The following is a 136,908-nucleotide window of genomic DNA, read 5'->3' on the forward strand; positions in this document are numbered from 1 at the left end:
ATTTATCTTTTTTAACTGACTGGAATATCTGACTTCTTCTGACCCTGCAGTGGGATTTTAAATTCTAGTTATTATGGTTTTTAAATTTTTTTGAGAACTTAATAAAAACTTAATAAATTTTTACCATTTGTCACACTTGCCTTATTTTCTTTTTATCTTTCCCTTTTCATTTCTAAACCATTTGGGAGTCAGTCTCAGACGTCCTGCCCTTTACTCCTTGATATTTCAGTGTCTTTTTCCTAAGAACAGGGACACTGTCTTATATAACCACAGTACAGCAACCAAAATCAGGCAATTTCACATCAGTATGGCACAGTTCATCTAATCTGCAATCTAAATTTCAGTGATGACAGTTGTCCCAATAATGTCCTACGTAGCATTTTTCCCTGACCTAATCCAGGATCTGTATTGCATTTAGTTGTCCTAACCTATGACATACTTAATCCCCAGGGCCTCTCTCCTGTTCTCTGCACCATTTATAGCATCACCTATAGGTGAGAAGATTTTTTATTAGAAGCAGACCAGCACTAATGCCTCGAGCTAAGTGGCATGACACTGTCCCCATGGGAGCCATTTGACAAAGGAAGGTGACCACGTGCAGAGCCTGTTTGACTGTAGAAGGCAATGGTCCATTTCTGTTTTGGCCCAGAAGTCAGGGATGGAGTTTATTCCTTTTTGGATCCCCAGCAAGATTTCTGGCACACAGTAGGTACTTAATAAGTGCCTGAGATTATTTGACATGAGGAATCTGGTTCTTTCACGATGAGCTGAGCCTCTGCAGATAGATTTGGCATTGTGCATGGGTGTCTGTGTGTGTGTGTCTGTGTGTCTGTGTGCATGCATGTCTGGGCATGTGTGTGAAGGTGCACATAGACAGGGGCTGGGCAGAGGCTGCCATGGTCACCTGCGGAGTTGTGAGCTCCTGATTGTCCATGCCAGGTATTGACACATCTTGGGCACCTGTGTGTCTGCAAGCCCAGGTGGGCGGTAAATATCCATATTTTGATGAAGTTGACCTGGTCCTCACTCAGCCCCATGCAGCCGGGGTTCACTCTCAGATATTGCAAGTGGTCCTCTCTTTTTTTTTTTAATTTTTATTTATTTATTTATTTATGGCTGTGTTGGGTCTTCGCCTCTGTGCGAGGGCTTTCTCTAGTTGCGGCAAGTGGGGGCCACTCTTCATCACGGTGCGCGGGCCTCTCACCATCGCGGCCTCTCCCATTGCGGAGCACAGGCTCCTGACGCACAGGCTCAGCAATTGTGGCTCACGGGCCCAGCCGCTCTGCGGCATGTGGGATCCTCCCAGACCAGGGCTCGAACCCGTGTCCCCCGCATTGGCAGGTGGACTCTCAACCACTGCGCCACCAGGGAAGCCCCAAGTGGTCCTCTCTTGTCCCAGGAATGTGCAAAGGTCCTAAGGTTTGGGTGCTGGAAGATTGCCCAGTGGTCATGGGACATCTGAGCTTGCTGAGATGCCCTCAATCCTGTCCTTGTGGTCCCTTCGGGAACTTTCGGCCTTGCTGGGTTCCAGAGGCTTCTGGTCTCTCCCGCCCCTCTCCTGCCAGATATAGCCCTCATCTCCCCCTTCTCCCCGCTCCCTGACCTTATGGTTTTACATGAGACAGAAGCCAGGAGACTGCACCAGCTTTGTACCCTGAAAGCCCTAAGTGGGGGCCTCCCCAGCCCAGCCAGCAGCTCTCTGCTTGAAGCGGGAGGGGGACCAGGCAGGAGAGGTTTTCAAGGAGCTGCTTTGCCAAGACAGTGTGTATCTGGGTGCGTGTGTGTGAAGACGAGGGTCTTGAGGGGGGTATAGGGTAGGGGAAGGGAGGGGTCTTGAGAGATGGTGGTGGGTGTGGATTTTCACATGGAGCAAGTGGGAGGCACAGGCTGGGCACCCCCAGTGTTTGCACACACAGTGCAGTCTGAGATGTGCGAGCCCCCTCCCTTCTGCCCTGCTGAGGGGAACTGTCACCCTAAACCGCCTGCAGGCCTCTAGTAAACCAACCTAGGCCCCCGCCCGCCCATGTAAGTGGAACTGTGGGGCAGCGGAGAGCCCTGCCATGAAAAAATCATGAGGACACCAAGCTGTGGGCCCGTTTCAGGCACAATGCAGGAGGCTGGGCCCTGGGTGCCTGCCAAGCTGGACCCCAGGAGAAGGTGATGGGCCCAGGAGTGAAGAAATCGGGACCTCAGGCTGTGCCCAGCAGCACCTGGACCAGCAGAGTGGCCCTCACCTCCTTGCGGGGCCAAGAAGTCCGGGGGCAGAGGGCCAAAGGGGGATGGCAGAGGCCTGGCCATGGGAGGGGCAGAGTACCCAGGATGGGGTGGGACAGGAACGCCAACCAGAGCAGCAGCTGGTCAGGGCCTGGGGCTGAGGCGCAGGCTCTGGAAAGTGGGGTGGGGTGCCGGGGTTTTCCTCTGTGAGGAGTAATTCCCAGAGACTCACTGCCCTGCGGGAAGGGTCTGTCTGGCATTGCTCAGCACAGGGGGCCAAGACTTCAGTCTGGGAAGGTGTGACTGTGGAGGTCCCTCAGCCGGTAGGGCTGTCCTGGCCTCCATCCTGGGCCATTTCCCAGTTTCCAGGCCAGCTGAGGCGGGGAGGGCCCCTTCCCCCAGCCTGCACACACACAGCACCTGTGCCAGCTCACACCACCAGCATCAGTGTTGCCCGGGCACTGAGCCTGGTGCACGCGCTGGTCACCATGGCAGCAGGTAGTGTGCTGGCAGGAGCCCAGGCTGGGCTCTAGCAACTAGGGCTGGCTGTCTAGACATGCGGAGGTGGGCGTGCTTTCCCTGGTAGCGCCAGAGGGGCCTGGCTGGGTGGAGTGGGAGGTGGACCCTCCAAGTGGCCAAGCCTGCCCATCCCCCAGCACCCCAGGAAAGGAACAGTTTCCTGAGAGCTCCAGGGTGGATGCCAGGGGCCTGGGGGGGCATTAAGGCCCTCTCTGCTCTTGGCCCTAGCTGGACACTAAGAGGGCAAGAGGCTGAGGATCGGCCCCAGCCTTTTCTGCTGGAGCCTCTGACAGCTGAGGCCACCCCTGCCTTCTGGGCCCAGCTGTGGCCATAAGGATCCATCTGGCTGTGTCCATCCGCAGATGGCCACTCCCTGAAGTAGGGAGCCGGAGGCGCTGCTCACCTTAGGAAAAGGCACCCTCCTCAAGTCAAACATATTAAAGTTGGTGTGTCAGGTGGCCTGACGTCTGTGCCCAGGCCCGGTCCAGGTTGCAGATGCCAGCCCAGGGTGGTGGGGACACACTGGGTTTGTGCCCCCACCCCTGGGAAGGGACTGTGTCAGGTTCAGAAGTGAGCAGGGGCAGGTGAATGGGGGTCCCAGAGTGGCAGGGACTTTGGATGCCCCAGAGCGTAGGCTGGACAGGGCAGTGGTGGGCACGTTTGTGTGCCCCAAGCGGGTGGCTGTGTGGACAAGTTCTGGCAGGGGGCATGGGGTTCTGTGAGAAGGGTGCTCCCTATTGCCTGAGGAGGCTGCCACGGGGCTGCAACACCCAGCCCACCACAGGATCTTGTAAGGAGTGTACATTTGGGGTGTGAGGGGCGCCCCTGAAACAGATTCCCTTATGCTGTGCACAGCCTGGTCGCCCTGCTGGCCAGACACGAGTGGGCTCTGAGGCTGGGATCCAGAGCACCATCTCCAGACTGGGGCTGACTCAGCAGGTGGCCATGGCTCACTCTGCCCAGTTCCTGTCTGTGTGTACTTAAACACACACACACACGCGCGTGCGCACACACACACACGGGGCCCAGACTCCCATGCACACCGCCCCATCTTTCAGCAGAGGCTCAGCCCATCACATAAGAATCCCACATCAAACATTCACAGGCACTTATTAAGTACCTACTGTATGCCAGAATCTTTCGGGGGATCCAGAAAGGAGCCATGACCCGAGCAGGCAGCTGAATGAGGTCCTGAGATCCTGAGGGGGAAGGAGGGAGGGGGGACCATCTGTGCAAACTACCTCCCTCCAAGGAAGCCTGGGCTGGAAGGCCCGCCTCTCAGAGTCCCCCTGGGGCCTGAAAGGCCACCCCATGGCTCACGCCCCTGGGTTAGTGCCAGGGAGCCCCACCCCACCCCCACCTGGGGCTGTGGGGCCCTAGAATTGAGAGGCCACAGGCACTTCTTTCTGGCTCTGCTGCTGAGAAGCTGCCTGGAGCCAGGCCCACTTAGCGCCTGGCGGCTGGGCTTCCTCCCGTGGGGCATGTGATGCCCAGGAGCGCCCTGCCAGCACCAGTCAGCGCTAATGAGGCCGTCATGCTAATCAGAACAGGCCAGCTCCTTTGCAGCCTGACTGGGAGTTGGGGGTGCAGAGGAGAGACCAGTGCCCACGCCTGGAGGTGGCCATGGGCACAGCTGCCCCTCAGCCCACCCCCACCCTGTACACATGTGACCTGAAGTGTGGACAGCATCATGGCTTGTACCTCCAAACCAGGACATTTCCCTGGCATCAAGGCCTGGGCAACCCAGTCCCATAGGAACTTGGGGGGATTTTTTGTGGGCATTATCTCTGGGGAGGGGGGGGTGCAACCCCAGATTGCATCTCCCTACCATGGGGTACCTGGTACGCAGCCTAGCCAGGCACGCAGTCAATGCCCCATAAACATGTGTGGGTCACAGAGGTGGACAACACTAGCCCCCAGGGAGAGCCAAGACCAACCCCTCGCTCAGCTGACCTGTGGCGTGCACTATGCTGTCATGGGGATTTGTGTGCAGGCCTATCTCCCTGAACCCCAATCTGAACCCCCGAAGCAAGGGGTCGGGTCTCCTGGTCTCCTCCTCAGTGTCTGCACGTACCTGGGGAGGTCATTGCCCAGGACCTGGAAAATGGAGGAACGACTCCTGACCCATGTGCCCATCTGCCCCACCCACTCCCTGGGGCCTATGCATGCCCGGCCCAGGGCCCCTTCATTCTGTTGGACCCCCATATGGTCTCGAAAGGGATGGAGGGGTGATGCCTAGAATATCAAGGGCAAGACTCTGGGGGCCGTGGCTGGAAGGGCCCTGTGGCTCCCAGTCCTGGTCCCCAGAGAAGGGAGGCCTGAGGGTCACACGCTGTGATGAGGAAGAGGACACCAAGGCTGGCCCGGGCCCAGGACAGGCAGCTCTGGTTTCACTACTTGGCTCCTGGCCCCTGAGGCAGGTGCAAGAGACAGACAGGCAGGGCAAAGCTGAGCAGGCCCGCTGCAGCTCCCAAAGACAAACCCCTCAGGCTCAGCATCGGGGGTGCGGGGAGGTGCAATGGGGCGGCCCCAGAGGCTGGGCTGGGAGATGCCGGGTCAGAGGTAGCCAGCTCTGGCTTCTCCTAGACTGCTGGCCTCAGCCCTCTGCTGGGAAAGCTTCGCCCTATGTGATCCCCGGACCCAGCCCATAAAGACCCTGCAGTCAGGCCAGTCGCTCTGGCAATGTGAACGGCAGTTCAGGGGTCTCCAAGGCCACCCATCAAGGCTGGCTTCACCAGAGCTTGCCCGTAGAAGACAGAGCAACCTTATGGGCCTGAGAGTTGCTCAGGGTACAGGGGTCAGGTCAGAGCCTGGCCCCGTGACCCCGAGTCTGACAGCCTGCCGCCTCCTTGTGCTGCCTGGAATCACGTCTGCTCTACGTTCATGCTCCCATGTCACCCTCTCGCTGTGCAACCTGCAAGGCGGGTGTAACGCTCCATCACACAGCTGCCACCTCAGCCCAAACCAAGGGCCCTTTTCCCGGGGCCCAACACAACCAGGCTCCCTGGCCAGTGTGAATTCGGCCAAGACACTGCCTCTCCACACCTGGTTTGGATCTGGGTGCCATGGCTGCCAGGATGGGGTGGGGGGCGCCTGGCCCCACTCACTGGCACCAACAGCCCTGCCTGCCACTTTCCCAGCCACAGGCCACCGTCGGGAAGCATCAGACTCAGGGCTGCAGGCTGTGACCCAGGGGCCACTGAGGGGGATGGCGCGCGACTCGGCTGCAGCCGCCCGGGTTGGGGGCCTTGCCGCACTCCTGGCAGCAGGAATCAGAGAAGCAGTAACTGGATCTGGTGGCTGAGGGTGGAGGGCTGCGATCGGGTTGCGGCCACATGCAAGTTTTCCACCAGGCGGCTTTCTCTACCTCGGGAAAGAGCTGGGCTGGGCTGGGGAGTCTGTGCAGTGGGTCTGGGGGCCCGGAGGTGGGGGGCAAGGAGAGAGGCCAAGACGTGCAGGGGCCAGAGAGCGGGGCACAGGGCCCGAGCTGGGGCCCGGGCAGCTGCCAGCGAGGACAAGGAGGTGGTCGGCCCTGCGGCGGGTGGCGCTCTCCAGCCCTGCCGGCCCTGGGCTCTGGCCCCTGGGCAGTCCGGGAGTGGCTGAAATCCAAGCTGGGGTAACGAAAGGCTGCTGCTGTTCCTAAGCCGGCACAGCTCTGATCCGCCCTCCCACCCGCCCTCTGCTGCCCGCTGGCCATGTAAGAGCTGCCTGGGCCCGTGACCACTGGTCAGAGGCAGCATCCAAGCGGGCAGCAGGTCCATGACGCCGGCTGGGCCTGGGGGCCACGGGCCGACCCCGTCGAGCCAGGCCTCTAGGGGACCTCGGGGGCCGTGAGCACACAGAGAGAGCTTCCCAGGCCCCTCTTGGGGACCTCAGCCAGGCCCGAAGATGCCCACCAATGGCCTGCACCAGGTGCTAAAGATCCAGTTTGGCCTCGTCAATGATACTGACCGTTACCTGACGGCTGAGAGCTTTGGCTTCAAGGTCAACGCCTCAGCACCCAGCCTCAAGAGGAAGCAGATGTGGGTGCTGGAGCCAGACCCGGGCCAGGGCACAGCAGTGCTGTTTCGCAGCAGCCACCTGGGCCGCTACCTGTCAGCCGAGGAGGACGGGCGCGTGGCCTGCGAGGTGGAGCGGCCGGGCCGCGACTGCCGCTTCCTGGTCCTGCCGCAGCCTGACGGGCGCTGGGTGCTGCAGTCGGAGCCGCACGGCCGCTTCTTCGGCGGCACTGAGGACCAGCTGTCCTGCTTCGCCACAGCCATCACCCCGGCTGAGCTGTGGACCGTGCACCTGGCCATCCACCCGCAGGCCCACCTGCTGAGTGTGAGCCGGCGGCGCTACGCGCACCTGTGCCCGCAGGAGGACGAGATCGCGGCGGACAGCAACACACCGTGGGGCGTGGACGCGCTCGTCACGCTCATCTTCCAGAACCGGCAGTACTGCCTCAAGTCCTGCGACAGCCGCTACCTGCGCAGCGATGGCCGCCTTGTCTGGGAGCCCGAGGCTCGCGCCCGCTACACACTTGAGTTCAAGGCAGGCAAGCTGGCCTTCAAGGACTGTGACGGTCGCTACCTGGCGCCCGTGGGACCCGCAGGCACGCTCAGGGCTGGCCGCAACACACGGCCCGGCAAGGATGAGCTCTTCGACCTGGAGGAGAGTCACCCGCAGGTGGTGCTGGTGGCCGCCAACCACCGCTACGTGTCAGTGCGGCAAGGTAATGAGGGCGCAGGGCCGGCCGTGCTCTCAGTGTGGGGCTCGTGCGGCTGATGGGTGGGGACGTGTGTGTGGCAGCACACAGCGTAGGTGGGTGGGCCGTGGGCCACGTATGGGGTCCCTGCTGAGCCTTGGGCCCGCTGGACAGCTGCTGGATGCAGGCTGGGCAGCACCCAGCGGGAGGTGGTGGAGGCCCAGGCCAGCTGCTATGAGGCGTGGGAGGGCAGGCCCCGCCCACACTGGGCTGGCCCCCCTGCCCGCCCCTCCCCTTCCCTTCCATCACCCCACTTCTGAAATTTAAAGGGCTTGGGAGGCGACTAAGGGTAGGGCAAGGAGACAGCAGGAGTGGAGTGGGGAGGGGCCTTGGGGTTCCTCCAGGCCAGGGGGATGCAAGCGGCCCCGCCAGGGCCTGGACTCCTTGGTGGGGAGACACTGTCTCTACCCAACAGGTGTGGCGTGGCTCCCCCCAAGTCCTGGATCATCGGTCACCTGCTTCATGTGACCGGTGGGCCCTTCCACATGTGATCACATGCCTGTGGGGTGAACGTGGGCAGTTCCTACTTCCCCTCGAAGAAGGTGAGGTCCCAGAGTGGCCCCAAGCTGCTTGGGCTCCTGGCTCTGTGCACCCAGGAGTGGCTGGGCACACCCTGACCCGGCTCACTGTCACCACCTGGTCCAGAAGGCAGAGCCCCGGCCCTGAGCACCAGGAGGGGTGGCCCAGCTGTGGCTCTAGGGGCCCCTGCCTGTAGTCCGGGTCTTCAAGGCCAGTGCAGAGCAGGGGCCGGCATTCAGCAAACACCCCCAAGCACTTGTGGCATGTGGTCGGGTCCTGGGGCGTGAGGGAAGACAGACAGCCCTGGTCCTTCCCATGTCAGGTCCTACTGTCTGGCCACACCACTTTCTGGCCTGGGCCAAGGCCCATATGCTTGGCTTGTCAGTAAAAGGTGGGCAGCAGTGTGAAAAAGCTTTCTCTGTGAGTCAAAGGAGATGCTGGATACAAAGTATTTGTCCCTGTTCAGCTTGTGAGTGAGTCTTGTGGTGGTGGTAGTGGGGATGGTAGCTGGTGGTGATGGAGGTGATGGTAAGACCGGCTGTGGTGATAGAGACGGTGCTAGTATTCTGCTAGTGATGGTGGTGGTGTTGATAGTGATGGAGATGGTGATGATGGTGGTGATGATGGTGGTGGTGAGGGATGGTAGCTGTATAAACCATTTTTCATTCTCTGGACTACCCTGCATCTGACCCCATCCCTTTAATGGGGGATGTCCCCCACAAAGGACCAGATTTGCCTCCCACTATAGAGGCCAGAGGTACCGCACATTCGCCTCCCTGCTTTCCTTACAATAAGCCTGAGGGCACAGGACCTGGCCCCGTGATATTCAGATGTTGACTTGGCTACCAGTCATTCGAGGAAGTGGAGTGTGGCATCTCAGTGCTGCGGGAGGAGGGGAGTGGTGCCACTAGATTCCGAGGTAGCTGTGGTGGTGGCTTCTGTGGAGTGGCGGTGCCTCGGTCCCTGTCATTTTGCTGGTCAGGCAGCCCCCAAACCCGTCTCCTTCCCCCTGGAGTGTTTGTAAGCACCCTGGCTTCTCCTGCCAATATTTTTCTTTTGCGGCCTCTATCAGCCAGGCTCTGCTTGTTTCTGCTGTGCCCGCTGCCGGCCCTCACTGATGTGGCATTGCTGCAGGGCCGCCCAGCAGGCAGTGTTCGTTGCTGCAAGTAACAATGGCCGCAAATTGGCTTAAGCCACAGGACACTGATTATCTCACCTAAACGAAGTCTGGAGGCACGGGGGTGCTGGGATCCCTGGCAGGCACCACTGCCAGCTCAGTGGCATCACCGAAGTCCTCCACTCTTTCCTCTTTGAGGAACCTCTCTCCCAGGACAGCTCTGACCTCAGGCTGGTGCCCTTGTGGTCACAAGACGGCTGCTGCTGTTCCAGGCTCACATCCAGACAGGACAAAGTCCAAAGGAAAGAGGGGCACTGGCTCTTCTGTGTCTTCGCAGGAGTAAGGAAAGTTCTCCTGTAAATGCTCTCAAGACACCCCTTCTTGCTCAGACACCCACCACTTGACCAATCCCTCCTGGAACAGTGGGGTCCACACTCTTTGCAGGCAACCAGGACTCCGTGGAGCCTCTCCTGCCTCAAGGTCGGGGCCCCAGGAGCAGCCGGCTGTGTGAGATGGAGCCCCTAGGCTGCGTCCTGTCTGGAAGGGGTGTGTGGGGGGCAATGCTGGGGACACCAATGGCTTGGCCTCAGAGATGGGGGTGGAGGTGCAGCCACAGCCTTAGACCCCTGGCCTCGCTCCCCCCTTAGTCCCTGCACGGATGGCTCCCTCACCTCCTCAGGTCTGCTTCAGTGAGACTGTCCCTGGCCAAAACCCACAGCATTCATGGGCCCTGGATGTACCACCATTCTTGTTGTCCGCCACTCCCCATGGCCCAGTGCTAGAAGGGCAAGGGCCGCCGTCTGTTTTGTTACTGCTGATCGCGGGCCCAGGGGCAGCTGGCGCTCACTTTGTTCAGTATTGCTGATGGGACGGTGGGATTGGCATTGAGAATGCTGGGCCACCTTCTTTGGCTCTGAGCAATGATCTGTGTAAGAAGGGAGACAGACCCCAGCCTGGGGGGCTTTGGAGGGCACAGCCATGAAGGGTGACAGGTCCTGACCTCCACAGTCTGGGCTCTACCTACTCGGGGCAGGGCAGGACAGGATGTGGCCCTGACCCTCAGGCTCTGATGGGGGTCTGCCACACTCCCTCCTGCTCCCTCAGCTGGAGCCGCTGGACCCCAGCCTCAGGGGACCTCTGTGATCTGCCATATCTCTTGGAGTGGCCAGTTGCGATGGAACAGGGATGTGGTTTAAGGGAAGATACTGGGGAGGCTCCACCGCCTGCCTGCTGCACCCCACCCTGGTCATGGATGACCCCTTCGTCTCCCTCCCAGGAATCCCAGGCAGAGCCCCAAGTAGCCTTGCCCTCCCTCAGGGCTCTTGCGAGACCATGCACATGTGAGTGAGGGGCTGGGGGGGTCCAATCCCTGCTCAGCGCCCAGGAGCAAACCCCAGGCCCCTGCTGTGTCCTGAGCCACAGCTGGGGAAGGACAGGGACCCCACTGTGTCCATCCAGTGGCTTAGGGGAGAGTTATAAATAGAGGCTGGTGTAAGTCCTGGGTCGAGAGAACAGGAGCAAGCAGATTACCTGACGATTAGCAGAGGCAGGGGATTTGCTGGCACGGAAGGGCCTGGTTCCTGGAGCTGTGGTGGGAGCTGGGCAAGTACCTTTAGGGAGCAGTGTGTATGGGTCCATGACGCGCCCACATGGCCCTGGGGCAGAGCTCCAAATCTTCTAGAGTCCAGAGGGTTCTAGATGAGACCCCCACTGACTTCAGGGTTGCCCCAAGAGCATGCCTCCCCATCCCTCTGCTCCCCACCCCACCCAGGGTGAGGCGTGAGGGGCTTCCCATCTCCTCCCTCCAGGGGTCAATGTCTCAGCCAACCAAGACGAAGAACTGGATCATGAGACTTTCCTGATGCAAATTGACCGGGAGACAAAGAAGTGCACCTTCTATTCCAGCACTGGGGGCTACTGGACCCTGGTCACCCACGGGGGGATCCAGGCCACAGCCACACAAGTGTGAGTGCACCATCCCCACCTCTATAACCATCTTCACCTCCACCTCCACCATCACCATCACCACCTCCACCATCACCATCATCACCTCCACCATCATCACCACCTCCACCATCACCACCTCCACCATCACCACCTCCACCATCACCACCACCTCCAGAATCACCACCATCACCACCACCTCCTCCACCAGCACCAGCACCAGCACCACCATCATCTCTATTACCACTACCACCTGCATCACCACCTCCACCTCAACCACGGGGACCACACAGCAGCCCAGCCAGGGAAGAATGCCCACTGGGGTGAGGGACAGCTCTTAATGGTGGTGGGGGTAACAGTGGAAGGCAAGTGCCTGTCCCTCCCCCTGAGGGGGTGGTACTGGACTTGAGGGGGATGGGGAGGCCTGACCCTGAGCCCCCACATCCTGCTCCTCTGAGGGGACCTTGACCTGTCCCTTCCAGTTCTGCGAATACCATGTTTGAGATGGAGTGGCGGGGCCGGCGGGTGGCCCTCAAGGCCAGCAATGGGCGCTACGTGTGCATGAAGAAGAATGGGCAGCTGGCGGCCATCAGCGATTTTGTGGGTGAGCACTTCCCTCATTCCCTGGGGAGACTGGGGCGGGGCCCTCTGCCTGGGAACACGGCCAGCTCGGAGACCCTGTCTCCACAAGGGCTGGCCCCTCTCCCTCCCTGTGAAGCTGCTGCTCTCCACGACAGTAGTCATACTTGCTGGTCCAGATCATTGTTCTTGACGTGGGGGAGCAGATCCAGAGCACCCTGATCACTGCCGCACATTTGGGGAACCGGGGGCTCAACGGCCGCAGGCCCCTGGCTAAGGCCACATAAGGCAATGGCAGTGGCAGATCGAGGCACACAAGCTGAGCAGTGAGTCCAGGCCTGGAGCTTTTCCAGGGGAGCCCCGTTAAGGCCCTTCAACCCCTTTCTCGCCATCAGGTGAGGACGAGGAGTTTATCCTCAAGCTCATCAACCGGCCCATCCTGGTGCTGCGGGGCCTGGACGGCTTCGTCTGCCACCGCCGAGGCTCCAACCAGCTGGACACCAACCGCTCCGTCTACGACGTGTTCCACCTCAGCTTCAGCGACGGCGCCTACCAGATCCGAGGTGCGGGCGTGCGGGATGGGGGTGGGGGGAGCGCGAGGAGCTGGGGCCCGGAGAGAGTGGGGGGCGCCGAGGGGGATGGGGGGACCGCGGGGCCGGGAGCGAACCGCCCGCCGAGCCCCGCTCCCCTTAACCCCCAGGCCGCGGCGGCGGGTTCTGGCACACCGGCAGCCACGGCAGCGTGTGCAGCGACGGCGAGCGCGCCGAGGACTTCCTGTTTGAGTTCCGTGAGCGCGGCCGCCTGGCCATCCGCGCCCGGAGCGGAAAGTACCTGCGCGGTGGCGCCTCCGGGCTGCTGCGCGCAGACGCAGACGCGCCGGCCGGGGTTGCGCTCTGGGAGTACTGAGTGCCGCCCTCCTGTCCCCCATTAAACCGTGTCTGTGACCAGCGGCTCGCGGGTCAGTGGCGCCGCTCGGGGTGGGGAAGGGTGTGCGCGGAGGGTCTGCAGGCTCGCTGGTCTCAGAGTGCTGCACAGAGCGGTCCCTGGCCCCTCCGCCCTGGGGCTCCTGCGATGGCCACTGGACAACTACTCCCCTCCCCCCCCAATCCCTCATGCCCAGAAAATCCAAGGTCGGGGCTTGTCCAGGAGGGTCCAGCCGATTGAACGTCCCACAGCCCCATCCTGGACAGCCAGTCCCAGGCCTCCTCTTGTCCAACCCCCCCCCCCCCGGGATTGTCTCTCCTTGGTGCACGTCTCCTCCCTAAGCCCGGGAGAGGGGACCCCCCCACTCTACTCAGCAGGACCGGGGTGGGGGTGGGGGAGCTGGAAGGAGCCTGATCCCAGGCCCCAGCAAGTCAGGTAGGTCAGAGGTCTTTGGAGTCTCCATAGTGCACATCACTGCTCCCTTCCCCAAGGGCAGGGTCTTAGGGAATCCTGGAAGCACCTGATGGAGAAGTGACACCCACCCGTCCCAAACAGGGCTGTGTGTGGTCAGCCATGGGGGAGAGGGCCCTTCTCAGCCTCTGCACCAGCCTGCTGCCACCCAGCCCCACCTAGCCTAGGAAGGGTGGATGACCGGGACAAGGCCCATGGTTCACCCATGTGCCTCCCCAAACCAGCTGGCACCCAAAACCCCTGGGTCCCCAAGGACCCCCACCCAGGGCAGTGTCTCTTATGGGCTGGGTAACCTTGGACCATTGGAGGTGGGAGTAGGGTGGGAGGCATGCCCCCTGGGATTGGCCTGGACCTTGGGGACTGGGGTGATGGAGGGCTGGGGGTACAGTCTAGAGCCTGGAGTAGGGGGAAGACCACAGACACAGGTGACCTCACTGACCCTTCCCCTCAGCCCACACCCCTCTCCCCACCCTCGCCTGGGGCCTGAAGCCCCACCTCCAGTGAGTCTGGCCAGTGTGAGGCACTTTGGGAAAGGAGAGCAGCAAGGAAGGGGTGCAGAGCTGGTTCCAGAGGAGAGTGGACACATATGGCCAGGGAGGACAGGAAGGGGTGAGGCATCCTGGGGGTGGGGAAGACCAGCAAGGACCCCTCCCCAGTCTCTCCCCAGGGTCCCCCTTGGCTGGCTCCCCGCCTCGCTGGGCTCCCCTCACCTTAGGGATGAAGAAGGGCTGGAAGCCAAATGGGCCAACACACTTCAAGGTGGGCTCCAACTGACCCTGCAAGTACCAGACGCAGGAGCCTGGCCCCGGAAGGAATGAGTGATTGTCCTGAGCTGTGGTCTGCACTGCCCCCTGGTGGCATATGGGACAGGAGGGTTGGGGGCCCATCTGCGGGGCACTCTTGACCTGAAAGAAGCTGGCACCAGTGTTCAGGTGCTCCACAGGGTGCCAAGGAGGGGTCTCCTGTTTGCTGACCTTGGCCAGTGTACTTGGCTTGAGACAATCGCTGAGTGGAGCCCGCACAGCCTGGGGCAGCAGCTGGACAGGGGAGGCAGGGAAGAGTGCTTGGGGGTCCCTTTGGGCTGGACTGGCCACTCCATCCTCCCCCGTGGCACTCAGGGAGGTGACAGAAAGACGACCCTCAGAAACAGCCGGGGACAGGACTAAGGGGGTGCAGGCCCTTCGCTGGCTGGGCCACAGCTCCCCTCCAGGCTGCGTTAGGACCAGCGGAAGCTGGAGGTGGACTGCTTGCTCATCCTTGGAGAAGGCAGCTGTCACACTGCTCCCAGCAAACTCAGGGACAGAAGGAACAGGACAGTACTGAGTGGGCCGGCCCCCCCCCCCATCCTCCCTCCCACCCTGAAGAACCCTTCAGTGCTGGGTCCATGTGGCGATCAGCCACTCTCCCAGACCCCAACTCGGAGCACCCCACCAGCCCCTCTCCCTCCATGGAGGGCGACGAGGAGGTGGCCTTGGTCCTCCTGGGCAGGGACCCTCATGGCCTGAACGGCCCTGCAGAGACCACTCCACCCCAGGGTTGAAGCTTCCTGCTGGCCTGAGGGCCCCCTAGAGGTCAGTTCAAAGCTCATCTGGGCCGTGCAGTGGCCACCAGACTTGTTGGGGGCTTGGAGCTGGGGGTGTGTCCAGGAATCCAGGTCAAAGCTGCCACCAGACTGAAGGGGGAGGGCTAAAAAACAGCCAAGGCCAAGGCAGAGCACCAGAAAGGGTCACTTTTTGAGGCAGGGTGCCTCGCAGGCCCTGCACGCACAGCAGGAAAGCACCGTGTGAAGTCTGGGGGAGAGACACCCTCCCCAAAAGCACCGGAGCCACGCCGGGGCTGCTGTCTGCCCCCAGGGACCCTTGGAAACAATGCACAGTGCTGGGCGCTGGGTGTGGCCCTGGCCGGAGGCACCAAGTTGTTGTTTTGGCCACAGGGCACCTGCAGGGATGCCCCCTCCCCCACAGTCATTATACTTTGGTCACAGGGACCAGCCTCCCACCCGGTAACCCCAGCGGCTGCAGAGAAGCGGGGCCGAGGCACCCAGAGCGAGGCAGTTGGACAGGTGTGGACAGTGCTGGACAACAGGTCTGTGGGTGGGCGGGTGGTGCTGCCAAGAGGGGCAGCCCTGGGCTCTGGGCACCGCGGTGGGAATGCGACAACCACCAAAACACACCCGCCCGAGGCTCAACCCAGAAGCCCTGTCTCTGCGGCCTCTGCAGGCCGCTAGGGCAACGGTGCTCCTGCTCTGGAGTCTGGACCCCATGGCCGGGGCCCAGCTTCTGAGTGGAGGGATGTCCGAGATCCAGCCCCGACGTCTGGGTGGGAGGCGGCCCAGCGGTGTCGACGTTGAGCGCGGAGGCCGGACGTTGAGCGCGGAGGCCGTGGCAGCTGCTGGAGGAAAGGAAGCAGTGATGCGGGAGGACGAGCAGGCCCCTGCCCAGCGGGGTCACGGACCGCCTCGCTACCCTGACACACCTGCTCAACGAGCTGCCTCTTCTGAGCACACCCACCCGGGGGGGCACCAGGTGGCCATCTGGGGGGCCGGCTGCACTCACCCCAGACCTTCCCCAGCTGTAACCAGGCCCACAGTGCCGCCCAGGTCAGGAGACAGGTTTTCTCCATAAAACCACGAAGGTACCGTGAGTTGTTCGAGGGGCCGGAAGCAGGGACAGAGCCGGGGCGGGGTGGGGCCTACCTGGCATCACAGCAGGAGGAGGCTGGGGCTGCGGAGCTGCCTGTACACCTGCAGGAGCCTCTGGGCGGTGGTGCAGGAGCTGGCTTCGTCCTCCGTGCACAGCCGGTCCCGCAGGGTCTGCACCTCCCGCAGCAGAGTCTACAGGAAGGAATGGGCGGCAGCAGCTAGGGCCCCACCTTCCCACTGGGCATGTCAGCGGGTCCCTCTGGGGGACACCCCCCACGTGCAGATCCTACTTGGACTGTAGTAGGTGGCCCAGGAAAAACACTCATCTGTGGCCTTAACGTGATGACCCCTCGGGACAGGAGGCGTGGCTGGGCTGAGGGAAGACCATGTCCCCGGGGACAGGCGTGTCCTAGCCAATGTGGGACAGGTTGGAGGAGTGGCCGTGCCCACTCTGTCCCCACCTCACCCCTGCAACAGGAGCCCAGACCCGACTCGGTTGTGAGGACTGGGAGGCCCTGCCAAGCTGGGCAATACCCCAGTGCCTGTGTGTGTCCCCAGAGGAGCCCAGGCTGGTGGAAGGTTCAGGGCACAGATCCCTGAAGGACCTCACCTCATGGTTGGCCTGGATCTGGTGGAGATACTGCAGGCGGAGGTCAGGCGGGCTGGAGCCCCGGGCAGCCTGCTCCATGACCAGCCTCTGGGGGGACACAAGGGGCATACGGCTGGAGAGGGTGCTTCTCCCGTGTGTCCCAAGGTAGCGCCCAGGGCTCCTGGCACCTGTCCTCCAGCCCGCAGAGCCAGGTGGCCCTTCCCCCTCCCCGAACCATCCATCAGGCCTCCCTGCCTCGCCCCCAGTTAACCTTCGCCTCAGGCGGCAGGGCACACGAACCCCAGCCTGACGATCATTTACTTGGAAGTAACTTTCTTCTCGGCCCTTTCCCCTTACTACCCACCTCCTACCGCCACCCCTTCCCCATCCTTGGCCTCAGGCCTTGGCACCGCTGTTCCTATCTTGGCCCACGAGAGGGCTGCTTCATGTCCTGCTTTCTTAGAGGCAGCCTGGCCAGCTCTCAGGGCTGGACCCAAGCTTGCAGACGGATCCAGGAAGCAAGGCTCCCGCTGGCCTCTGCGGCAGAGCACTGAGAAGAGACCCCGACACCCCAAGGGGCAGCTGCCAGTGGCAGAAGCTGCACACCTGACAAGGCCGCCCAGATTCCAAGCGGCCAGGTGAATGAACGCCGGTTGTCATGAGAACACTCCCGTTACACAGCATAGTGTCAGCAGACGGAGGACAGAGGTCTGCAGCCCACAAGAAGATTCCCATCAAGGGCGTGTCCCCAGCGTTCCATTGGGGGCTGAATCATGCCTCCCAAATTCACACTTGGAAGCCCCAGCTCCCAGCACCCCCGATGATTGTGTTTGGAGAGAGGGTCTTCACAGATAATCAAGTTAAAATGAGGTCACATGGGTTGGCTTTAATCCCACAGGACTGGTGTCCTTCTAAGAAGAGATCAGGACACGGATATGCAGAGGGATGACCATGTGAGGACATAGGGAGGAGTCGGCCATCCATGTGCCCAGAAGAGAGGCCTCAGAAGGAACCACCCTGTGGACACCTGGATCCCTGTCTCCAAAGTGAACGCAGTGTGTCCCGTCTGCGGCACTTTGTTCCGGCAGCCCCAGGACACTAACTCCCCTTCTTGCTGGAAGTCTGGTCGGTACGCTCCTCCCCCAGCTTCTCACTATGTCCACCTCTCAACTCCCATGCTCAGCAGGTCTGGAGACAGCCCTGCTTGTTTCAGGCCCGGCAAGAGCAACACGGGGCGCCCTCTGAGGGAGAGAAATGCAGGGGTGGGAGCTCTGCTCTGGGGACGGGGGACTCCTGAGCCTGGGCGTGAAGCCATGGATGTGCCACAGCGGGGCCGTCACGGCAGTGCCTGAGGGGGACCTCTGGTCATGGCTTGGCTGCCAGGCTCGCCTGGGTGCACTGGTAGGTCTAGAACAGCAGCCTTGGATCCCTGGCGGAGCTTGGACTGCAGGTTCTCCGACTCTTGGGGTCTGGGGTGGGGCCTAGGGACGTGCACCAAGGTCCCAGGTGAGGCTGACGCAGAGTCCACGTTTAAGGAAAAGCGTGGGAATCAGTTGACAGGTGCCACCTCGGACCCCTCTGCGCAGCCAAGGCTGCACACACTCAGAACAGGCAGGAGATGGGCCACCTGACCCTGCGCCCAGCCTGCCAAGGGCACCAGCTGACAGGCTTCCCTCCGGAACACAAAGACCTCCCCTCAGGTCCTGGGGTTGCAGCCCCAGTAGCCGCACACGGCAGTGAAGCAGCAGGAAGGGCCCCTGGGGCTGTGTGTATGGGAGGGGCTGACTACCAACTCCCGCTTTCTTGGCAAAGACGTGGAGGCCCAGACTAGCAGACACCTGGTCCCGGGGCCCGAGCCTGGCTTTTCCATGCCAAGTGTAGAAGAAATCTCACGCTGGTCGCCAGTGGACTGTCTCCCTTTAACCACGTGTGCTCACAGGCCACTGGGAGCTACTGCCAAGAGGGTGAGCAGCAAGTCCCCAACCCACCTCCCAACCGCCCACAGCTTACCTGCAACCCCGGGCAGGAAGCCACAGACCACCAGGGTCCTGTGTCCCCACCACCCCACAGAGACTTCCCAAGCAAGCCCATGATGACCGACAGACCTGCAAACGCCCGACGATGGCGTGGTGTGCCCTGCACATGTTGGCCAGAGAGGAGCTCTCCACCTGGATCTCCATGGCCTGGATGGGCCCTGCTGGGCACAGGTCGGTCACGGCCACCTGCAACACACAAGGAGCCTCACTGGCCATCCACAGCCCTGCCCTGCCCGAGGGCAGCGTGGCCAGCAGGAGTGTCCAAGCTGGCAGGGGCATGTGAAGCCTGGGCTGCCCCTCTACATCCCACTGTGGGCAAAGCTCAGGGGGCTCCCGGGGCTGGATCTCCACACTCAACATGAGTTTTCACCTGAAGAACCAGCTAGCCAAGCAAAAGCAAAGCTGCTCCTTTGGAATATCTGTCCAGGAAGACCCCTCTTCCCTCAGCATCCAGATCCGTGGCACTCACTCCAGAAAAAGTGCCTGCTGTGGCTGCACCACCACGGACAGCCCACACCCGGACCCACCCATGGCCCACACTGTGCATCTTGAGGCACTGGACAGCAGGGTCAGGGTTGCAGGTGTGAAAACAGGGAGGAGGCTGGGCAAGTGAGGTCAGCCCAGTGCCCTCCAGCCAAAGATGAAATCTGGCAAAGATGGGCGAGAGCCAGGACACAAGGCAAGACCCCAGGGGCCTAGAGACCTTAGGAAGGACACTGTCCCTGGCAGCTCTTCCTTCTGGAATCGTGGGATGCACTGGGGCACCCACCCCTCTCTGCCACCTGCAGAACCACCACCAGGCCCCAGGGACACCCGACCTTGACACTGACTAGTCGTGGCCTGACCTGAAAGGGCTGTCCAGTGGGCAGCCCCCACCCACCACCCTCAGCAAGGTGTGCCCGGCCACACGGGATGCTCCGCCAGAGCCTCCAATGCTGTAGCACGAGGGTCTGCTGGACATGACCCCGAGGCTGCCAGGAGAGTCTCGGGAAGGAAGGTTTGTGCGAGGAACGGGGCTAGAGGACTGAGCTCCACCTTGGTGTCTCAGCGGCCCCTGCACATGGGGCGCCTGTGATGGGGCCTGGCACCCTGGTGGTCTAGGGGTTTAGTGGCCTGGAGCCTGGAGTTGCTCGTGCTGCCCCTGGGAGTACAAGTGAGCGACCCACTCGGGCTGGCTGTGAACTCCAGCAGTACGCAGGGCAGGGGCCACGCGTTGAGAGCGCTGGACAGGGTGGTACTCATGGAGACCTGGCTGGGAGCCGACGCTGCCCCCGGCCCCACGAAGGCCACCCCATCACAGCCCGCCTCTCGAACTCGGATGCATCGGAATCCTCTGGAGGGTGGGCCCCAGAATCTGATTCCTCTTGAGCAACCCAGGGACCCTACTCAGAACTGCTGCTGTCGAGGCCGATTTCCCCACAGGCAGGACAGCTGACCCCTGCTTGCCTCGCGGATGATGAGGTGGACATCAGTGCCATCTGGGGCCACTCCCTGGACAGAGGACAGTGCTTGGGCCCTCACGATGTCTGCGGCGGCATTCTCGGCAAGGAGCCACTGCAGGGTGGCACAACACAGGGACACGCCTGGAGGAGAGAGGTGCGGCTGTGAGGCTGAGCAGATCCTGGGAGAGAGAGGAAGGGCTCCAGGCCTCAGCGAAGCCAGCTGGTGCCACCAACCTGCGTGACTGTCCCCTAAGGTGGCCCTGAGCAGCTCTGCCGACACCCTGATGGTGGCCACTGACGGGGGCAGGTACTTGGCCCGCAGGGACGCTGGTCCTGCCGGCTGGCTGACTGGCCCGCAGCAAGTTCCCAGGAAGGTGTGGACGGGGTCTCTGGCAGGGCTGAGTGGGCCCAGGGCCTGCGTGTGGGGTGCAGCCAGGCCGGGGAAGCGCAGGCCCTGCAGCATGTCCACTGTGTGCTCGCTCAGGGGCAGGCACACGCCCTCCTGCTCAGGCAGGACGTCAGGGGTGCATTCATTCGAAGGGGGGTCCTTGAAAGGGTCCGTGAGGGCAAGGGCCCCACCCACGACCTCCCTGAGGCTGTAGAACAGCGCGCAGGACACGGTCACGGGCAGGTCAAGTGCACCGTCCTCTCCCGGGCCCAGAGGCAGCGTCACCTCACGCTGACCGCCAGGGCCGAGCTGGTCCACGGGGATGGTGTAGGTGATGGCTGAGACAGCCGAGTCCAGGTCTAAGGCCCGGGAGCTGCGGAGCACCTGGATGCACAGGGCCCAGCCCCGGTCCAGGCTGAAGCCACTGCTGTTCTCCAGCAGGCACGTAGCTGTCAGCATGTCCTGCAGCTGCAGGCGGCTCCAGGAGGTGCTGATGGTGCAGGAGATGGGCCTAGGACCCTCCCGGCTCGACAGCAGGGCGCAGCTCACGTTCATGGCTTCGTTGAGGCAGGTCAAGGCCTTGTCCCGCTGGTCAACCGCCTTCTTCAGAGAAGACACTCTGGAAACAGACATGGCTGCTGAGGGAGGGCCCAGACCTCGTTCTTCCTCCAGCATCAGGTGAAGAGCCCCCACCTCAGGGGCTCCTGTCCTGCCCATGCAATCGTCTGACCCAACCTCCTTCTCCAGCAGCAGAGGATGGAGCTGGGGCAGCCTGTACGTGGCAGCCTGGCTTCGCCCACCGGGCTCACGGAGACTTCACCCCCTTCAGGGCCACTGAGCCAGGGGTGCCCACGGTGGCGCTGGCCACCCCCAACGTGCTCCCCAACGTGTTCCAGGTCGGCTCCTTTGCTCCTCTGTGGTGCCACCGTGACATCCCAGAGGATGGCAGGCACGCTAGAAATGACCCTAAACCACAGGGGCTTGGCGCCCACAGCTGGCATTTAGTGCCATCTTTGGCCAGGCAACACAACGTCTGGGGCTATCGCGGGGGTCAGAGGCAAAGTAACAGGCCTGTCCCGGACCAGCGCCACCACCCAGGACACCGCCTTCCGTGGACACCATGCCAGCCTCTGCCCGAGCCTCAGCCCACTGGTCACCTCTCAGAGACAGTGCCAATTCCAGACAGCAACTCCTTAATTTTTTGGCCAGCATTCGCCGAGGTCACTCTGGTGGGGTGAGGCGTCTCAGAGTGCGGGTCCAGGCTGCAGGTCATCAGCCGGCCTTTGGCAGACAGGGCCAGGAGCTCAGCACCCCCTGCAGGTGGACACACGTGGGGCCTGGTCAACAGGCAGGGAGGGGCATGCTGCTGGGAACATGCAGCAGTTCCCGGGACTCAGATAACTGTTGGCAAAACACCTGTGCCCAGGTGAGGAAAAGAGGGTTCTGGAGACATCCCCGAAGAGCCTGGGGCGTGTCCTGGGCTGGACACATGCTGTGAAGGACCCTCCCTGGGACAGGGTGTCAGCACAGCAGAGGCGTCACTTTATACATGGACAGGACTAAAAGGGACCAGACAAGGGCCATCAAATCAGCTGGGTGCAACCCCCCCTCAACAGCCCCCCAACCCCCAGCAAAGCTGCTCTGAGATTTCCTAAGAGAAGCAGGTGCTACACAGGTCCCAGGCCTCCTCCACTGGCCAGTCGGCTCTCACTGGGGCCTTTCTGGAAGCCTGCCGCCTCTCCTCGACATCTTTCTGTCTCCTTTCCCACTCCTGGCCTACCAGGGCGCTCCCCGGGAAACAGGCTCCATCTCCTGTGACCTGCTGGTTCTCCAAGTCCAGTACCACTAGGCCCTGAGACCCGCCCAGAGGTGTGGCTCCCCCATTCCCTGCCACACGTGTCTCTCTTTCCCTGTGGGAGAGACAGCAGTCTTTTCACTTCAAAAGCATTTCTTTCATATCGAGTATGGTCCACGGTAGGCCTTACAGTGCATTCTTGGGCTATCTTAAGGGGAATATGCGCTAGGGGGAGGGGGGCTCTTATCCCTCTCCCCTAACATTGGGCAAACATGGCTGAAACTCCCTCTGGTTCTGTCTGGGGAGAACACAAACATCAGAGCTTGGCGATGCCCCCTGCCTTTGGTGCAGGGTGGACTCGTTGGGGGCCACATGGTAAGTAAGTTTCCAAAAACACATAAAGGTTTGACCTGAACTGATTTGAATTTCCATTGCACTACTGGCCATGGGAAGATGCTCTTGCCCGGGGTCACTCAGGTGCAGACCCTACCCAGGCAGAGTGGCACAGCCCCGCCCCTAAACCCACCCAGGACCCCAAGACAAGGAGCATCAACCACGAGGCTATGCCAGAGGAGGGTGGGCCTGCCCGGGCAGTTTTACGGAGAACAGGAATGAGGCAGGGAGAGGAGGATGGCCAGTTCACAGGGAGGAGACATCAGAGCGGAGGCTCCACCCACCCCATGGCTTTGGTTTTTAGCTTTCAGCCGTGGTTCGTACCTTCAGGCGCCCTAGATGACACAGAGAGGGTGACGACGCTGCAGGCACTCAAGCTGGCTGGACACAGCAAAGAGGGCAGGCCTCCTGGGGCCCTGTCACGCTGCGTGAGGTCCCAGGGGGAGCTCTCCTGAGCCAGGTCCACTACACAGAGGTCCGAGGGGGTGCTGTGGTACACATGGCCGCCCCTGCCGCGGGCCGCACAGAGCACAGGCCCTGGGAGGCTGTACTCCCGCAGCTCTGGCACCAGATGCCCTGCCTCGTCCCAGCTGGCCTTGATGGCCAGTGTCCGGCCATGGTGACCGAGTGCCACCAGGCAGTCACAGTATGCATCCTCCACGTCCTCGGACGGCAGCTCTGTCCTCAAGGCTCCAATGAAGATGACAGGCTCCTCCAGGTGATGGAGGATCTTAACAAGGGCCTTCGGATCACCAGGGGCAGACCTGGAGGTGACCAGGGTCTTGAGGACCACACAGCAGAGCTGGCCATCGGGGAGACCGCAGAGGATCACGGGCGACTCTAGGAGGGAGGCATCGGATCCAAAGAGTAGCCCAAAGAGGGGCCCCTCCAGCGTGACGCCCCCAGAGCCCCACGGGTGGCCATGTGGGGCCCTGGAGCCTGGTGGTGACGCACAGCACAGCACTGGGAGGAAGCGGGGGGCTGTGGGCTCCCCCTGGCTCCCAGCTGGGGGGTTGCAGGTGGACAACTCCACCTCTCCAATCTGGCCTCCGGGCCTAGGGTCCTCCCCTGGACATGGACGCTCAAACACCTGCACCTTCCACTGGGTGGGGCCCTGTGCCAGGGTGATGAGCACGTCATCGAGCACGGTGAAGGCATGCAGTGTGGCACTGGGGAGCACACAGGTGTCTGGGTGCACGGGGATCACAGGGGCAGGGAGCTCATCGACCTGCCCATCCTCACTGTCCTGGTCGTCCCTGTCATCCTCGTCATCCCGGCTCACAGACCTTTGAGAACACAGGCAAATGTCAGTTACAATGCTCACAAGCTCCCTTCATGACAGCCTGCCACTGACATGATGGGCCTGGGGTCTGTACAAGGAGCGATCTCAGTGACTGTTATAGCCACCACGGAGCAGCTGGCATGCCACAGTGCCTCCCACCTGCTCCACGGACTGCTTTGCTCCCCACCAATCACCCAGGGACACGTGCATGATAGGATCTACCAAGCCTTCCAGAAATGGGGTTTGGACAGAAAATTCTCATCAGTGCAGAACTGTCAGACCCCCAAGGCCTCGGCTGTGAATCACACCTGCTATCTTTTTATCTTCTAAACCAGTAGTGAATAGGTGCCCGAGTCTAGGCTCTAGGCTCTGCACTGGTTAGGCTCTGCACTGGTACTGGGGGGCGGCGGGGGAGGGATGGTGAAACTCCTTTAACCACTGACTCAGGGTTCACAGAGACCCACCTCATAGGTGTGTCATGCCTGACCCACCAAGGCCCATCAAAGCCAAAGGGGCAGCATCCTGCTCCCGGCTGCAGACTCAGCCGCTTGAACCCCGTTTACTAAGAATTCTCTGTGAGCAGGAGCCTGTTAGAGAAGGCAGGTGCTGAGGACAGGGGCCCCCAAGACTTCAGAGCCGGCCCTGAGCCCACCATCCCCACTCTGGAGGCCTGGTGAGTGCTCATTCTGAACCCAGTCCAGGGGTAAGCGGACCGTATAGGTCACAGGGGCAGTGTTTGAGGAGGGCAGGGAAGTACCTACCAGTCAGGGACAGCGAGAAGCCCATCTGAGGCCATGTCCGCCTCAACCCCGGAGAGGCAAGTGTGGACCCGCCCAAAGCAGTGCCGTCCAGCGACCATGCCTCACCTGCTCGCCTGGTCCAAAGACAAGCAATAGATGCCGCTCGGAGCGCACAGGACGTAGAGCGCCCTGCGAAGGGCCAGGAGCTCCAGGTGCCACACCTGACCGGGAAACTTGTACACGGCCTGGACGTCCGGGGAGAAGGCAGAGTGAGACCGGGCGCGTGGGGCCCAGGAGAGGTGGAGTACAAACTCCTCAAATACGCCGGGCCTTCGGTGGATTCCCGCCCGGCCCCGCCCCCTCCAGGGCCCAGGACCCCCGCTCCGCCCTCTCCCCCGGTCCCTGGCCCCTCCCCGGCCTGCCGGGTGCTCACGATCAGCAGCCGCCCCTCCCGGTCGTAGACATAGACCAGCTCGCTCCCGGTGGACAGGAAGACCTCCGCCCCGTGGCACAGCACGCGAGGCTTGCCCGCCGCCAGGCCCCCGAGCGGGCAGCAGAAGCCCGCCAGGTATTCGACCCGCGGCGCGAGGCCAGCCATCGTGGGGTCGCCTGGGAGCCCAGCCACCGGAGGGGTCTCGGCCTCGCAGCGCCGGTGCCGGGGGCGGGGCGGGGCTCGGCGCTTTACGGCCGCCCAGGTCGCAGCGCGGTCTCCGCCGTACAGCGGCGTGGCGGGGGCGGGGGCGGGGGCGGGGCCGGAGCCGGGGGTGGGGCGGGGCCGGAGCCGGGGGTGGGGCGGGGCCGGAGCCGGGGGTGGGGCGGCTGCGCGTCAGGTCTTAAGAGGCTCCGCGGGAGCCCGGGCCCCTGGGCTGAAGGGGACGCCATTGAGGTAAAGCTAGTGGACGTAGAACGGTTTGGCAAAGGGCCAACGTATTTAAAGCCAAACACGGGAAGCCCAAGGGCCTTGGTCTCTCCACTCGTCCGTCCTCCCCCGGGGCTCCATTGGACCCGCCCGAAGTCGCGCTTCCCTCGTGCGCCCGAGGGCCGGGCCGGCTCCCGGACCCGGGCCAGTACACTGGCTTCCCCAGGGTGGCGGCCCGTCAGAACGCGTCTCCTCCGAGCGGACGGTGCACTCCTAAGTCGACCTTCTAGCGTTTTGCGGGGCGGTTGGATCTGTGAATTCCAGGAGGGGGCGGGCAGCGTCAGGTCTTGCCACTTCCACAGGCGAGGCGGGGCGGGGCGGGGGGTGGGGTGGGGCTCTCGGTCTAGGGATGAGTCTCCTACCGCTGAGCTGCGGAGCCACACCCACGCCTACCCCGTCCCCGGGACACTGCCGCGTCTGAGCTTAACATGGACAGAAGTGTCCCTTCTTTCATGCCTGAATGAACTGTCTGTGGGTGTGTTGGTCTGAACGGACAGTGGGGAAAAAGGGTAAGCCAGAGGAATTCTGGGTTGAGGGCAGAAAACCATGAAGAAAATGACTGGCTGGGCCTTGGTAAGGGGGCCAGCTCACCAGCAATCAGCCTGGAGGGTCAGGGTGAAGACAGGGCAAGACACCTCTCCTTCCCAACACTGTCCTCCAAGGCTTTGGGGAGAGGGGCCAAGAGTTCTCCGAATGAGACTGAGACCCAGAGCGACCCTGAAAGGTGCCTGCAGACAGGTCAATCACACCCCTCTCCTTTAAGAAGCCAGTGGGAGAGTCTCCAAGGTCAGACACCCATGAATGAAAGAGGCATCTGGAGGGGTGTGGCCAGACAGGGCAAGTTGAAGGAGCCCAGCTGCCAAGTGTTTTCTGGGCTTGAGTTAAGCTGACCTCACCAAGGCTGGTGTACCTGCCAAAACAAAGAACCAGTAGCAAAAGTTCTAATTCCCCTTGTTGAGGTTGGTGCTCAACCCCCAGGGCAGTGGACAGCTACTGTTCCAGTGTTTCTGGGTTGGACCCAGCATCAGTATGGCATTTGCAGTCTGTCCTTTGCCCTCTCTTGAGACCAGCTCCCATGTGGCCTTTGGAACTAGAAGTGAGGACATGCTCCTTTCAAGAGACACACCACTCTGAATCCCACCTCCGCCCCCCACCCCCCCAACCTGAGTGCACAAATGTTCTTGGCTGGTCTTCTGACCACCAATCCTTGTGGGCCACATGCTCACACCAATTCCCAACCTGGCCCTCTCAGACTATTTTCCAACACCAAGGGAACTACACTGGGATCGTCCTAGAGAAAATGACCGCGTGGGGAAGTGCATCTGGGAGGTGGGCTAAGCTGGCCAGGCCTCACCTCCCAGGTTCAGCCCTGACTGGCCAGGCACTGTAAAGTTGGTCCCTCCTCTGTCCCACTCCCTTCTGCTCAGGGGGGCTAGCAGGCTCCTGGCCCCAAGTCCAGGCAAGACCCACACTCTGTAATAAAAGGATTTATGACCATCAACAGTCTATCTAAACAGCGAGGGGGCCCTGAACGCTGATCCCCCTGGAGGTTACAGAGCAAAGGGCTTAGCCAGCTCAGGGGTGATGTGGAGTGAGGGGCCCCTCATGTGGGTGTACACGGAAGGCCTGTGGCAGGAGGCCTGTGAGACAGCAGAGCCTGCTGTGGACAGTCAGTGGTCTCTATGCCACACGTGGGGGCTACATCTTCCCAAGGACAAACTACCACCAGACAGCATTAGGGGTGGGGAGGGACAGGACACAGCACATGCAGGGAAACTGCAGGCTGTGCCAGGCACTTATAGCAGCACAGCCTGCCAACATGTTGAACATGCCAGGAAAGGGGGTGGCAGGACCCCGAGTTATTTCCAAGCAGTACACTCCACTTGCTTGATTTCAGGGGCAGGGATGACGTTCCAGAACCTCATCACTTCACAGAACCAACAAGGTCAGCAGCCTGAGCCACAGAGAGGGCAGGACACTGCTGGTAAAAGTAGGCAAGCTCAGGGACGGAACTGGAGCCAGGTGCTGAGGGCCCACCGGCCCCAGTCCAGAAGCTAGGCTGGGCCTGCCTCTCCCCAGGGCCCCTTGGATATCAGTGGGCGGTGTTTCTTATATACTTGTTCAGAAAGCGATAAGCCAGTGGCCAAAAGGACAGAGTGGGTTGTTAAGGTGCGTGTGAAGGCTGGTAACTGAACATCAGGGGGAGCACCCCTGGCTGTCACTCGACAAGTGTCCCCTCCAGGCCTTGCTCCCCTTGCATCTGTGCAAGTCTAGGGGCTTCTGGGCATTATCCTTCACCTGCTGCCTGGTGGAGTGCACCTCACCCCCCACGCAGAGGCCAGGAGCAGCCACATGGCTGACGGAAAAGGTGCAGACAAGGCATGGAGGGAGGCCAGGCTCTGCTCCTCCAGTGGACGTTACACTGGGAGCACAGGACCGAGGAGCCTGGGCAGGAGGAGTGGGTCTCTACCCTTCAATACTCTAAACATGTCAGCAGAGAACAGTGATGTGTGGAGGGGAAAGTCATCAAGTCACCTGACAAGGTAGGCAAGCCAAGGCTCAGGGCAGGGAGAGGCCTTGGGGCCCAGGAAGGACAAACAGGGCGCTGGCGGTCGCTTCAGGTGCTTTTATTGGTTCAACTGCAGGGCTGGAGTCCAGGCAACGCTACTGCAAACCCAACCGACACACACCTGCAAGCCCCAAGTGGGAGCACTGGGAGCAGACTGGTTGGTGGAGGCTGGGCACCTAGTCCCCCCTCGCTGAGCTACGGTGCCTGGTGCCTGGTGCCATGAGAGGGTGTGTCCACACAAGGGCAGGTAGGGTGAAGGTGGAGACAGGGGCCTCTCCCCTATGCAAGAGGAGATGGCTAAGCTGCCTGGGCCAGAGCCTGCTGGCAGGGTACCCCCACTCCTTATGTTGACCCTCGACTCTCTTTGGACAAAATAAAGTGCATTACTGAACAAAGAGTGACTCAAAACCAGAAGCAGAGAAATCACAACACTTTTTCTTTAGCTAAAAGACAAAAGGAAACGAACTGTGCAGATGCCAGAACTTCAGGGTGAGAAGGACACTGGTCAAAGAAAAAAGGAAATTAGCTTGGTAGATAAAGACCAGAGCAAGTACAGGAGGAACGGCGGGGGCCGCGAGGTCTGAGGTCAGCGCCCTCCTGCTCCCCCTGCAGACTCACATCTGATCAAAGGAGCAGATGACTTGGGACAGATGGTCCTCCCAGCTTGCTGGCAGGTGGCCACAGATGAACTGGGGAAACAGGGGGCTCTGCACCTCCTGCCCCCCAGAACAGATCCGCTGTAGCCAGACCCAACCCCACTGGCCACTTGGTGTCCCACGCCAGGTGGACCTGGAGTGCCAGGCACAGCCCTTGCCACAGGTGAACACATGCCCAAGTGCTCTCTGTTCACAGGCCAAAGGCGAGGGAGGATCACACAGGCTTGCCTCCTGCCCTAGGACAGAGACATGAAGTCCCCAAGCAGCCTGTGTCTGGGTCAGCCTCTCCCATGGGTGGGTGCAGTGCAGCTCAGAGATACGGCTCTTGTTAAGGCAAAGAGGCATCAGGATGTCCATGGCTCCCGGGGAAAGGCCAGACCGGAGCCCAGCCACAGAGGAAACGCAGGGACCCCAGAGCACATGCAAAGTCTGACCACAACCTTTGTCCTGGGATAGCCTGGACCCATACCTCAGCACAGTATGTACTTTCCAACGTCCCCGCGGCAGCCCCACAGCTGCTGTACTGTGGCCTGGCCTGTACCGGGGCCACATCACCGTGCCAGAGGCCAGGGCCCGGGCAGGGCAACAGGAAGGAATGGTGTGTGGGGTGAAGGAGACCAGAGCTTCCAGCCCTGCCTGGGCCACCCAGCTCACCCCATGCAGGCCTGGTCAGCAGTGCTGGCCCCCCAGAGAGGCTGCCTGCTCAGTGGGAGCCAGCACTAGGTTCCTGCTTGGACTACCTGGGTCTGCACCTGTCCCAGCCGTGTGGCTTGGCAGGAAAGTCTCAGGCACTGAGGTTCATTTGTGAGAAGACCTGACTGTGGGTCCCCCGTCCACCCATCCAGCCTGCACACACCTCCAGGGACTCATTAAAGGAGGGACGAAGGTGGAAACTAGTCTCTCACTCTCCTTTTATGCAGTTTTTATCTTAAAAAAAATAAATAAAAGTCTTCTTTGCAGGAATTACTGATAACTGTTATTACAACCAAAGCAGACTTTAAAATCCCCCCTGGACGCTGGGTGAGAGCAGGAAAGGGCGGGCAGCAGATTCACCTGCAGACCAAGCGGACGGGAGACCAGCGAGCCCGTGGCCACGCATTTCCACCGCACGATGGCTACTGGAAGGGGAAGAGGTGGCCCTCACAGGCAGGGTCTGCCCCAGAGCAACGGGGTACAGAGGTCACCAAGAGCTCCCAACCAAAAACATGGGAGGGGCAGGAACCAAAAGCATCCAAAAGGAAGGAAAAAAGAAAGCTGGATGGTGCCAGCAAGCCCTCCCACCCCCTCAATTCCAGGTGATGATTTAGAGGCACCTAGTCCTTCTACCACAGTGGGAGCTGCTGCAGGGCATCCGGATGGGGCCATATGGTGCCTCCAGCAAGAGACTGGTATCAGCCCACAGAGCACCAGCCTGGCTCCCTCCCTCCAGGGAAGCCTGGTGCTGAGAAGCTTCATGGGTCAGAGACCCCCAGGGCAGCCGCCCCCGCCTCGCCTTCAGGGCTGCCTGCGGTGGGGCATGGCTGCAACAACCCTGGCTTCAGAGAGGGCTAGGGTGGGCCCAGTCTGGGCAGCAGGGCCCAGGAGCCCTAGGTCCTGGGGAGGCTGCACATCTCGCAGTGGCCGGTGCCTGGCTGGTTCATGAAGGTGCAGTGCTGACAGGCCCACATGGCGGCCGAGGTGGTGTGTGCAGAGCCCCCGACGGCTCCGTACTCGTGGAGACCTGGAAGCTGCACACCGACTGTGCCTGTGGAGCAGGAAGAGAAGCAGTGTTCATCATTTCTGTACTGGGAAGCTGTCCCACCCCATCTGAGAGCTCTGCACAGCTGCTTATCAGGGTAGGAGTGGACTCTAAAAGCAATGGCTGCGGGCGTGGACAGATGCGGCTTGAGAGCCCTACCGTGGGTCCCCTGCTCAAACACAGAACCCCGATAAGTAAAGCTGCTGTCTGCAGAGCGGCAAGCTGTCAGCTGTGGCCACTCATGCACCTGCCCACCCTCCTTGCTTGCTGTGTCAGTAGTTCCTTCCTTCTCACTGCTGAGCCGTAGAGCTCGGTGGGAACACCATCCCTGGTTATCTATCCCCCTCCTGATGGACAGATGGGTCATTGCCAGGTTTGAGCCACTGTGAACAAAGCTGCCATGAATATTCTTAAACAAATCTTGGTGTGGATCTGTGTTTGCATGTCTCTTGGGTAGCAGTGGGCTTGCTGGGTCATCCTCACTGGGGCGTGCGAGAGCTCCAGCTGCTCTGGGAGCTCGTGAGCACGCCATGCGGCCGGTGTTTGCATCTCAGCCACCCTCAAGACGTGTAGTGGTACCTCGTTTAGTTTTCATTCTTCTGATGACTGATGGTGACCATCACTGTAATTCTTTTTATGGAACATCTTCTGTGGAATATCTTCTCCCAGTCTGTTCCTTGCCTTTTCAAGTTTTTGACAGCATCTCTTGATGAGCCCAAGTGTTTCATTCTGATAAAGTCCAACTGACAAATCTTTTTTTTTTTTTTTTTAATAAATTTATTTATTTATGGCTGCACTGGGTCTTTGTTGCTGCGCACAAGCTTTCTCTAGTTGCGGCGAGTGGGAGCTACTCTTCGTTGTGGTGTGTGGGCTTCTCACAGCAGTGGCTTCTCTTGTTGCAGAGCATGGGCTCTAGGCCTGTGGGCTGCAGTAGTTGTGGCACTTGGGCTGAGTAGTTGTGGCTCGTGGGCTCTAGAGCGCAGGCTCAGTAGTTGTGGCGCATAGGCTTAGTTGCTCTGCAGCATGTGGGATCTTCCCGGACCAGGGCTCAAACCTGTGTCCCCTGCATTGGCAGGCGGATTCTTAACCACTGTACCACCAAGGAAGTCCTGAACAATTTTTGTTTGTTTGCTTTAATATTTATTATTTATTTGGTTGCACTGGGTCTTAGTTGAGGCTTGTGGGCTCCTTAGTTGCGGCAAGCGGATTCCTTACTTGTGGCATGCAAACTCTTAGTTGCGTCATGCATGTGGGATCTAGTTCCCCAACCAGAGATCGAACCCAGGCCCCCTGCATTGGGAGCGTGGAGTCTTATCCACTGCACCACCAGGGAAGTCCCCAAATGACCAATCTTTTATGGTCAGTGTTTTTCTCTGTCCTACCTCAAGGTTCTGAATATATTCAACTTGTTTTTTTGTGTTTGTTTTTTTACAGAAATCTTGCTTTATAGTTGTAGCTCTTACCGTTAGAGTCTATGACCCAGCCTGTATTGATTTTATATATGGGGTGTACTGTAGAAGTCAAGGTTCATTCTGCCCACACAGATATCCAGTTGTTTTGTCACATTTTCCTGAAAAGGGCATCTCCTCATTTAATTGCTCAGGTGCCCTTGTTATCACCCAATTCTCTCCGTCTGGACCATCAGTCTATTTATTCTCATGCCAACAGCATCCAGCCTTAAACACAGCAACCTTTTACTACTGAAAGCAGGCAGTGCACGTCCTCCAGCTTCATTCTTCTTTTTCCACGATTGTCTTCTAGGCCCTCTGCATCCCCAGATAAATTTTAATACTTCTTCCCCATCCTCCCCCTGCTAGCTAGCTAGCTAGCTAGCCAGCCAGCTAAATAAATAAACAAACAAATAAATGAATGACTGTATGTATGTATGTATATAAAACTGACATGTTAAAAATATCTTGTCTTCCAGTCCAGACAATGGGATTTCTTTCCCATTTGCTTAGCTCTTCTTCTGGCAAAGTGTTAAGTTTTCAGCAAAGAGCTCTTACGTAGCTTCCACTGACTATGTCCCGAGATCTCTCATGGTCTGTGACTTTGCATTTGTAAAGGGTACTCTATTGCTAATTTGTGTTACCAACCCTATGCAGTGACTGGAATTCCACGAGTAGTGTTATCTGTTGACAGCATTTGACAATCATGTAGCACTTTTTTAGCAAAGTGAGTGTCGGTGAACACCAGGTGCTCTCCCAACAGAGGCTGCAGGCAGCAGGTCCAGACAGTGTCACCCTGCTGCCGGAGGACTGACGCCTGACTCGGGCTTGGGTTTCCTCCCACCCTGTCTAAGTATGAGGCATGAAGCCAATGGGACCCAGCTCCTATGGGGTCGCTAGCTTTTCATTAGTGTCTAATGGGGATGGCAAAAGCAAGCCAAATGCTCAGACTGAAACCTTTCCTGATCTAGTTTTCCTTTCGCCCAACTGGGCCAATGCTTGTCCAGGATAACCTCTTAGCCAACCCGCCCCCTGTCCCAGCTTCCCTGTGTGCACTTTCTGGGCTGTGAGAGAGGGCCCCAAACTACTAAAGCTGCTGCAGTCAATGTTTGTGTGTGAAGCATCTGAAGAATAACACCAGGGGCTTGGAGAGCCCAGTACGTGGGAGAGTTGGACCAGGTGCTGAGATCCTGGCCGGCACCTCACCACTGTCCACCCAAGGACACAAGGCCGTGGGCTTCGCTGTAGGGAATTTGGTGGGAACAATGGGTCCTCTGTTTCAGAACGTGAGGGCAAGAAGAGTACATGGCACATCCTGCCCTTTTACTGTTTGGTTGTCAGAATCGTATAAAAAGAAAACTTAAGAAGAAGAACGACACAATGAATACCAAAGCTCCTCAACCCCTGAGCTTTTAGGTACTTAGTGTCGAGAGAAAATAAGAACCCTGCTGGACTCCCTGTGGCTTGGGTTCCACTGAGGGTTTCCTGGCTAATTTTGGCTCAAGTATCAGCCCACTAGATTGAGAAAATGTTTAAACACTTTTTTATATGTACTTTCATTGTTGTCTTCAGGGGGCGTTACAGTACTTCTCAAAGCCGCAGGGAAAAGGGCCGCCATGGTCACCCTCTCGAGCTCTCAGCTGGGGGGCTTGGTGGCCACGGCGCTGGCAGCGCGGGGGCAGCTCCCAAGGCTGATTGACAGAGGCACTCACCCGGGAGACACAAGATCCCCGAACTCTATTCTCTAACTCTTTTCCTCCTTATCCACCAAGAATGCTCTGAGAACTGATGGGAAAGGGGAAAAGAAAAGCCTGAGGAGTCCAGAAGGTCTCTGCACTCAGCACTTAGGTGAGTCTGAAGTTTCTGTTCATCTAAAACAATGACTTTCAAACTGCTCCTAAAATGCTTGAAGAATAGCGTATCTGGTATGTACGTGTACAAAAATCCATGGAACTGTATACCCAAGATCTGTGGCCTTTACACGTATGTTATAGTGATGAAAACATCTGTGGGCCTCGGCAGAGGTCTGCTTGTTCCTTTGCCCACGGCGCTGTCAGAAGGCATCTGGGGTCAGGTGTCCAGGGCCCGGGAAGAAGTACTGGAGCCCTGAAGGGCAGGAGTTGGGGCCCTGGCAATGGGGACCGCAGGAGGGTAAGACACTTACTGCAGAGCTGCTCGATGGTGGCCCACTGCTCAGACTTCTTCCACGTCTGGGCGAGCTCCTCATTTCTGGTCCTCACGGCCTCCAGCAGCAAGCTGATGCTGTCCTGCAAGAAGCCAAAAAAGAAGGTTCCAACTCGCTTCACTGACGGTAGATAGACTTGTTCACAAGTTTCTTTTTCCCCAACATCGAGACACACTTCAGAGGGAATTTCAAAAATCTCACAGGCTGTCACTATGAAATGCAAAACACCACACACTTAGGTTTATAAATACAAGTGCTAAATTCTTCCCAGAGATCCCCAGGTTGGCTGCTGTGCTACTCTGTGTCCCAGGCTGGCTGTGCTCCACCCCCCTAGGTAATCACAGCTCACAGCCCTTCTCCTGAGGGCCTGGGTGGATGGGCAGGAGCCTCATGGCCGTGAGGCCCACCCTCATCCCTCACACCCTCCTTGGCCCTCTGTTTTCTCCATCACGTCTGTATCTCAATACACTCTGCATCCTAGGCCTCCAGGGTCAAAGTGAAGAGAACTAAATAGTTTTTATAATGAGAGACTTCGAAAGCCTTCCAGGGGCTCTCAGGCAGTATCTACAGAAAATGCTTCCTAACAAGTGACTGCAGAACAGTACATGTTTTCCAGGGAGAAGGCCCTAAGCTTTCACCACCTCCCCAACCGGAGGGGCAGCAGCTGAGCCGGGGGCTGGAGGTGCAACTCTCTGCGCTTAACAGGGAAAGCAAAGCCCGTGAAAAGTTTTGGGGTGCCTGGTGTCAAGTATCAGAAGTGGGTAGTTTGGACAAAACACAGACACAAGATATAAGAACAGCTACAGGCCACCTGACATAGAAAAGCAGTGGGAGGAAGGAGCCTCTCCTTTCTACTCTGTCACCACGCAGAAATGCATTTCCTTGGGTCCCAGGCAGGAAAAGGGCCAAAGTAAAAGGACAGCCACGACACAACCCATGCAAGGGGCTTCCCGGCTGGACCCGCTGGCCCTGTGCTGCTCAGAGAGCAGCCGCCATCTGTAACACTCGCCCTCATCTCCCCCAGCAGCATGTCTTAAAAACGCCAACTGTGCAGCTGTGTGCCTGGGGCCTGGACGCTGGCCAACCTTCTGGGCCAAGGTGATAAACTGGAGCTGATTCGGGAAGAGGGGAGAGAGATCGGGAAGAAGCAGAGGCTGGGATTCTCAAACTGTTCCAACAGGAATTTTTAAATTGTTGGATCCCTCATGTTCCCGCTAGAAGGACACAGAGCTAAGTGGCCTCTGCGTCCCACGTGTTTCTAACAAACGGAAGAACTGTCCTCCATCACAGAGGGCAGACACTTTTGAACAAGCTGTTCCAGTGCAAACGCTAAAAGTGAAAAATTCACCTTTCTATCAAGGCCTTTGTGCAAAGCTGCTGCCCACAGGACAGGTTAAGGGGGACTTAGCTGCTCTGGTGCTGCCCAGCGTGCTCTCGTCTGAGGAGTGGAAGCCCACTTGGCCCGTACCTGCAGAGGCATGACGTCATTGGTGACCAGGAATAGCAGGAGGTGGAAATCCGAGATAGTGTCCAGGAACACGGATGAGGTGTTCTGGGACAGGTAGGTGGCCAGGCTGTGGAAGTCCTGGTGCGCCAGGTATGGGGGGAGACAGACAAGAGCACCCGTTAGTCCCAAGCCAGAGTTGCAGGAGAGCCACTGTCCTACAAAGATGGAACTGAACACGTTCGGCGCTGATAGATGGGCCTCCCTGTCTCCTTCCAGAACCACATACTGGGAGCCATGGACAGAGGAATGCACACTTGCAGAATAAGCTGTGGCCTCATCTCCCAGGAGAACACTCTCAGTACATCTGACTTATGGAAGAGTGTAAGCAACATGTCTGTGAAGCTGACCCAGCTGTGAGACATGTTCAAACTCACCTCTGGGGGCCAGTGGGAGTGGGAAGGGCCACTGCGGGGCTGGGAGAAGCCCCGTCTGTCTAGGTACATTGTTGATCCAGGGCAGCACGGTAGTGAGGAGTAGGAATTGGGGGGCGGTGGGGAGGATTACGTGACACTAACACTTTCAACAGGAGTGAAAGCGGGAGACTCATGAGTGCCACCCTAGTCAGTGGCTCTGCACCTCCACAAGCATCTGGGCAGATGGGCAGTGAGGAAACCAAAGCATCAGAGAGGCCTTGTACACTAATCACAGCTTCAGAAGACAATCTCACTGTACACATTCTTTAACCAGGCCCCTTTCTGTAGTGCCTGTTATCAACCTGGGATGTGTGTTCACAGACCATTGATGTGGCAGGACAAGGCAGTCACAGCAGTTCTGATCGGGCCTGATGTGCAGGTGAGAGCCAAGGTGGCCAGGCCACATGAGGCCCCACGGCTTGGATGGTGCCTGAGAAACATGGCAGGGTGATGAGGTAGGGGGCAGAGCACACAGCAAAGTGAGACACTGTCACAAAAGACAACGCTTACCAACAATCAATAACGTTGTTGGGAGAGGACAAAAACTGGCCAATAAAACAGGCCCCCTGAGAATGGTCCTTCCGGCAAATCCACAGGCCTGAGGACTTACAGGGATTTGCCTCTGTGCTCATCCACTGCCCCTACCCTGGAGAGGGCTCATGTGATCAGCACTGTCTTAGAAAAAGGCCTAGCCAGGTTTTGTCACAAAAACAAATCAGGAGAGTCAGAAAGCTTGGTACTTTCTAGAAAAACAATAGTGACACTAGATAAACAAACAGTAGTGACTCTAAATTATGTTTCTAAAGACAAAGAGCTTACCTGTGTCTCACCCAATACATCCCGGTTTTCAATAGGAAATGGATTTTGTGAAATAGAAAAAGTATAAACTGGATCCTTGGGGAAAGTTGTTGTGATCTAATGAATGAAAACACAAATCTGTGATAAATTAATTGTGCTATAAAGAAGGGTGTGGGCCCTGAGCACACCCCTCCCTGGAGCCCTGAGCTGCTCACAGCAGCAAGAGTCCTAACTGTTCTACACTGAAGGGAATGCTTAACTATTAGGACAGCCCCTAAATGAAAACTCTGAAACTGTGACTCTGGAAGGCAAACGGAAGAATCATTTTTCATGACTGGTAAGATCATGGTGCCTGTGGGCAGGTTCCTAACTCCAGCCCCACTAGGACGGCCTCTCACACAGCTGCTCTCCTGCTGCCGCGGGTGAACTAGACAGTGGGCCACGGGAAAGAGCACAGGTGTGAGCACCATCTCAGGAGCTGACTCTGTTCCTGTCATCGGGTCTGGAGGGCATGTGCAGAACCAGCCCCTGATGGTTTTGAGAGCCACAGTGCCCTCCAGCAAGCTGGCTGAAGCCTTCTGAATTCCCAGGCACCACTCCATGGAGCCAGGGCATATCCAGGCAGGAAGAGAAGCAAGGCTGCTGAGATGCAGGCATGGCTCTCGCCTGAAGATGGCTGGAGTCAGGAGCTTGTGTCCAAAGGGGAGCCTAAGCCCTTCATTTGGCTCAGACATGCTTCAGTAACGACAGAGGGGATTTTAAATCCAACAATCAATAGAAACTACAGGGACAGTGGCAAATGTGCAAGAATCAATACAAATACAGTTTCTCATTCCTCCTGGCAGACGCCCCTCCCCAAAAACGCACCCAAGTGTAAGCCATCAGCAGCCATCTTTTGGTTGACACAGCTTTTCCTCTGCAATATAACACTAGCAGCAGCAGATTATACCTCGTCCAGATTTAGCGTAGCTATTCTGGTTCCTTCGGGACTATTTCTAAAGAATGAAAATGTTGCTCTGGCCTGTTTTCTGCATCAGTGAAGGCAGCGAGCTGTTCCAGGCCTGCTGGCCCAGGACCTGCTGTGACCGTGCCAGCGCTGTGAACGGTAAGCAGATAAAAGGAGTGGACCAGCAACAATAGTAGACCCACTAGTTAAGTAAATGTGGAATTAAGGGAAGTATCTGTTAGACCTGTAATTGCAACAGACCTTGGAGAGCAACAGAACCAAGGTTCACACGGCAGTCTGTGCACATCCCAGATGCCGGGGGAGAGGATGCAGGGTGGTGAGCACTTTGTTTTGTGCTCAAACCCTCTCCCTACCCAGCCTGCCTCGTCACCTAGCTGACGCCTGGCCACCTGCAGAGCACCTCTGCAGAAGCCTGGAAGAGCCGCCTGGTCATGAGGTTTAGTCATCAGATGCCCTGGTCAGGTGGGGGTCTGGGGCCGGGCGAGGAGCTGAGCACACCTGTCTGGGCACGTGCTCCAACCTCCTTCCACAGTAAGAGAGCGCTTGGGTATCACAGGGTGGAATGCTCTCCCATCAACCAAACACTATGGTGACAACCACTAAGGCAAGAACTTAGCTCCTTCGTGAAAGGAAAGGGATGGGGAGGCCACTGGGAGAGAAGACCTCAGGAAGCTGGCTTTAAATCACGCAGACTCCTCCTAAGTGTATGCTCCATCAATCTGTTTTCATCTTAATTACACCCTAGGTAGTCTAAAAAGCAGATGCCTTTATGGCCTAGGTAATAAATATGTTCTCAGGAGCTGTCAGTTGGAATGGAGCGTTGGCGGGCTCAGCTCTCAGGGACCCACTGCTCCAAATGCAATGATACTTTATAGCGTGAATCATATGCCCATCCTAGTCCAAATGCAGCCCGAATTCATCCTGGCAGGCAGCAATTAGGAGATGAGCCGCCTCCCGTACCCTTTGGACAGAGTGCTGACTACTGCAAATGCATCAGGCTCTAGTCCTGCAGCACGCACTCCCCTCTGCACTGTGGCCACATCTCCGTGAGCAGAGCACACCCCCAGAAAGGAGCCGAGACTTGGGGAAGGCATGTCGGTACCAGGTATTCTTGGCTCCTGGAGTGCCCCCCAGGAGACCATGCTGCCCCCACGAGTGGGCCTCTGAGCTGTGGCAGCTGAGCTGTGGCCAGGGCAGCACCTGTGCACAGAGCCAGGGAGAGGCTCGCTGACCTCCAGAGGCTGCTTGGCCTTGTTGGTGGTCCTTTGCTACACTTTAGGTTGGGAGAAGTTAACCCTTTAAATTGTTTTTAAAGGAAATAAAAAACTAAAAGCCCTTAAGGTTTCTAGCTTTTCAGGGATGCCAGGAGCTCAGTGACTCAAAACACCTCTGGATGCCTGTCCTGTGCAGGCAGAGGAGCAGGTATTCAAGCCGCCGCCCTTGCGAGGCCACCCCCCGCCGTCCTGACCTCCAGTGGGGAGATGACACACACTTACATCTATGATCAGATACTCCACGGGCAGGGGGCGAGCCAGCTGGGTAATCTCGTTGCCAAACTTGTCTATGTCCTGAAACACAAGACAAAGGTCCAGGGCATGAGTGCAGGTGTGCCGACCTGTGACAGGTTTTCCATTCACATGCTTGTCTCACCCCTTAAATTACTACAATTCTTGTTGAAGTGTATCAAAAGCAGAGAGGAAAATGTGCACATTTTTGCAGTGAGTCCACCTTCCATCACTTCTTGGAGCTCTCGATGACGGCCACGACTCAAGAAAGAAGCCTTGGGGGCTTCCCTGGTGGCGCAGTGGTTAAGAATCTGCCTGCCAATGCAGGGTACACGGGTTCGAGGCCTGGTCCGGGAAGATCCCATATGCTGCGGAGCAACTAAGCCCATGCGCCACAACTACTAAGCCTGTGCTCTAGAGTCCGTGAGCCGCAACTACTAAGCCCACGCACCACAACTACTGAAGCCCGCCGCGCCTAGAGCCCATGCTCCGCAGCAAGAGAAGCCACTGCAATGAGAGTCCCGCGCACTGCAACGAAGACCCAACGTAGCAACAAACAAACAAGCAAATACATATATATACACACACACACACACACACACACACACACACACACACACATATATATAAAAGCAGCCTTGCTCTTGACCATGGGGGTCTCCACCCACCAGCCTGGTGCTAAAGCAGTGGAGACACAGACCCTGGGCTCCCACCCCGTCAGGCCACATCTGTGCCACTCCTCCTCTATAAGCTCTCCTAGTCTCACACCTGAATGCTAACTCTTAACAACCTTACACACACCTCTGAAAACCCAACTTCATGTAAACTTAATCCTTATACATTAATAAAATAAACACACACACAAATCAGTACACATACACACAAATACGCAGACATGGAAAACCTCCACCACCAACCTGTCAAAGTCTAAACTTGTTTTTGCTTTATCAGATGCATGGAACATAAAGTTTAATTATGGGGAAAAATGGCCAGCATATGTTCATTTATCATAAAATGACAATTAGATCTGATTTATGTCAAACTTGCTGAGTTCAAGCACAGCTCTAGAAATAAATTCATAAGAACCAACACTTTTCATTAAAGATTCTGCAAGAGGGGGTCATATTTTCTATCTAAATCATCACTTAACATTATATAAATCATTCATTGAGTCATATATAAATTATACACCCATAATTTCCAATTATGGGGCCTTCCATAAAAGTTTATGTTTATTAAAGCTCTCACACCCTAATGGATGTCAAGCAGATCTCCCTGAGGCATGCAGGTGACACAAAGCCACCCCTAGCACATCACACTTTCCGGGGATGTCAGAGGCCCATGCCATCCTTTGAGACAACCTTCTCAGGCTGTCCTACATTAAACCGAGTCCATTATCCTAACAGGAATTCCAGAGGCTCCATGTGGCCCTGCTCCTTTTTTTTTTCCCCCAGAAATTAAACTCTCTGGTCCGCAGCACATCTCAGATTATCCACACCTTCCCTACCTTTTCTCTGTTCACAACCCAGAGAGCTGCTAGCAAGAACCTGCCCCTCTGCCCTTCCAGAAAACGGTCCAAATACATCTAACCAAACACATCTAAGCCAGCTACACAGGGAGCAGGAGCACCATCAAAGGACAGGTTCCTGGAAACGATGTCCGTTCTGTCTGTCTGCCTTCCTTTGAGGTTGGAATACTGTCCCTTCCACCTGGGCAAGAGTCCCTGGTCCTTCCGCATGCTCGTTGCTGCAGCAGGTAGGCTGGGCCTGGCTTTCCGTGGCTCTACCAGCTTTGACAGTGGCAGCCCAAGGTATGAGGCCTGCTGAGTGGGTCCTGGGGCCCCAGAAGCGGTAGTTTCTCACTGGAAGAAATACGGTAGGAGGCGGGAATCAAACCCAATCCAACTAAATCACCATTTCCAAAAATAAACGCTTGCCCCTACAAGAAACAACCTGCAACAATTCACACATAATTAGCCCGTCTGGAATTCATCTTCAAATCTAATTAAGCTCTAATATGCAGAGACATTTTCCCAGCACCTGTTCGCTTTAATCTTCCCCTCTAGGGATGATTCTTGTTAAATGCCCCCCTCTCTTTTCTGTGTGTCATGCTATTCTCTTTCAAATTTAACTACCCCACTGCATCCTTCTGCTCCCCAAGAAAATAAAGGTGCTGCATCCCCTTCTCTTCCCTGGAGGAAAAGCAGGTACCTTCTATCTCTCCCCCATGCCTTCACTCAAATGTTTTTGCCAACCAAGCCCTAGCCCCATACACCATTTTAAAAGGCAATTACTTTTTATGGGCGTTAGCAAATGTCAGGCAGAATACACTAGAAGGAAGACATCTTAATTCTTAGTTTGGCAGCCGCCAAAGTGTCAGCAGTTTTATCTCCACCTGGAGCAAGACACTGGGAGAGTCAGAAATTGAGGTCCCTGGTGCCTCGCTACCTGCTGTCGGCCATGTCTGGAAACATCAACAAGAAATCCAGGGATCTCTGTCTTTGTTAGCTCAAAGGCAGGCAGGCTTTGTGCCAGGACAACAGCAAACTCCACTTACTGGGTGGCACCATCTTGCTTTGGAAAAGGAAAATGAAATCCTTAATGTATTGCTTTTCTTCTTACAAAACTGGCAAGAAGGTAACAAGTGAAACTAGCAGTTTGAGACTTCACAGAATAAAGCGAGAAAAAAAGTTCTCAGGACAAAGTCTCCTAAAGAATCCCATTTAGGACTCCCCTGGTGGCGCAGTGGTTAAGAAGCCACCTGCCAATGCTGGGGACACGGGTTCGAGCCCTGGTCCGAGAACATCCCACGTGCCACGGAGTAACTAAGCCCTCAACTACGGAGCCTGCGCTCTAGAGCCTGCATGCTGCAACTACTGAGCCCGCGTGCTGCAACTACTGAAGCCCACGTGCCTAGAGCCCGTGCTCCGCAACAAGAGAAGCCACCGCAATGAGGAGCCCGCGCACCGCAACAAAGACCCAATGCAGCCAAATAAAAAAATAATAAAAAATTTAAAAATTAAAAAAAATAAAAGCACTAAAAGAAAATGTAGGTAAATATACAGCTTTGAGGTAAAGAATTACTTCCTAAGTATGATGACAAAGGCAGGAATTACAATGAAAAAGGATTAAGGTACCTTTGAAATCACAAAATGTTACACCTTACTTTGTATGAAAAGTAGAAAGAAAATGATATCCTGGCATGTGTCTGCAACATATGACAAAGGGTTAATGTACAAAACTTCACAAACGAATGCGAAAGTGATGAACCACCTTACAAATACCTCAGGGCACACAGAGGCGATTCATAAAGAAAACACCCACACACACAGGAGACTTGGGACAGAGTGAGTGCAGAGCGTGGGGTCCTGAGAGCAGGGCTCAGGCAGGCGAGCAGACAAGCGCAGGGCTGGCCTGCGGCACAGTCTGAGCATGTAACTGCAGCCTTCTCGGAGGAACTTTGGGAGACCACACGAAACCCTTGAAATATATGCTATCCTTTGACAAAACAATGCTTGGAATGGTTTGTTTGGAATGTCTCAAGTAACTCAGCACACACATGGAGTGAGCTTCTGGATGAGCCACAAAGCACTTCTGGTAAGTGCCAGATGCCGGGACAAACCCGTGTCGGGCTGAGGACAGGTCAGTAAATGATGGCTAGGACAGAGAAGACTCCACAGTCCCCCCCAGAGAGCGCCAGTCCCCTCCACAGCCGCGACGCCGCAGCTGCCTGCACGCTCTCTCCTCCCCACTGCAGCCATCTGTCAACTCTTCCAGCTCCTCAGCACTGAGCCCACAACCACCCTTCATGCCAGGAACCACCCTGCTGCCCCTCCGCCTGGGCAGCTGCCTAAGAGCAGTGTTCCCTGGGGTCTCCAAGACCCTCTTTGTCCACTGAACAGTCTCAGCTTCTCTCCTCTACTTCCAAGGCTTTAATTTGGGGTTTCTGGGCAGATAACTGTGAAAAGGCACCCTCGGTCCGTACCTCTTGACCTCCTTCCAGTCCCACCGCATCAAACTTCAAACACGGGCGCCTGAACTCACCCCACCCACCCCCTGCTCTCACCACTACTCATCTAGGTTTACAACTCCAGCACCCACCACTCACCCAAACCAGAGACCCAGTTCCATCCTGGCCTCGCTGGGACCGTGCAAGGCCCACGGGGCTCTTGGCTCCAGGACACCCTCTCCATCCCCAAACTCCATGGGGAGCAGACACATGTCACCTGGACTGTGGCACCAGCCTTCTCACTGGCCACCAGACTCTGTACCCAGAAAGAATCTTCCACACCGGGGAGCTCCCTCCCCACAGCCTGGCCTTCAGCTCCTCCAGCCGCACCTCACACTGGAGCACCTCACACTGGACGGTAGGCCCACCGCACATCTCTCTCCTGCTGCCCCTCCTGGATCGGCCCTGGCATTTGATACTCACGTTGCTGCAAAAGCTTCCTGCCTCCAGACCCCTCTTCACGCCACATCCAGCAAGATCGTTCCAGAATCACCTTCCATCTTTCTTTCTTTGGCTTCTCACTGCCCACCACCCCCATCACATGCACACTCCAGCTAGACTGAGCCTGGGCCCCCTAGATGCACCATGCCCTCTGGACGTGTGGCCCCCAGATGGGCTTCCTCCCCACCTGGCTAACTTCCACGCCGCACTGGACACCTCAACAGCCACCAACAGACCACCTGGGAAGAGAGGACGATTGTGACTTGCTCATCACTGTAGCCCCGGGGTCTGGCGAGGGACCCGGCACCGTATCCACAGCTGGACTGAGTGCAGAGGCTGCGGTCCCAGGGGCAAGGCCTTGTCAACGTCCACGTGTCCATGCATGCACGCGGGGTGCTAGAAGGACAGGTGAAGGCAGGTGTTGGGGTGTCTATTTGCTTATTAACCTGTAATGCAGGATTTCCCATAATAAATATACATTTGATTTCACATTAATAAAATGTTCTGAGTTAATATTTAGAAGGCTTGCACTCCTAATGCACACGGAACCATCCACCTCACTGTCCTGCTGCCCAGCCCCAAGCATCCCCCCGCCGGCTGCCTAGATCCTCGCTCCAAAACCCTCCTCTGTGTGCACCTCTCCCCACCTTTACAGGAGATGCTCCCCGGCCATTCTTTCACTGGCTGCACGGAACTTCCCAGGACAGACAGATCAGAGCTGTAGACAAGGGTGGACCCTCAAGCTTTCCACCCCCGTCTCCTATGTGAACGCACATACAAACGTGTATACGTACAGGCATCAACATCTACAGGTGTGCCTTTAAAAAACAAAAAGTTAATTGGGATTTTACTGTATATAGATACATTTACAATTTTACATCATGAGTTTTATCCCATATCTTCAAGTAATTTTCAAACACACACCTTTAGTGATCACAGAATATCCCACCGTATAGATGTATTATAATTTAATGCCCCTGTTACTAGACATTTAGATTGCTTTAAGTTTTTGTTACCACAGATAACACCATGATGAACAGCCTTAGACAAATATGGGTACGTGTCCTGTTTACAAGGTATATTTTAAATCCAACCCCAAAGCCCACAGGAGGACTAAAAGGATTACTTAAATGTTTGCTTTCATAGGTCTCTTTGCTCAAACTGATATTTTCCTGAAACGTATGAGAAATGAGTGTCTCAAATCCTACAGGGCTATAAACAATCCTGGGAAGCCCTTCTAGCCTGCTCTCACTAACGGGCAAGTGAGCAATCTAAGAAAACAGCAGCATGATTAAGGAAATAACGTGTTCCATGACAAAAGGGAGCTCTCTTCTTAAGGGCAAGAAGCTTACAAGACATGGAAATAAAAAGCAAATTTCCAACCTGATAAAGGCTACTACAAAAAAACCCACAGCAAACTCACAGTTTATGATGAAATCCCGAAAGCACCTCCTTTACAATTAAAAACGAGACAGAAGTGTTGATCACTGGACATTGTTCCAGAAGCCCTAGCCAGCATGAGGAGTGAAAATGAAGGGAAGGGAGAAAAAGAACTGTCACTCCTGGATAATACACTCATCTGTGTAGAGAACCCAGAACACACATACAAATTAGAGGAACAAGTAACAGACAGCTGAGCTGCCAAATGGTAGTTTTTATAATACGTAGAAACTATAAAGTACCTAGAAACAATCTAACAAACGATGGACAAGACTTTCAAGGAGAAAAATCCTAACTTTCTGAGAGACGTCAAAGAACAAGAAACAAAGGGCAGCATCACACACATTTCGGGGAGTGGGGTGGGGTGGGGTGGGCGATGACCTCTGGGCGTGACCTATTTGTTTTGTGCAACCTGCAGGCAAGTCTCCATGAAGGAGTGGAGGGTCAGGAACAGTCAGAGCTCGGGAAGAAAAGCAGGGAAGGGCTGTGATGGATCAGGGACGAAGAGTAAAGTTACAGTGACTCGGACAGTGCGACATTGGTGCTGGCTGAGGAACACCGGCCAGTAGTGGACAGAAGGGAGGACAGAGACACAGCCACGATCACAGAGACGACTGGTAATGGAAAGGCACCTCAGATCAACAGAGAAAGAAGAGGGTTTTTCCCAATAAATGGTGTTCAGACAGTATATGACTAAAAAAAAATTAAGAAGGAAACTAGGGGGCTTCCCTGGTGGCGCAGTGGTTGAGAATCTGCCTGCTAATGCAGGGGAGACAGGTTCGAGCCCTGGTCTGGGAGGATCCCACGTGCCGCGGAGCAGCTGGGCCCGTGAGCCGCAGCTGCTGAGCCTGCGCGTCTGGAGCCTGTGCTCCGCGACAGGAGAGGCCGCAGCGGTGAGGGGCCCACGCACTGCGATGAAGAGTGGCCCCCGCTTGCCGCAACTAGAGAAAGCCCTCGCACAGAAACGAAGGCCCAACACAGCCAAATAAATAAATAAATAAATGATAATTAAAGGTGCTAATAATTTAAAAAAAAAAAAAAAAGAAGAAGGAAACTGGGCCCCTATCTCACACCACACATCTGAAATGATCCCAGGTGGAAGAAGAACCCAAAACCATCAACCTTAGAGAAGACAAGATAACAGACTTTCTTTGTCATTCAAAATGCCAACCATAAAGACAAGATTCAGAAAGCTGACCACATGGAAACCTTCTGCCTCAATGACACCACAGGGAGTGGAGAGGCAGAGGTGTCACACCCCTGACTGACAGGGTTAGAGGCAGGGAGAAAAAGACTGAACCACCCAGGGAAGAAGAGGAAACAGACACAACAAGCAAGTCACAGGAGACAGGACGAGCCAACAAACGAAGAAAAAGGAGCCTGGCCTCACTTATGATCAGGACGGCACAGTTACAGCTCAAGGAAATGTCCCATGGGTGTCTGAGAGGGGAGTGGGACTCGGGCCCAAGGCTGCGGAGCGTGGTGGTTCGCACAGCATTCTGCTCGCAGTGGGCACATGCCAAGGTGACATGATGGCCACATGCAGGCAGGTCTCAGGCCACACCGGGATAAGTGAACATGGCCCATCTCCAAGGACAGAAGAACACAGTTTTGGGTCTACAGTGTGCAGCAACATATAAAACTCACAACACCTGGTTTAGGAAAACACACAAAGGAGGTAAAACTAAAGAAAAGCAAGCAAGTCATAGTGCACCCCCGAAGGTAGTGCTCCCTCTGGAGGGGGGAGAAAAGGAGACAGAAGCAGAGAGAAGGATCCAGCAGCTTCAGAGGCCACAGGAACGTTCTGGTCCTTAACTCTGGGGTAGAGACTCGGAATTGGTATTTCTGTTTTATTCCTTAAACATGTTTTATAAATAATCTTTCATATCTACTCAATATTTAATTTTTTAAAATTAATTTATTTATTTTTGGCTGTGTTGGGTCTTCGTTGCTGTGTGTGGGCTTTCTCTAGTTGCGGCGAGCAGCGGCTACTCTTTGTCGTGGCGTGCAGGCTTCTCACTGCAGTGGCTTCTTATTGCGGAGCACGGACTCTAGGCGCACAGGCTTCAGTAGTTGTGGCACGTGGGCTCAGTAGTTGTGGCTCGCAGGCTCTAGAGAGCAGGCTCAGTAGGTGTGGCGCATGGGCTTAGCTGCTCTGCAGCATGTGGGATCTTCCTGGACCAGGGCTCGAACCCTGGTCCCCTGCATTGGCAGGCGGATTCTTAACCACTGTGCCACTAGGGAAGCCCCTATGTTTAACTTTTAAAACTCTGAAAAGAGAAAGAAATGGCAGCCTGATGACCCTGGAGCAATGTATTCATGCACACTGAGCGTACCGGGACTGCACAGACCTCTGTGGCTAAAGGGGAGGGGCTCTCCACAAGGACAACAGGCCCCGTTACAGCCCCCAGACCAGTGAGCTGTGCCAAAAGGCTCAGGACGGCAGCCAGCAGGACCACCAGGTCTCAGGGTCTAAAAATGAGTCAAAACGTAGATTCTGCATTCCAAAACAGTGCCATACAAATGCATCTTATAAAATAGAAGCTTTTGCGGGAAAGACTGAACCCTCACATTGGTTCCCAGCGTGGTGTGACTTGATGTGTGAATGTTTAATAATGGTTTAAAACTAATGATTCTTCAAAGTACCTGATGCCTACACAGGATTTGTGTAAGGGTGAGATCTGTGTTATCAAGCCAGGTAATTGCTATTAAACACCACAGGAGGGAAGAGACAATGGGAGTTCCTAAACAAGGCTCTTTGGAAATATTTTCTTTCAAGAATGATATGGAGAACACTTTCCCAGGGCTCCTTACTGTCCCCAAATCTGAGGGGTCATCTAAGCAAGTTGTCACAGGCCAGCCTCACTTTGTCCCTCCACTGCCACCACCTGAAAGGAGCAGATACAACAGTGAGGCCTGCCTGCTGCAGAGGAAAGACAGACTGCTCACTACCCGCTGGCCCGGCCTTCCTGGCTCAGTGACGGTCCCCGCCCCCACAGCCCTCGGACCACGCAGCAGCGCTAATTCAGAAGCAGAATGAAGACCTTCATTCCAAAGAGCTGAGGAGGAGACCAGGAGCAGGGACAAGACTCTCAGGCCCTTGTGCCCTTCCTTTGCACGTCACCCGCTGCCACAGATGCCCACAGCATGGACGAGCCGGCTCCAGACGGGGTCTCGGCCCCACTTCTGATCCCTGAAGAGGTGAAGTCTTTGTCACAATCAGGTAGTCTCCGGTCTCCAAATCACCACCAGGAGGCCCCGGAGCCCCTCAGCTTCTAGGCGCTCTCCCGGGTGTTTGATGCATCCCGCAGGTAGTAAGCTGCGCCCGTACCACCGAACGCTATTCGGCAATGAAAAGAATGAAGTACTGCAGGCTGCAGGCATGGAGGAACCTTGAGACATTACGGTAAGTGGTGAAAAGTCAGTCACAGAAGACCACACACTGTAGGATTCCGTCAGGGAAACCTCAGAGAAAGCAGATCAGTGGTTGCCAGGAGTTGGGAGGATTGGGGCGTAACTGCTAAAGGATGTAGGGCTTCTTTTTGGGGGACAAAAATGTTCTAAAATTAGATTGTGGTGATGGCTACACAACCCTGCAAACATCCTAAGAGCCCCTGAGCCGGGCACATTAAATGAGTGAATTGTGTGGTATGTGAATTGCATCTCAATAAAGCTGTTTAAAAATGCAGACTTAAAAAAAAAAAAAAAAAAAATGCAGACTTAGGGACTTCCCTGGTCCAGTGGCTAAGACTCCGTGCTCCCAATGAAGGGGGCCTGGGTTTGATCCCTGGTCAGGGAACTAGATCCCACATGCTGCAACTAAAAGATCCCGCATGCCGCAACGAAAATCCTGCATGCGGCAACGAAGATCCTGCATGTGGCAACTAAGACCTGGTGCAGCCAAATAAATAAATATTTTTTAGAGAGAATTTTTAAAAATTAAACTAAATAAAATTTTAAAAAATAAGTAAGTAAAAATGCAGACTTGCTGGAACAATAAAAACAACAAAACAATGACTAGACATGCACACACTGATATAAAAAAATTGCTGAAAGATATCAAATCATTTTAAAGAAATTAGATCATCACTCTTTCTGGGTTTTCATTGCTTGCCTATTTTATTTCCAGGCCCCTTCTGCCAGCAGGTCTTTGTGGCCTAAGTGCAGTGAGATTGTGAGCAGACCTGTCAACCTAGAACTCCTTACACAGTGAAAATATCCTTCAGAAATGGAGAACAACATACTTCTCAGACACACAAAAGCAGCCCTGGACTACAAGAAATATTAAAGGGGTCCTCCAGACAGAGCGGTGCCAGATGGAAACCAAAGTCTGCCCAGGATGCGGAACAAGCAAGGTGCCTGCCTGTGACCAGAGCAACTCCCATGAGGAGGATGGGAGCCGTGTTGCTAATCCCCAGGGAAGCACCCAACTCCGACTTGTTCAAACCAGATCACAGTTTTCAAAAAAGTCGTTTTTATAGCTTTCACAGGAAACAAAGGTTTAGAAATGGACAACTGCTCGTCTAAGCGGTTAACCTAAACTTGGGTCCCGTCAGGAGAGCCTAACTTCTGCCAAGCAGCTCCAACCTTCACTCCTGCTGAGGCCCTGTTAGGCACCAATTCTCCTTTTCAGAAACTGAAACGGTCTGTGTTGCAGTGGTTTCACTTCTATTATGTACCCCTAAACCCAGTGCGTGTCACCCCCACTTCTGCTTATAAGCCCTAACACTACAGAAGCCTGCCTGAGTCGCTAACAAAAGCCCTGGAAATGCCACAGAGTCCCTTATCCACAAGCTAGGCTCTAGACGACCACGGCTGACCAACAGCTCCCATGGCCAGAATGCACCAAAATTAGCAACGTCCAGGACAGGTCAGCGTCCATGCTGCTCTCCATCCACTTCTCTCTTTCGGTACCATTGCATTTTTACCTTATAAAACACATCAGGCACGTACTGCTCGCTGCTGGACTCCTTGGCGTAGCCGAGCTCAGGGGCGTCCTTGCAGGGCAGCAGGCACTCATCTCGGACCAGCGCCATGCACTGATTGGACACCTGGTACCCTTCAAAGTGCACCTGGTTGTCGGGGCCACCTGCAAGAGAGAGACCTTCAGCGAGAATCCTCCAAAGGACGTTCAAAACAAGTGTCATCCTTTACCTTGGACCTGCAGAACCAACTTTCATGAGTGTGTCTTGGATAAGAATCAAAAATGTTTGACAGCAGTTTTACGACAGCCTTGGGCACAAGGCCTTGAACACAGGGTGTGCAGATGCCACTGCATCTCCTCAAACAGGCCCCACCAGCGACACGCTCTCTCAGAATCGGGAAGCAAGACTGTTAAACCTTCTCCAACACCCACCCAAAAGCATACTTGGGCTCCTGGTTTTTAGTTTCACAGAGATGTGAACAACAGACAGAGCCCTATGTTCCAGCAAATTCTGTTCTTGAGTGAATGCAGGGAGACGAACGGGAGTAGATGGGAGAAAACAGAAACCTTTCCCAGCACAGTGTCAGTACCTGCATAGCATGGACAGCAGCCCTGACCTCAGACACCTGTGCAGCTGGCACATCAAGGAGGCGTGGACCCCACCACAGTGCCTAGGAGGTTGCTCTCCCTGCACCGAGCCCTGCCCTCCACGCCTTCCACTCTAACCTCTCTCAGGCCCTGCTCCAAAGAAACCCACAGTAGGGCTTACAGTTTGGGACAAGGGTAAAACCCATCCCAAACGGGTCAGGAGGTCAGGCAGTACCGAGCATGCAGCCGTCTTCCTCTCCTGCAGAATCAGGGTTACACTCTTACAACTATAACAGCCATCATTTTTATGGCTTTGGAGAATTTAAAAAAACCTTCAATATCTCTTAGTTTCTTTGACAAAAACAGAATAAGTTACTGATCAGGGAACAGAAATTTTATCTGTCTGGCTCTCAAACATTTACCAGAAAGCAGATCTGATGGCCAAGCAATCAAAAATATGAAGGACAGGGCAGAGCCAGCCTCCAAGGGACAAACAGGGGCCTGTGTCTGCTTGACTCCGCACACCAGAGGCCAACAGCAGCTGGCTTCCAAATGCTGCATCACGCTGGACTCCAAAGGCCCGGTGGACAGTCAAGCCTAGCATCTTCTCTCTGGCCCTCAACTCACACACTCGGGGGAGGTGGCCAGGCCTGGACAATGACCGCTAAGGTCAAGGCAGCAAACACAGGGCATGTGACCCTCTGGTGCAATCCGGGGAATGAACGTCATAGCACAGTGAGTGTGCAGTTCACAAGGAGCAGAGAAGGTCGGGAAGGAACATAGAGGAGCCGCCCTTGGTGTGTGTCCTGTAAACCTGTGCTGGTTTTGAGACAGATCTGGCCTGTGAGAACCAGGGAAAAATGGAAAGCAGTATTTGTAGAACGGAAGGTTCTTAAAAAAAGCTAACTCAGTCCATATGCATAGTCTCCAAAGGCAGAGTCACTGACAGGAACCGCAAGCTCCCCTTTCCATGTGGAAAAGCAAGAAACCAGGTCCTGAGGGGTTCTCTGAACCTTGCTGGAAACCTGGTACTGTCCCAGAGACGAAGCAGGCCAGGCCAGTTAACTCTCATTCCCTTCCCAAATCAGTCCATCAGGAAGTCCACCGTGTGATGGAAAGGGGCGGTGATAAAGGACAGCTGCTACTGAGTCTGAGACGCAGCCCAGAAAGTAACACACACAGCTGAGAAATGGGTGTGAGTGTGCCAGGTGACCGAGACACAGAAACCAACATCATGGCAGGGAGTTTAAACTTGGGCTCTGTGATGATTCTCCTTCCACAAGCTCCGTCATGTGCACATGGGCAACCCCACATGTAATCATCACTCTTTTCCCCTAAAGGTTTCAAGCTAGAGAAGTTCTTAGAAGGGATCCGCAGACACAAGGCCAAATGGTAAGGCCCCCACACCCCAGCCAGCACCTGGGCCTGCAGCATCAGCAGCAGCTGTGGGGAGCTGACAGCAGCGTGACCGTGGAAGCACCATGAACCCCGGGACACACCAGCCAGTCTCCCGGGAGACGGCCACAAACACACAGGACTGCTCCTTCCTGTCCCATCAGGGTCTTAAGAATGGGACTTCGGCAAGGGCGTTTCAAACAGCTCCCCAGGGTACCAACACGTCCCTGGTCAAGAACCACTGATGCGGAGGAAGAGAACAATCTGTCTGGAGTCAGAAGATCTCTGACACTTTGGATAACCACCTTCCATCGCTGCCCCCTGGGAAAGGGAGAGGAATTACGAGTCTGAGCATCTCACAGCATTACCAAGAGGGACAAATCAGCACAGATGTGAAAGGACTCTAACTGCAGATCTTATTATAAGTTAAGTGATTTTCTGCCTTATAGTTCTAAAACGCTAGTAAAGTGCCAATTTCGGAGGCAAAAATTCCAGGGACAATCTATAATTTCCAAATTCCCAACAAGAGGTATGAGTCAATAACTGAAAGTACAGGCAGCCCCCAAGTTGGAAACTATTTATAATTCTAAACATGTACCAGTTCTCTGGGCCCACTGAATAATTCCCCACAGAAACAGTAATTAAAGGGGTGAGGTTACCATGGGAGCCCACGGAAGCCTAAAACAGCAGTTCTCACAAGGAGCAGTTCTGGAAATCTGTGGAGGTGATTTTTGGTTGTCTCAACGAAGTGGGGCAGTGGGGGGCAGGGGCTGCCAGTTTTAGCAGGCTAGAGTCAAAGGTACCAGACATCCTGCTGTGTTCAGGGGAGTCCCACACAATAAAGAACTGTTCCACATCCCACATGGCCTTGAAATGTCCCCCGAACACTCCTGTAGGCAAAACCCCTATTTGTGATGATCTAGGATTAGAATCAATTGTATTTTATACACAGCCACAGAAACAAACATGCCCAGCTTTAACACACAGCGAATCCTCTAGAAGCATGATACCACATAAGCTGAGGAAGGGCCCTGCTTGGCTCAGAGCTCCGTGGAGAGCTGCTGAGTGTCTAGGAACCACGTTGCTGATGCCTGTGCAGGCCCCGCCCCACAAGGTTGGCAGCTCCCGCTCCTCCACTGTGCTATCCTCAGCAGGTACCAGTCCCCAAGCACTGGCACGCAGAATGTACTGTCTTATTACATGCTCCTTCACTATTATTTCTCCTTAATGTTTTAGTCAGCCTACCACTCTGCTTTCTTTTTTAGAATCAGCTGTGTGGGCAGGTATATTATCTATGAATTTTACTTTCTGGATAGTAAAGAGGTGTCACAAATGTTCTAAAGAGCAGGTGTCCAGTCTGATAGGCTTGAGAACCACCAGCCTAAATGCCTGGACCCAGAATCTCAGCCTAAATGAAGGGGGCAGGGGTTTATGTGATGCAGGGAGTAGAAAGAGAATACTTTCCTCCCCTTCATCAAACAGAAAGCTGGCTTGGCAAAATTCTGATTATGTAAAACGTGTCTCTGCTCTCCTCCTTGGCTCCTGCTATCCTGAGTGCTCTCATCACGACAGGCCCCCTGCCCCATCTGCCCCCATGGAAGGACTCTATGCTACAGAATTACTGCTTCTGCAAATCCCAGTCCAAACTCCCATCCACTTCCTTAAGCATCTGACCCCATTAACTTATGCTAACATGTGAACAATGCAGCCATGGCCTCTCATGCCCCCAAAGTACATTCATTTCAAAAAGGTGCTGGTCACTCTAAATGGATCTCAAATCAAATGGATCTTAAAAATTCAGACAGTATGAAAGATGTTTCCCTTCCCATGGCAGTGGTAACAGGCTCAGCTGGGATTAATAAGGCATCTAGTTACTTACATGCTTGGGCTGTTTGTAAACTGGTATTTTGAACTAGAGGAAGCATGGTTACCATGAACAAACTGGATTATCATCTCTGTGATGGTAGAACCCAAGTCTTCACAGGATAGAGGTTAGTGTTTACTTTAAAAAACTGACCAAAGAGATTGTTTTTATTAGTTGGTTCTCCAAGTTTCAAATTCCTACTTCTTTTAAATCATATGGTCTTATGCCTGGCTTTTCTCTAGGACAGCATCTCAAGTATGTTATAAAAGATTTGGTGGCACTTTTTTACAGGCCACAGTCTTTTATTATTATATATTCATGCTGTACATAACATGTAGTATGATGTGCACAACACCTCACACACACACACTCATCACTCCCAAAAAAAGCTTTATGGAAATGGTTTCTTAAAATGACACTCCCACTCATAAATAAAAAAGTAACAGGAACAGTAAAGCACTCTTCTCCTGGACAGCTAGACAGAGTCATCCTTGGTTACTGGAAAGGGGCAAAGATAGCCCAGAACTCAGATCCAGAACCAAGTGAACTTGGACTGAGGCCAAGAGAATGGACTAGAGGAGGGTTACACTGAGGCCGCAATTCTAGTAGTTTTGTGTGATGCTGAGTAGTTCAAGATTTTTGCCGCAAACCAAAAAAGAAGAATCTTATGTCTCACAGGCCCATTAAGAAAATCTATTGTAGGGACTTCCCCGGCGGTCCAGTGGTTAAGACTCCACACTTCCACTGCAGGAGGCATGGGTTCGATCCCTGGTCAGGGAACTAAGATCCCACATGCCGCGCGGTGCAGCCAAAAAAAAAAAAAAAAAAAAAAAAAAAAGAAGGAAAGAAAGAAAATCTATTGTAACTAAGTGAAGAATGCAAAGCTACTGAAAGAGGAACAAAATATATTAACAAGGTAGTAATAGTTACAATATAAATGCCCCCATTTATACCTGTAGCCACTGCAGTAACAAACTTGGATCCAAAATGTCCATCTGGAGAGAGTCGACATATGTTGGGATGCTTATTTTGAAAGTCTCCTGCAGTGATACATTCTTCTGAACTCAGGAAATAGGTGTCCTAAGAAAAGAGAGCCAGCATACCAAGTTTTATAGCATCATGTCAAAATATGCTTCTATTTCTTCTTTAGAAAATATTAAGAACTAAACTATGACACGTCACAAACTACGGTGAAGCAAGTACCTATAATTCCTGACTGTTACCAACTCCTCACAGAAAAACACGTGTAACCAGTAACGCCAGAAGCACAGGCAATCCACCTCATGGGCTGACCTCCAAAAAGCAGTGGTTTATAAAGGTAAAGTCTCTCTGATCTCCGAGACAGAATGAACAGACCCAGCCTTAATTTATCAAGAACACTGTGTTGAAAATAACGTGGTCTAAAAGCCAGGGTAAGCTGTGCAGAGACACTGGAGAGTGCAGCCCAGAGCTGGTCCATAACAAGCTCTGGCCAAGCGAGCATCCCTGCCCCATCTCACCTTATTTCGACTATATCGAACTGTACCCTTTCGGGTATCTTCCGAGACAAGGTCTGTAAATATCCAGCCAACCTGCATAAAAGAGAAGAATACCTTCTGAGTCTCTCCCTGAAACAGGTGATGAATGTCTTCTAGCTTCTGCCCAGAGAGGAGACTCCTGGAAGCCAGTTCTTTCTTTCTAGGTGAGTCAGCTCCTCAGCTAAGCCACTGTCCACACCAGGGCTCTCAAACTCTACTCGGCTGACACTGGCCGTCCTCCCCCTGGTGCTGCCGGGTGGAGATGAGGGCAAACGAGCACATCTCATTTATTTGTTAGAAAAAGTCTTCTCAGCACCACCTCTGTGCCCTGCACTATGCTAGGTGCAGGGGACCTCTGGGTGGATCAAATTAACAGAACGTCAGTGAAAAGGGAATGTACACTCCAGAGAGGAAGACAGATAACGAGCAAGCAAATAAAGACAATGCCACTTCAGATGCTAGGGCTTTCTCTGTAAGACAGGAAAACATACTCCCCAGAGAATGCACGTAACATAAAAAAGAATGATAGAACAGAGGCTTCGCACAGCTGCTCCTCTGAGCTCCGGTGTGGCGCTAAGGGAAGCATCTGAGGGTACAGGGATCTGAAACGCCAGTCCCAGGGCTTGGGGCAGGGTCGGCCTCCCTGGCACGTCCTGCTACAGCAACAGTGCCTGTCTGTGTGCTCTGTGATCCCTGGCCTTCCTGTGTCCACGAACCTCACAGCTGATTACCATTCCTGAACCAGAACCTGGCTGGGAGGTCTAAGAGCGGGGCTGGAATCCAGGCACACACCTACTGTCCTTCGGAGAAGTGATCTGCTGCTTGTGACCCTCTCTAGCACAACCCTGACATGAAACTCTTCAATTCCATCTCCTGCAGACACGACCAGGCAAATCTGGAGACTTTCATTTTCTTTAAAAATGCCCAAAACCCCCCGAGGAGGATGGCAATGGAGAAAATGAGACTTAAAAGGATAAATGTAACTCAGCAGTAAATAAAGCAGAACCAAAATCAGGCTAAATTAGGGCTAAGGAACCAGTGTTTGGAGAAAGGCATTTAAGTACTTCAAGATCTTCTAATTATGACTATCATGACCAAACGTTTATAACAAACATAGGTAAAAAAAATTACACTGATTTTTCTTTTGAACAAGAGAAACTTCCAGAATTTAAACCAAAATATGCCCCTAAATCATGATGCTGACTCCTTGTTAGAAACAACAACAAGACTTTTTTGTTCTTAAAACGATACAGTGACTTTGTTCCATAGCATTCCTGGGTTATAAGGCACACTTCCAGTCTTCCCTGTTTATCTGTAGGGAGTTTATTTCTCATTGTCTAAATTGATTAGGAAATAAAGGATAAAACTTACATAGCTATTAAGAGTGAATTCCTAAGATGTGTTCAAATTCACAGTTCAACATTATCTATAAAACGCCATCTTTATAGTTCCTGGGAACTTAAGCAAAGATGTGAGATAAACCAGACAATCAGACTCAAAAAGAAAATTCTCCTCTGTCTTCTAACTGCCCAGGAAAACTAAGAAGGCTTACACGCTCAGATGCCTCAATTATAAACAGGAGGTTCAATGAGGATTGAAGAGGGACCACCAGAAGCTCCAAGTGTGGGGGACAGAAAACGATGAGCGCAAACAGACGCGCGAAGGGAGAGCTCACACCTAGGAGGATGTGCCTTAAGAGCCTGGCGTCAAGGTCCCCTCCGGCAGGAAGTAGGGGTCTTGCTCCTGCTGCTTCTTTCCTCCCCCACTTTGAGGCAATCCTTAAGAAGTATGTCTGGCGGATTTAAATATAACAGTCCCTGCACTGGGATCCTTTTTTGGGTGCCCAATAAACACAAGCGAGGTTTCAAAATGTGCCAGGCCTGCACCTGACCTTGTGCAGTTGGGAGTTCAGCCCCAGACCAGGCCTGGCCATACCACCCACCTAGACATCCCCAACACAGAGCCGGGGCCCCCCCTCAAGGCCAACAGAATACTTCAGTACCTTCCTCAGGCCAAGTTTGGCAGCAATTTCATCAACCACCTCAGCCTTTGGGTCTTCAAGAAGCTCCAAGCTATTCTGTGTACCAATCTGTGGGGGTATTAAAGAGAGAAGATGGATTTAGAGGAGGGGTTCACAAAAGCAGCACAGCAGCTCTGTTCCATTTCTGGCTCAGGTGTCACAAAGGAGCACCGGTCTCCCCCTTGCCAAAAAGGAGAGTTAAGGCAGCAGGAAAAGCTCAACCAGATAACACAGGCCAAGCCCTCCAGGCTCTTCCCTTCTAGAGCTGTGCTTTGCTTTTAATCAAGATTCAGAGAACATGAAGAGGCGATATTCAGGCTGGTTCAAGTTAGCAGCTCCGCATGAAACATGTGGTTGTTTAGGACTAGGGAAGGCTCTCTGCACCTTAAGGTTCCTTCGTTGGGGATAGAAGTTAGTTTCAAAACTCTCTTGGATAAATAGTTTTCACTCCAAATAGGCTTGGCTAGATTAGGTAAGATTAGAGCTGTAAGGTAACGTTCGTTCCCAGAAAACAGCCTTGGAAAATTCGTATGCAGCTCCTGCAGGGACAGTGGTTAGCTTCACAGGCAAGGCAGAGTGAGAGAGGACAACAGATACACACACCCTAAGCCAAGGATAGGGCACCTGAAATAGGTAACCTGCTGACCGGTGGGCAGAGCCCTCAGCTTGGGGCAGTGGCGGGGGGGCTTGGGCTGGCTCACATGCAACCTACACCGGCCACAGGATCCCACTTCCTGCAGTGGACAAAGCTTGCTGAAATCTTTAATCTGCACTGAAATGCAGCTCATAACGCTAAGCATCGTACCGAGCAGAAGACCTGGCTATAGAATATGAAAGTGAAGGTAATTCCAAATTGAGCTATACTAATTGGGTATATCCTTGTAAATTAGTCAAATCCTGGCAAAACAACAGAAGAACTTTATGTTGCTGGGTATGACCCATATGGAGATCATTAATACCTCCAGAGCACAGGTCAAAGCACAAACTCAGAACAAACCTAAGGATTTTGTTTCATGACATGTGGCAGCATGAGCTTCAACTTCTAATGAGCTGGGGGTTATTAGAGGTCAAGTGTTTCAACCTCCAAGATCCCCAGTTTGGGAGCTCTGACGATGTTGTTAGTAGTCTGGACACCAGAGGCTTCTGTTCCAATTTTTGTTCAATCATACTCTTATCAGAACTGTTGAAATGCTTCATGAAAGGACCCTCCTCAAAACTGAATTGGAACGTCTTGTGCTTCCAAAAGCAGCTCCCACTGACAGAGCACACTCAGTGCCCAAAGGGTCAGACAAGCAGAGTCTCTGGGTGAGCATCTACTGCCATCTCATGTCTCCCTGGAAGTGAACCATCACAAAAGGCCTGGTCAAACATTTCATCTGTAGCTCTCAGTAAATAATGAGAATATCCAAGGGAGTAGACAACACACAATCTGTATAAACACAGCCAGGGAAGAAACGGCATCTGTGCAGGAGCCACACACCTGCACAACAACCAGTGGCCACAAGGCCTGCAGTTTCAGACCCTGGTTTATTTAAAAAGTAGACCAGTCACGGTGAGATCTCCAGAACACGGCACAGGTGACACACTTGTGTATGGCGTGGTGCCCACCCAGAGACAAAGGAGGGGATACTGTGAAATATCTGTGTATCTGCTTATACTAAAAAAATCAAACTTTAGAGATCTAAGCCAAAAACTGCTTAAAGTGGGGGCTACCTGTAGGAGAGGGAGGAAATTAGATGAAGGGGAAGACGTTGTTTGTGGATCTCACTTTGCAAATGTGCAAATTTTTTTTACTTTTCCAACATTTTTTTAAATAAAAAATTTCAGACATACAGCAAAGGTTAAAGAATTTACAGTGAACGATGATATCCCACCACCTAATTCAGCCACTAACATTTACTATGTTCCATTCACCCCTCTGGCCATGCCTCAGTGCACCACGTTTTTGTGTTTATACATCACACAGTCACCTGCAGGCACAAGACCCTCCCCCAACTACCTCAGCACATCATGAACCAGGATGCAATACGGTTCCAATCTTCACTTTTGTAGTAAACTTATATACAATAAAACAAAATAAATATTTTATATAATATATACTATACAACCATATAAACATTTTACACAATTGTACAAATTAAAAAATATATACGGGCTTCCCTGGTGGCACAGTGGTTAAGAATCCACCTGCCAATGCAGGGGACACAGGTTCGAGCCCTGGTCCGGGAAGATACCACATGCCACGGAGCAACTAAGCCTGTGTGCCACAACTACTTAGCCTGCGCTCTAGAGCCCACGAGCCACAACTACTGAGCCCACACGCCACAACTATTGAAGCCCGCACGCCTAGAGCCCATGCTCCGCAACAAGAGAGGCCACCGCAGTGAGAAGCCCACGCGTCGCAACAAAGGGCAGCCCCCACTCACTGCAACTAGAGAAAGCCAGCGGGCAGCAACGAAGACCCAACGCAGCCAAAAATAAATAAATAAATAAATAAACCTATTTTTAAAATAAATAAATAAAAAATATATACATAAAACCAATCCCTAAATACTGAAAATAAAACAAATGAACATAAATGTGTAACTCATTGGTGACATAATCATACAGGGAAGATCTTCCAAGTGACTTTAAAACACAGTAACCAACTGCTGGTCCCTAGTGGGATATACCCTAGGGGCCCTCCCCTCCCACCAAAACAATCTTCAACTGTTTTCAGTCCTACACTGGTGGTAATTTTGATATTGTTATTAAGACAGTTACATGTGTGGCATAAGATAAAGAACTTGAGTAATTTTGTGACTCTAATTCCATAAATATTGGGACAGCTGATTGTAGGCATGGACAGAGGAGATACAGAAGCAGAAGAGAGAGGGCAACTGTATGACACTTTTGGGGGAACTGACAAAAGTTGAATAAGACGGCAGATTAGATAAAAATATTGTATCGAAGTTCAATTTACTTAAGTTGCTCAATGTACTTGTTATATGAGAACGTGTCCTTATTCTTTGGAAATATACACTGAAATATTTAGGGGCCATGATCTTACTCTCCAATAATTCAGAAAATAAATACTGTGTGTGTGTGTGTGTGTGTGTATAGAGAAAGAGATAGACTGGGCAAATGATACAGTAAGAGAAGCAGCATGCAACCTGAAAAGGGCTCCCATACAGCCTTCAAAACAAAGCAATACAGAGACCCGTAGACTGCAAATCCTGTTCACATCTACCTGAGGAGGTTCATAAATCGCAGCCACTTCAGCCCTGATACCAAGAGGAATGTCTTTGTGCTCTGTGTACCGTCCATACAAGTACCCGAAGTGCTGGTTCCCTGTCTTCCTCCAGAAGTCAAGGAAGCGGTCAGCAACTGTATGATTCTCAAACATGATGTTGTCCACATGTCTGTATTTCTGTAGAGTTAACAACAATGGGCTAAATTAAAACACTCCATCAAAAATAAATAAGTTACTATTTTATCACAAACCGTTCACAAGTATCTTTTACCTAGCTTTTTAAAACACACACACACACACACACACACACACACACACACTTTAAGAATGTACTCTCGGGGCTTCCCTGACGGCACAGTGGTTAAGAATCCGCCTGCCAATGAAGGGGACATGGCTTCGAGCCCTGGTCAGGGAAGGTCCCACATGCCGCGGACCAACTTAAGCCCGTGCACCACAACTACTGAAGCCCACGTGCCTAGAGCCCGTGCTCCACAACAAGAGAAGCCACCGCAACGAGAAGCCTGCGCACCTCAATGAAGAGTAGCCCCCACTCTCTGCAATGAGAGAAAGCCTGCGCACAGCAACGAAGACCCGACACAGCCAATCAATCAATCAATCAATCCATCAATAGATAGATAGATAAATAAATAAATAAATAGAATGTACTCTCGGGACTTCCTTGGCGGTCCAGTGGTTAAGACTCTGCGCTCCCAATGCAGTGGGCACAGGTTCGATCCCTGGTTGGAGAACTAAGATCCTGCATGCCACACGGGGCAGCCAAAATAAAAAAAAAAAAGAATGTGCTATGCCCTTAAGACCACTTCAGGTTCTAGTGGGTGGGAGGGGTAGGGGTGGGACTCTCATTAAATTAATTCAAATTAATCTTACTGGGATTTTGCCTAAAATGCAGGTTTTCACAATCTCTAGGTCAAAAAAACAGTTTTCAAAAAGAAATTAAGACAGAAAGAAAGAGAGAAGGGGAATTCCCTGGCGGTCCAGCGGTTAAGACTCCGCGCTTCCACTGCAGGGAGCGAGGGTTCGATCCTAGTTGGGGAACTGAGATCCTGCATGCCGCACAGCGCGGCCAAAAAAAATAAAAACAAAATTTTTTTTAAAATAGAGGGGAGTTCCCTGATGGTGCAGTGGTTAAGAATCCACCTGCCAATGCAGGGGACAGGGGTTCAATCTCTGGTCCGGGAAGATCCCACATGCCACGGAGCAACTAAGCCCATGCGCCACAACTACTGAGCCCGCGCAGCCTAGAGCCCAAGGACCACAACTACTGAAGCCCGCGTGCTGCAACTACTGAAGCCCGCATGCCTAGAGCCCGTGCTCCGCAACAAGAGAAGCCACCGCAATGAGAAGCCCACATACGGCAATGAAGAGTAGCCCCCACTTGCCGCAACTAGAGAAAGCCCGTGCACAGCAACGAAGACCCAATGCAGACAAAATAAACAGGAAGGAAGGAAGGATGGGAGGGAGGGAGGAAGGAAGGGAGGGAGGAAGGAAGGGAGGAAGGAAGGAAGGAAGAGAATGAGAGGGAGGGAGGGATGGAGGGAAGGAGAGAAAGAAAGGGAAGAAAGGTTCTCAAACAGTTAAGGAGGCGTGGAATTCTAAGGAGCTAAGAAACACGGGCTGGCAGCGGCAGGGGAAAGATGAGGAGGGCTATTCTTGGAGGGCTGGACAATAAGAGTGGAAAAAGCCAGAATAACTGCACACAGTTTTCCCTGATTCTTTTTTCACTCCTTCCTGAGCCCAGCTCCCTTCTTAACCTGGCCTGGACAGATGCCCTGAGCTGGTCCCAGGGCAGTTTTGTTCAACTACCAACTTCCAGAGCCACAGTTTCTTAAAAGGTAAAGTCACAACCACTGAGCATTTTAAACAGTCACCAAGAAAATTCTGCCTCCACACAAGCCAACAAAACAGAAAACTGAAGGCTCCCCTCTATGCTTGAAAGAGCTAGAGATCTTACAAATAATGTCCTCAGTGTATGATTTCCATAAAAGGGTCAATCAATCAGCCCCAAAATACCCAAGACTCTGCCCCATGTAACTCACACTGCTACCGGCAGCTCCTTTCCAAGGAGGGGCTTTTCCAGACATTTTCACTCCTCAGTCATGAACACAAATCTACTGCTTTCTGCGTCTAGATGGATACAGCGAACATCTCACCTGTCTATTCAGCGTGATGGCACTTGGCTGGCACTTAGTACAGATGCCATTAGGCCACGGAAGGTGTCCCTCACACCCTGATTTAATCTTGCAACTGATGTTCTCCAGGGCAACAAATTTCCCCCTGAAAAAGAAAAGGCAACTTAATTAATTAAACATTACAATGGTGAAAAGTGTAGCAGGAAGCTGGAAATAAAATGTCAGGTATCTCACACTTCCGGAAGGGAGTTCTCAGGAGCTAAGCACGTGGTATCCACAGCAGGGAAAATGTGCTAAAACTTATTCTAATGGAGTTGTAGCTTCTGTCCTGTACATCAGACTGTACAGGAATACAGAAATATTTTCCGATAAAAACAGTTTTAATTTTCACTATCACTAACATCTATTTTTTTACTTTTTTTTTTTAATTGGAGTATAGTTGCTTTACAATGTTGTGTTAGTTTCTGCTGTACAATGAAGTCAATGTGTGTGTGTGTGTATATATATATATATATATATATACATATATATGTATACATATATATACCACACATATATGTATATGTATACCTATATCCCCTCCCTCTTGGACCTCCCTCCCACACCCCCATTCCACCCATCTAGGTCATCACAGAGAACTGAGCGGAGCTCCCTGTGCTATACGGCAGGTTCCCACTAGCTATCTATTTTACACGTGGTAGTGTATTTATGTCAAAACTAATCTCCCAATTTGTCCCACACTCCCCGTCCCCCCGTGTCCACATGTCTGTTCTCTACGTCTACGTCTCTATTCCTGCCCTGCAAATAGGTTCATCTGTACCATTTTTCTAGATTCCACATATATGCGTTAATATATGATATTTGTTTTTCTCTTTCTGGCTTACTTCACTCTGTATGACACTCTAAGGTCCATCCACATCTCTACAAATGACCCAATTCCGTTCCTTTCTATGGCTGAGTAATATTCCATTGTATATATGTACCACATAAGATTTTCAAGAGTACTGCTAAATATCTAGATCTAACCTATGCCACTGACAGAAAATGAAGTTCTTTTTAAGTTCCATCAACTTATCAGAAACATTTATGAGTCTAGTACTTAGACTTCTGTATAAAATTCTTATTCATAGAAAAAACCTGATTAGGATACATAACAAAGATATCTTCACTCTGCTTTTGGTCAGTGAGGATGTCCTGGGCCCCACTGTGGACTTTGGGTGAGTCTGCACAAGTGACTTCACCCTCTGCCACATTCCCATTCACGAATGGTCCAGTGATCAGTCCTGTCCTCACAAGCCAGCAGCATGCTGGAACGATGGCACCTGGGAAGCAATGATTGCCACCTAGGCTGCATGTTAACAACAGCAACAAGTGAGCCCTTGACCTAGACTGACAAAAGGCAGACAGGTCCCAGCACACTCATGCTCTGGTCAAGACAGCTCCAGAGCTTACCCTACAGATGGGCAAAAATGGGCTTCTGGTGGGATTTTTTTTTTTCCTGGTCTAACGTGTTTTAAAAGTCATTTTAGGATGTCAGTGGGTTGTCAGAGAAAAACTACGAGCAGGCCAACATGACATTCTTCACAAAACGTTGCTGACTCGGGTTCAGCCACCGTCTCCTCTCCCTGCACGGATAGGAATCATAAAATCACAGTAAGAAGTCTGTTACTTTCTGGTGAGGTGAGCATATCAACAGAAGGGGGTTGCACAGGCAAGTACCTGACATAGTTTAAAAGAAATCAAACTGCTCTCAGCTTGCCACTGTCACAGCGTGCTCTCTAAGAGCCAAGGGACAGCTGCCCCCATTGCCCAACCCCACCCACGCTGCCCGTCTGGCCAAGCCTGCAGACAGCAATGCTGAGGCACCAGAGGCCAAGCCATGGACAGCGCCACTGCTTCAGCCCCACTACAGCTGTGAAATTGAGCTGATAAAGAGGCAGCCTCCAGGGCAAAGGGCAGACTCCACAGACACAGGACTGGCCACCATCACGCCTTATCTCATCCAGGTTCAGAAACAACTAAGTTGCCAGGGTACTGCATACCTGAGGGAAGGTCAGCGGGGTGCCCCCGGACCTCCACAGCCTGGCCTCTGCCCGCTTGGCCTCTGCCCATGCTCTGGGCACTGTGGATTACAGCAGGCACCAGAGTCTCCCCCCACTTGTTTCTCTTTTAGAATCAGGACAAGATTCACGAATACAAACACTTCATGCCCAGACTCTGATCTTTACTTTTCTCACTCATATGCCCAGGGGCTTTAAGCAACACGTGCCAGAGACAGAAAATGAACTCTGCGCACCAAAGCCACATGGGTGCCGCCCCCTGCATTCAGGCTGCTTACTTGTCGGCCCCTCCGGTCAGCTTCCGGATGTAGGCGTGGAAGGACATGTGCTTCACGGGAGGCTCCAGGTGATTTAGGTAGTCCTCGTCGAAAGGCTGCCAAAACACACAGTCAACACAGTCATGCACTCGCCGCTGGGGTCGCGGTCTCGGTCGCAGCCTCCACCCACCAAGCCCCGAGGTGGGTGGGCAGGCAGTGAGGGAGAACTGGCGATGGGTCCTCACTATCGTTCTAAGTCAAAACCAAGTTCTTCTCTGTGTACCAGTTATCTTTTCAAGATTGAAATGAATCTCTATTAAACACAAAATGCTCTAAGTCAAATAAATATCAGGTAAATTTTGCACACACACACACACAAAAAGCCACACGATGAAGCAAGAGGAGCCTCATGAAGAAAACCAGGTTGGCCTTCCTGCCGTAAATCCAGTGTTAACCAGTCACCAGTCGGCACTATCGTGGTAACTCTCAATCTCACCACGACAAATCAGTAGAGGAGACGTGAGATTCAGGGTAGAGTAAATCAAAACGATGAGCGTGAAAACCGCCAGGCCCAGCTTTGTGTCAGGTTTTAAAAGGACTGTCCAGGGAGCCCAGTGTAAACGCTGCCCCTTTATCACAGCAATACCCATGCCCCAGCCGTTCATAATCCACCCAGAAGGTCACTCCCATAAATAAAGGCTCGTCCTCTCAGTGTAGCCTGCACTAGTGGGAATATGAGGCCCAGGGCAATAAATAGGTTAAGTTCCTTGAACCACTCCGACCCAGCCCAGGGACTTAGGGGAAGTGTCAAGACGGCTCTGGGAACTCACTCTACTCGGACTCTCACCTCTAGAGGAACGCAGTGCACGCACTTCCCCAGAGGCCCATGTCGGCACCTAGAGCACAGGGAAGAGAAACGCACGGCGTCAGCATGCTGCTCTTCTGCAGCTGCCTCCCTGCATGTTGATACTTAAAAGGCACATCATACCTAATAAAGTACTTCCCCATCCACATAAAATTATCTGAAATGGTATGTGGTGAACAATTTTTTTTTTTTTTTAAAGGGAACGCTATTTATTTATTTTGGCTGTGTTGGGTCTTCATTTCTGTGCAAGGGCTTCCTCTAGTTGCGGTGAGCGGGGGCCACTCTTCATCGCGGTGCGCGGGCCTCTCACTGTCGCGGCCTCTCTTGTTGCGGAGCACAGGCTCCAGACGCACAGGCTCAGTAGTTGTGGCTCATGGGTCTAGTTGCTCCGCGGCGTGTGGGATCTTCCCAGACCAGGGCTCGAACCCGTGTCCCCTGCACTGGCAGGCAGATTCTCAACCACTGCGCCACCAGGGAAGCCCCAAGTGAACAGTTTTTAATGGTTTAATATTTTGGTGTGTATTAGAAAATACCGACCAGCGCACCAAACCTGTGATTTCATGGCTATTAACTGATTTCATGGATATTAACAGAAACTAAAAGCAAAAGTGAATGGATTTAAAGTCAATTTAAATAAAAATGTTTGGTAAAGACTAAGAAAGTTGGTACATGGACATGGCAAAAACCCTGAGAATGGTACATAAATAGCTAAAGTGTGGAAAACACCCACTTCATGCATATTTTGGAAAAAAGCAGGAAAAGAACGCTGGGCTCTGTGGGTTTCAGTCTGCACACAGTAGGACGGTGGAGATGCGTTCGGGCGCCAACAGGCTCAGTCACAGCACTGTCCACATGGGGTCGGAACTCCTAGGTGCATCGCATTCTATATTTCAGAGCAGAAAGGGCCTGAGTCTCCCAACAGGCAGACTCTTGCAGGTGATGCATGCACAGGCACATGCACACTCAAAAAGATTCCTAATGAGGCCTCACAAACATGGATCGGGGTAGGAGCGGCACTGGGTCCCTGGGAGGAACACAAATGGGGGCAGAGAGCCAGTTGATGGCCACGGCCACAGAGTGGCTCCACGCCAACTGCAGCTCAGCACCATCTGGGGCCCTTTGATCTGAGACATACAAGTCACTAATGCAGCATGTGGAATCCCAATATCTCAATGTCTTGCTTACAGGGTGATGCAGTTACAAAGACTCCACTGAAGAGACAATCTTCGCTCAGACAATTTTACATCATTGAGTGGGAACTCAGATGTTTCTAAATAGTCTCCTTAAAAAGAACTGCAAAAAATCTAAAGTAAACAAATGTACACAAGCATAAGCATTTTATACAATCCTTGGTGAAAAGTGAATATTCAAAGAAGGAGCAGCACCTTCAGCAAATGAAGTGTTCCCTAGAAGAACGGAAAGAGTGTACTGAATATGGAAGGTTGAGATTCCTCCACTAAAATTAAATGAGACAACGTGAACAAGGACCTACACCAGCAGGTGCCCAGGTACCACCCCCTCCACCCTGTCACACTTGCTAAAGCCCACTCTGCACATGCATTCAGGTGTCTCAGGGGCACACCATGGTGAGGACTTCTTAGAACTCTTAGTTCTCAACACTTAGAAAATTTTAAACTACATGTGGGGCTTCCCTGGTGGCGCAGTGGTTAAGAACCCGCCTGCCAGTGCAAGGGACACAGGTTCGAGCCCTGGTCCGGGATGCCACGAAGCAACTAAGCCCTGACGCCACAACTACTGAACCTGTGCTCTAGAGCCCGCGAGCCACAACTACTGAGCCCGCGTGCCACAATTACTGAAGCCCGTGCACCTAGAGCCTGTGCTCCGCAACAAGACAGGCCACTGCAGTGAGAAGCCTGCGCACGGCAACAAAGAGGAGCCCCCGCTCGTCACAACTAGAGAAAGCCCACATGCAGCAACGAAGACCCAATGCAGCCAAAAGTAAAAATTGATTAATTAATTTTAAAAAAAGACAATCACAGTGTATTTTAAAAAATAATAATAATAAAGTACACGTGGAGCATACTTTGAGATTCAAACAATGAGAAAAAGCTCACAGAGTAACTTGAAGTGAGATGTAATCTGAAAATAGATGGTCTAACTCAAAACTTACATTTCTTTATCAGGACATGTTACAGACATTTCACTTCACTGACACTGTGGCCCCGCAGGCACTTACAGCTGTGGGTCACGGCTCCTGTAGATCTTCCCGTCCTGCCTGCTGAGGTACTGGTCGATCTCATCTTCCACCACGCTGGGAGCACCAGAGGCCTTTAACCCCAGTGGAGCCGATGTCTCCATCTCAGACGACGGTCCAGCAAGGCTCGAGGGAAACAGGAACAACAAATCTCCATGCCTGTTCAAATGACATATGTTAAGTAGAGGCCGCCTTCCTTTCTTCACAGCCTGCGCTGCACAGAAGATCAACTCAGGTGTGAGAACCTCTGACACCTGCAAACAGCAACATCAACCACCCTGCAGGCCTAAACAATGAGGCTTCCCATTTTAAGAGACCAGAGTTCTCTTTTCCCACCTCCCCTATGCCTCTTCCCCTTATGAAGGTCAGCAGCAGGCTCTCTGGACTGTAACATAACTTCCCTACAACCACACTGCGCAATCTATGCTGCACATGCATACACGCACCTGATTCCACAAAGAAGACACAAAATCACAGCTGACACTGGAGCTGCATGGCCCCCTCCCTCCTCCTTCTCTGCTTAGCTCCCACTTGCCCTCATTCGTTCCTTGGCCTTCTCTTCAGCTGCCCCCCATTTACTTGCTTGGGACATATCCTTCCACTGCTTTCTCTACATTCACAAATACATGTGTACATAACACACGTCACTGATATACAAACCTGAGATGATAAGAGACACACTTTCTGCATTTGCTGTTCTCTCATAATCCCTCCAAACATGGTCTACGTCTGATCAACGTTCCGCAGTGAAGTTGCCTCACAATACGCTTTGCTGCTCCCTGCATGACGGACATGGCTCCCTGTGGGACCTGCCACCAAGGGCCCCACTGCGGAAACGCCCAGAGACAGGCAGCCGCACGGTCTCCCAGCCATAGGGCGGATTTCCGGGAGAGGGCCCGTTAGACTTCAGGAGTTTTGTTTGTTCCTAAAGCCGCTGACGTACTGCTTTCCACAAAGGCTGCCACGATTCACAGTGCAAAGGACAATATTCGGTTTTCGATCATTTTCAACGTGAACGGCGTCCTTCCACCGTCAGACCCGCCGCTGACTTCGCCAGAGCCTGACTGCCACCCCGCAGGTATGGGTGAACAAGTCCCCACCCGGGAGCGCTGCGGGTCCCGAGACACTCAGCGTGTTCAACACCAGTCCAGGAGGAAAAGCTGTAGCACCACCACCAGGAAAGTATTTCACTGCTCTCAACAAGATGCACACACAGGAAGAAAGACTGAAAGAACTGCCTGCAGTCCCCAACCAACAAACGGAGAGAATAGGAGCAGGCGCCACAGCTGGGACGGCAGGAGGCTGGGCTGCAGCTCTTCAACGGGTCTGCTCGCCCCTCTTTTCCCTCCCATAATTTAGGGTGATAAAATCACCAACTTGTAATTGAAGATTTGTTTCTAACAGCAAATGAGATATTCCTAAACACCCTCCAGCTTCAGGATACATGGCTCAAATGCTACTCAGTTTTAACAAATATCCTCTAAAATGCGCTGTGGAGCTCTAAAGAAAGGAGTTTCCCCAAGGGTCCAAAAACCCACAGCAGCTCAAATAAGAAATAGTGAAGGAACCTCCAGCCAGCCCATTATGGGAACCCTGAGCTTGGCTTATAGCCATTGTCTGGGCCACGAGAGACGAGGCCTTGAGCCTGCCTGCCCAAAGAGAGCTGCTGAACCTGAAACGCCACACAAAACCAGATGTCTAAAGGATGTCTTGACCGCTGGGAAAAACCCACCAGCTGAAAACAGGAACCAAGGAGGAATCCTGTCTGCCTCCATCCACTATGCTGTAGGGGAAAAAGTCACTGCTGAGAAGTCTGTAACCAAAGGCCTGCTCTGCCATGTGTCCGGGGTACAATCAGGGATGCTTCTTGGTTCAGGAAACCAAAGACAGAAATTAACTCAAGTGCTGGGCCCATGACGCCCCCTTGTGCCGACAGAAGCAAATGGCTTCTCCGTAGAAAAGCCACCAACCCCAGATCTTTCAGGGCCCCCTAAGACCAAGACTGGCCAAATATAAGCTCTCAAAAAAAGGTCACCAAATATACAAGAGAAACAAGCCACCACGAGCAAGGGAGGGCAGACAACAATCAACAGATTTAGACAGCCAAGGACTTCAGGTGTGGAATTCAAGACAAAGAATATAAACTTACGTATAGAATGTTAGCTGGAAACGGAACAAAAAGAGTACAAGCAACAAGAGACTATCCGCAATGACCAGGGGCTCAGAGAGTGGGCAGAGGGGCTGCAGACTCAGCAGCTCTTCCCAAATCCCCCGCTTAGGGACAGGCTAGACAACAGCAACAGTGTGACAGGATCCTCACAAACCCTGAATTCACTCGGGGGAGATAGACCCCAGACACCTCAAGACCCGAGAGGGAAGCATCAGGTGTGTGACAGGCCAAGGCAGAGCCACCAGGGAACCCAGCAGTCTTCACTGGAAGCCTGGGGGTCAGTGTGAGAGCACAGCAGGAGCTGGGAAGGAGCCCCTGCGAGCACATGACCTAACAGCCAGGGCTGAAAGGAATCAAACAGAATTAAATAGAAAAAAGTAAAAAATGTAATCACCGAAATAATAGAGAGAATGGGGGAGAGGTAATATTTAGATATAATGTGGACTTTCCTGGTGGTCCAGTGGTTAAGAATCCACCTCCCAATACAGGGGACGCAGGTTCGATCCGTGGTTGGGGAACTAAGATCCCACATGCTGCGGGGCAACTAATAAGCCGACGTGCTCTAGAGCCTGCGCACCGCAACTACTGAGCTTGCGTGCCACAACTAGAGAGAGAAGCCTGTGTGCTGCGATGAAGATCCCCTGTGTCGCAGCTAAGACCTGACACAGCCAAATAAATAAATAAACAAAATATAAAAATAAATAAAATAAAATATCTTTTAAAAAATAAAGAGATAATGGCCAAGAATTTTCTAGACCTAACCTGCAGATACAGGAAACACATTTTACATCAGGTAGCATTAAACCAACCAACCAACCAACTAGGAATCCACACCTGGACAGGTCAAACAGAAACCGCAGGACCCCAAGACAAACAGAAGACCTTAAAAGCAGCCAGAGGGGAAAAAAAGAACCTACAAATGAACAAGAGAATTATAACAGCCAGCTGAACTGCGACAATGGAAGCAGAGGCAGTGGAGTGAAACCCACAAGGAGCTCAGGGTGACCACACTCTTACAGACATGGTCAGATAACTCTCGAGTGGTGACAGGACGAGGTTCTCAAGTTTGGGCTTGTGTTGCTCAACAAGCATCATAACTATCACTGGAAAGACATGCTCTAGGATAATCCAGAAAGACATGCCATCCAGCTGTGACCACACCTCAGGTAGACAGGGTGTTTCACTCTGCAGCCCCCGTTTCTGGCATCCAGTCATCAGAATAGCTTAGACACACAGCTGCCACCCCTGCAGTGTTCGTCACGTGCAGGCACCGGACAACCATGTGGAAGAGGCATCGCCACCCCCTTGCAGACAAGGGTGGTGGGGCCCAGTGAGGTTAGGTGACTTCCCAGGCACACAGCCAGTGAGTGTTGGGTGTGAGTCCAAACCCGAGTAACGCCCATAGGAAGTGATTCTCAAGATGCGAAAACCCTTTGCAAGCTGGGAGGAAAGATGACCCTCACCCACTGGAAACGAACGTAAACAGGGAAAGGCTTTACATCATCACAGCAGCAGGCAAAGAGCAGGTGCCGAGCGAGTATTTTTTTTTTTTTTTTGGTAAATATTTATTTATTTATTTGGTTGTGCCAGGTCTTAGTTGCTGCATGTGGGCTCCTTAGTTGTGTCATGTGAACTCTTAGTTGCAGCATGCATGTGGGATCTAGTTCCCTGGCCAGGGATCGAACCCCGGCCCCCTGCATTGGGAGCACGGAGTCTTAGCCACTGCGCCACCAGGGAAGTCCCCGAGCGAGTATTTTTTGAAGAACAAATAAATTAATGCTAAAATTGTATTTCTCCCCCCTAGATATACTAGTTGTGAATCTAAAAATGACCACACAAACTGCCAAAATAGCCTATTATTCTGACTGGTAAGAGGCACACAGCCAAGTGCCAGAAAAGCCCAGCCCAACCCTCAGCCAGTGGCTACAGCAGCCAGGCTGCCTGTAGCCCCGATGGGAGAATTCCTTGCCCTCTGTCTGAGGATAAAGATGACTTGAAGGGTTCTGCTCACTGATACGTGAGGTGTGCCCAGGCAGTTCAGACAGGAGTCAGCAAACCTCTTCTGTAAACGGCCAAACAGTAAACATTTTCGGCTTTGCAGACCATACAGTCTCTGTCACAATCACTCAGCCCTGCCCTTGTAGCGTGAAAACACATAAACGAATGAATGTGGCTGTGTTCCCATAAAACTAGAAAAACAGGCAGTGGGCTGCAGGAAGAGGTCTCTGCACCCTAGAAACTCCTTCTGACATTACCCATCAATTCTAAGGCACTCCAGGGTGTCCTGCCAGCAAGAAATACAGCGTGGGCAACAGGCCACTGTACTGCCAGCCCCCCCAACCTACCAAGCAGGTCCCGAGGCAGAACGACGCACAGAGCTACATTCAAGGTCCTTCTCCGCAGTGAAGCAGCTGAGTGTGCAGGTGCACACACAACCCAGGACCATAACTCCTTTCTCTGTGACATACGTCCCCGAATTCCGCAAGTCAATCAAACCGGCTCAACAGTAACTGCAGATTCAGTGTGGCTGCCAAACACCTGGCAAGAAGCACAGTCACCTGCACTTTGGTCTGCGTTCGGGACCGTAATCACAGTAGCATGAAAAGGAAAAAGGAGAGAACTGAGCGGCCTCAGGCGGGTAACTGGTGCCAGCATGCCCTCCCCACTCCCCACCTTCTCCCCTCGGGCACTCACTTGATCTTCAGCAGGTTGAGGGATTTGTTAGATGACGCTGTTATTTCTCCAGTCTTGTTTCTATTGATGTAAACTGAGAAGCCGTTATTTTGGAAGCCAAACTCCTTTGCGACCTAAAACAAGACCCAAACAACAGAGATTTAATAAAATATTGAAGTCTCACTACTCTGACCACATATACATCAGACATTACTAGTGAGTTTAGAAACTGCTCCTCATTAACCAAATTTCTCTTGTTATTTTGCTCTCTCGTGAGGAAATTTGAGTCTGGGGCCAAGAGAGGGGTCAGATCTGGAGCTTGACTTTTAGGGTCATCAGAGTAGAGTTAAACAAAGAAGAGACAGGGAATCTTGGCAGAGAAACAGAAATGATAAAATAGAATCAAACAAAAATTCTACAACTGAAAAACACAATAACTGAAATAGAAAATTCACTGGGTGGGCTTATCATCAGAAGGGGGATGACAAAAACAAAGTCAATTAAAGATGGGTTAACAGAAACCAGACAATCTGAAGACAGAGATTTGAAAGAAAAATGAACAGAGTCTTAGGAACCCCTGGAACAATATCAAATGATCCTCAGGAGAAGAGAATAAGGCTAGGACTGAAAAACATTTGAAGAAAGAATGGCCAAAACCCTCAAATTTGATGAAAAACATAAAAGTAACAAATCCAGGAAGTTCAGCAAAACCAAAGTAGGATAAATAAAGAGAAAACTATGCCTGGGCACATCATCATCATACTGCTAAAATCCAAAGATCAATGGAGACCAGAAGACAATGGAACAACATCTTTAAAGTGCTGAGGCAGGAATAAACATCTGTCAACTCAGAATTCTCCATCTGGAGAAAATACCCTTCAAATACAAGGGCAAAATGAAAACGTTCTCAGGTCGACAAGACCCAAGGGCACCTGTTGCCTGTAGCCTCCACCACAATAAATGCCAGAGGATATCCTTCAGGCTGAACAACACCAGACAGAAACTCCGACACAGAGGACACACAAAGATAAGAACTCCAAATCACACAGTAGGAAACCATCACAGAACTGCCAGGAGAATCCTGACAGAGCAACAACCACAGGTCAGGAACAGGACCAGGGAGGAGCCGCATGTCCCTGAGTCACCCAAAGGCTCACCCCCTCCCCCCATTTTATACCTTGTTCTACCTGCTGCTTTTTACCTATGATTGATTTGCCCTTTAACATGGAATTATTGATAAAACCTAGAATTTATTTACTGTAAGGAAAACAAGAGTTTAAAGATTAACTTTATGTACTAACAGTATTTTCTGCTGACTAAAAAAAATGATTGAAAGTAACTCTAGGGCCTTTCCTGGTGGCGCAGTGGTTAAGAATACACCTGCCAATGCAGGGGACACGGGTTCGAGCCCTGGTCCGGGAAGATCCCACATGCTGCGGAACAACTAAGCCTGTGTGCCACAACTACTGGACCTGCACTCTAGAGCCTGCGAGCCACAACTACTAAAGCCCGCGCGCCTAGAGCCCGTGCTCCGCAACAGGAGAAGCCACCACAACGGGAAGCCCACGCACCACAACAAAGAGTAGCCCCTGCTCGCTGCAACAAGAGAAATCCCGTGTGCAGCAATGAAGACCCAACGCAGCCAAAAATAAATAAATAAATTAATTAATTTTTAAAAAGGTAACTCTGAATCACCTTGTCGTTCTGAAATTCTGAAAATGATAACAAGAAATGGCCTTTAAGACTAAGTTAAGACTTTGTATCAAATGTATTACAAGTATTTGATACCATGTGATTTTTTCTCTCCAAGGTAAAAGTGGCATTAATAAATAAAGCACCAGGAAATTAAGACCATGAAATTTGTATTCCCAAGAGCAAAAAAGGTAAAAATAAAGACTAAAAATAATGACTCTTTTTTCTGAAACAGATATTAAACTGAAATTAACAAATTGTGGCACTTTATCTATTCTGCAAAACCATTCTGTTTTTCTGTAGACAAAGCACTGCAATTATTGCCAAGAATGAGAAAGAACTCTTGTACCAGGAATGTCGGCTGTGTGAGTTAGCACAGCACTCTTGGGACGTAAGGCAATCTCCAGAGTGGAGCAGGGTGCTACGTGGGCAGTCCTATGGGCAGAGGGAACTTCCCTGTGACCACATGACTGAGCTCTGTACTTTATACCAGGACTGAGATTCAGCTGCATTTTCAAATACGATACGAACAACATTACTTCACATATGTTGAATCCCACTTTTGGGAGATGAAGAAATACATGTATTAGGTTTTATATGATGCTCCTGTGAAAATAACTGCTTCTCTGAACTCTGTGAATTCTCTATCTAAAGATAAAGAAATCTAACATAAGGTACCGGGCATTAAAAAAAATCTTAGCAGAGTCTTGTAAGAGCACGATTAAAATCTTAAAAACTTTATTTCACACCTGAGGTAATCTTGATGTGTAACTACTGTAATAAAACCAGAAACATGATATGGAGTAAAATTAATACAAACGTTTATAATTGAAGGTAACAGAAAAGAATACATGGCATGATTCCAGTTATCTTAAGTTCAAAATAGGCAAAACTAAAATTTAGGGTTTAGGAATGCATACTGTGTGGTAAAACACAGAAAAGGGGGGGAGCAACCCCCGTCAAGTCAGGAGAGGGGTGACAGGGTGAGGGAGTAGGAAGGCTGACCTATGGTTGCTGGAGACTGGCACTGCCCCCCACCCGGACCTGGGTATTTGCTTCATCATCAATCATTTTGGCTGTTCATATTTTTCAAGCATTTCTTAGCAAGTATTTTATTTCACAGTTAAAAAAAAATTTAAGTATTATAAGGGAAAACGTCACTTGCTGCTGAGAGGTCAGTTAAGATAGGACTGAGGGGAATTCCCTGGAGGTCCAGTGGTTAGGACTCAGCACTTTCACTGCCGAGGGCACAGGTTCAATCCCTGGTTGGGGAACTAAGATCCCACAAGCCACACAGTGTGGCCAAAAGAAAAAAAAAAGATAGAGGTAGGATCTGGGGTGACTCAGTAAGGGCCAATTCAGGGGAGTGACAGCAGCAGAAGCAAACTCTTGGGTCATGGAGGTGAGGGAAGACGCCGGCGAGCGAGATAGCCAGAAGAACTTGTCCTGGAGGGGTTTATGGTCTGGTGATTCACAGAGAGGGAATTCTTGAGTGAGAAGCATTAGATGGTCTCAAAGGAACCAGTAACTCAAGATTCTATGAGAGATTTTCAATGCAAGCCATCTCATCACACTTGCAAAACCAATTTCCTTAGAGGGCATAATGCCACATATTAAATCAGGATTAAGGCTGTCAAGTATGGGGACAGCAAGCTGGAGCCAACAATGTTCACAGTGGTCAACATACACTTCTCAGGCAAGTCTGTGAGGGCACAGGAAGGCCATTTCAAAGCCCACTTATAGAGCACAAATGCACAAATTATTAATTATTAAAAATCAAGGGGGGCTTCCCTGGTGGCGCAGTGGTTAAGAATCCACCTGCCAATGCAGGAGACATGGGTTCAAGCCCTGGTCCAGGAAGATCCCACATACCGCGGAGTAACTAAGCCCGTGCACCACAACTACTGAGCCTGCGCTCTAGAGCCTGCGAGCCACAACTACTGAGCCCCTGTGCCACAACTACTGAAGCTCGGCCGCCTAGAGCCCGTGCTCCGCAACAAGAGAAGCCACTGCAATAAGAAGCCTGTGCACCGCAACGAAGAGTAGCCCCTGCTCACCGCAACTAGAGAAAGCCCGTGCACAGCAACAAAGACCCAATGCAGCCAAAAATAAATAAAGAAAAAAAATTTTTTTTTTTTTAAATAAAAAAAAAAAAAAAAATCAAGGGACTTCCCCAGCAGTCCAGTGGTTAGGACTTTGCTTTCCAATGCAGGGGGTGCGGGTTTGATCCCTGGTCGGGGGGCTAAGATTCTGCATGCCTCTCAGCCAAAAAACCAAAACATAACACAGAAGCAGTATTGTAACAAATTCAATAAAGACTTTAAGAAAATGGTCCACATCAAAAAAATCTTTAAAAAAAAATTCAGTATGAGTCCACTTATGTGAGATACCTGGAGTCAGATTCATAGAGACAGAAAGTAGAGTGATTACCAAGGGCTGGGGGAGGGGGAGAGGGAGTTAGTGTTTAATGGGGACATAGTTTCAGTTTGGGAAGATGAAGAAGTTCTGGAGATGGACAGTGGTGACGGCTGCACAGCACTGTGAATGTACTTAACGCTACTGAACTGTACACTTAAACATGGTTTACACAGCAAATTTTATGTTATTTTTCTTACCACAGGAAAAAAAAGACGTAAAACTACATTTATTGACATAGAACTATGTCCATAACCTATTGTCAAGTGAAAAAAAGCAGGATACAAATGATCACAAGGTGAGATTTGAACTTCGCTAGAACGGGTGCATCTTACAGCAAGAGGCTTACAACTCTTGCCTGCAGGGCAGCAGGGCTGACATACAGGTCACTGCCTGGGCTCATGCAAACCTGTCACCCAGTTAGCTAAACAACTGTCACCCCTCAACATTTCTATCAAACAATCCATTTAATGATCAATCAAGGAAGGAACAGGGATCTCAGTTTTTGAGCACTGCTCGTAAGCACTCTAGCACCAGCACCGGCAGAACAGCTGTCGGCAGCTGGCACACCGACCCTCCTGAGAGGGCAGACAGTGACCCCTTCAGCAAGCATGACATTGACAGCTGAGTCAAAAAAAAGGTTCAGGAGGGCTGGACTCTGAATATGAGTTCATAGGGAGAGCCTACCCAATTAATTTCAATTGGATTTTCCTCCTTACAAATACATAATACATGATTAAAATACATTATTTTCCAAATCAGTCTAAAAAAGCACTTTACATATAAAATAAAATGCTACAAGTAGGTGTGACAGCATTTTTTTCTTTCTTAGTGATACATAAATGTTTCTCCTTGGGCTTCCCTGGTGGCGCAGTGGTTTAAAATCCTCCTGCCAATGCAGGTGACACGGGTTTGAGCCCTGGTCCGGGAAGATCCCACATGCCGCGGAGCAACTAAGCCTGTGCGCCACAACTACTGGGCCTGCGCTCTAGAGCCCGCGAGCCACAACTACTGAAGCCCGCGCACCTAGAGCCCGTGCTCCGCAACAAAAGAAGCCACAGCAATGAGAAGACCGTGCACCGCAACGAAGAGTAGCCCCTGCTCACCGCAACTAGAGAAAGCCTGCGTGCAGCAACGAAGACCCAACAGAGACAAAAATTAATTAATTAATTATTAATTAATTAATTTTTTAAAAAAATAAATAAGTAAATGTTTCTCCTTAAACTCAGTCTTAGATTTGATGAAAATACAGCAGTAGTATAGTACAATCCCATTTTGGTGAAAGTATGTGTACATGCACATGCAGAGAGGTGTGTGTGTGTGTCTGTGTGTCTGCACATGTGTACACATAAAGACGTTACATTAACAGTTATTTCTGGCTAATAAAATCTTGAGTTATTCTTACTTTATACTTTCCTGTATTGTTTTTGAGCCTTTTTAATTAACCCATATTATTTGTATAATCAGAGAAAACGATTTTCACTTGAGGGGAAACATTACTTCAGAGTAATAAATGTGTTTATTTTTGAGTATTCCCAAGAAAATTTCTCCTAAACAATGACTACCGTGTTGATGATGGCTTCAGCGATTAATCAGTCAACACTAAACTGTACCTCCCTGACTCCACCCACATCCAATGACAGTTATTGTGTCTATATTCCCTATGCAAGACAACAATTAACTACCAGAGGAAACACCAGGATTTTAGGAATACTTCTGAGGCAAATAAAAGTCAGAACTACAATCCTGAATTTTTAGGTTTCTCTGAAATCATCTGAATTTAACCTGTCCAACAACTCTACATTTGATGCCAAGCACAAAAGTCTCAAGTTAAAAACAAAATCATATCTCTACATGAATACTAGATTTTTTTTTTTTTTTTTTTTAGGTTTTTTTTTTGGGCACACTGCGCAGCATGAGGGATCTCAGTTCCCCAACCAGGGATCAAACCCGTAACCCCTGCAGTGGAAGCACGGAGTCTTCATCACTGGACCACCAGGGAAGTCCCCTGGTTACTACAGATTTAAGTTTAAGAAATTTCCGTATCACAAAGACTCAGAAAAGTAAAGAACAACTGTATGCAGTCCTCTTACATCTCATGTTTATCCCCACAACTGTCCAAGCAATAGTTACTTAATACTTAATCTTTGTCTCAGACAATCTCTCAAGAACTCGAGCATTTAGTGTATCTCAGCACCATCTCCAGGAGCGAGCTGACAATGGTCAGCTGTTACTAAAAAAGCAAAGAGCAAGATATTAAAAAGTCCTTAAAGACATAGAGATTCTCTTCTCTGCTGTCTATCGCACCTGATTCTTTTTCCTTTTATTCTTGTAAATATGGTCACTTAAGCAGCACTGTTGGAATCAGGATAGCAACTACCTTTCAGAAGCCAAACTTCCCAGTAAGTGCTGTGGCTTCCCTAACAGAACACAGTGTGATCCTCAGCAAATCTCTTTATTCCCTGGACTTCAGTTTCCACCTTTGTGAAAATAAAAAGATCAGACTACATGACACCTAAGATTCCCTCTGGCTCTAACAGTCTGTGACCTGACAATTTATTTTGCTTATGAACAGTGAAAAATGATATTTTTTATCATTACAAAGGTAATAGCTGCCTGCAACAAATTCAAACAGTAAAGAATGTATAAAGTAGAGGCTGGCAAACTTTTTCTGTAAAGGGCCATACAGTCTGTCACAACTACTCAGCTCTGCTGCTGGAGCTCAAAAGCAGCCAAACAGTGCATAAACCAATGAGTGTGGCTGTGTCCCAATGAAAACAGGCAGCCAGCCACGAGCCATGCTTTGCCTACCTCTGGTACGAAGTATAAAGCAAAAGCCACTCTCCTTACTTTAGCCTCCCCTTCTGGGGTTGCCCCTTTTAGGTCTGGCTTATGCTCTTTCTAACCATATTCTTACACAACAATTTGTGTATGTGGCTTTAACTTTTTAAGAACAAAGTGGGATCATTCTATACATGTTAGTAATTCCCCTTTGATGGACAATTCAAGTTTCTCATTCTCTGATTTTTTCACTCATAAATATTCCTCTCGTGAAATCCTTTTACACTGACCTTTGGGCCCTTGGTCCTGCAATGGTTAGCAGTGGTCAGCTGTGACACGTCTGATCCTGTATCAGTCCCACCAATCATGACAGAGAAAAGCAATACAAGAGACTGAACTTGGGAGGGGGCGGACTCAGGAAATGAGGAAAAGAGAAAAGGTACACAACAGGAAGGGAATAACAGTAGAGGATGAAGAAAGGTCAATACCCAAGCCACAAGTACCTTTTTCAAAAATGTTGCAGCTGTTTCTCTCTTTGTTGCTGTGATCCGCTTCACCCCATCTGGGGACTGAACACGAATTATCTGTGGTAAATGAAACAAGTTGGTTACTGCACAGACTAGGAAGGTCCTGACCTATTACTGAAACTAACCTCTGCAGTCTTTCAGCATCTGGGTCACCGAAACTTAGAGCCAAACCTCACCCTTCCCCTTGCCAACACCCAACCCAATGTTTCTAGAAAATGAAGCAGAGGTCTGAGAGACATCAGCACATGGGAGGACATCCTAAGAGGACTGCCCTAATTCTCAACTCTTATCGTTTCACTCAGAAAAATACGACTTCAATTTTTAACCATTATTTATAAAGAATATATCTGAAACACTAACATTTTCCTCTTCCGATTTACAAAAAAAAGTTTTTTTTTAAATCAGCAGGAAAAAACCCACCATGAATCATGAATAACTGAGTTCTTTAAAAAATAGCTCACTTTGTTCCAGGATCCATACACAGACTAGACTAACTTAAAAGGATCACAGGGAATTCCCTGGTGGTCCAGTGGTTAGGACCCCGCAGTGAAAGCCGAGGGCACACGGGTTAGATACCTGGTCGGGATCCCGAAAGCCACGCGGCCAAAACAAACAGACAAACAAAAAACAATTAAAAACATAAAAAGGATCACAGGAAATCTTCTAATCTGTTATTTACTTTCAATAAAAAGAAGAAAAGAAAAGAAAAAAGGTGTTTAATACCACAGTAAAACTTGGCAGGGTTTTAAAAAAATATATTTTCATGGCAAGCCTGAAATGGTTGCTAGGCCTGGAAGACAACTGGACGGAGCATCACTTTCTAGACTTGATTTTCATGCTGCTCGAAGCCCAGTGAAAGTGTGCTATTATGCCCGGGCCAACCATCCAAGGTCCTGCCTCAGTGGGTAGCATGAACCGGCATGCCCTGCCGCCAGAAAGACAGAGGATGTTCCAACCACCTGAGGGATGGGACGAACAATGAACAGAATGTGCCAGAAAGTACTCATGTTGTAGTTACTCCTCTCAGCAACTACTGCACTGTACATTGTATTCAAAACAACACTATACAGACAAGAAACGCCACAAGCAGTTGTTTTTAAAAAGACTTCCACTGATACAGGACAAAATGCCACAATGGCTTTCGATGAGCATTTGTGGACGGGACAAAATTTGTCCACCTTTACCAAACAGGTTAAGAATAATCTAGATTTTGCTGAAATAGCGTGACTATGTCTTTCTCACTTTCTAATAACTTTTGCTTAACTGAAAAGCCTTTGTCCCCATATTGTTCTCAGTTTTGAAGATTTTGTTTTGAACAATCCTTATGAAATCCCAATTGTTAAGAGCATAAAATATTTTCTTTTTGCTTCCCAACAACATCTGTTAAACTTTCTCAACTCATCTGTGTGCACTCAAATTATTTTGACTTTTGATTTCTAGTGTGCTTTACTCTGGATTCAACAACTAGAAAAATGTTTTCTTAATACACAGCATGGGGCTTCCCTGGTGGTGCAGTGGTTGAGAATCTGCCTGCCAATGCAGGGGACACAGGTTCGAGCCCTGGCCTAGGGAGATCCCACATGTCGCGGAGCAACTAGGCCCGTGAGCCACAATTGCTGAGCCTGCGCGTCTGGAGCCTATGCTCCGCAAAAAGAGAGGCCGCAATAGTGAGAGGCCCGCACACCGCGATGAAGAGTGGCCCCCACTTGCCGCAAATAGAGAAAGCCCTCGCACAGAAACGAAGACCCAACACAGCCAAAAATAAATAAATAAATAAAATAAAATTACAAAAAAAAAAAAAATACACAGCCTGGGCATTAGGTAAACTCCCATTTATTTCTTTCTGAAATCTGTCTCCAACACTGAGGCAGGTTAAAAAGAGCTCTGCTTCTCTTTGAGGGATTGTGACTGTTGCTTTGACTGTTCACTTAGGACCAAGAGCATGACACTCCACACCTTGAGAAGCTAAAGGTAAGGATTACACGTTTCTGGAGAGTTCTAAAGCTTAAGAACTTATTCTGCTTAAGAACTTATTCTACTTGTTCATTTACAACAGGGCATGGCAGTCCAGGTTTCCAAGCTAAGCTCAGTACTTAACTCCAAGAGACAAAGATAATTCATACTGAGGGAAGGTATGACTTGGCCTTTGACACATGGTATAAAGTAAAATACACAAGAGACAGACCAGGCAACATGGACACATAGCTTCTTGGTAACTAAGTTTCCCTATTTATAAGAAAATGAGCCCAAAATATTTCTTGGGGGAGTCAAAGAATTGGTGAGATAAAAATTAGTTATCCCATAGAAATTTTTAGAAGACCTCTTTCTAAATAAATAAATAAAAACTTTTGAAATAAATTTCAGAAGAATCATCTGTTTTAATTCCTCACAATCTGAGAAATTCGACAAGAGATCCATGCTATCAATGAGACCCTAGCCTTATATACACTAGTAGAAAAGTGGCCTTCTCTGAAACAACTCACATGTCCATGGTTACTTCAATTTGGTTAAAAATATTACAGTAAAAAGAAAGTCTGGAAGCAGATTTGAGTGCTAATTCTTAACCTATTTCTAGAATGAGTCACCAAAGACTAGTAAATCTTATTTTAAAAGGAATCAGTTGCTCGTTTCTCTTGGGGCATTCATGCCCTCTGCTCATCTCCAGGCTGGGAAACACAGAGCAGACGCCAGGGCCCCTGAGTGGAGAGCTGCATTAGGAGGAGTCACTGGATGAAAGCCTGAAAGTCCAGAGCTGGAGGTTCCTGCAGCCCAGAGCATCCAGAGAGGAGGATGAATGCCATTCCCGACACCTGACAAAACTGCAGAGGCCCTTCCATGGCCAAACTCTGAACATGACTTGCCACCCCATACTGCTTCTGCTTCCTCCAGGAAATTCCAAGTGGTCCTTAACGTTAACCAAAAATTTTTCTGTCCAGCTGGTCTGTTGGGTTTTTTCCGGCCATACTGACTTCTGAGAGGAAACGTTCCACAAGTTAAGGGATGGCCAGTTTTTTCTGATTTTCACTTTTTTTTTTTTTTTTTAACTTTAAGCGGGGGAAAAGGAGCGTCAATCCCTGACTTCGGGTACAAAATGACATCAACCTTTATAACATCCGTTTACAGACAGGTAGCTGTCAAGGTCTCCTTGCCATCCACCAGGCCACCGTCTCCCTTCTTAGCAGCTTCCTCTCGTGGGAGGGGGTCCCCGTTTGTAGAAAGTGCTCTCCTTTTAAGGGACCCATGACAAGGCACTCACTGGGGCGACGGAAGGAGGCAAGACAGAAGGACAGGAGGCGAGAACGGATCGTAGCCCTGGCCCCGAGGAACTGCAGCCCCTCCAAGCGCGACCCCCGCGACCAGGAATGGAACGGCCGACACAACCCACGCCCCGCGGACGGCCCGGCCTCCCCCGTCGGCCGGGGACGGGAGGAGCTGAAGAGAGGAGGTCGGGAGCCCAGCCACCCGGCCGGCCCATGAGGAGGAGGGCGGGCCGTTGGGCCTCTCCGCAGGCCGCGCCGGCAAATCTGCTGCCTCATCCCGGCGCCCTCCCGCCCGGCCGCCCCACTCACGATGCTCTCGGCCATGGTGGCCGCTCCCGTATCCGGGCTTGAGCCCCGGGCCGCCGCCGCCTGCCGCCCCGCGGGCCTTGCAGCCCCGACCCCCGCCTCAGCCCCAGCCCCGGCCTCCGGCCGCCGCCGCCACCGCCGCTCCAGCTTCACCGCCCGGCCGCCACCGCCGCGACGTCCGGTGCCTCGCCCGACGCGCTCCCCCGGCCGCGCGACCGCGCAACCGGGTTCCGGCCGCGCAATCGGGTTCCGGCCGCGCAACCAGGTTCCGGCCCTACCAACGGCCTGCGCTTGCGCAGGGCGGCCCCGCGCCGGGCTCCCCGCGGAGAGGCATCCCCCCCCCCCCTCCGCCCCCAACCCCCACCCCCACGCTGGCCACGCGGTGGAGGGACGCTGCGGAGAAGCCGGGAGGGAAGCGCAAACGCGCGTGTCGCCCAGGACAGCGAGACAGCGGTCAGCGGTCGGTGGGCTCGGATTGGACATTCCCAGCGCCTCGCTGGTCCCACGGAAATGGAGAAATAGCTTCGGGGAAGTGACATCATACCTTCATGATACGTATTTTTTAAGAAGGCATTTTCCCTGAATCTAACATAAGAGAAACGAATGAATTTCGACCACATTTTAGATAAATGCTTCTTTGCCACGGAGATACAGTATCCTAAAATTGCCCCCAGGGCCAGCTTCATGCGCACCCACGTGTGTGGCTCCGAATGGCCTCACACTTGATTCAATGCTCTGCCGTCACCGTCTTGCAATATTTAATAGTTTTCAGCAAGGAGCTCCACATTTTTGTTTTGCACTGGGCCCTGCACATTTGGTAGCTGACCTTGCCTATGGTTATGGAAAAAAAGTTACGAAAACCTCTAAGAGGCTAAACTATGTTTTTTAATCCCATGATTCAATTTCAGATTGTGTTTATTTGTCTCCTGTGCTGAAAACAGTTAGGAGGTTGTTACTCTCATTTCCTCTCCCTGCAGGAAGTCTGAGATCAGAGGGACAGCCGGTTTGGTTTCTTCTGAGGCCTCTCTCCTTGGCTTGCAGACAGCTGCCTCCCTCCTGTGTCTTTCCTCTGTACAGGTGCATCCCTGGTGTCTCTCTGAGTCCCATTTTCCTTTTCTTATAAGGTCATTGGAGGATGGCCCACCCTAATGGCCTGATTTTAAGTTGATTACCTCTTTAAAGGCCCTACTTCTAAGTCTCATTCTGAGGTGCTGGGGTTGGAACTTCGATATATAAATTTGGGGGGATGCAGTTCGGCCCATAACAGTAGTGGTAACTATGATTTCATCCGAAGGCTACTCTATATCAGAACAAGGCTGAGATGGGGCCTGAAAGGTGATGACCGTCTCTCAGAGAGCCTGGCTTTGGAGCCTGATTGCGGTAACTGATGAGGCTGGGAGTGTCCCCTTTGAGGAAGAGACAGTTTGGCTGCACAAGGCCTGACCTCCAGCTCCCGTCCTTGCCCTGACCTTCTGCCTGCAGCACAGCAGCCTGAGTGGTCCTTTTAAAGCATGAGTCAGGTTGGGATGCACATTACTCAACACCTGTCATCTCCCCATCTCACTTGGAGCAAAATTCGAACAGCCATCCTTCTTCAAACTTTCCAGGCTTGCTCCCACCTAAGGTACTTTACAGGGCCTGAAACGCTCTTCCTGCACACATCAGCCTAGTGTTGAAACAGAACAGGACCCTATGGTCTATGCCCCCCATGTCTTCCGCCTGCCTTTTGTGTGTGGAAAAACTTTAGCCGAAAAATAAGTTTAATCAGAGAAATGAGAAAATACAAAAACAAAGGAAAATAGTCAAAGGGGACAAAACAATAATAGTTTAAGTCAGTAAGCAAAGTCAAGGACCTTTAGTTCCTCCTCAAGGGCTATAGATAGTATTCTGAGCCGTGTCCTGTGAGCTGTTTTATAGATACTGAAACCCCCACCAGGTGGAAGAAGTTAACTACATGATGTCCAGACTGTAGCCATGACAGAAGCTGCCACAATTCTGAGAATTGGCCTCATGGAAATGGGAACAAACTGACCCTGGAACTGAAGATTAACTGTACTTAAAACAATCGAGATGATGCTGGTCAGACCACCGATGACCAATTTCAAGATGACCATCAGAGCTGACTGTGCTGTCTCTGCATGTAGCCCCCTCTCTCCGTCTATAAAAGCTCTTGCCCACTGGTTGTCAGTGGAGGGGAGTCGGCCTTTGGACAGGAGTCTGCCCTTCCCCTTCCCTAGACCCCACAATTGCCAGCCTCAGAAATAAAGCAAACTTTCCTTTCCACCAGCCTTGCCTCTTTATTGGCTTTTGAGCAGCGAGCAGCTGGACCCCACATTCAGTTACAGTGTGTGCCAAGTGCACTGCCCTCAGACTGAAGTTGCTGGCAGCACTGGCTGAGCTCCCCTTCGGGGACTGTGCTCACCCCAGATCACGGTCCCTTCCCCAGGCAGCTCATGCCCAATAACAGTGGATGGCTATCAAGGCCCAGCCCCATGTCTCAATCTGGGACAACTCTGCAGGCCATCCGAGCTGTGGGGATCACCGAGGACTTTGTTGAGATTGCCTGACAGCTCGCCTTCTCCCTCCACCAGCACAATGCTGCTTCCTTCCCGGGTCTGGATCCTGAGACACTCCGCAGTGACCAGGGTTGGCCTCGCAGGGACCTTGACCTGAGAAAATCCACGAGGTTCGTTCCCTCTTTTTTTTTTTCTTCTTGGCCACGCCACGTGGCACGTGGGATCGTAGTTCCTTGACTGGGGATTGAACCCGCGCCGCTTGCATTGGAAGTGAGGAGTCTTAACCACTGGGCCACCAGGGAAGTCCCTCGTTCCCTCTTTTCCTTCGGCTTCTTCTCAGCCCTCTTCTTTTCTTTTTTTAAATTGATATGAAATTCACAGAACATACAGTTAACCATTTTAAAGGGAAAAACTCAGTATCATGTAGTACATTCCCAGTGTCGTACAACCACCTCCTCTACCTCGTCCTAAAGTATTTTCATCACTCCCGGAAGGAAACCCTACACTCCTTCAGCAGTAGCCGCCATTTCCCCCTCCCCCAGCCACTGGCAACCACTAATCTACCTTCTGTCTCTATGGCTTCACCTATTCTGAATATTTTATATAAGTGGAATCGTACTGTATGTGGACTTTTGTGTCTGGCTTCTTTCACTGAGCACCATGTTTTCAAGGTTCATCCATGTTGTAGCCTGTGTTAGAACTTCTTTCCATTTTATGGCTGAATAATCCACGGTATGGATGGAGCACATTTTGTTTATCCATTCTTCATTGATGGACACCTGGGTTGTTTCCACCTTTTGGCTGCTGTGAACGTGTATATCCATGTATTTGTGTGAGTCCCTGTTTTCAGTCCTTTTGGGTGTATACCTAGGAACCAAACATTTTCCTACAGTGAGGCCTCTCTGATCACCTGATATAAGACAACACCCTCCCCCAGCCATTTCCTTTCCTTGCTTCGTAACACTCATGACCTTATAAAATAGCATATATTTAGTTGTTTCTTTGCTTACTCTGTGACTTCCCCTGTACTCAAATGTAAGCGCCTGAGGACGGGGGATTGTCAGGTTTCCTCACTGTTGTACTGCAGGGCTCAGAACAGTCCCTGACAGAGAATAAACCCTGTGTCAGTCATCTGTGCTCACAATAATGCTGTGTTAACGAACTCGCCTCATTCAGTGGCTTAAAACTCAGCTGGCCCTCTGCCGGAGTGTAGGCTGGGCTCCGTGGGGTGGTCGTTCTGGGAGAAGCCAGTGGGGGACCCAAAGGAAGAACACAGACAAATGAAGCAAATAAAAATGAAAAGTGCTCCCTCGGCCGTACTACTCTGGAACTGAACACCAGGAGGAGATTTCAGGGGATGGCATAGGTCAAGGCACACGAGTGCCAGGCGTTTCAGGCCCAGCAAGCAGCCCGTGTGGCTGGACTGTAAAGTGGTGAGTAAATGGAGGAAAAGAGGCTGGGCTTAAACATCAAACGGAAGAAGCTGAGAAAGGGAGTGGGGAGGATGGTGGAGACGGGACGGGGCACATACCCTGGAGGCCACCCTGTTTCCTGCCACGCACACGTGTTTGCAGAGGGGCCCCTGGCAGCCTCTGCCCCCACCACGGCCTCCGGCCCCAGCAGCCAACAGCAGCATCGACGCACGTCATAGCCTCACGCGCTCCACAGGCAAGACTCAGGAGGCGTGGGGGTGCGTACCCAAGGTCTTCCAGAGTTGGTGGTGGGTAGGGGTTTGCTCTGAGCCAGTCTTTCCACCGCATCCAAGCCGGGGTGAGAGGGCCGACAATGCAGGATCAGGGAGCCTGGAGCACATCTCTGCCTGCAGAGGTGGCAGCTGCACGGCTGGGGTCCCTCCAAGCACTAGGGCACAATAGTAACCGTGACAAAGTCCTACTCCTGAGAAGCTCAGAGGGTGGGGGATCCCAGCCACCTCAAAACCAGGAAGGATGTGATCTAGCCAGTGATTAAAAAATAAATAAATAAATAAAGGGGGACTTCCCTGGTGGTCCGGTGGTAAAGAATCCGCCTTACGATGCAGGGGACGTGGGTTCAATCCCTGGTCGGCGAACTAAGATCCCACATGCTGTGGGGCAACTAAGCCCACGCCACGGCTACTGAGCTCGTGCACCTCAGCTAGAGAGCCTGCGTGCCGCCAACTACAGAGCCCACACACCCTGGAGCCTGCGGGCCACAACTAAGACCCGATGCAACCAAAAATAAAATAAATAATAAATCTTAAAAAAAATAAAAAAAAAAGGCACTTCAAATATACACATATAGGGACTTCCCTGGTGGCGCAGTAGTTAAGAATCCGCCTGCCAATGCAGGGAACACAGGTTTGATCCTTGGTCCGGGAAGATCCCACATGCTGCGGATCAACTAAGCCCGTGCACCACAACTACTGAGCCTGCGCTCTAGAGCCCGTGAGCGACAACTGCTGAAGCCCGCAGGCCTAGAGCCCATGCTCCACAACAAGAGAAGCCACTGAAATGACAAGCCTGCGCACCGCAACGAGCAGTAGCCCCTGCTCACCACAACTAGAGAAAGCCTGCGTGCAACAACAAAGACCCAATGCAGCCAAAAATAAAATTAAAATAAATAAATAAAAATTTTAAAATATATATACACACATATATATACATATTATATATGTATGTATATGCATATATATACATAAAACTTCTTTCTTGCAGTGAATAAATCGGGATAAACTGGCATTTAGCTGTGGGCAGGTCTCCCGGGCTGTTACTGGGAGCCAGGGTCTGATCTTCGGGCTGAGCTGAGGGGCAGCGCTGAACCCGCCAGGCTGAGGCCCGCACTGGGGCCCTGTGGTGATGACCATGAGGCCTGCCCCCTGACAGCCCCACCCACGTCATGCCTGCACAGAGCGAGGCCAAGAACCTGGGCTCAAGAAGAAGGATCCTTTGCATCTCAACAAGCAGAGGCTGTCTTAAGCCCTAAACTGTGACTCCTCACATGATCCGATCGTGACTGCGAAGTCCCGGTGGGGCTCACAGCTCACAGAGCAGCCGGGGGCACAGGCAGCACCAGCCCTGGTGTCCCAGCCAGAGAGGCCGGCGGGGTACCAGCACACCTGTCCTGGTGGAGGATGGAGGAGGGGGAAAGGAGCCCCCTGCTGTCCCAGGTAAGCAGTGCCCGGAGGCCTGCCGGGGTTGGAGATGTCCCCGGCTGGGTTCTCCCCCCACTGGCCCACCAGAGCCATGTTGTGAGCTGGGGCTAGCCAGGAGGTGGGTGCTCAGGAGGAGCTGCTAAGATTGGGGTGGGGCTTTATTAGTCAGGTGCCTTAACCTCCCCCAGCGCCCTGTTCAGACTCTGAAAGGTGACCCGCCCTTGCCCTTGTGTTTGACACGGCATGGGGTGCGTCCACACCCCAAGGAAAGCACACACCCAGGGGATGGTGCCCACCAGGGCCATCAGGCCATCCTCACATTTTCCCTGTCCCCCACCCACCTGTGACCTGCCCCGCCTTCTCACCTCCCTGTTGCCCCCTCCTCAAGGCTGCCATCCGCTCAGCCCGGTATGGCCCCTGCACAAGAGATCTGGCAGGTCTCCCCGTGGATCTGGCGGGTCGAGGGGTGGCCTCTGGCTCAGGGTGCAGAAGGGGCTGAAGGCCAATGCCGGCAGCCTGTCCTTTTGCTCTTACTGACTTGTTGAGTTCTGGGGGGGGCTGATCAATAACCCTCCTTTCCTCTGCTCTGATGCAGTCAGACAGGTGGGGAGTGAAGGGCCAGCTTCTCCCTGGTAAACTGGGAGCCCTGCCCAGGCCTGGGGCCTTAGCTTCCTCATTCTTCCCCCACAACCAAATTCAAGGGCCTGCTGCCCCTCCCCCTGCAGAGAGGGGGCAGAAGCCCTCCCATACCTGCCTGCCAGTGGAGGGGCTGCGGAGGCAGGCATATCTGGAGTGGAGACTGTCCATCAAGGGGCCAAATGGAACTGGCTTTGCAGCTTCTCCCAACCTCATGACCAGTGAGCCAGTCCTCTGTTGGGGAACCAAGAGGAGGGTGGGGGGAACCGAGAGAGGGGGTGGGCCCCCGCAACCATCAGCACCCTGTTAATTTTCTCCGTGGTAAGGCCAGGGCCCCCGAGCTTGGCTGAGCGTCCTGCTGGAGGGCAAGGTGGGGTCCTTGGGAGGCCCTGCAACCCACAGAGCCCCAGTCTCCTGGCCTCTCCCCTCCCTGCCCCCAGAGCCCCTCACCGTCCCCTCTGCTGCTTGGCCGAGCAGGACAAGCCTTAAGGATCCCACGTCCCTGGCCTTCTAGGGTCTTTGAGCACCCCCTTCCGCCTTCACCGTCCAGCTTCCTCCCCGCTGCAGGCTCTGACCCTGCTCCCAGCTGAGTGTCACAGGGTCTGAGTGAAGAGGGTTGCCCTGGTGAGACCTCCCTCTTCTTCCTCCCTCTGCAGGATGCTGGGGGTCAGGAACCACCCCTCGCCGGGAGCAGCCCCCTCACTTCACGTCACCCAGGGCCAGCACCCTGGGAGGACCAGGCCCGGAGGGCAGGCCTTGGGGGGGTCCTGGCCTGCTGCTTCCCCTGGGGAAGCAGCTGCCTCAAGTGCCTGATCTTCCTGTCCAACTTCGTCTTCTCTCTGCTCAGCCTGCTGGCCCTGGCCATCGGGCTCTGGGGCCTGGCCGTCAAGGGGTCTCTGGGGAGTAGTTGGGGAGGCCCCCTGCCCGCAGACCCCATGCTGGGGCTGGTGCTGGGCGGGCTGGCGTTCAGTGCGGTGAGCCTGGCAGGCTGCCTGGGCGCCCTCTGCGAGAACGCCTTTCTGCTGCGCTGCTTCTCTGGGGGCATCCTCGCCTTTCTGGTGCTAGAGGCCGTGGCAGGGGCCCTGGTGGTGGCCTTCTGGGGCCAGTTACAGGATGACCTGGAGCACGTCCTACACATGGCCATCACACACTACCAAGACGACCCAGACTTGTGCTTCCTCATTGACCAAGTTCAGCTCGGGCTGCAGTGCTGCGGGGTGGCCTCCTACCAGGACTGGCAGTGGAACCTGTGAGTCCTAGAGCCTGCAAGGGCGGAGGGCAGCCCCGTGGTGGCCGGCAGGGTCCCTGGGGCTGGAGAGGAGGCGGGCCACACACACACTCACATGCACAGACTCACCCATACACAAAGTCACCTGTACAGGCTCCTCACCCGTACGCATACGTGCACACACGCGCATGTGGGCACACTTGCGCATGTACACACTCAGGCCCAGCCAGGGCCACATGGTCATGCAGGGATGTTAATAGAGAAGCTCAGCCAGTAGACCTAGAAAGTCACTTTTGGGGGTTGTTTTTTTTTTCTTTTTCAGTAAGGACATCGTACATCTCAATGTCAATTGAAAATAACTTTTAGTTTAATTCAGGACATCATTGTGGACTATGACTCCACAGTTCTCTGTCCACTGCGTGTGTGTGTGTGTGTGTGTGTGTGTTTGTGTGTGTGTACATGTGTGTGTTTAGAGCCATATGGAGACTCTTGAAAACCAGCCATTTGTACCTAACAGTCCCTGAGACATGCTGGGCCCTTCTTTCTGGGCACCTTAGAAGCACCCATCTGGATTGTTCTCATTTGGTGGCTGAGTGTGACTTTGGGTCGGTGGCAGCCCTTTCTGGTGTTGTGATGCCACCCAGCCTGCCGACCTCCAAGCCCCTGCCTTAGTGAAGCCCGTTCTTCAAGGAGATGAGACTGCCTGTGAGGGAGGGCGAGGGAGCCTGCTGGTCACAGGGCCCTGGCCGCCAGTCAAAGGCCAAGGGCACCTGAGGGCTGCCTGAAGTGGGTGACAAGGGCAATAGTCTCTCGAGGCCCTGCGAGCTCCTCCCAAGACTCCCGTCCCTTGTTGCTGCCCAGTGTGGCCCCTCATGCCCCCACCACGACCCAGTGACCACTACAGAAGCCTCTACCAGTCTTCAACCCACCTTCTCCCACTCCAGCTCTGCTGCTCAGACCAACTCAGCAGCATCTGTGGAGCGAGGCCATCTTACTTCCAGCCCCCATAAAACCCTTGCCTCCCTTCAACTGTCTTACGCAGTGTGTGTCTTCTAACCAAGAAGCATGTGCAGAGGGCTACCCAGTGCTGGGATGAATTATAGAGAGCTGGGTATTGTGTGTGTGTCTGTGTGTACACAAGTGTGTGTGAGTGTGCATGTGTGTGTACATGCCTGCCAGTGTGGATTCCTGCTGTGTGCATGTGTGTGTGCATTCATGCCTGTGTGCTTGCATGCATGCACATGTGCATGCCTGCGTGCCTATGTGTGTGTGTGGCCATGGAAGTTTGAAGGTGGGTAGGAGACATTCCACACAGCGCTGGGGTCCTGGACCAGGGGCCCTGCCCTCCAGACTGATGCTTCCTTACGCCCTTGCAGGTACTTTAACTGCAGCTCCCCTGGGGTCCAGGCCTGCAGCCTTCCTGCCTCCTGCTGTATCGACCCCTGGGAAGATGGAGCCTCAGTCAATGACCAGTGTGGCTTCGGGGCCCTGGGCCTGGATGAGGACGCGGCCCAGAGGGTGGTGCACTTGGAGGGCTGCGGCCCCCCACTCCTCCAGTGGCTGCACAGCAACATCTGGGCTGCAGGTGGCTACGCCATCGTGGTCGTGGTGGTCCAGGGGGCAGAGCTCCTGCTGGCCACCCAGCTGGTGAGGGCCCTGGCTGTCCACAAGAGGGCAGCAGAGAGTGAGGGCTTGTCCACAGGACCCCCAGACTCAGTGCCCTCCCCTCTGCCAAACTGGTCCCGGGCTGACTGGCAGGTGAGACGAAAGACCAGGGCACCGGGATGGGGTCTGGGGCTGCAGGCCTCCCCTCCCCTCCCAGGGAAGGTGTCAGAATAACCCGCCTTGGTGCTTGTGGACACGCACCTTGGGCCCCCAGGCCTCCTCCACCTGCTGGCCTCTGGCTCCCCAGGGTCCCCTTTCCCCCACACTGCCCACTTGCTTGCAAACGCTGCCATGGTCCGAGTGTAAGCTGACCCCAACGACTGCCTGGCCAGCGTCTGCCTCCCACAGAGGGTGCTTGCAAAGCCTGGCTGGCAGGGAGAGTGGGGGGCGAGCGAGACTGGATGAAATCCTGCCACCGAGCCCCAACTCGGACCCTCACCCCAACCCTCACTTCCGATCTCTACATCTGACCACTTTTGACCCTCACCACTGACCCTCCACTTCCAACACCTCCAAGCCCAGTCTATGAGTCCCCATGTCCTCACCATAGCCTGGCCCCTGCTCTCCTCTGGGGCCACCTCCCCCTTTCCTGTCCATTGCGGTGGTTGAGGATGAGGCCCAGGCCTCTCCCTCCAGAGTGCTTTTTTATTGGAGGGGGTTAGTTTTATTGAGATGTATCACTCATACAGTAAATTGCACCAACCTTAAGTGGGCAGCCTGAGGGTTCTTACTTATCCACACACCTGTGGACCCACTACCAGGTCTAGATCCAGCCCCAGCAGGGCCCTTCGTCTCCTCCTCGAGGTCACCCCTGTTGGAACTTTGTCGCCTTTGGTTAGCATGGCTTTTTCTGGCCTTCACATAAACGCGGTCACAGGGGCCCCCTTCCTGAAAGTCACTCTCTGGTCACTGCTGTTGTGAACAGACCCCCCGACATCCTTGTGGCACTTGGGCAGCTTCCCGAAGATGACTGCCACTGGGGGCAGTTTCCCGCAGCTTTGTGTGTGGCAGCGTGCCCTGCTTCCCCTGGGTGTGGTGTCAGGAGTGGAATTGCAGGGTTACTGGTGGGCGTCTGTCCAGCTTTAGTGGACAGTAAGGATGGGCTGGCTGGGCCCAATCTCCCTGCACCTGTCTCCTCACCTGTGGGGAGCAGATAGGCGTTCCCTCCCCCTGACCTGAGCTCTGGCCCCTGGAGTACATGGGGCTGCCTGCCTTGCCCCAATCCAGCCATGAAGAGCCTGGCTCAGCGCCCGATGTGCTTCCTTCCCTCAGCCTGGCCAGGCCCCTGCCATCCCTGCCACCTGTGCCCACATCCATCCACTCTTGCTGAAGAGACTCCACCCTTGGGCCCTGCCCCCACTGACAACACATCCCAGACAAGTGGTGGAGGACACGCTAATTTTATTTGAAACAGGACAGCAAGCATGGGCCGTGTTGGAAAGGACAAGCATCCTGCTGGTGTGACAGGTCCAGAGGGGTCTTGCTCTCTCACTGACGCCCGCAGGACTCCTGCCACCCACTCCGCCAGTGCAAGGGCCTCAGCTAGGAAGGGCTAGTGGGGGGAGCTTGTCCTCACCCCCAGACAGGCAGGACAGGGGACACTCCTGGGAGGCCTGCCCTAGCTTTCCAGCCATGGGAGGAGAGGGTCTGTGGACCAGTGTCTCCAGAAGTTAAGCCGGGCCTGGCCGGCCGGAGAGGATATCCTACAGGGAGTTGGTGGGCTCCTGGCAACTAGCTTCCGTAGGCCTGAGGTCGCCGCCCTGCGGGGATCTCCAGACACAATCTCTGGACACTCTGGAACCCACCGGCGGGGGGAGCGGCCCTGCTCACAGGAATCCTGAGCAGGGGTCAGAGAGGGCAGCAGCATGGAGGGGCCAAGGGCCGGGGTCCAGTGCTAGATGATGCCATACTGGGCCAGCTCATGCAGCTCCAGGTGGTTGAAAGCCTCCCATGGGCAGATGACAGTGATGTCTGCAGGACAAGGGGGCCAGTGGGTCCAGGAGGGTCCCAAGGCCCCAGGAGCCACCATCCCCTCTGGGCCCTGTTGTCCCCCCCCCTGTTGTCCACACCCCAATGGTGAGAGTATAAGTCCAGGGTGTAGAGCCCTCCTTTCAGGACATACCACCTTTGGGGTGTGTCGAATGGGCGCCCTGCCCAGGAAGAGAGTGGGTGCAGCAGGCCCAGGGAGGGGGCCAGAGGAAGGTGGGCCTTGCTGCTGGGGGGAGGGGACAGCAAGAGCTTTGTTCTTTTCCAGCCCCTCCAAGCACTCGGTGGACCCGCTGAGTAGGAACAACCCCACTCGGGTGGTGTCTGAAGCTTGAAGTTGGGAAAAAAAAAGGAAGGACAGCTGGGGGTGGTGCCCTAAGTGAGCCTCTGCCTGAGGAAGCAGGGGCAGGGTTGATGGGGCCCCAGGCACACTGGGGGGTGGGCAAGTGGGGGGGACCTGGGTGGACGCTAGTCGCCGTCATACCTGTTCCCAGGCCTTCCATTCCGGGGATGTCGTCACCAAACCTACAAGAACAGAGAGGTCAGGGCCAGGAAGAGCGGAGAGGGGGCGTGCATACACTTGAGTGCAGGTTCCTGGAAACGTGGTGTGTCTGACTGTGTCCTGGGTGTGTACACGTGGGGCTCTTTGGGTGCAGGGAGACATATCAGTTGGTGGGGCTGTGGCTGAGTGTCTGGGTGGCCGCGGGTGGGTGTGCTTTCCAGACAAGAACAGCTAGAGAGGGTGACGGGAGCCCCTGCCCTCCCAGTCCCCTCCACCCCCCGCCCCCCGTGCCAGGGAATGGGGCACCCTGAGACAGGCCGGCTCAGGCCCTCAAGACTCGCACCACCTGCTTAAGAGGATGGGACCACCTTCCACTAGCAAAGGGTGGCTGAGGCCCCACCCAGCCCCCCAACCTGAAGTGCAGCCACATCTCCCTCTTGTGCAGCAGGTGGGCCCTCCACCCCACTCAGGGCCAGCCCTCCCACAGCTCTGCTTACCCTTGGACGCCTTTCTTGGGGGGCTTGCTCTTGAACTGCCTGGTTTGCCGCTGCTTAAATTTGGGGGGCCCTTTCCTGGGAGTGACGGGCCCCCCAATCACCCTGGTGGCCGACCGGATCTCGGCCTTGGGCGGCTCCAGGTTCATGGCCAGGCTGGCAGAGACCCCGCGGCGACCTTCGGCTTCTGGACTCCCTCACGCTGTGGGCCCTCCTGCTTCCGACCTGCCTCTCAGGTCTCAACCCACCAGAGCAGAGGAAACCCTGAAACATGAGACCCACCGGTCCCCAGTATGACCCAAACAGCAGCCCCCTGTCCCAGGGAGCCCCAGGCAGGGGGTGAGAGTGCTGGGTGGCCCCCCGGTGTGCCCCTCCTCACTGCCTCCCCCTTCTCCTGCATTCCCCATCCCAATCCCTGGGGTGGAACACTTGGTCTCATTCATGGTGGCATGTTAGGCACCTAGCGGTGCCAATAATGGTAACCCGAGAAATGGGAGGGCAGGGTGCCCGGGCAGGGGAGGGGCCTGTGTCACAATGAAACGCCCAGGCGAGCTGTGTAGTCCTGGCCCCAGCAGCGTCTTCCCTCTGCTGGTAAATACCCTGCCTCCCCCCCCCCGCCCCCCGCCCCAGCCACTCACTGGGCACCAGAATCACCTGCTGGTGTCCTTGAACCCACTGCACAGGGTGACCTCCCCTCCTCCTCTCCCCCGGAGTCTCCCCCTGGATGCCCTAAGCTCTGGTGACCTAGGCCAGGGGCAGCTCACCTTCCTCTAAGCCTATTAGCACCAGAGGGAGACCCTAATTCCTCAGAGTCCACTATAAGCCCAGAAAGTTCTGGGGCTAAGTACATGATGCAGAGAGGAGCCGCTGCCCTGGCACTGGATGCCTCAGGCACCACCTCTTGGGTCCCGTTTCTTGCCCCCACCCCCACTTGTGGGCTGCAATGCCTGACTCCAGCCTGCGGCCACCGCTGGCTGCCTGCTAGAGTATTAGGGCTGAGATCAACCGGGGGGCAAGAACAGGTGGTTCTACCAGCGAGGAAGGCCTGGTTGTAGGTGCAGGGGCACCTGGGATTGGGTGGACCCCACTGTGGACCTTCCTTCCCTAAGGTTCGGTCTCTGTGCCGGGACCAGCAGCAGCCTGAGAGGAACCAGGGGACAGGAGCTGGATCTACACGGGGTCCAAGTTGGACAGCAGCAGTTCTGGTGGCCCCGGCTGCTCAAACCCCACGACACCCACTCCTCACAGCCTAGGTAGTGTAGGCCCAGCTGGACCCCTTCTGTAGTCCCAGGCCATTGGCCTGGCGTGGGCAGCTCTGAGCCCTGATAGAGCGCCAACTATCAGATGCTGTCCCCATGGAAACCGCTGCCCAAGTTGCCCTGGCCCTAGCCTGGCCTGTGGCTGGTGCCCACTCAGGTTGGCTGACTGTGTGTGGCCTGAGGCTCCGAGACCATTGCTAGCCTGTGGGACAGCCTGCACCACTATTTGGCATGAGGAACAGAGGAGGTGATGGGCTGGGTGTCCTCTGTGAACAGGGCAGTAGGTGGCCTCCCCCAGACCCACACCTCAGGATGGTGGTGAAAATCCCGCCCACTCCCCACCCTCTGGGCAGATACCCACTAACGTCCTTGGGTAAGTGGCCACCTGGAAAAGCAACCTGGGAAGGTCATTACTCACCAAGTACTGGGGCAGGTCTCAGGGGACCATGGGTGTGAGAGTAGCAGGCCTCCCTTAGGCAGGGTGCCGGCTGGGCATTTATCCTGCAGCTGGCTAATCTGATTAGGACTGTGCCTTGACACCACACTAATGAGATTGTGGGGTGGGTAGCAGCACCGAGGATTCCCCAAGATGGGGGAAGGGGCTCAGGTGCGGTCAAGGGCCTGAAGGAAGGATGAGCCGGGGACAGGGTCAAGGCAGGAACGGGACGTGTGACCACGAACAGCCAGACTCTCTTGAAGCTGCTCATTTTTGAAGCAAGGATGAGAAGGCACTGGCTGCTGTCTCAGGCCTCCCCACCCTTACTGTCCTGACTGCTGAGGAACCCGCCTTTGTGGCCCCCAAAGCCCTGTATAGCCTGTCCCGATCCACTTTTTTGGCCTCACCTCTCATCCCTTCCTCTTGCTCTCTGTGCTCCAAGGAGCCTCTTCCACCCCAGGGCCTTTGCACCTGCTGCTCACGCCATGTGGTGCATTTTCTATTGTACATCTCTGCCCTTCCCCTCGTTCCCTCCTCCTGGGACTTCAAAGATCTGCCCCAGTATCATATACACATACAAAATCTTTCACAAATATGTGTTTTTGAGAAAAATACAGTAAACCTCTTCCAACATCTCTGAGATAAACCACCTCCATGTTGTAGACCCCTTCAGGGGCCCCAAGCCCACCAGGCTCTGCTGTGTTTTTTTGTTGTTTTTGTTTTTTTTAAATTTATTTATTTATTTTTGGCTGTGTTGGGTCTTCGTTTCTGTGCGAGGGCTTTCTCTAGTTGTGGCAAGCGGGGGCCACTCTTCATCGCAGTGCGCGGGCCTCTGACTATCGCGGCCTCTCCTGTTGCAGAGCACAGGCTCCAGACGCGCAGGCTCAGTAGTTGTGGCTCACGGGCCCAGTTGCTCCGCGGCATGTGGGATCTTCCCAGACCAGGGCTCGAACCCGTGTCCCCTGCACTGGCAGGCAGATTCTCAACCACTGCGCCACCAGGGAAGCCCTCTGCTGTGCTTTTGTCTCTAGGGAAATCTTTCTCTTCCTGGGCCATTTTCAAATCTGTAGGACAGGGTTGGAGTAGATGCTCTCTGTCAAAGTGTAACAAACATGTATTGCTATAATCATGTTTCTCTGAACCAACCAAAACTGCTTCTGGATGACATCACTAGCTGGCCAAGACAGCCCACACTACCGGGTGTATCCCCAGGCATTAGCACGGCAGCACATTTTGTGGCTGTGTGGTTTCATTCTCTGGTCCACAGATCTGTCTCTGTGGGAAACTCTGGTTTTACATTGAAGGCCCCTACCTGGGAATGCCTGCTTATCAGCTCAAATTATTTGTGAAGCCTTATAACAACCCAAGCTTTTCCCTTAAATGAGAGAAGATAAAACAGGCATAAATTCATTTAACCCTGTCCGTCCAGGCCACTGGTATCAGAGCTTGAAAGCCTGCAGCTGGATGAATGGGGCACATTCCAGGCCACCTGCAGGCATGTGTGCCCGCCAGAGCTTTGCTAACAGCAACCTCTCAGGACCGGATGGTCCTCCCTCTGCCGCACCACTGAGAGTAACCAGAGCTGACCTTTGGGACTTCTGGGATGCTGGGACATAGAAGGGGGCCCCTGGGGTCATTGTCACTTGAATAGTCAAGGAAACAGGTTTAGCCAACCTCACAGGTTGGTGAAGCCTGTAGGTGCCCAGTGGACATACAATGACATCTGCACGTGCTTTCCTTGAGGTGATACACGCCTATGGATGACAACACAAAAGCCTCCTGTCTAACCACCACACAGAGCTTATTTATTCTCAGGCAAAGTCAATAGACAACTCTTCCTGTTCCCGTCGACACCAGCTGCACAAAGGGGCCGTGGATAAAGGAGGCTGCGCTGCATCCCGACGAGGAGTCTGTCGGGGTGAGGCTGTCCGGCCAGGCGGCTCAGCTCCCACTCCTCACACGGAGCCGGATCTCCATCCGGAGGAAGGCCTTGAGGTTCTCATCAGCCACGTGTTCCTCCAGGGCGGCCAGGGCCCGCTCCCCGCCGTCCTGGTAGTGCTGCAGCAGTGCGTCTGCGTATTCCACCCACACGCAGTTGGGGCAGCCGCTCATGCAGCAGTTGGTGGGGGGCTGGAGCTCAGGGGGTGGCGGGTACAGGGGCTCTGAGGGGTCCCCACCAGGCAGGGAGGACTCGGGCTGCCCAGTGCCCGCTGCACCTGCTTGGGAGCCCACCTCCACATGGTCCTTCCTGAACTCTCTGTGGCCTTCACGGACTCGGATCCTGTGAAGAATGCTGCCACCTCCAGGAAGCCTTTGGCCCCAGTCCCAGCTGGATAGTGGCCCCTAAGGATTCAGATAAGCACATGAGTCTCCAGGAAGCTGGTAAGTCTCCGCCTGCCTCCAGCTCTGGGGAAATTTCGGCCCCCTGTCACTGGCAGGGGGCTCCATGTCTTTCTCAGCTTCCTCACTTCCTGCGTAACCTTAAACAAGTTACTTCACCCATAGACTCAGTTTCCCATTTGTAAAATGGATGTAACGCTTGGTACGAGGATGAGCCACAGGTTCATGAGAAATGCTGGGTTCAAGGCCTCGCACTAGGCGTGCCCTCCAGCATGTGGTGGGAGTTGAGACTGCACCTCCAGCTAAGATGGCTCTGCCTGGTGGACAGGAGTACGGCGGGGGCAGAAGCCTGTGAGCTCCAGCCCACACAGCCACCTCTCCCTCTCAACCAGTACTGCCACGTCCCTCCCCCGTGAGCATCCTGACTAATCGCATCACCCCTTCATCCCTGTTTCTCTCTGTCACATGAGAAGACCAAGTCATTCCCAAAGGCCAGTGGGCAGCCCTCTCCCCACCTCCAGCCCCCACCCCGGCCCCCGGGTCCCCTTCCCTGCTCTGTCTCCAGGGCACTGAACACAGGCGCAAACTTTACTTATTTCTCTAACTCCTCTTGCGAGGAGCACCAACTCCTTGTTCACTGAGGTTTCCCAAGGCTTCGCATACAGCCGGTGTTCAACAGGTACTAGACGAGGGAACGAGCTCAGAACCCGCCGGCACTACCCTGGGCTCTGCCCGGATGCCGGGAGAGCGGGGCTTCTCGGCCCCTGCGGGGCCCGGCCTCCCGAACTCATCCCGTCCCCGTCCCCGCCGGTACTTGCCAGGCCGCGGGCACCGACTGACACCACCAGACCTCCCCGGGCCACACTCCACAGCAGCATCGCCCACGGCCTGGCCCACGGCGCAGGTGCCCCCCAGTCGGCCCCGCCCGAGATGTGAGTGGCGGCCCCTCTGGCCAATCCCGGCCCGTCAGGGAGCTGCACAGCTCCAGTGAGCGCAGGAAGCGGAAATGGCGGGCATGGGGCCGGACCGTGCGGGAGTGCGGAAGTGGCTTCTCCTTTGAGTGCAGGACGTGCAGATGGCGGGGGCCCGGTCCCGAGCTGCGGCGCCTCGGCGCCGAGCTGCGGCGCCAGCGGGGACGGCGGGGACGGCGGGGACGGCGGGGCTAGGGAGCCCAGGGCGACCGCAGGGCCGGAGGCAGCAGGAGCCGGGGAAGCAGCATTGGGCGCCACGGCCGGGGCCGCGCAGGTGGGTGCCGGTCTTATCGTCCTGAAGACTCCCCGGCACCCCTCCCCGCGCCGGGCCCAGCGCGCTGCGGGGTCCGTGCGGTGGGCGGCCCGGAGGGTCAGCCGGGTGGGCGGAGGCGTGAGGGAGTCTCCGGTGTGGCACTTGTCACCTTCCGGGGCGCCGTCTTTGCTATCCTGGACGAGGTCAGGGAGCGACGGGCCTCCCTGGGGCTCTCGGAGCGCCCCCCACCCAGCGTCCTGTGAGAAACCGGTCCAGGGACAGCCTCCGGGCGGGCGAGGACGAGGCCGTGTTCCCTTGACCGGCACGCACTATAGCGGCCAGGGTGGTCTGCGAAGTTTCTTTTTCCAGGCTCAGCTTCGGTTTCTCTGATTCTGCTTATGCTCGATTGGAGACGTGTCTCACCCCCGTGTTCTCCTTCCCAGCAAAGAAAAGAAGAAAGTGAATTGCAAGCCTAAAAACCAGGATGAACAGGAAATCCCTTTTCGGCTCCGAGAGATCATGAGGAGCCGCCAGGAGATGAAAAACCCCATCAGTAACAAGAAGAGGAAGAAAGAGGGTAACTGCAGGCCCATGCTGGGTGGCTGTAAAGCCTTGCGTGTTTGAATCTACTTAATTGCACAAGTATTCAGTGGCGTTTCAGGCAGAAGAAATCTGCCAGACCCCAGCAGTCAGACGGTGCAGGAGCATGTGGAGGACTGACCAAAGGCTGGTGTCACCAGGGCCAGAGTGGTGGCTGGCAGCAGGTGGCAGTGTGGTTTCAGGTGAGGCTCCAAAAAGAGCCCCTGGGGCCTCATGGGCCAAGGTAGAAGTGTTGATTTTCCCTTCCCAGGAGTAGTGGAGATCCATCAGAGGGGACGGTCAGTTCAGATTTACTTGAAGGAAAGGTCACTGTGTAACAATCAAGGGGGCGAGAGGACCCTGCAGGCCAGCCGAGGCTCTTGAAAGTAAGAAATGACGATGGTTCCTTGGATCTGAGTGCAGAAATCATGGTGGAGAGAAGTGGATGGTTTCTAGAGGTTACGGAGGGAATTGATCAGACCCCCTGAGAAACTCATCCCTCCCACCCTTCCCCCAAGGCCAGGTAGGGTGCCCACCTGTCAGCCTCTGCCAGAGATAACACTCCAGATGCGGGGGAATGGGGTCCAGGGTGTTTGTGTCTTGTGTACACATACAGGTATTTGTTTTCCCAAACATGGGACTGATTTTGCAGCAATGCTGTTTTGTAATTTCTTTGTAAACCTTAGGCTTTTCATTGGAGGTTAGATGGCTACCAAAGTGATAGTGAAATAAAGAGTTGAGGAAGGGGAGGGGTAGAGGAGGGCACTGGCCCAGATGGAAGATGGCACATTCTGAACCATGCTCTATTGAATCAGCTCTTTTTGGGGTTTAAGTTATTTAAAAGACATAAACTTACACATGTGGTGAAATCAAAAAGTACTGAAAGGTATGAGGTGAGGGGTAGCCTCCTTCCCTGTCTTTGAATCCTGCTCCCTCCCCCTAAAAGAAACCACTGTTGTCTTGTTTACCTTCCCAGGGGAAATATGCATATTTTCTCATATTTATGAGGTGAAAGCTATACCTTCATTCTCTATATTGTTTGGTGTCCTGGGTTTTCGCTACCAGTGGATTTTGTAGGTCTTTCCACGTCCTTACCGTAGCTCTACCGAGCTCTCAGCAGCTGTGCAGTGACGTCTCTGGATGAACATAGGGGGATTCATTCAGCCAGTCAGCTAGTGACGGATACTTAGGTCGTTTCCTGTTTCCTTTTTCAGCCGAGCTGCAGAGGACATCTTTGGCATGTACCAGTGGCCTGTGGGGGTCCCACCCCAGGTTACCCCCAGCTGGCATCTTAGATCCTCTTTAGCTCCCACGTGAGCCTGGTCTTCCCTTCCTGTGGCCTGGGGAGGGGAGATGAACATGGGCGGCCAGCCCAGCACCACCTGCTCCCTCCTGCCTTCACTTCACGACTTTCCCCTCTGAGGTCTCCCTTTGTCCTCAGCCCAGGTGGCCTTCAGTAAGACATTGGAGAAGGAAGCAAAGGGAGTGGAGCCGGACATTGCTGTACCCAAGTTCAAGCAGAAGAAGTGGGAGTGCGACAGGGCCTATGTCCAGCGCATGGAGCAGGAGGCGCAGCATGTGCTGTTCCTCAGCAAGAACCAGGCCAACCGGCAGCCTGAGGTGCAGGCGGCGCCCAAGAAGGAGAAGTCGGAGAGGAAGAAAGCGTGAGTGGGGGCTGCAGGGGCTGGGAGGCAGGGCTGTGGGGTCCCACAGATTTCTTCTGCATTGACAGCTTCTTGTCGCCAAGGGGCACCCCACCTACCCCGTGATTCAGGCCAAGCAGGACCTGGAGTCAGTGGGTGTTTTTCTCTGTACCGCAGCCACTTAACCTCAGCGCTTCTGGGAGGCTCTGGACCCATAGAACTCTGAAGGACTAGCTCTGTCTGTGCTTCTCTCTGGAAAGCATCAAGGCGTCCAAGAGCCAAGTGAGGTTGAGGGCCAGCTGTCCACCCCGGGCCAGTTGTTATAGGGAAGGAGAAAAACAGTGAGGCTCAGTGTCCTCCCAGGAGGGCCTGCAGGCCGTCAGGGGACTATGCCTGCCCCACGGAAACTGGTTTCCAGGGTTCACCTTTCCAGCCCAAAAGAGATTTGAGAGCCTCTAGCTATGTCATTTGTACAAGTTCTGTGACCTCTCAGACTCAGCTTCCTGGTGGGTAAAGTGGTGAAATTGGCACCAGGAGGAAGCCCACCGCCAGCTGCGGCTCCCCTGCCCATCCCTACCCTCAGCCCTGGAGAAGTCTGGGATGCAAGCTGCGTGCCACCTCCCTGAGCCTGTGGGTGGGAGCTGGGGCAGTGGTTTCAGCAAACAAATGCTTTTTGAGATGTGTTTCTGCCTTTACTGCAACTTTTGTCATGAATCAAGCCAGGCTTTCATCAGAAATTTCTCTAAAAGTGGGCACTTTCTTGACGGTCCAGTGGCTAAGACTCCAAGTTTCTGCTTCATGGGGCACGGATTCGATCCCTGTTTGGGGAACTAAGATCCCGCATGCCATGCGGTGTGGCCTAAATTAAAAAAAAAAAAAAAAAAAAAGAAGAAATTTTTTTAAAAGCTGTGAAAGTTAGATTGTGTTCAGCTTTGTAGAGTTTCCCTACGTCCAGATTCTTATCATACATGTACTTACGTTAGCCAGTGAAAATTGCATCACACAAAACATATCCCAGATACCACCTAAAGCCCCAGTTATCTCCAAAACTGTCATTGAACATTGATTCCAGTAACAATAAGGGACCATGTCACACATGCTGTGCGGGGCCGTTTACACACAGCAGCACAGTTGACACTTGGGACAGATGATTCTCTGGGCTGAGGGCCATTCCTTGTACTGTAGGGCATTGAGCGGCATTCCTGGCCTCCACCCATGAGGTGCCAGGAGCACCCCTCTCCCCCCAACGTTGTGACAACACAGAACATCTCCAGACATTGTCCGATGGGCCGTAGAGGTACAGCCGCAGTCGCTGAGGACCCCTGACTTGGAACTTTGGAGGGGCCTCCTAGGTTCGGAGAGCTCTCTGTGGGTCCTGGGGTTCAGAGGCAGCCACCTGGGGTCTTTCATGACGCATCCCTCGTGGGCAGGGGTGACCTCTGCCTCTTCCTGAGTCCAGCGAAATGAGAGTTTAGGAAAATGAACAGCAGTGTGCTCTCTTCCCAGGTTCCAGAAGCGACGGCTGGATAAGGTCCAGCAGAGGAGGGAGGAAAAGGCAGCAGAAAGGCTGGAGCAGGAGCTGCTCCGAGGTAGCTCTTCACAAAGCAGTTGTGTCAGCCCTGGTTCTGGGGCAGCTTTGTCTCCCCAGGGTCGGTGGGTGGGTGGACAGTGGCTCCGGGTGCCAGGGCTGCAGTGGTTGTGTGGGCAGCAGGCCTCAGTTGTTCTTCTCTGCCCCTCCAGACACGGTGAAGTTTGGTGAGGTGGCCCTGCAGCCCCCAGAGCTGACTGCCAAGCCCAGGATGAGCACAAGTAGGGACCAGGTAAGCAGGGGTCGGGGAGCTACCCTTCTTGCCCCTTGGGCTGCCTGGTTCAGGGCACACAGGTGGAGAGCACCATGTTCTCACTGGGCTTAAGCTATTGGACTGACCTAGGCTCTTTGTTACCTCCCCTCCTTCCTGAATCCGTGCCTCAACCTCCCTCTCTCTCTTCCTCAGCCTGGCAAGAAATCGCTGATGCTGAAGATGCTTTTAAGCCCTGGCAGTGTGTCCCAGCCTCTGACCACCTCTCTGGCCAGACAGCGGATCGTGGCGGAGGAGAGAGAGCGCGCTGTGAACGCCTATAGGGCGCTAAAGAAACTGCAGCAGCAGCGGCAGGGGACTCAGTCACCACAGCCACCCCACCTCCCTTCTGGGAAGAAGCCAAAGACACAACTGTGATGGTGAGGCACCAGAGACGCTGCACCTGGGTTGGGGCTAGATGGGCAGATGGCCTGCAGTCAAGAGTCCTCTCCCTGGCACACATCCTGAGACTCAAGTGGGGGAGAGGGCTCCTGTTTTTTCTCCCTAAAGACTCCTGTTTCGTGAGTGACCACCCGCCAGCCCCACGTCGCACACAGGGCGTCGTCTTGTCTCCTGAGCCCCCATAGATGGGGCCAGCGCCTGGGTGAGATGCAGCCAGCATCATTCCATTGAGCCTAGCGTCACATACAGCTTTGTTCTGAAACAGAGGTCCAGGCTGAGACACAACCCAGGGCCACTTTACAGAGGGCCAATCCCATAGTCCTGTCCCTAAATACCAGTTAGTTGTAGACACTGCTGATTTAGGTTAACTAAATCAATAAGCGAGGCTCTGCTGCATTCGACAGAGCAGTACAGCTAGAGCGAGAGGCAGGCAGCAGGCCAGTGTGGGGAAAGGGCGGGGGTCAACATCTAGGCCACCTAGACCAGCTCACGGCACTGCTGTCACAGTCCTCGCAGGGCAGGTGGAGCCACCCCAGCTCATGTTTGGGTGTGGAGACTGAGCCACCCACATCGAGGTTTGGGGAGGCTGGGTCCTTATGTCATCGAGGTCCCTGGGGAGGACAGGGCAGGGCTCTCCAGCAGGTCTAGAGTGGCTTGACAGCAAGGACAGGAGCCCAGCCCAGGACTTTCTTGTGGTCAGAGGGACCATATGAGCTCCTGCCAAGGGCAGGGCCCGGCGAGGTTTGACTCTCCCACAGGTGCCAAAGGAGGGGGCACCTGGGTTTATCATCCTGCTCAGGTGTGGGATACAAGTGAGAGAATGGGGATGGGGCTTACAGACTTAGCAATTGAACATGGAGGGACAGGGGCAGGCCACTCATAGCCCCGTTGGAGAAGGACAGCTGCCGGGATCCCTCACTCTCTCCAGCTTGGGCTTCTCTAGCCAGCAAAGACGGCCTGGACAGCTCAGTCAGCGCCAGGCCTCAGCACTGGCAATCCTAGAGAATGAGTGTGGAGTTTTGTGGGATCTGTTTTGCTCTTCCCCAAGTTTGCATTTTATGTAATGAAGTTTATTTTTGAATTAAAAAATTTAAGTTGTGGAAGCTCTACCTGGAATCAGGGCTGTCACTCTTTCAGGGGTGTGTTTCTGCAAGGCAGGTGGCCCCGGCCCCTGCGTGGGGTGACCAGGCGCTGGTTGCCATGCAGTAGCCAGGACTTGCCCCCATCACATGGCAGTTGGGGCAGGCAGCACATCTCTCATTCAGTGTTGGCATCCTTCTGACAATAGGGTCCCGAGACAGGCAGGGCAGCAAGAGCAAGGGGCGAGGTGGGGTCGCTGAGAAACACCGGTGTTTCTTGGATACGGTGCAAGTACAGTATGAATGTGGCAATGAGAAAACAGGTCGTGGTGAGGGAAGTTTGCCTTTGGTCACATGAAATGTGGAAATTACATTCCCTCAGGCCCTTGTCAGAGTGCCCCTAAAACTGGTCAACTTAGCTCAGGCTGGCTTTACCATCAGGGATGTCACCAGGCCCAAATCTCACCCATCAGAGATGGTGACTAGGCCAGAGGTCACCCCTCAGAGATGGACCCACAGGCTGGGTATCACCCCTCAGAAATGGAGCCCACACTCGGGTCATCCCTAGAGACAGAACCCAGGTAAGATCAGCCATCAAGACACTCAGCCCGGGTTAAAGGTGTTGACCTTAAGAATGGCATAAGGTCTTTAGCCAAAATTAGTTTATTTGGAATCAGAAGAATTTCAGTTCAGGACAAGCAAACTGGCAAGTTGGAGGAGACAAAGGGGAAGGTCAGCTTTTATTAGGTTTTAGGAGGAAATTAGGAGGGCCCTGGTGGTTTTCCATTGGCTGCAATCAGTGGGTAGCTTGTCGCTGGGCCAGAAGGAGACCTTCCTTCCTGCTGGGTCTGTGAGCTGTGGTGAGGGATGCATGCTTGAGAGCCCTCCCGTCATAGCTTCTCTACCCCATTCTGATTGAGCTTTCCTTTGCTCATTTCCACATTCCCCCCTTTAGATGAAGATCTTTCCTTGAGAGCATCACTGATCAGTTTTAGTGGAATTGTGTTTTGTCCCTCAGCACCAGGACCTTTCCTGGACATCATGTCTCACATCAGAGGAAAAGTGCATAGTGATTGAAACCAAGTGAGCCCACATTGGAGTAACAAAGAAAGGAAAAGGAGGAACTATTAGCCATTTTCACTCTTAAAATCGTGTCTTATGAAGGTACAGGCATCGGCAGTCATCTCAAGGCATTGAGCCAACATCATTCTATTCATTGTGTCATTTCTACAGGGGGTTGACAGGCAACATGTACAAAGTTTAAAAATGGGGAATTCCCTGGCGGTCCAATGGTTAGGGCTCTGTGCTTTCACTGACAAAGGCCCAGGTTCAATCCCTGGTTGGGGAACTAAGACCCCACAAGCCACGAGGTGTGTCCAAAACAAAAACAAAAACAAAACAAAACCATAAAAAATATGCAAAGCAGAATGAAAAATAATACGACATTTAGTTTGTATGACAGTTCTAAACCATGACCCTAGACCTGAAGGTAGCCAGCTGAACAAATCAAAGGACCAGAGAGAGTCAGGTGAAATTTGGGCTTGTGTCCTCATTTTGTGTAATTGAGTTTCTACTTCTCCAAAAGTGTTTATCCAGGTGGTATTTGCAATCGTACAAATGCCTCCTTGTTCAGCAAGTAGGAAATCGAAGGCTATGTGGTTGTCTAAAAGTATTTGAGCCAGTGAGTCGAGTGATAATTGTTGGGCTGCAGAATCAGCCAGCTCTCCTGATATTAGGGGGAGATTTCCGATCACGTTCTCATTGGCATTTACTCCGACCCAAGGGGGTTTTGATGAGAACTGGCCAAATGGCACAGACTCGTAGCACTTGACCAATAAAGTGGGTTCCCCAATCACTATGAAGTTCAAGAAGCCTTCCTCTCCAATGGGATCTTAGCCACAGAGGAGGCAGTGGCTTGTCTACATGGAAAAGCTTCAGTCCACTGAGGAAACATGCAAATCGTTACCAGGAATTATTTATACCCATGAGATGGTGGGCAGCTCTGTGAAACCCACTTGTGAAACCTCAAATGGTCCATCAGGCAATTTGGAGCGCCTGGGAGGGAGCAGTGTAGACAGTTTTTCTGGATTGTATTTTGGGAATGTGACACCAACCCTGGATCCAACAGCTTCCCACAAAATGCTGCATAATATTTGATATCATCGGGCTTCCCTGGTGGCGCAGTGGTTAAGAATCCGCCTGCCAATGCAGGGGACACGGGTTCGAGCCCTGGTCCGGGAAGATCCCACATGCCGCGGAGCAACTAAGCCCGTGTGCCACAACTACTGAGCCTGCACTCTAGAGCCCACGAGCCACAACTACTGAGCCAGCGTGCTGCAACTACTGAAGCCCGCAAGCCTAGAGCCTGTGCTCTGCAACAAGAGAAGCCACCGCAGTGAGAAGCCCACGCACCACAATGAAGCGTAGCCCCTGCTCGCTGCAACCGGAGAAAGCCCGCGCGCAGCAACGAAGACCCAATGCGGCCAAAAATAAAACAAAAAATTAAAAAAAAATTGTTATCGTCTGCTGAGAATTCATTACTTGGAAAAGCAACATTGAAGCCTGCACACTGGTATTAAAATTCACAATATGCAACACTTTAAACAGCAGTGTCAACCAGCCCCCTCACTTTATTACCACCAGTCTGGTGTAAGGGCATGATATGTTCACTCCTGTTGGAAGAGCACTAAGTGCTGTGGATTCATGTCTTTTTTCATGACTTGCTGAGGTTTATTGGAGACCTCCACTATTGGAATTGTGCTCCGAGGCACGGGCTGTTCAGTAGTAATGGGGTTGAGCACTGAGAGTGTAGCTCCAGTATAGAAATTCATTCCCAGTCTGGAGAGTTGTTTCTCTGAGCTGATTAAGAGGGAGGCTTGGAAAAGCTCCAGATTCCTTGGAGTCTCATCACTGGGAAGTGGGAGGACATTGGAAAGATGAGTTGACTGAAGATGCCTGGAGCGTTTTGGTTTCTAGAAGTCTTTCTTCCAATATCCTGGCTTCTTACAGTAATGACGGAGGCTGGGAGGACTTTGCTTAGGGAACTCCATCTGTTGAAGTTGGATATTAAGGATTTTAATGGGTTTTTTCTTAGTAGAATCATCTAGGGTGCAGGTTTGCCAAATAAAGTCTGGAGAGGACATAGTTTCCCATTCTATTCTAGTTCTCTTAACCAAGAAAGTCCTGGTTTAGCCCATTAATGAACACAAGAGTTGAAAGCTACTGCAGTGGATTCGACGTCCATAGGGAGACGAGAATTCTGAAAAATAATTTGGAACCAACGTGTGATAGTGTGCTTTATGTATAAATGTATATGTGGTCTTCATCCCCATTTCTGGCACAGAGCTCTTAAAACCCTTGGAATTTTCTTATTAGAGCAACAAAGGTGTCTCTTGTGAGGTGAATGAATTGGCTTTTGGAGCTCACCTAAGGATGGGAGCTGGCTGCCAGGAGAAACAACCTTGTGATTAGAGGGTTAGAACCTTTCAGTTCCAATTACCCCCTACTACCCAACCTCCGGGGAGGGGAGAGGGCCTAGAAGTTGAATTAATGATTCAATCAATTATAAAACCCAAAGGACAGGGTTTAGAGAGCTTCCAGGTTGGTGAACATATGGAGATATGGGGAGAGTGGTGCACTGGAGAGGACATGAGAGTTCTGCCCTTTCCCCATACCTTGCGCTATGCATCTTCCATCTGGCTGAGTTATTTTCTTTTATAACAAACCGATGATCTAGTAAGTAAACTGTGTCTCTGAGTTCTGTGAGCCGCTCTAGCAAATTAAGGAGGAGGAGGGGGTCCTGGGAACCTCTGATTTATAGCTGGTCGGTCAAAAACAGAGGTAACAACTCAGGCTTGTGATTGGCCTCTGAAGGAGGGGGGGGGCAGTTTTACAGTTTTGTAAGACTGCGCTGTTAACCTGTGGAATCTGTATCTCGGGGTGGATTGTGTCAGAATTGAGTTGAGGCTCCAGAAGGACCGTCCTGCAGGGTTGCGACCCCATCGGGCACTTGGCTGAACAAGTCTCCCTAGTGTGGAAAACTGTCCTCAACTTCTCACGCGTTTGACATCATTACACGCTGTCAGCGTCTACCCAGTGGAGGGAGGCGTGGTGCTGCCACGGACAACACAGCCAACTGCACAGTGGGAAGAGGACCCCAGACCACCAGGAGAATCGTGTCCTGTGGGAGTCCTGAAAGTGCAAAAACTTGCCTGAGAAAAATGGGATTGGTAAAACTAGTCAACAGAAAAACTGGTCACGCTACCAAGTTCTAGCTCATACTGCTCGCCACATGATAGGCCAATAAATTGAGAGATGAGGTGTTGGGACAAGGAATAACAACTTTTTCCAGAAAGCCAGCAGACTGAGAAGGTGGTGGACTAGCGTCCCAAAGAACCATCTTCCCAAGTTAGAATTCAGGCTGCTTTTATACTGAAGGGAAAGGGGGTAAAAGTCCTGGTTCCAGCCAGACATTGGAGGGGAGTGTTACTTTCTTCCTGCACCCATTCACAGGTGCAGCTGTGAAGAACTTTAAAATTCTAAAAAAGAATTTTAGCTTCATGCTCATTACCTGGGAGGCAGGGTTCCCAGAGATGGGCCATTATGTGTAATTTAAGCTAACAGGCAACATCCCTTTAGTGATTAACTTGTCATAGAATACAAGGTTCTTCCCTATTACAGTCAGAACAGTAAAATTCATTCCTGACTTTAAAAAATGAAGACTCAAAGAAGAAATCAAATGTTCTTAAAGTTTTTTAAGCCTGTGAAATTTGGCCCAGGAAGACTGATTTTAATGGAGGAAGAATGGCCGCAGAAGAACTTTCAGTAAGTAGAAACGAAATATGAATATATGGTTATATCTCTTATCTAAACATATTACTCCCCCTGTAAATGCCACGTGGAACACCCCAGATGAAGCCACTGATATGCTTTGTATGCAAGCCAGTGGGACTGGCTTTTTGATGACCGGGATATTCAGCTGCTGAATATGCCTGTTACCCAGGTCACTGTAAATGCTGTGATTAAGGGGGCCCCTTTCACCTGGGCACCCTCTTACTGCAAAATCGAAAAACAATTTGGGAAGCCTTAGGGAATTTGCTATCTCAGCTTGCCCTGAAGGGTCTTGCAGATGCTAATAAGAACAATATGTTAGCTAACAAGAGAATGGAGAGAGACCCAGGGGAGAGTGAAGGGACTCTTCCCAACAAGGTGGAAATTTTTAAAGGCTTATGAGAAGATGAATAGAGCAAATACTGAAAGAGACAGAAAAAAGGAATCAGGAGGGATGAGCAGGATAGCAGTCTTTAGATGGTTATTTATTTATTTTTATTGAAGTATAGTTGATTTACAATGTTGTGTTAATTTCTGCTGTATAGCAAAGTGATTGTTATACATATATACACACACATTCTTTTTCATATTTTCCATTATAGTTTATCACAGGATATTGAATATAGTTCCCTGTGCTTATACAGTAGAACCTTGTTTATCCATCCTATATATAATAGTTTGCATCTGCTAACCCCAAACTTCCCCCTTCCCCCACCCCCCTTTAGATGGTTATTAAGAAATGGGATGGGGAATTCCCTGGTGGTCCAGTGGTTAGGACTCTGAGCTGCCACTGCAGAGGGCACAGGTTTGATCCCTGGTCAGAGAACTAAGATGTTGCAAGCCGCGCGGTGCGGCCAAAAAAAAGAAAAGAAGTGGGATGAATAAAACAGACATTGATGGGGTTAAAACAAAGGTTTTAATACAGTGCTACCTAGGTTGGGCAGACCAAAGGGACCCTCTGCTGGGCCCCAACATTAAAGGGCCCCAAACAAGTCTGCTCTGTTTACCCCAGTTTGGAGACATTTAACAGCCGGAAGGCAGAGATTACACTGAGAATCCCAACCAGCAATCACTTGGGTCAACAGTTCGGTCAATTAACCAAGATAAAGATTGACTGAAGGCCTGGGCCTCTTGGCTCAACCCCTCGCTGGGGACTTCTGCACAAGAGTGGGTAAAATAGAGGGTGGAGATGAGAAGTTTCCAGGACTCCTTGACCCAGGAGCCCAAAGACTGTGGTACCAAAAGCCTGGAGAAGCCCTGACTTGGATGCAGTCAGGCTGAGAGGATGTGACAGTGTCACGGTTGGTGGGGTTATGAGAGTTGGAATGTTTAGGCAAGTGTTATGTACAGAAGTTGTCTCTCCCAACCTGAATTTACAGGGATTTTACAGGGATGGCTGGGGACACTTCCCCTACCCAATGTTGTAAAACTGAAACACCGGAGGCCACAGTTAGGCATGTAAGAGTTCATGGAAGTAAGGGAAAGGTGTGTAGAATTGGCATGTGTGAACAGGCATTGAGTGAGGTGGTTGCATCTGTTTTACCTGATTGTATTATGGGGACGGACATTGTACCTGCCTGGGGGACATTCCCCCCACCTAGTCTTATAAAACAGAAGGCATGTAACTGCCTTTCAGGACATGCTAAATGGGAACCGGTAAGGTTGGCTGAGCCCACACAGTGCGGGGGTAGAAGCTGGGGTGCTAGTCAGGGACAGATTCTCTGTGCGGTGGCCCTGTGTGGAGGGTGAGAGCCTGTAAGCACCCCCCAGTGACGGCTGCTGGGACTTTGGACAGGAGAACTTCCACTTGAGGGGGGTTTACCCCCCTCAAGGTTTACCACCTTGCCACCTGACATTAACTGGAGCTACCCCAATGACTGAAGGACATAAGATGATCTTAAGCTCTGACAAAGCTATGATGTCTAGGACGACGTCAGAGAAACACTTTAATGGGGATGGCAGTCCCCAGAAGGGTTCCATATAAATATGAAAGTGGAAATGGTTTATACCAGACCAAGCTGCCTGGGGAAAGCAAGGAGGTGTAAGAGGCAGGAAGCCTCTTTTGCCCCTAGCACTGACTCTGGAACTGCATGAGGAAGTGCTGGATTCTACCTTCACTTGGACAGTGCCCTATCAACAGCTCTCGACTGACCAACAAAGAGCTGTTTGGTTTCTGGACGGCAGTTCCAAGGTGAATGCACAACATCTCGTTTGGAAAGCTGCTACATAAAGACCAGAGAATAGAGACTAACTGAAGAAGGTGAAAATGGACCAGCTCGTTTGGGCTGAATTGCATGCAGTTTTTCTAACAATGATGGAAGAACTGAGCAGTGGTAAAAGCCCATATGCTTGAGTTGTTACTGACTCATGGGTAGTGGCCAGTGGCCTGGCTATATGGTCAGGCAGGAGGGCAGTGGAAACCTGGCTTATTAAAGGATGCCCATTTGGGGCACAGCCCTGTGGAAATCACTGTGGGAATTTGAGGGGCACATTAGAGTAGGACATATTAGTGTCCATCAGAAGAACCCCTTTCCAGGTTTGGAAGATGACTGGAACTGACAAGCTATCCCCACGTGCTTCCGTGAGATGGCCACCTGGGCCCATGAAATCTGTGGACATGGGGCACTGCAGCAACGCAGAGATGGGCTGAATCTAGACATACAGGCAGACCTCATTTTATTATGCTTTGTAGATAATGTGTTTTTTACAAATTGAAGGTTTGTTATAACCCTGTGTCAAGCAAGTTTATGGATGCCATTTTTCCAACAGCATTTGCTCACTTCCATGTCTCTGTGTCAGATTTTGGTAATTCTCACAGTATTTCAAACTTATGCACTGGGGAACCAAAATACTTGTGTGGCTCGCTTTATTATGATATTCGCTTTATTGTGGTGGTCTGGACAGGAACCCACAGTATCTCTGAGGTGCCTGTAGTCCTCTTGGCCCTCTGAGGCCCAAAATGTCAGTAACAACTGTCCTGTCTGCCAACGTGAGACACCGAGACCACAGATGGCTGCACAGCAGGTGCCCTAGTGGGCAGGCCCTGAGCATAGGGGGCAAGTCAGACTGATGCCAGAAGCCTGGGGCTACAGGGGGTCCTGACATGAAGAGGCGCCAACTCTGGACTGTGCTTTGCTGCCCTGGTGAGATGCAAATGCTCAGAATACTACGAAAGAATCACAACAGAAGATATTGCACCAATTTGGACAGCAGACCATCACTTCTTCAGACCAAGGAACTCACTTTCATGTCCACCATGGGACAGACATTATTCTAGATGTTTCTGTGAAGGTGTTTTTTAGATGAGATTAACATTTACATCAGTAGACCTTATGAGTAGGGCAGATTACCCTCCATAATACAGGTGGGTGGGCTTCATCCAATCAGTTGAAGAGCTTAATAGAAAAGACTAACCTCCCCCTCAAAGCAAGAAGGAATCTGCCCTAGACGGCCTTCAGACTGGAAATATACCACCAACCCAGGTCACCAGCCTGCTGCCCATCCTGCAGATTTTGGACTTGCCAGGCTCCAAAATCACATGAGCTAGTTCCTTTTAAAAATTTTTTCTTATTTTTTAAATTTTTTTCAACTTATTTTTTATTTATTTATTTTTGGTTGCATTGGGTCTTCATTGCTGTGCGTAGGCCTTCTCTAGTTGCATCAAGCAGGGGCTACTCTTCGTTGCAGTGCATGGGCTTCTCCTTGTGGTGGCTTCTCTTGTTGCAGAGCACAGGCTCTAGAGCGTGTGGGCTTCAGTAGTTGTGGCACGCGGGCTTCAGTAGTTGTGGCTCGCGGGCTCTAGAGCACAGGCTCAGTAATTGTGGCACATGGGCTTAGTTGCTCTGCGGAATGTGGGATCTTCCCAGACCAGGGCTCGAACCTGTGTCCCCTGCATTGGCAGGCGGATTCCAAACCACTGCACCACCAGGGAAGTCCCGAGGTAGTTCCTTAAAATGAATTTCATTCTTTCTCCCTCTCTCTATATTTATAGATACATATAGATGCTGGAGCACAGCCCCTACCCTGCAGCTGTACCATCCAAAATATTTCCAGACTGTCCACTGGTGGCCAAACTGCCCCAGTTAAGAACCACTGTGTATATAAATCTTTTCTGTTCCTTGCTGCTAGTTTGTGGTTTCCTTCATATGTGTCCTTTACATTTCTTGACAGTTTACTCCTAAATATTAAAAAACTATCACTTTGTGAATGAAATTCACAATTCACTAAATTATCTAATTTTACTGATTTATTTTTTTTGGCCATGCCACGTGTCTTGCAGGATCTTAGTTTCCCGGACCAGGGATTGAACCTGGGCCCTCTGCAGTGAAAGCACGGAGTCCTAACTGCTGGACCGCCAGGGAATTCCCCTAATTTTACTGATATTTTAAAACGATTTTCTTTTACTTAATTTTAACAGGTGAGCAAGTGAATTATCTTAAACATATTGTTTTATATTTATATTTTATACAAATATAATGTATATAAATTTCATATAAATATATAATTATTTTTAATTTTTTTATTTTTTATTTTTGGCCGCATTGGGTCTTTGTTGCTGCACATGGGCTTTCTCTAGTTGTGGCGAGCAGGGGCTACTCTTCAATGCGGTGCACGGGCTTCTCATTGCAGTGGCTTCTCTTGTTGCGGAGCACAGGCCCTAGTGTGCGGACTTCAGTAGTTGCGACGCATGGGCTTTAGAGCACGTGGGCTTCAGTAGTTGTGGCTCGTGGGCTCTAGAGCGCAGGCTCAGTAGTTGTGGTGCGTGGGCTTAGTTGCTCTGTGGCATGTGGGAACTTTCCGGACCAGGGATCGAACCCGTGTCCACTGCATTGGCAGGCGGATTCTTAACCACTGCGCCACCAGGGAAGTCCCATAATAATTTTGCATAATAAGAAGAATCTATTTTTATACATAATACATGTTTCTGTTTCATATATAAATTCCATACGTTTTTAAACATCTGGGCATCTTTAAGCATAATTGTATCCAGTGGCATTGAAGGCCTCAGGCCACAGAGAAGGGCAAGCCAACCGGCACTTGCACGTGACAGCACTAGTGCTCCAGGCCTGCTCTGGGCCTGGGGCCAGCAGGAGGCGGTCTTTGCTTTGGTCCTGGCTGATACCTGGGGGACTCTTGCACCCCCCAAGCCAGTCTGGGAACACAGACACCAGGTGGCGGCATCCGCACTTTTGAGACGTCAGTACTGAGTTCAGAGGGCCCTGTGGCATCCACATGGAATTTGGGGGTCCACGGTGGGCTGTGCAGGCAAGTACCACGGCTGCTACTTTCCCTCCCACTGGATGGAGTACTTGCCCCAGCTTCGGGGTGTGTGTGTGTGGGAACAGAGCTCCTCCCTCTTAGGGCCACTTAGCTCTGCTGCTCCTTCTTTTAGATCTGGCACTCACTCGGCCCAGACCAAGAACAGCAGAGGAACCCAACAGCAGGGGCAGGTGTGTCCGCTCCACCCAACACACCAGTTTATAAGGTGCGCTAACAGGGAGCCTGCTGGTTTGCACGTGAGGCTGTCGTTCAGGGTGGCCTGTTCTGCATGTCAGCTTAGGAGCCATAGAGCAAGGCAGTCTCCTCCCCTAGTTGAAACACCCTTTTTTCTTGGTAATAAAACCCAGCAGATCTGAGCAGCACATTATTCCCAGGCGTCACTCACTCCGTGGCTTGAGTCCATACTTGGAAACTCGGAGATGCAGGCTCAATGGCTTTTCCAAGGGCCAGTGGGCATTTCCATCACTGGATGGGGCCGTTCAGAACTATCTCTCCTGAAATTTGTGGCCTTTGCTCGTAGCAGGGACCTGGAAATCCCAGGTCCGTCTCTCCCCCGACCTGTGTCTCTACCTGAGCCGTTTTGGTTTTTTCCTGCTCTCTGGCACAATCCCCAGGACCCTCAGTGGAGGACATGGAAGGTGGAATTTACGTGTCATTTCTGGCACGTTAGCAGTTTGAAGCAAGGCTTGGTGGGAACTGAAGCCCTGGCTGACCTGGAGCTCTCTACCCACAGCTGACCAGAGTGGGGGTGGGGGAAAACCTGATGGAAACACTGAGCAGGGGCTTGTGGGGACGGGAGGGCACGGAAGGGGAGGAGAGGAAGCCCTGTGGGAGGCTTGGCAGAAGGAAAGGAGGGCTGGGGGCAGCCAGAGCATGGCCGAGTCCAGGAGCCACCAGGGTGGGTGGCAAGGCCCCAGCAGCACCTAGGCCACGTCAGCAGCTCTGGGGCTGTCCAGCCACCATGTTGCCAAGCTCTGTAGGCAATTCTGAGAACGGGGACACCGAGGATGGATGGGCCCCTCCGACAGCCAACCTTGGGGGTGGTGTTGGGGGGCCTCACAGGACCCCGGCATTCAGAAGCTCACCCTGTAACCTGGGCGAATGGGGAGTGTGTGCAGGTGGCACGTTCTCCAGGGAGAGTGCCCCGCCCCTCACCAGATTCTCAGGTCCCAGACAGCCTCTGCTCAGAACCTCGCTTCATCCCAGAAGGGAAAAGACAGGTTCCAGGTGGCCAGCACCCCCTCCAGGGTCACAGTCACAGAGCGGTCCCCACTGGGGCTCCAAACCACCGCTGCACCTGTGTTCAGCTGTTATGGGCACCGCAGAGCACCGTTCCATGGCCTCAGACTGAGCCGTCCAGCCAGTCACCCCCTCCAAAAACCAGCTGCTCTGTCCTGCAGGTCTTGGGAAAACTGTTTTCAGGGCTCTTCAGGATCACCTGGCCAGCTCCAGGATCTCTTCACGGAGGACATTTACTCCAACCGAGAGCCGCTTCTCAGAGCACTTAGGGAAGTAGGAGCGGGTCGAGGACACAGGGCAACGGGAGCCCAGACCCCTCAGGCCAATCTCCTGGAGTACAGATGTGGCCCTGCCTGTCCCCTCTGGGCCTGGATGTCTGGCCCTGGGGTCAGAGTGGCTGGGGAAAAGGCACAACCACAGGGGTGGCCGAGGCAGGCTGGTGTGAACTGTTCCCGCCCTAGAGAGACCCAGGGGTGCTGGGGCCCTGGGTCCCCATGAGACCAATGGGGGCCATGCCGGCCTTCCAAAAGCCCTCAGAGGGCATCAACAGTGCCACCTGTACCAGCCTCATTTGGAAAATACTAAAATGCTTTGTTAAAACACACCTGCATCAAGCCAAAAGGTGAATTAGGCACGTGGCCCATGAATGGTTGACACTTCAAGGTCTGGCGACGCTCTCCTCGGTACCCTGAGATTGGGGGACATCTGCCAGCCAGTCACTGTGGGTCCTGTGAAATCTCCACAGACCCACCACGGAGGGGGACCACTGGCATCTACGTGGTCTGCCTAAGAAGGTGGCACTGGCCCTGTACATCCAAGAGCCAATTGAGAACCTTCCCAGGGAGCGGCAGCACTGAACTGGGAGGCCTATCGTTTCAGCAGGGAAAGGAAGACTTGAGACCGCACTGCCCTGCAGGCCATACAGAGCTTTCTCGGGGCGCCATTTACAGCCTCTGTAGAACAGAGCTCCCCTCACCCCTGCAGAGTGACCAACTGGAAACCGCGAGGAGGCTGAGGGCCTGGGCCGATGGCCCAATGAGCTAGACCACCAGCTGAGACAGAGGAAGCTGTTGTAGGAAATTCACAACCACACACAGAAGCAGAGGGTTTCTTACCAGACTGCAGTAGGTTTAATAGTGGCCCCAAAAGATACGTCCAAGTTGTAACCCCCGGAACGTGCAAAGGTGACCTTTGGAAAAAGGATCTTTGCACATGTAACTGTGGATCTTGAGATGAAATCATCTTGGATTTAGGGTGGGCCCTACATCCTCCTTATGAAAAGAGGAGAGAACACCACGTGAAGACAGAGGCAGAGGAGATTCAAGTTCTGCGAGACACAAGCCAACAACTCCAAGCGGCACCAGCAGCCACTAGAAGCAGGGAACGGATTCTCCCTCAGAGCCTCCACACTTCTGGCTTCCAGCACCGTGAACGTAAGTTTATGCTGCTGCAAGCCATTTGTGGCGATTTGTTACAGAGGCCCTAGGAAACAAATGCACCAAGCAATAGGTGTTTTCCCACAAGCTTCCTTATATTGTCAAGGTATCAGAAACTCAACAGGTTGGAGCTTGTGTCAGAGTTGAGAGAGCAGCTCTCCTGGGGGGAGGGGAACAAATCCCCTAGAACCATCTCAGGATGGTGTAGGACACAAGCCACCTGGCAGGCCTGTCCTCCTCTCCCAGTGCTGGAGCCGGAGGGCAGATGTCAGGAATTCTATAACCTGGGTGCCTCAGTTTACCCATCACTGCAACTCAGCACAGAACCCCATCTTCTAGGGCTTATCCTGCCCTTATAAAAGCAGCAGATGGCCAGAGGCCAAGCAGTGCTGCTTCTGCCTTCTTGCCACAGAGCGGGCCAGCCATGCTTCTCCGCCCTGCAGTCAACCATTCGTTCTGTGGGTGTCCTCGAGCCAGCGCAGCACTTCTGACAAGCCAGTGCCTTTCCAGGCACTGATTTCTACCGTGGTGATGTTCTGCTTGGCACAAGCAATGAGGTCCGGGAGCCTGATTAACGACTTTATCTCTTCTATGGTCATGTAACAGGGCAGGTCACTGGAGTGAAAGCAATACCTGTCAGACTGGGCTGCCATTGCTGCACCGCCCCCCACCCCCACCCCAACGAGCCACCCTCCTGGCTACACTCCACAGGAGCTCCGCCCTGGGGCACCCCCACGTTCCCTCTCAGCTCACAGACACGTACATTTTATTGAAGAGAATCAGAACCGATGCTTCTGCAAGTTGTTCTGCCGAAAGGAGACCCAGGAGCTGCACACAGGATGCAGAGAGCTGGGTGGGGTTAGAGGCATCCACCATGAACTACAAAGAAGTAAATGGAAATTAGGACCCCCCTGCGATGGAACACCATCCCTGCCAAACCTCCTCTCCTCGCATCACGCGCCTGGCTCAGGAAGAGCAAGAAAGATTTCCGGAAAGGCAGGAGCAGAGGGGAGCGAGCTGTGCAAGAAGAACCGGTGTTATCTGCTTCCACCTACGCGGAAGTCTCTACTTGTGTGGCCATTACTTTTCCAAGGACGGGTCCTAGAATTTGGGGCACAGGCCTTGCCAGGATGGGGCGAACCAGGGGATATAGAATTCAAACATAAAACGTAAAAACACACCCAGGGCAATAAGGCAGTGAGTGGATGGCACAGTTACCTGCAGAAAAGGAACACTGCCCTCAGCAAGCCTTCTGTGAGTTTTCACATTAGCCTGGGCTCAGGAGCCCTAGGGATCAGGCTGGGGTCCCAGAAGGAAGCAACTCTAGTCTGGACCCTGTTTCCTTGACTCGCACAGTTGCCCAGGAAACCAAACTCTATCCCACACAAAGTGAAACTGGGGACTAGACAACGCTGGAATAGGGACATACTTCCCCAAAGGAAGTTCAAAAGACTACGACCTACCAGCAGAGAATGACAGTTTCCATAGTAACTGGACCAGATGGGGCCCATGCACCCCCCCAGCTCCCGGATGGTGATCCTTCTCTGAGCCACGATGTCCGTTAGGTTGGTACCCACCTGTGGAAAAAACCAGGATGCACAGAGACCACCACAAGTGCTTTCCCACACGGAACTCCTGGATAGCAACGTGCCCAGCCCTTTACACTGCAACCTAACCCCCAGCATAGGTCTTCTCAAGTGTTTAGGCCCTAAGGCGGAACCCGTAAGGGAGAAGGCCTGAAGATGCTCCCAGGCGTCCAGAACCCTCAGGGCTGGCTGTGGCCAGGGCACCAATGCCCACCAGAGAGATTCGCCCTGTGCAGAGAGCAGCAAATGCAGTCCGACCAGTGGTGAGGGGCGGGAGGCTCCGGATCCCCTGGGACTCTGTCCGGGGGCTCCCCACGGCGACACCACCTCCTGAAGTCTGTACTGAACACACTGACCCGCCAGACCCCAGCTTCCATTTAAAGGAACCCAGGGACTTCCCTGGGGGCACAGTGGTGAAGACTCCGGGCTCCCAATGCAGGAGGCCTGGGTTCGATCCCTGGTCAGGGAACTAGATCCCACATGCATGCCGCAACTAAGGAGCCCGCCTGCCGCAACCAAATAAATAAATATTACCCAAAAAAAAAAAAAAAAAAAAAAAGGAACCCAAATTGCTCTGCTAACCACAAGGAGACCCGCCTCTCCTAAACCTGCAAAAGGCCGGACGCCTACCGTGGGCCGCGTAGGGGGAAGATCGCCCAGGTCGCCCTTCCCATCCCGGGAGCTCAGCTGTGCGAGGTAGTCAAGGTCTCCTCCGAGCGGGGCCGAGAAGGGAGCGCAGGCCAGACCCCGCCCCGGGCACCCCGCCCCCCGCCCGGGCGCCCCCCACCCCGCTCGCCACCAGCGACCCCCGGACCCCCAGGCCCCTCCGGACCCCCATCCCCTCCACCCGGCGAGGAAGGATAGTCTGCAAGCGTTTCACCAACAGCGTCTTCCCCACACCCGTGGCCCCGAGCAGGAGACACATCCCACTCCCCGCTCCTCTCTACACCCGTGGCTCGGCGTCCGGGCGACGCCAGGCCTCACCCCCGGGCTGCTCATTGGTTCTCGGCGCTTACCGTCTCAGTGGGCGCGGCCCAATCTGCGCCCAGCGTCTGGGGCGAGCGGAAAGGCCCGCCTCCCCGCGGCTCGCGGGCAGGCCAGCGAACGTGCGCGTGCGCGCACCCGAGGCGGCAGGCGGAAGCGGAAGTCGGGGGCGCGCCGGCTCGCAGTGGAGAGAGTCGCGGCGTCAGGTCGGGTTCCTGGGTCGCCATGGGGCGCGGCAGCGGCACCTTCGAGCGTCTCCTAGGTAACGCGGCCCCCGCCCCCCGGAGCGAAAGCCCCCCGGCCCCAGCGCTCCGGGGCGACCGCCGCGCCACCCAGGCCCTGGGCGGGCGCGCAGGCGACGCAGGGCCGGCGGTCCGGGGCGCGGGCCCGGAGCCGGCCGAGTGAATGAGGGTCCGCGCAGGAGACGACGGGCCAGGAGCCTTGGGGAAACGACCACCAGCGTCTGGCCGAGCAGGCCTCACGTCCTGAGTCACGAAAACGGGTGACTCAGTGAAATAGTAAAATCTCAGTAGACTCTCCCCACCAAAACCTAGGTTGCGTGGGATTTGGGAGTTCTGACCCATACATGGGCCCCAGAGGGTGGAGCCAGCAATGTCCTCTGTAGGACCTGCCAAGCTCTTTGGAGCGCTGCTTCCCCAGGGACCCAGACCTGCGCCCTGTGTCCCCACTGGGCTCCCGGAAGCGCCCAGGGGTAGGAAGGCGTTTCCTCTGTTTTCTGGGGTGGATAGCTGATCCTTCTGAGCCTCCTGGAGGTCACAGATTTTAGAAAGGAAAATCGATTTTTATGGGCGAGCCCCCACCCCTCCATGAAACCATGTGTGCTCTGTGTTTGGGATCGGTGCTCTGGGTACTGGAATGGTCAGCTGGAGCCTGCCCTCCTTATTCCTTGAATATGGTTTCGGAGGGACCTCAGATGAGGTGCCTTCCTTGCTCATTGAACATACAGGCCGAGGAACTCAGCTTATGAGGTTGTTCAGCCCTTCAGTGGTCAGTCCAGAAGTTACTCCCAGATCCATGTTGACCATTTGTACAACTCCAAGGAATATGGTGCTGGCTGGGCTGGAGAGCAACCCCTGAGCAGCACATCTGTCTGAGGCCACAGTGACATAGACTAGAGGTGGTAGTTGGAGAATCCTTGGCGGGTGAATCCTGTCTGCGCCCCACAAAACACTTGAAACAGAGGACTGGGGTCTCTGCTGCATGTCTCTCCAGCCATGCCTCAGCTGAGAGCTAATCAAATAGGTTACGAAAAACTAGGGACTCTGAGGGATGAGGCAGCAGATTTCTCTTTGTTGAGAAGCAGCTGAGCATAGTGTTGAATTCTGGCTCTGCCCCAACAAGCTGTGTGACTTCAGGCAGTGACCTCACCTCTCTGTTTCAGTTTCTCTGTCTGCAGAGAGGGTGGAAATACCGCCTAACTCTTAAGGTTGTGTGAGAATTGAGTGAGTTCACGTAAAGTGTTTGGAACAGCACTTGGCATGTAAAAAGCTCACAACAGCGTTCTCCATTGTTATTTTCCGAGCTGTTTGTCTGTCTTTCAGGAAGGACACTGCTTTCATGGTTATTGTCAGGTGTCAGGAGCATTTTCAGTAGTTTTCTGTTTGGTCCAAATGTCTAAAATGGGAAGGGGGCAGTCCCTCCTGCCTGTTGCTGAGCTGGGGGGCCACCTGGGGAATCACAGAGCAGGATGAGCCCCTGCGTTTCTGCCTTAGACAAAGCGACCAGCCAGCTTCTTCTGGAGACCGACTGGGAGTCCATCCTCCAGATCTGTGACCTGATCCGCCAGGGGGACACACAGTAAGTGCTCCCTCAAAAGCAATGGGGTGGCCACCCAGTGGACTAGGGTTGCTTGGTGCCCGCTCATCTTCCAAGATCCTGCCCGGATGGAAGCCGGCCATGTTAGGCCCTGGTGAAGGACTGTGTGGTCTGTGTGCTGGGGTTTTTGAGATCTTGGGACGATTAAAGGACTTTCTGTGTACAGCTTGGGAGGGCACAGTTACCTGGACATTTGCCTGGGGGGTATCTCAGGGACCAGATGGTGGCTGGGCTTTTCTCAGTTTTAGAGGCTGTTTTCTTTCTCGTCTTCTCTTTCTGCTTTTATCAATGCTTTTTTCTGTTAGAGCAAAATATGCAGTGAGCTCCATCAAGAAGAAAGTCAACGACAAGAATCCCCACGTGGCCTTGTATGCCCTAGAGGTAATCAGACCCTGTACTCCAGGTGGCACTGGTGGGGATGGCAGGGATGGGCGTACCGCCAGAAGTGGAGGCACTGGGGCCGTGGGGCAGGGCTGGGAGCAATGCCTCAGCTGTTCCACCTGAGGCTGACACGTGTGGGCCCTGCGGGTGACTCCAGTGTCTGTCCTTGGTGATAAAACACAGAGTTAGAAGAAGCAGGTGTAGCCCTGGCTGCTTCCTGCCTCAGAGGCTGTAACGCGGGCTTTCTTGTCCGGCTAGGTGGCCTGAGGGCCCTGTTGAGGCCCGCCTTCTTATGGGGAGGTGGGCCCGTCCAGGACGGGGAGTTCCTGCCCTGACCTGAGACTCAAGTCTACCTCTCCTTGGGGTCTGCAGGTCATGGAGTCCGTGGTGAAGAACTGTGGCCAGACAGTTCATGATGAGGTGGCGAACAAGCAGACCATGGAGGAGCTGAAGGAGCTGCTGAAGGTGGGTACTCTGCGGGGAGCAGAGAGGCCCAGACTGGGGTGCGCCACCCCACGGGCTTCTTGGGGCTTTGCTGGTGGGAACAGTGCCAGGTGCTGGAGGGCTGGAAGGCGAGTGTTCGTGGTCCCTGCCTGGTGAGGTCAGGCCTTCCCAGAAGTCAGCGGGGCTGCGTCTGGGGGTGTGGAAGAGACCCCACTCCTTCTGCAAAGTTGGGAAGGCTTCCTGGGGGGCAGGAGCTGAGTCTTGAAGGGCAGGGGATGCTCACTGAGCAGTGGAGAAGGTGGGGAGGGAGCTGTGTGCCATGGGCAGAGGATGTAAGTGGAGGCCTGGGGTCCCCAAAGGGCTTGGGTAGAATTCTGAGCAGGGAGGCACATGAGTGTGGCGGGAGAGTTGGGGAACAGCAACAGCAGAGCAGGGACGCCAGGGCCATGGGTTTTACGGCCCCCGGCCCCTCCATGGGTGAGGGGCATCCCACGGAGCTGAGGCTGCCCTGGGTGGCAACCAAGGAGTGAAGCCCCAGCACCGACTCCGCCGCCACTGTGGCCTGGGCCCTTTGGGCACCTGTGGGCCTCACAGCCAGGAGCCCGTCTGGGGCTGAGCTGACGGCGGGGCTTCTCCAAAGCCCTGACTGGTGACTTGTCCAGCCCCTGCTCTGGCCTGGGTGGCAGCAGAGGAGTTAGAACCCGCCCTCCTTGTCCTGGCACAATCGTGTCCTGTTCACACTGCACATGGTCTGAGTCCTCACAGGGGCAGGGCTACCTGGAAAGAGGTCCACTGACTGGACCCCGATTACAGGGAAGAGCGGGAACCCTGGCACGTGAGCTGTGCTTGGTGTCTTGAAGCAGCTTTCTTGACCCACCATCCTGAGCATTGTGTGTGGATAGGATCCTGAGAGAGCTCTAGAAATGTGATTGTCTGTGCTTTAGCTTGTTGGTGGTGGTGGCTCTGTATGTGGGGAACTTTCTGGAGCCACTCCCCTGCCTGCCCGCGCTGCCTATGACTGGAAGGAGGGGGCCAGCCGACCGTGCATCTACTTCCTCAGCCCAGGCCTGATTGGCTTTGCCTGTTAGAGGCTGGCCTTAGCCGGCACCAGAGTGGGTTACAGGCTGAGGAGCTCGCTAGGCGGTCAGGGTCCTGTAGGGCACGGGGATGGGGTGGGGAGAGACAGGTAGTTATGGGGCAGTAGGGGTTGGAGAGCCTCCACCTGAGGGATGCGCAGCTTCACCTAGGCGGTTAAAGATAAGTCCAGGTCCTGAGTGGGCAGACAGGTGCAATGGATTTGTCCTTGGGGGTAGCGCTCCCTAAAGGAGGCCTGGGTCACTACATGGCCCTGGTGCCCCACTTGGGGGACCCGCCCCACCTCTGCCAGTTCCAGTTGCTCGGAGTGTTGGGGTCTTGCCAGCTGCTTTTTCATGCTGAGATGTCTCTTTGGCAGCTGCCTCTCCCAAGGTTCTTATCTTCTTTCCTCCCTTCTCCACAGAGGCAGGTGGAAGTAAACGTCCGAAACAAGATCCTGTACCTGATTCAGGCCTGGGCACATGCGTTCCGGAACGAGCCCAAATACAAGGTCGTTCAGGACACGTACCAGATCATGAAGGTGGAAGGTGAGTCAGGGTAGTGGGGAGCAGGAGCGTCCAGTGCCAGGCTTGGGACATGCCACCAGGAGTTGAGGGGCTGCCCTGCACAAGGGGGGCCCAAGGGCGGCTGTGCCCGCCCCTTGCGCGGTGGGGGTAGCACTGTGCTCTGGGCACAGTGGAAACCCCTGGAGAGTTGTAAGTGAGGGTCTGGCAGCCGAGGTGTGCTTCTTAAGGCCCACTGTGCGTTCCTCCTGGCTGTTGCGGTGCCAGTGGAGAGGTGGTGGGCTTTGGCAAGGAGGGTGGTGGATTCAGGCCTTGTTTGGAGGATTTGCTGGTGCTCTCGCCAGGCATGGAATGAGAGGGCTGGGCTGGGGCCTCTCTCACCTGTGCTGCGGGGGAGGAGGGCAGGTCCTCTGGCCCTGAAGATGAGGCATGGAGTGGGAGCAGAGGCAGTGCCTGCTGGCCGTGGGGTGGGCAGGACCGTGCAGACACTGTGATGAGGTTGGTGAGCTGGCCTCAAGCTCTCAATCCCTGGACGTTATACACGGGAGAGAACGTCCAAAGCTTTACGGGGGGGAATTCCCTGCCGATTCAGTGGTTAAGATTCCAGGCTTTCACTGCTGGGGGCCGGGGTAGATCCCTGGTTGGGGAACTAAGATCCCCATAAGCCACACGGCATGGCCAAAAACAAAAACAAAAACAAAGCTTTTTATGGGATTCCCAAGGGGTCCATGTCTCAAAAAACAGCTTAGGAACTCCAACTTTAAGAGCTCTGGGAAGCATGCTTGGCTGGGGTGCAGGACCAGGAGCCAGATGGACTGGGGAGTGTCTATGAGGCCTTGATGAGGTGGGAGCAACGCCTGGCTCTGTGTGTGGTCCCTAGGACAGAGCGGCCTGTGGGGAGCCACCCCAGCTGGGGGGCGGGCCGGCTGAGCTGTGCCCCAAGGCGCCCTTGCCCATTGTGGGGTCACCGTGCCTGCTGCCCGGGGGCTCTGGGCCTCTTCTGTCTGTCTGGGGAGGCAGATGCCAAGAGCTAGGATGTGGCTCTGGAGGCCTCAGGGCAGATGGGTTCGGGCAGGTGAGGCTGTGGGCCTTGCCCACTAGGGCAGCACTTGGCGGTAACAGCGGCCTTCTTTCTCCAGGACACGTCTTCCCAGAGTTCAAGGAGAGCGATGCCATGTTTGCGGCGGAGAGAGTGAGTTCACGGGGTGCTGGAGGTCTAGGAGTTAGGCTGCTTTGAGATGGCAGAAGGGAAGCCCTGGGATCTGGGCTTGTTGGCAGCAGGTGAGCTGCTGATCTGTCTGGAAAACGAGAAAGCTTGACTTTTTTCAGTAGAATATGCAGTTGTGTCTGCAGGTTGAGACAGGAACCCAGTTCAAGGTGCCTTAGGGCTGTGGTTCCCACAGCCATGAAGACAAATACTTATATATCCCCAAAGCTGTGGGAAGTCTTGTTGTCAGGTCTTTAGAAAGAAAGAAAGACTGTTTTGGAGGGGGATCCTTCCTCGAGTCATGTCTGCAGTGAGTTGGCCCCAGTCCCCTGCACACACCTGTGGGAAGCGGGGATCGGCAGGGAGGGCAGGGACTATGTGACCCGACTCTGCCTGTCCCCAGGCCCCCGACTGGGTGGATGCTGAGGAGTGCCACCGGTGCCGGGTGCAGTTCGGGGTCATGACCCGCAAGGTGAGTGCACCCGCCTTGGGGAGGGACCTGGCTCTCCACGCCTGGCCGGGGCAGACCCCAGGCCACCTGCTGTCATCACAAGGCCACTGCACCCACACACGGGCCTTTCTCTCTTGGCTGGGACCTGGCGGTGTGGGGAGTGTGGTCACCTAGGGTTGGTGTCTGATGGTCAGTGCTGTCAGGTGAAGTTCGGGCGAGGCTGCACCCCTCTGGGAACAGGAGTATACCCCACGCCCGGGGCTGGGGGTTTGGGTCTGCATTGCCTCGGCCAATAGCCCCTTGGCCGAGTCTCTTCAGCTGACTTGGCCTGTGCAGCTTGGACCCTCCCTCTTCCCACCGAAGCCCAGGCTGGCCGTGGCAAAGGCTGGGGCCTGGGGCATCTGAGCAGACTCACCGGACTCACCGTCCAGCAAAACTCGTTTATCAGGACAATTCATGCATGTTTTTTGTGAATTTTTCTTCTTAATTTGACTTCTTTTCCTCAAAGTGGAGGCTACAGTTGAGAGCTTGCAAGTGCACCCTGTTCCCCCAGGGCCTTTGTGGCCTCCTGGGCTCGCCTTCTGCCCACCCTGGCCTGGGACACCCGGTCTGGCGCGTCCTGCAGTGGGCGGTGCTGGGCGGGGGGTGGGCGTGAGCGGTGGCCGGCCAGGCTGCCCTGACCTGTCCCGTGTCGCAGCACCACTGCCGGGCATGCGGCCAGATCTTCTGCGGCAAATGCTCCTCCAAGTATTCCACCATCCCCAAGTTTGGCATTGAGAAGGAGGTGCGTGTGTGCGAGCCCTGCTACGAGCAGCTCAACAAGTAAGTCCCCTCGGACACTGAGCAGAGCCAGCTTCTACCTTGGTAATCAGGGGGCGGGGGGGGGGTGGGGGAGCGGCATACTTGGACAGAGCCCGGCAGGGTCCCCGGCTCTGAGACCTGCTGGCCAATTGCTCAGGTTTGTTTTTGTAACGTCTTAGTCTGGGAGTGACACTTAGAGAAGAGATGCAGGAACGGTCTGGAGACCACACACCCTGCCCCTCCCACAGCCTGGGTCCTTTGGCCCCATTGACTCCATCACACCTGCCCTCCCCGCATCTGCCTGCGTGTCCACACACATGCACGTTGTGTCCTGGACCAGTTGAGAGCGAGCTGCAGGCACCCTGTCCTCTCGCCTCGACCTCCTACGTGCGCTTCCCGGGAGGAACTTGCCCCATGTGACTGCTGCCGGCTGTCGAGTTGGGGCATTTGGCATCGGTGTGGTTCTGACACCTACTCCCCAATCCCTGTCCAGGGTTCCCGTGTCCCAGTAACGTCCTGTGGCGGTTTTGTCCTGTCAGGACCCGGCCACCCCATCAGCTCCCTAACCCGGCATGTTTCAGCTGCTTCATTTTTTGTGACGAGGACGTTGCTAAGGGGTCTAGGCTGTTGTGGCACGTCTCTGGGTTTGGGTCCAAGGTTTCCTCGTGGTTAGAGACAGGTTCTGTGCGGCTGGCCTGGGAGCCTGTGCTGTCCATCTGTCCCAGCATCAGTGACGGAATCTGATCCCTTGGTGAAGTGGTGTCTGCAGGCTGCTCCACCGGGAGGTCCTTTTCTGTGGAAAGCCACAGGCTGGTGGGTGTTTGAGCCCCATTTGCAGGAGGGGGAGCTGTAGCTTAGGCCGGTGACTTGCCCAGGGCTCCATAGCCCAGAGGTGACAGCTGGTTTGAGGGTCCAGCTTTTCTCTGGAACATGGTCTGTGGAACACCCGTCTTCCTTCTGTGGGGATGTCGGAGGGAAGCCCCAGGCTGTGTCCTGAGAACTTGTGGGGGGCCAGGGGCACAGTGTCCGATGACGTACAGCATCCTGTCTCCTCCAGGAAAGCGGAGGGAAAGGCTGCCTCGACGACGGAGCTGCCCCCGGAGTACCTGACCAGCCCCCTGTCGCAGCAGTCCCAGGTACTGCCCGGGCCTGCGGGGGTGCCTCGCCCGTGGGCCCGGCTCACCCTGCCCTGTCATCCTCAGCTGCCCCCCAAGAGGGATGAGACGGCCCTGCAGGAGGAGGAGGAGCTGCAGCTGGCCCTGGCCCTGTCACAGTCCGAGGCTGAGGAGAAGGAGAGGATGGTGAGCCGGGGGTGGCCTCGCTGAGTCTGGGGGTGCCAGGGGAGTCCAGGGGCACCCTCGCAACACTCTCCTCCTGGTTCTCCTGCAGAGACAGAAGTCGGCCTATGCCGCGTACCCCAAAGCGGAGCCCACACCTGTGGCCTCGTCAGCGCCCCCCGCCAGCAGCCTGTACTCTTCGCCCGTGGTGAGCCCGCCCTCCGGCTTGGCCCCACTGGCTTAGACCCCCTTCCCATGGTGGGGTGGGGAGGCGGGGGGGTGGTGCCCCAACCCGGAGGCACATGTCTCATGGGCAGGGGCAGGGTGTGGCCTGGCGCCCGCGGGTCTCAGCTCCCTGGTCGGGACCCCTGTGGGATAGAGGGCACTGTAAAGGCTGGAGTTCTCACTGTCTAGACCCTGGTCTCTTCCATGCCCCCCAGAGCAGGAGGAGGTGAGAACCCCTGGGATCAAAGGTGCTCTGCGTTTTTCTAGCTCTCAGTGGGGCCGTCACAGGTCTGCTTTTTGGGGATGGACCCAGCCTCTCTTTGGCCTCAGTTCTCTTTGTAAAAAGAGGGTGGGTGGCAGGCGGGAGAAAAGGTGTAGAAAGTCACTTGCAAACTCCGCAGGGCTCTGTGGGTGGGGCTGAGAGCAGCCATGCCACCTGCCCACCTGTTCCTGTGGTTCGTGGGAGGGCTGGTGGGGCACCACGCTGCACCCTGTCTACGGTTTTGGAGCCCCTTGGGGCTCGGACTGGCTTTGGCCAGCCTTTAGGGTCCACTGTCACGGCTGCGTCATCCAGGCCTCCTGAGCGATGGCTAGGGTTGATGCTGCTCCGGCCTATGACGCCTCACACGCCCCCCCCCGTCTCCCCAGAACTCATCGGCGCCTCTGGCTGAAGACATCGACCCCGAGGTGAGGACACCCTGTGTGTGGCGCTTTCCCCTTGCTGCCTCCTGGCCCTCGGGAGTGACCGCCTCTTGCCTGTGCAGCTCGCCCGGTACCTCAACCGGAACTACTGGGAGAAGAAGCAGGAGGAGGCTCGGAAGAGCCCCACGCCATCTGCACCGGTGCCTCTGACGGAGCCCGCCGCCCAGCCCGGGGAGGGACACACAGCCCCTGCCAGTGTGGAGGTAAGGGGGCTGCTCTCAGGCTCCTGGCCATGGTCCCTTGGGAGGGGGCCGCCAGGACAGGCCAGGGGTGGAGTCCCAGTCACTCTCTGGTGTCTTCCAGACTTCCCTCCCGGAGACAGACCCTCAGCCTGTAAATCCGGCCGGAGGCCCGTTTAGTGAGGTAAGCCATGGCTCCCTCCTCAGGCTGGGGGCATACTTGGCCTCCCGGAGCGCAGTGTGCTAGGCCCCGCCCAGGCACCTGTCAGGAGGGCCGAGCTGTGCCCGCAGTGACTTTCTGGAGGCAGGCCATTGCGGCTCATGGCTCTCCGTTGAACCTCCCTGGGCTGGCTGTGGGCCAGAGCTCGGCTACCCGCTGGCTACTCGCGGCCTACCCTGAATGGATTGGAATATTCTGGGGCTCTGCACTTTGGTGCCCAGTGGAGTAAGAGGCTAGGGCCAGGACAGCCTGGTCTCGGCCACACTGCAGCTCTGGGCAAAACCCAAGTCTCCCTGGGCCTTAGTTTCCTCACGTGTGAACCGGGTGCTGAGGGTGCCCCTTGCAGACCCACCGGGAGGACCAAGTCAGATGTGCAGCAGTCTCGGAGCTCAGCGGCCAGCATAGCCAGATGGTGGGTCCCTGCCCCTGCTCGGGGGCCTGGGGGCGAAGGAGGCACTCAGCCAGACCCCCTGTGCCCCGGCAGCAATACCAGAACGGGGAGTCGGAGGAGAGCCACACGCAGTTCCTGAAAGCCCTGCAGAATGCCGTCACCACCTTTGTCAACCGCATGAAGAGCAACCACGTGCGGGGCCGCAGCATCACCAACGACTCGGCCGTGCTGTCCCTTTTCCAGTCCATCAACAGCATGCACCCCCAGCTGCTCGAGCTGCTCAACCAGCTGGATGAGCGCAGGCGTAGGTGCCGCACACACCCTCCCGGGCGTCCCTCCGGGGCCACGGGGGCTCCCGTCAGGGGCTGGCCACATCCCCTCGGGGCAGTGGGTGCCCTCGGCCAGGCGTCATCAGGCCTGGGGTCGTGTGGGCAGGGCTGCCCTGAGGGACCTTGGGTTCTACAAGACATAGTCCCAGTGGCAGGAAACGTCCCACTGAGCGCCGGACAGTCAGGTGGAGGAAGTGTGTGCATGCGTGCATGCACGTGTGCGTGCGCGCCCTCCCACCCTGGAGCCCTTATGCCAGCTGCGCCCTGTTGACAGGCGCTCAGCTGGGGAGCCACTGCCAAGGCCCCCGCTCTGCCCCCTCCCCACAGTGTACTACGAGGGGCTGCAGGACAAGCTGGCGCAGATCCGTGACGCCCGGGGGGCACTCAGTGCCCTGCGGGAGGAGCACCGGGAGAAGCTGCGCCGCGCAGCCGAGGAGGCCGAGCGCCAGCGCCAGATCCAGCTGGCCCAGAAGCTGGAGATCATGCGGCAGAAGAAGCAGGTGCGGCAGCGGCGGCCCAGCCCTGCGGGTGTGGGGGGCAAAGCCAGCCCTGACGGCTGCCTCATGGCCCACAGGAGTACCTGGAGGTGCAGCGGCAGCTGGCCATCCAGCGCCTGCAGGAGCAGGAGAAGGAGCGGCAGATGCGCCTGGAGCAGCAGAAGCAGACCATCCAGATGCGGGCCCAGATGCCAGCCTTCTCCCTGCCCTACGCCCAGGCACGTGCCCACCACACGTCCCACTCCCTCCGGGCACCCTGGAGACCGAGAACTGCCCTGAAAGCCGTCTCTCTATCCCCAGCTCCAGGCCATGCCCGCAGCAGGGGGCGTGCTGTACCAGCCCTCTGGCCCGGCAAGCTTTGCGGGGACCTTCAGCCCGGCAGGCTCAGTGGAGGGCTCTCCCATGCACACCATGTACATGAGCCAGCCGGCCCCAGCCACCAGCGGCCCCTACCCCAGTATGCCCGGGGCCGCAGCAGGTAACGGGGTGGGGGGGCAGGGGGGCGGGCGGAGGGCCAACAGCCCGGATGAGCCCCGGACCACTACCCCTTTCTTCTTTTATTATTTTAGTGTGATTTCAGAGTTACAAAACAGTTGGCAGAATGGTACAAAGAATTTTTCAGATGTCCAGACATTTCCTTGTCAGCACTTGCCCTCTCTCCACACACTCTCTTCTGACCCGATTTAGGGTGCATGGCAGGCATGACGCCCTTTACTCCTAGAGGCCTCGGTGCATTTGCTAAACCAGGATGCTCCCCACGGCCTGGGTACAGATGCCGGACCAAGGGATCTGAGGCCGTGTTGTGACTGTGTCCATAGCCGGCTCAGCTCCCACACGGTCCCAGTACCCCGTTTGTGCCAACAGGAAACCCATCACGTGTTTAGCTGTCCTGCTTCTCTCACCTCCTTTAATCTAGAATGTTCCTTGGTCTGCCCTGGCATTCTGTAACACTGACTTCCCAAAGAGCAGTGGCCCGTCGTCTTGCAGAAAATCCCTCAGTTTGGGTGTGACTGGTCTTCGGAGAGCGTGACATTCCGGGGGTCCTTTCCTATCTTTGTTGATTTCACTTACTGTCGTTTTGTGAGAATGTGAAACACAAACTTGGCTCCAAAAGTCATAAAGAGAAGGAAAAGTCAGAGGAGGGCCCCCGCTGTCCTCCCCACATCGGGGTGGTGAGCTCTTTCCTCTTTTCCTCCAGATCCCAGCATGGTGAGCGCTTACATGTACCCAGCAGGGGCCGCTGGCACGCAGGCAGCCCCTCAGGGCCCCGCCGGGCCCACTACCAGCCCAGCCTACTCATCCTACCAGCCCACTCCCACGCAGGGCTATCAGGTAGGAGGGGAGGCCGCCCCCTCCCCCACAAGGCCGCTGGGGCACCTGGGCTCAGCCTTCTCCCACTGCCTCCTCCCCTCCACAGAACGTGGCTTCCCAGGCCCCACAGAGCCTCCCGGCCATCTCCCAGCCTCCACAGTCCAGCACCATGGGCTACATGGGGAGCCAGTCAGTGTCCATGGGCTACCAGCCTTACGGCATGCAGGTGAGAGGCCGTGGGGGCATCGGATAGGAGGGGCGGGGGGGGGGGGGGCAGTGCTGGGCAGGCTCCACCCTCTGCTCACCGCCCCACGTCCCCTCCACTGCGCTCTCCTCGCTGGTTGGCGTTTATCTGGTTACAGAGCTCCTTTCTCAGTGTGGGGTTGTTTTATCCTCCACAGAATCTCATGCCCACCCTCCCCGGCCAAGACGCACCTCTGCCGCCCCCGCAGCAGCCCTACATCTCAGGGCAGCAGCCCGTGTACCCGCAGGTGAGCCTCTCCCGGGGCCACCACCGTGGGTCATGACAGGGGACAGGTTTTGCTCTGGACCCCCCTCGGCAGCGGGGCTGCCCTGGGAAGTGCAGCCAGCGCGGGGCAGGATGGCTGCTCTGCGGGCAGGACCAGGACAGACACTTAGCAACACCTACAGGTGCCAAACCACGCATTTACTTAAAAGCCCAAGGTCACGTCATCTCAGGTCCACAGACATGAATCGGGAACACCTGGGGTCTGGGCTCTGCTGGGGACAGGAAGAGGGCAGGGAGTCGGGAGGGTGGGCTCGAGGGGCCTGAGTACCAGGGCGAGGCTGGGATGTGGCGTGTTCTGGAGAGGAGCCGGTATAGGGTGGGGAGGCTGGGGCCTGGGGAGGGAGGACAGACCCATGGTCCATGTGTGTCCCCCCCCCACAGATGGCACCCTCTAGCGGCCCTCCCCAGCAGCAGCCCCCAGTGGCCCAGCAGCCGCCGCCACAGGGGCCGCCGCCACAGGGCAGTGAAACCCAGCTCATCTCGTTTGACTGACCCCGGCTGGGAGCTCCCCATCCAGAGTAACACTACGGTTCTCCAAAACCACCGCCTCCGTCTCTAACTAGCGTCATCCTCCTGCCTCGCTCTCTTCCCTCTGCGTGTAGTGTCCCTGCTCTGCGCGGGCGGGGTGGCCCTTCACCCTGGCCCTTCTCTGTCCTCGCCTGCTGGCTCCTCGTCCCCCCAGGCCCCATCCTTGTCCCTGTCTTCTTGAGTTGGTGTCTGACTCCTCTCCCCAGGGCTGGGCCTCGGGGGGGAGGGTGGAAGGGAAGGACTTTCTCTGAGAGGAAGCCCCCAGCCCAGCACGTCGGGTCCCGAGAGGGCCAGGTGGAGTGGGGTCTCTGCCCCACACAGCTCATGCCTTCCCGTTCCCACCCAGGAGACCTTAGGGCCTGTGGCCTGTGACTAGCGTGAGTGCTCCCCGGAGTCCTCCCCTGCAGGCTGTCAGCAGGGGTGCTTCTGGCCCTCACAGGAAGGGTGGGGCCTGTCTCCAGCTTCTCTGCTTCTGAGCCGTCATCTCATCCAGTGCCCTGAGTAGACAGAATGGAACAGTGATAATAAAATGTCTTTCAACAAGTATTTGGGTGTCTGCACAGAGAGAAGGTGCTGGGCAGCTGGTACAGCTGTGGACAGGGGTGTATAAGGTGCCTCCCCACAGGCCAGCTGCCCCTCGCCCCAGGCCCAGCTCCACAGGAGTCTCAGCTGGTGGATGCTGCTCGGCCTTGAGATCTGCTGTCCTCCTCCCTGAGACTGAGCACTGCGGAGCTGTCCTCTCTCCACCCAGCCCTGTGCTGCCCTGACTCCAGTCTGAGTCTGGGATGCCAGTTAAGAGTCGTAGCCTAGAAGAAAACATTTAAGACAACGCAGACTCACAGCCTCTTGCATTCAGGATTCAGAACATTTCACAGACTTTGGGCAAACCTCTTGGGTGACCCCCATGTTAGCTTGTCTGTGAAGGAATAGACTAGTTTAATAGGCACAGAGCTCAGGTCCAAGGAATGGCCAGAATCACAGAGGTGCTGGGCAGAGGGCAGCCCTGCCTCCTTGCTCTGACCTAAAGTCAGGGCTGTTCTGCCTGGGCTCTTAGGACATCATCTGTGGCGTCTGGGACAGCAGCGAGGGGGAATGCTCTCTGTTGCATCTAAAGAGCAAAGGCCTCAGGACCCGAAGGGCTGGGGATACCCCATATGCCAGATGTTTAGGAGCTGGACTAAGGAGTGCAGAGGATTCTGGCAGGTGGAGACAGAGCCCAGGCTTACAAATTCTCTTCTCCCAGGACCCCATCTTTGACCCCTTCCGGCCTCAATCACAACCCTTAGCAGACGCTGTAAGCCGAGTCCCGAGCTCCCTGCGGGTCTGGTCCAGGCGGAGGGCGGCGGCCTCGCTCCCAGGGCGGCCAGGACGGAAGGACAAAACGTGCTCCCGTGCTGGCCGGAAAGGCAGCCGTTTAGGTACAGGAGGAAACCGAGGAGAAGGCGGCCCAGAGGGCAGGGGCGCTCCTGCCGCCAGGTGACCACAGGCCACGAACGGCCGGGCCCCCGGGGCGGAGCTACCCAGAAAGGGAACTGGGGACCCTCGAGCCCGCCCTGCGGCAGCGCAAACTTCACGAGCCCGGGCTCGGGTGCAGGCATCACTGCGCCGTCCAACAGGGCTCGGTCCCGGCCGGTCGTCCCTAGTGGGACTGCCCGGGGGGTCCAGCCCGCCTCCCCGACTCGGACGGACCCCACGCCGGGGCTCAGTCTTCTCTGGGCTTCATTCGCCCCGCGGGGCGGAGAGCCCAAGCCAGCCGCTGTCCGGCCGCCGCCAACGAGGCTCTGCGCCTGTCCCGGCCGCCGCCTTCGGGGTAATCTGGGAGCGAGAGGAGGCAAGTCGAGGTGA

General features: G+C 53.9%; 9 protein-coding genes across 14 annotated transcripts; 4 read left to right on the plus strand and 5 right to left on the minus strand.

Annotated features, from left to right (window-relative positions):
- Positions 1 to 6,621: 6,621 nt before the first annotated feature.
- Positions 6,622 to 12,545, plus strand: FSCN2 (fascin actin-bundling protein 2, retinal). Its single transcript, XM_068531475.1, has 5 exons — positions 6,622 to 7,447; positions 10,925 to 11,081; positions 11,543 to 11,664; positions 12,035 to 12,202; positions 12,340 to 12,545. The coding sequence occupies exons 1-5, from the start codon at positions 6,622 to 6,624 to the stop codon at positions 12,543 to 12,545; spliced, it is 1,479 nt and encodes a 492-aa protein (XP_068387576.1).
- A 2,200-nt stretch (positions 12,546 to 14,745) lies between these two features.
- Positions 14,746 to 25,045, minus strand: FAAP100 (FA core complex associated protein 100). Of its 3 annotated transcripts, none has more exons than XM_068531451.1 (10): positions 24,774 to 25,045; positions 24,467 to 24,585; positions 22,643 to 23,604; positions 21,288 to 21,444; positions 19,977 to 20,749; positions 19,747 to 19,883; positions 18,370 to 18,486; positions 16,286 to 16,372; positions 15,730 to 15,867; positions 14,746 to 15,422 (listed from the first exon to the last, which is right to left on the minus strand). In XM_068531451.1, the coding sequence occupies exons 1-9, from the start codon at positions 24,936 to 24,938 to the stop codon at positions 15,736 to 15,738; spliced, it is 2,649 nt and encodes an 882-aa protein (XP_068387552.1). In that variant the 5' UTR covers positions 24,939 to 25,045; the 3' UTR covers positions 14,746 to 15,422; positions 15,730 to 15,735. The 3 variants fall into 3 exon arrangements, with proteins under 3 accessions (XP_068387552.1, XP_068387553.1, XP_068387554.1); XM_068531452.1 differs by having other exon boundaries at positions 14,746 to 15,425; XM_068531453.1 differs by lacking the exons at positions 24,467 to 24,585; positions 24,774 to 25,045 and adding an exon at positions 24,065 to 24,117.
- A 2,825-nt stretch (positions 25,046 to 27,870) lies between these two features.
- NPLOC4 (NPL4 homolog, ubiquitin recognition factor) lies at positions 27,871 to 84,085 on the minus strand. Its single transcript, XM_068529916.1, has 17 exons — positions 83,849 to 84,085; positions 80,256 to 80,336; positions 72,886 to 72,998; positions 68,004 to 68,180; positions 65,789 to 65,837; positions 64,963 to 65,057; positions 62,646 to 62,769; positions 60,472 to 60,651; positions 57,225 to 57,311; positions 55,205 to 55,276; positions 54,659 to 54,785; positions 49,863 to 50,023; positions 39,037 to 39,108; positions 36,595 to 36,690; positions 35,324 to 35,440; positions 33,835 to 33,937; positions 27,871 to 30,228 (listed from the first exon to the last, which is right to left on the minus strand). Exons 1-17 carry the CDS (start codon positions 83,861 to 83,863, stop codon positions 30,071 to 30,073), a joined length of 1,827 nt encoding a protein of 608 aa, XP_068386017.1. The 5' UTR covers positions 83,864 to 84,085; the 3' UTR covers positions 27,871 to 30,070.
- A 5,385-nt stretch (positions 84,086 to 89,470) lies between these two features.
- TSPAN10 (tetraspanin 10) lies at positions 89,471 to 93,194 on the plus strand. Its single transcript, XM_068531555.1, has 3 exons — positions 89,471 to 89,506; positions 90,784 to 91,376; positions 92,732 to 93,194. The coding sequence occupies exons 1-3, from the start codon at positions 89,471 to 89,473 to the stop codon at positions 93,192 to 93,194; spliced, it is 1,092 nt and encodes a 363-aa protein (XP_068387656.1).
- A 1,720-nt stretch (positions 93,195 to 94,914) lies between these two features.
- Positions 94,915 to 96,181, minus strand: PDE6G (phosphodiesterase 6G). Its single transcript, XM_068531175.1, has 3 exons — positions 96,006 to 96,181; positions 95,491 to 95,531; positions 94,915 to 94,991 (listed from the first exon to the last, which is right to left on the minus strand). The coding sequence occupies exons 1-3, from the start codon at positions 96,149 to 96,151 to the stop codon at positions 94,915 to 94,917; spliced, it is 264 nt and encodes an 87-aa protein (XP_068387276.1). The 5' UTR covers positions 96,152 to 96,181.
- Positions 96,182 to 99,479: 3,298 nt separating this feature from the next.
- OXLD1 (oxidoreductase like domain containing 1) lies at positions 99,480 to 100,953 on the minus strand. Its single transcript, XM_068531014.1, has 2 exons — positions 100,856 to 100,953; positions 99,480 to 100,040 (listed from the first exon to the last, which is right to left on the minus strand). The coding sequence occupies exons 1-2, from the start codon at positions 100,913 to 100,915 to the stop codon at positions 99,639 to 99,641; spliced, it is 462 nt and encodes a 153-aa protein (XP_068387115.1). The 5' UTR covers positions 100,916 to 100,953; the 3' UTR covers positions 99,480 to 99,638.
- Positions 100,954 to 101,107: 154 nt separating this feature from the next.
- CCDC137 (coiled-coil domain containing 137) lies at positions 101,108 to 109,280 on the plus strand. Of its 3 annotated transcripts, none has more exons than XM_068531173.1 (7): positions 101,108 to 101,282; positions 101,705 to 101,838; positions 103,282 to 103,504; positions 104,990 to 105,072; positions 105,224 to 105,303; positions 105,478 to 105,701; positions 107,758 to 109,280. In XM_068531173.1, the coding sequence occupies exons 1-6, from the start codon at positions 101,113 to 101,115 to the stop codon at positions 105,697 to 105,699; spliced, it is 912 nt and encodes a 303-aa protein (XP_068387274.1). In that variant the 5' UTR covers positions 101,108 to 101,112; the 3' UTR covers positions 105,700 to 105,701; positions 107,758 to 109,280. The 3 variants fall into 3 exon arrangements, with proteins under 3 accessions (XP_068387274.1, XP_068387275.1, XP_068387273.1); XM_068531174.1 differs by having other exon boundaries at positions 107,821 to 109,280; XM_068531172.1 differs by lacking the exon at positions 107,758 to 109,280 and having other exon boundaries at positions 105,478 to 106,832.
- A 10,381-nt stretch (positions 109,281 to 119,661) lies between these two features.
- On the minus strand, positions 119,662 to 122,147 carry ARL16 (ARF like GTPase 16). 2 transcript variants are annotated; one of them, XM_068530367.1, is made up of 5 exons: positions 122,038 to 122,147; positions 121,804 to 121,862; positions 121,051 to 121,164; positions 120,351 to 120,466; positions 119,662 to 120,202 (listed from the first exon to the last, which is right to left on the minus strand). In XM_068530367.1, exons 1-5 carry the CDS (start codon positions 122,096 to 122,098, stop codon positions 120,031 to 120,033), a joined length of 522 nt encoding a protein of 173 aa, XP_068386468.1. In that variant the 5' UTR covers positions 122,099 to 122,147; the 3' UTR covers positions 119,662 to 120,030. The 2 variants fall into 2 exon arrangements, with proteins under 2 accessions (XP_068386468.1, XP_068386469.1); XM_068530368.1 differs by lacking the exon at positions 121,804 to 121,862 and having other exon boundaries at positions 122,058 to 122,121.
- Positions 122,148 to 122,307: 160 nt separating this feature from the next.
- On the plus strand, positions 122,308 to 135,609 carry HGS (hepatocyte growth factor-regulated tyrosine kinase substrate). The gene is made up of 22 exons (XM_068531703.1): positions 122,308 to 122,419; positions 123,891 to 123,975; positions 124,299 to 124,374; positions 124,747 to 124,839; positions 126,317 to 126,440; positions 127,556 to 127,608; positions 128,027 to 128,095; positions 128,772 to 128,896; positions 129,933 to 130,011; positions 130,078 to 130,176; positions 130,265 to 130,360; positions 131,026 to 131,064; positions 131,142 to 131,282; positions 131,383 to 131,442; positions 131,963 to 132,173; positions 132,526 to 132,698; positions 132,773 to 132,913; positions 132,996 to 133,173; positions 133,894 to 134,027; positions 134,113 to 134,232; positions 134,408 to 134,497; positions 134,917 to 135,609. Exons 1-22 carry the CDS (start codon positions 122,383 to 122,385, stop codon positions 135,025 to 135,027), a joined length of 2,334 nt encoding a protein of 777 aa, XP_068387804.1. The 5' UTR covers positions 122,308 to 122,382; the 3' UTR covers positions 135,028 to 135,609.
- Positions 135,610 to 136,908: the final 1,299 nt, after the last annotated feature.

This window comes from Eschrichtius robustus, chromosome 20 (genome assembly GCF_028021215.1).
Source record: "Eschrichtius robustus isolate mEscRob2 chromosome 20, mEscRob2.pri, whole genome shotgun sequence".
Classification (NCBI taxonomy): Eukaryota; Metazoa; Chordata; class Mammalia; order Artiodactyla; family Eschrichtiidae; genus Eschrichtius; species Eschrichtius robustus.

Coding starts and splice junctions, on each gene's coding strand:
- FSCN2 (XM_068531475.1), top strand. CDS start 6,622: ATGCCCACCAATGGCCTGCACCAGGTGCTAAAGATCCAGTTTGGCCTC. Junction 7,448..10,924: donor CTACGTGTCAGTGCGGCAAG/GTAATGAGGGCG, acceptor TCCTCCCTCCAG/GGGTCAATGTCTCAGCCAAC. Junction 12,203..12,339: donor CGGCGCCTACCAGATCCGAG/GTGCGGGCGTGC, acceptor CTTAACCCCCAG/GCCGCGGCGGCGGGTTCTGG.
- FAAP100 (XM_068531451.1), bottom strand. CDS start 24,938: ATGGCTGGCCTCGCGCCGCGGGTCGAATACCTGGCGGGCTTCTGCTGC. Junction 21,445..22,642: donor GTCATCTAGGGCGCCTGAAG/GTACGAACCACG, acceptor GTCCACCTGCAG/GGGGTGCTGAGCTCCTGGCC. Junction 15,868..16,285: donor AGATCCAGGCCAACCATGAG/GTGAGGTCCTTC, acceptor TCCTTCCTGTAG/ACTCTGCTGCGGGAGGTGCA.
- NPLOC4 (XM_068529916.1), bottom strand. Junction 65,058..65,788: donor TGCACTGCGTTCCTCTAGAG/GTGAGAGTCCGA, acceptor GTGTTTTGGCAG/CCTTTCGACGAGGACTACCT. Junction 35,441..36,594: donor ATGTATTGGGTGAGACACAG/GTAAGCTCTTTG, acceptor CTGGCGCACCAG/GACTTCCACAGCCTGGCCAC.
- TSPAN10 (XM_068531555.1), top strand. CDS start 89,471: ATGGAGGAGGGGGAAAGGAGCCCCCTGCTGTCCCAG. Junction 89,507..90,783: donor GGAGCCCCCTGCTGTCCCAG/GTAAGCAGTGCC, acceptor CTCCCTCTGCAG/GATGCTGGGGGTCAGGAACC. Junction 91,377..92,731: donor CAGGACTGGCAGTGGAACCT/GTGAGTCCTAGA, acceptor ACGCCCTTGCAG/GTACTTTAACTGCAGCTCCC.
- PDE6G (XM_068531175.1), bottom strand. CDS start 96,151: ATGAACCTGGAGCCGCCCAAGGCCGAGATCCGGTCGGCCACCAGGGTG. Junction 95,532..96,005: donor CCCAAGAAAGGCGTCCAAGG/GTAAGCAGAGCT, acceptor CTGTTCTTGTAG/GTTTGGTGACGACATCCCCG. Junction 94,992..95,490: donor AATGGAAGGCCTGGGAACAG/GTATGACGGCGA, acceptor CTTGTCCTGCAG/ACATCACTGTCATCTGCCCA.
- OXLD1 (XM_068531014.1), bottom strand. CDS start 100,915: ATGCTGCTGTGGAGTGTGGCCCGGGGAGGTCTGGTGGTGTCAGTCGGT. Junction 100,041..100,855: donor CAGTCGGTGCCCGCGGCCTG/GCAAGTACCGGC, acceptor CTGAATCCTTAG/GGGCCACTATCCAGCTGGGA.
- CCDC137 (XM_068531173.1), top strand. CDS start 101,113: ATGGCGGGGGCCCGGTCCCGAGCTGCGGCGCCTCGGCGCCGAGCTGCG. Junction 101,839..103,281: donor CAAGAAGAGGAAGAAAGAGG/GTAACTGCAGGC, acceptor CTTTGTCCTCAG/CCCAGGTGGCCTTCAGTAAG. Junction 105,304..105,477: donor TGAGCACAAGTAGGGACCAG/GTAAGCAGGGGT, acceptor TCTCTTCCTCAG/CCTGGCAAGAAATCGCTGAT.
- ARL16 (XM_068530367.1), bottom strand. CDS start 122,098: ATGTGTCTCCTGCTCGGGGCCACGGGTGTGGGGAAGACGCTGTTGGTG. Junction 121,863..122,037: donor GTTGGTGAAACGCTTGCAGA/CTATCCTTCCTC, acceptor ACTACCTCGCAC/AGCTGAGCTCCCGGGATGGG. Junction 120,467..121,050: donor GAAACTGTCATTCTCTGCTG/GTAGGTCGTAGT, acceptor ACTTCTTTGTAG/TTCATGGTGGATGCCTCTAA.
- HGS (XM_068531703.1), top strand. CDS start 122,383: ATGGGGCGCGGCAGCGGCACCTTCGAGCGTCTCCTAG. Junction 133,174..133,893: donor TATGCCCGGGGCCGCAGCAG/GTAACGGGGTGG, acceptor CTTTTCCTCCAG/ATCCCAGCATGGTGAGCGCT. Junction 134,028..134,112: donor CTCCCACGCAGGGCTATCAG/GTAGGAGGGGAG, acceptor TCCCCTCCACAG/AACGTGGCTTCCCAGGCCCC.